The 144179-nt window shown below is 44.5% G+C and overlaps 3 protein-coding genes across 6 annotated transcripts in view; 2 read left to right on the top strand and 1 right to left on the bottom strand.

The window, feature by feature from the left end:
• LOC146197545 (carboxypeptidase D-like) overlaps positions 1 to 12879 on the top strand; it is a 45837-nt gene extending 32958 nt beyond the window's left edge. For 2 of the 4 annotated variants that reach the window (XM_084599441.1, XM_084599440.1), the window contains one exon: positions 679 to 1972. In XM_084599441.1, coding sequence (XP_084455567.1) covers positions 679 to 1224 — 546 coding nt within the window. In that variant the 3' untranslated portion in view covers positions 1225 to 1972. Of the gene's footprint in view, positions 1 to 678; positions 1973 to 2821; positions 4343 to 11773 lie in introns of those variants that run through there. The other 2 variants (XM_084599443.1, XM_084599442.1) reach the window with 2 other exon arrangements.
• A 3046-nt stretch (positions 12880 to 15925) lies between these two features.
• On the bottom strand, positions 15926 to 25054 carry LOC146197544 (carboxypeptidase M-like). Its single transcript, XM_084597196.1, has 8 exons — positions 24841 to 25054; positions 22982 to 23079; positions 20543 to 20715; positions 20145 to 20332; positions 19479 to 19655; positions 17592 to 17744; positions 16210 to 16352; positions 15926 to 16068 (listed from the first exon to the last, which is right to left on the bottom strand). The coding sequence occupies exons 1-8, from the start codon at positions 25052 to 25054 to the stop codon at positions 15964 to 15966; spliced, it is 1251 nt and encodes a 416-aa protein (XP_084453322.1). The 3' UTR covers positions 15926 to 15963.
• A 44372-nt stretch (positions 25055 to 69426) lies between these two features.
• On the top strand, positions 69427 to 127406 carry LOC146197543 (carotenoid-cleaving dioxygenase, mitochondrial-like). Its single transcript, XM_084596491.1, has 12 exons — positions 69427 to 69595; positions 114448 to 114584; positions 115070 to 115194; positions 115961 to 116102; positions 116703 to 116844; positions 117179 to 117387; positions 118463 to 118620; positions 120123 to 120216; positions 122612 to 122723; positions 124459 to 124559; positions 124957 to 125071; positions 126304 to 127406. The coding sequence occupies exons 1-12, from the start codon at positions 69535 to 69537 to the stop codon at positions 126456 to 126458; spliced, it is 1551 nt and encodes a 516-aa protein (XP_084452617.1). The 5' UTR covers positions 69427 to 69534; the 3' UTR covers positions 126459 to 127406.
• The last annotated feature ends 16773 nt before the right edge of the window (positions 127407 to 144179 follow it).

Genomic DNA, 144179 nt, shown 5'->3' with positions numbered 1-144179 from the left:
GCCACTAATTGAATACTAGTCAAAATAAGTAGCACTAATTAGTTAACAATAATATATACTACTTCCCACTAATTAGTTATCACTTATTGGTTACTAATCAACTCTAATTCGTTAGTTAGCACTAATTTCTTAGCACCAAAATTGTACAGTAGCAATGTATAGTACATCTGCTGTACGCATGAGATTTGTGCGCGAGATTTGAGTGTGAAGTCTGTGCGCGAGATCTGTCATATTCCGCAAGATGTGTTCTTGAGCGTTCCTGCCATCTGTAATCCCACGCGTGAACGCGCGCCAAGAAACGCCATGCGGCAAGAGTACCATCCAAACACACTTGGTCGGAGAAAGTGTGACAGACACTGCGTTTTTCCTTTCCTGCAAACCAATTATAATTATATGTAGCACTGCAACTTACGACGATAAGAGGCAAACGATGAGAGCAATGATAGGAGAGGAAGGGTAGGCTTTCGCCATTCTCCTCTTAAGAGACATCTAGGATACCCTCTCATTTTTTTTTTTTTACTTGTCAACGTCACTGCTTTTGCGAACACCATACTGTTGTGCTGTCTAAGGCAGCACTTGCGTAAGAAAGCGCCTAGGTCGATTGTAGCTAAGGTGCAAGTCTGTAAGCAATCCTTTAAATAAATTTCTGTTTGGCCAAACATCTCTTCGACACCGCAGGTTTCGGCGCCAGGATTCCACACGGCCAAGCAAGACTTCATCGTTTTGGAGCAGCAGATCTCCATCCTCAACGTCACTCTCAAGTCGCTGCACGAGGAGCCTCAGGAGCCCGAGCAGCTACAGCCTGAACCCGACTCAGCCCAGAGCGCAGGGCCACCGCCTACGGTAACGCCTGCTCCGGGCAATGGAACTTCTCGTCCTTCTACTACTAACACCACGGCTGCTAGCAGCTCGCGCCCTTCTTCATCCTCTGTCACCCTAGATGACGTCATCGGCACGTCACGGCCCCACGTGGATACCGTTGCAGGCCGCAGTGGCTCTGACGTCATGGAGGCCGGTGATGTCAGGGAGGCAGGGGGGTATCGCAACCATGGGCGCCGCGATGACCGACCTGGTCCCGGTCCCGGCTGGGAGTACCACGCGGATGTCTTTGTCATGGAAGTCAGATCGGGCGCCCGTAGCGCACTAGTTCATTCAGTAGAAGCGCAACTGCTGGCTGTCTCAGTGTTGGCCTTCGTACTGGCTGGCCTTCTCGGTGGTCGCTGAGAAGAGCACGGCATGAGCGTTCAATTAGGCGTTGCCTTGAATACTAGCTGCTTCACTGGCGACCAGCATTCAGCCTGAGATTAGCGCCTTGACGAAGCCCTACGATGTGGGTGCTGACCAGCTCTGTATCACGAGTTACGAGACTGGCGTAGTTAAGGGGGACGCGGAAAGCAAAGGAGTGCGTTCAGATCGCATTAACAGCGATAACACCTGCGCACACAAAAGGCTTGGTGTTTAGAAATAACATCACTTTCAAACCGAGCATTCCGAGAGACTTGCCGCCAGAGCCATCTGCATGAGCTGGTTATTCCAAGTCGGAAAGATCATCAAGTGGAGCGAGAAATAATATGAACAATCGTGGTCATGTACACCAAGGTTTGTGCACTGACCACTTTTTTTTTTTTTTTGAAACAGTTACTTTCTTAGGCTTGTTTCTGCAAAGTGTCGGCGTACTTAGAATTTTTGTTTTTTCGAAGACTGCTCAGTATTGAACTGACCAGTGTCGACAATGGTTGCAGCGTTTTTATACACGTGCGATTTGCCATTGCTTTCAAAATGTTGCTTATTTTGTTGGTAGCAAAATCTTTTTTTTTTCTTTGCGATATCAGTGTTACGAGTGTGTCGAACAAGGATTTAAACAGTCTGTTATTTTGTTACTTAAGCAACGTGAGCCGAATATACCTTAGAAAGCGACATTTCTTGTCCAAACTGCATCGCTGCCCATAGTAAATAATTTATTGCAGCATTACTGAATGATTGCTTTCTCAGTCTTCTAGTCTTCCATCACTCAGGGTAGCTGCCAATGCAAACTCTCGCCCAAGAACACAGGCGATGTACTTGCTTGGCTGTCATCTTTTGTATGTGTACCTGAACACGTACTTAATACTTCCAGTATTATGCTATATATGTATAGTAATGTGTAACATAGTAACAGAAAGGCAAACCAGTTACATACTTTATTTGTTTGAAAATGATGTGAGAGGCTATACATAATGGCATGCGCAACTTGAGATAGTTGCTTAGGCATTTTGAGCTTAGATTACATGACCTTGTGGACATTAATGCATGGCACTTCGATCTCAAGTGCTCATTAAACTTAATAACCAGGACTGGCATGAAACTAATGGTCTAAAAGCACTACACCAGTCAGCATGCTGAATTCTATATCATTGACTGTGTTAGTGAGCATGGCATGTTCAGTAGCTTTGTCTTCCTTTAAACTGAACACTGCGATGTGTCTGTAAGTATAATGACTGCAAGCAAGGTTTTGTGGTGGCTAGTTTTTCTCCGGAAGATTTCCAATTTTTGCAAACAAGAAAATTGGGCAAATTTTGACAGATAAATTACGCTTAGTATAATCATCGCATTCTAAATTATTGAGAACAATGACTGAAATGAATAGTTGTAACATGTTACGATTGAAAAGTTATTCCACAACACCTTGCTTTTAAATATTTTACATTTAGTCTCTTCGAGCTCTGGATCACCCACCTTGCCTGTTGGTTTGCACTGTTGTAATCTACTATCTGTGTCCTTTCTGAACATTTTTCTTTCTTTTTTCTCTCCCTATTTCTCTGTTTCTGCAACCGGATCACAGGTGGCGCCCCGGGAAAATAAATTAGAAGCACTAAGCCAAATCCCACCACCGCAGCCCTTACCACCTCGCTTCTACTTTAACGGCTTCAAATCGCTACCGCTGCCCAGTAACAACCCGTTTGAGTTTGCACCAAATCTGCGCCACTGATCGAGCTGCTTTTATTATTGTATGCCTTTTTTTTTTTACTTCTCTTTCGTCAACGCGATGCGCGCTTCAAATGTGCCACTTCCCATTCATTTTCACCCGGCTTCATCTCCTCACCTCACATTTTGTTCGCTGTGCCTTCTAAGAGGGCAGCCCACAGTACTTTTTTAGGCTTGTTCACGTACATCGCCAATCGTTGTTGCATGCGTGTTTTTTTTTTCTTCTTTTTTTTTTTTCTTAACAAGCCACCTATCGCGAAAATGTAGGCTGAGGCTCTAAACCTGCTGGGTGCATGGAAAAAATTAAGGTTTTAATATCCGCATTATGAGAGCAGACATTATGGCTTCCTTTTCAGTGTGTAATTGTAATCCTAAATTGGTCACTCAAGCTGAAGTGTTGCCTGAAAAAATGATATATATTCGACTGTACTAAGTTGGGTCACATCTGTAAGTATAGCCCAGAAGTAAGAACTGACGCTTTAGTCTAAATCGCGATGATCTTTGCTTATATGCTTTGAATCGCTAAAACTCAAGTGGAGATTTTCGCGGGAAGTCTTCATAAAATTACGATATTCGCAGCTCTTGGGAAAATGTAATTGAGCAAATTAATATTCCTTAAAATATACACACATCACAAATCCTGTCACAGGACTCATCGAATTGATATTTGGACAGTGATGAATGTAGTGTACCACTGTGATCAAAGGCTAGTGCGAACTTTACAGGTGACACGAATAATACAGCTTGGGTTTACCGACTTGCAGGTTTAGTACAACTTGAAGGGGACAACTTTCTACAGCTTTCAGGGCTATAACTTGCAGGTGTAAAATTTTCAGGTATACAACCTGCAGGTGTACAAACAAATCACAGATGTACAAATTGAAGGAGCACAACTTTTCTTGCAGGAGTAGTTAGCACGCGACCCGATACCGCTAGTTCTAAGACGCACAAGAATACCCAGATGTTCGCATAGTCATCTGCACAATCATCACAATTCATCTACATCACCATCATTGCCATCACATGAAACAACATCCATCCTTTTTATTTTTTTGTATTATTATTACGGTTGACTGCCTTTTAGGGCATAGCAGTGCACTTCGCATTTCCTCCCATCCTCCCCCGCGATGTTCACCGCGGGTGGAGGGGGAGTGACATGGAAAAGTGTAGCGCGCAAGTTTTTATGCTCACTTTTTATCCCTCTTTATATACTCACTTTTTAGGTATTGTAGTGTCACTACTGCTTTCACGCTCCCACGTGCTTTTTCTGTCTTTTTTATTCGGGCACTCAATAACATGGTGTCGGTTTTTCCCTGCACTCTTTACTGCCCTCCTCTCCACTTTCGTCGCACTAATAAACTTGGCACGCTCTGTTCCACTGTTTCGTCTCTTTCCTACGTGGCCTTTAACGAAGGGCAACCAGCAACGTTGGGAAGAACGAGAGGAGCACTTGACACGTGGGATGAGCGCAGCAAGCTTTTTGTGACATCGTGGAAAGGGCAGCGACATAAACAACTCCAACTCATGCCACTGCGGCGCTGAGTCTCTTTCCGCCCATAGCGCACGGGTGGTGATTTCGGCTTTTATTACAGCCTTTACTGTAGCACTAAGCATTGTGGCAATAAGACTCAAGCATTGAGCGTATGCATGTTCCATTTGGCGTTAGGTTGACCGAGAAGTGAGTACACACGTTCTCACAACCGTCACTATTTTTTTTTCAATTACTAAATAACTAACTAGTCACTCATCTCTCTTAAATGCAGGCGCTTTCACATTTCCCGTGAAAGCTGCACAGGAATTACAAATTGATAACAATCACGCAGCTACCGCTCAAACAGGAAATTTCGAGTAGCTTAAAATTGTCGGACACAGCGGAAGGGAACTTGGGGTGAGCATTGCAAAAAGGAAATAATTTTTGTAACATAATTATTTCTTTACCTCTTTCAAAGTTGGCTGCTTATTATGGTACTAAAATGCACGTAAGCATTGCTAGTTCCTAGCCGCAGGGTCTTGCCTATCTGATTGGCAAGCTATGCTTTAATCACGTTCAAGTGCTTCTACCGTTGGCGCATTTGGCACTGCACACACCAACCACTCCCCGAGGCTACATCTTTCGGCACTAATACGCACTCCAGCACTTCACACGGAACACCGCCGACGGCCGTTGGTAACAACAAGCCTCTGTGGGTTGGACTTTCACAGGACTTCCAATGACCACGAGCAGACGTCCTCCAGTGAAGGTGGGAGTCACTTACGTCTCTCTTGATCACCTTCGGTCACTAATCCACTACTGTTGAAAAACTGTGTTGAAAATGTCGAGCACTCGTGTTCGCAAAAGTTTAAAAATTTTGTTTTCTTTCTACCATCCGTGGACACTGCACGCATCGCAGTAAATGTGTGCGACGCGACGGATTTCAATGAAAGCATCCCATCTGCATTCGGGTAAGGTAGACCAGACCAGTCGCACTTTCTGGGCGCCGCGCGAGATCGCCTCATTGCTACCGTTCAGTTCTGTGCGCCTTTCTGCTAAGGTGTCCACGTACTTAGATTTTTTTTTAATATAGTGTGGATGATCCAACGGCATGAATTACTTTAGCTTAGTCCCACCTGCTAAGTATCACCCATGAGGGTAAGAGATCGGTCCTGCTTATGCTCCCGCTACTCGCATCTACGTGCAACGCTGTTCAAACCAGAGCTTTAGGATCATACCAGTTAGGAAACTCAGCTTCAAAAAGCTTCACTTTTCGGATACTTATGAATTGTCGCGCTATCTAGAAGCGGTCAATCGAAGCTTTCTGCTATTGCCGTCATTGACTTCTGGAAATCACACTTTCTCTCTTTTCTTTTCAACCTTAATTGTCTGTACGGCTTTTATATCTAAGAAGTTTTGCTACTCCAGCTCTTGAACATATTTTATTTTCCCTGTGATTGTCAATTTATCAACAATCTGAAAGTTTGCAATTTAGACACAGTTTTCTTTAGTGGCCGCGGGCATAGCCACTATTCGCAGACACCCGAACTTTAACCAATGAAAACCGCCGTTTTCTTTTTTTTTTTTTTTATACGTGGCCCCTATGGGAAGTTTCGCAACTGGGAATATAAAGAGCTCTTGTTCAAACAGGACACCTGCAGCGACAGTGCCTGTGTCCGCGAGCGCAACTTATGACATCGAATGCTACTGTGACGGATAAATCATTGTTTTGAAGAGCCGGCTGGCGATGTGTATGCCGGTGTTTAACATCGATGGCGCCAAGAATGGTGCCTTACCATGCAATAATAAACAAAACTGAACGGCGCTGATGAAAAATAATTCCATCGTGGACTATTACATTGCTCTCCCTCTTTATTATCGCGTTTTTTTTTTTTTTTTTTTGTAAATTTCAGAACTATCCCTGAGACGCCAGCCAAGTTGTGGGTGACGACAGTGAGGATATAGAAGGCGCATTTACGACCAGAAATTCGAGCTCAGTTGCTTTAAGCTTTTCAAACTCGGACATCACCTCAGCTCCGATGTCTCAACTTTCTAATACACCTTCGCAGAAAATAACCTTTTGGACTGTACACGTTAGAGCGCCCGGCTTACAACGATTGTTTAAATTAAAGGTATACTGTTCTCGCACGTAGCCTCAGCGGGTTGTGTAGAAACTCCTACGAGCTATTCATGAGAGATAGTCAAGTGCGCACTGATCGCTGTAACGGAAGTTGTGAAGATGTCTCAGTAGTTTATTGGCGAACCCAGTTCGGTCCGCTATGCCAGTTAGTTTTTAACCAACGCACTAAAGCCATTCATGCTTAACTTAAAGGAGCGATTACTGCCTACAGTTTTTCAAGTTTGAAAGCACTAAGGAAGAAGCCCAATCAGGAGCAAATAAGATAGAATGGCTTGTACTGTTTCGTCTCTTTTTTTTTTTTTTTTCTCTTCAGGCTTGTCGTCGGAAGAATAGCTTCCCCCGCATGTCATGATCTGTAAGTATTAAAACGAGAATATAGACGCGATAATTAATGCTCTCGCGCTACATAAAAAAAAAAAGAGATACATGTACGACTTTACAACACACTGATATATTACCTATGCTCACCAGACTGACAACTGAATTATTGTAGGAGGTCGCGATCTCGTGAAGGGGCTGTTCTAAATACCTAGAAAAAGGGCATTCAGTAAAGCGGGAAAGAACTCGCGCAGAGCTTTCGCACAGGGAAAGAGTAAAAGGCCGCTACTCTAGGCGAGCCATACTTGTGAAGTATAATATTTGCTTGAGTTCGAATTATACAAGCATCAGACTTGCAGCTCATGGCTTCCTCGAATTTCTCACCTGGCAGAAGCAGATTCCATTCGCCGATCTGGCCACCATGAAACGTAGCTAAAGCTTCTGCTGCAGTACTTTAGTCCCTGAGCCTCAGAAGAAACGCCAGCTTATGACCAGAAAGTGAAAAATTTCACTTTTTAATGTACCTTTAAATGTCCATAAAAGTTACAAGCTGCTTGTACTTTCTCTCGCTCGCTTATATTTGGCAGCACAAGATGGCGCGGTAACAAACTGGCAGGAAAGCGTAGCAGGGGGCGGCAGAAAGTTAGGTGGTCGGATGAGATTCAGAAGTTCGCAGGGGTCAAGTGGATGCAGCTAGCACAGAACCGTGTTAAGTGGAGAAATATGGGAGAGGCCTTCGCCCTGCAGTGGGTATAGTCCGGCTGATGATGATGATGATGGCGCGGTGATCGCAACATTTTCAAGCTTCGCTTCTTCGTTTTTGCGTTCACTTTTCCATGTTGCTGCGCTCTTGAACAAAATTAAATTATCTTCAGCGACATATAAAGTGCCAGCGTAACAAGTGTATGAGAAAAGGAAGTAACGTCGACAGATCACTCTGGGTGTAGAACAAGAAAAGTGCCTTTCGTGACCTTGACTGCGGCTTTAGCCAATGAGGTGCCCACCTCGGCAGTACGTGACTGTGCACAGTTGCCTACCTTTTTAAAAGTTAAGTGCGAGCGTTGATTTCCGGGAGAGCATGTGCATCAGTCATACTACTGGAGCCAGCGTCGTCTGCTTGGCTATTCTGCCTTGTGCCAGCCAACCCCGCAAAAATACTCGATGGTCGCGCCATGACAACGTCTGTTTCATGTTCACTTTGCTTCGTAATGGTTACTTTGGTGCAAACTCCGTGCCCGACGCTATGCTGCAGTCGGGAAGGCGTTCCTCCACTAAATCGAGCGTCGTCAACAAATAGTTCATTTTGTAGCAGTTGTAGCCGGTTTCATCGGCGCACTTAAAGGGACAGAGCACTGGAATTAATGAGAAGATTGATGTCTAAAATGTTCGATTCCATAACGGTTTTGGTGGAAACGCTGTACAACATTTTTACCGAGAATTTTTCGATCAGTGCATGCGCCCGTTTTTTGTAGTCCGATGCTGGAAACATTAAAACCCCTCAATAAACTAAAAGTAGCGCCAACATGTGAAGTTTGCCGCCCTCCTCCTCTCCTGCGCTCTCCTTCGTCGTTCGACCCTCTCATTGGCCGAGCGCCGTCACGTGCGCGCGCGGATTTTTTTTTTTTTTTTTTTTTTTTTTTTTTTTTTTGCTGGGCGTGCAGCTTCCTCCTTTCCAGCGGGGCGGGCGGCGCGCGCGCGGCACATATCGCCGTGTGTTTTGCTGCCACGCGGACTGCTACTAAATCGTTCCCGCTGGCTATTTAATTTTTTTTTTTTTCAAGAGCGTCTTTGGCCGGCGGCTGATAGAAGCACGGTGGTGAAGGCGAGTTCAACCAACACAGACATCGCGTACAAATGGTGCCACGCACTGACAGTTGAAAACGGAACCATTTCAGCGCAAAATATAAAAAAAAAACTGCTACCACGCTTCTCAAGTTTCACGGTAGCTTACAATTCAGTTCAACCTGCAAAGAAACCACACAGACTGCAGCTTCCACAGCCTAGTTAATTTTTTTTTCAAGCATGTTGCGCACTTTTGTCAATGGCTGACGGACTCAAGGAGGTGAAGGCGAGTTAAATCGACGCCAAAATCGTGTACGTATGGTGACACACCATGGCAGCTGAACAGGGCACCGTCTCAAAGCCAAATATAAAAAAAAATAACTGCTACCTCCCTCCCCAAGTTTACCGGTAGCTCACAAGTCAATCAAAGCTGCAAAGGCTCCACACAGACTGCAGCTTCCGCCGCCTATAGTTAATTTGATCTGCAGCTGAAGTTGAATATACATGGAAGACAGCTGCTGCCACACTTCTCAAGTTTACCGGCAGCTCGCAATCCAGTCAACGCTGCAAAGAAACCATACACAGACTGTTCCAAAATTGTTCCTGTCCGCCGCCTAGTTACAAATTTTATAAAGCATGCCGCTGAGTGGCCAAATGTGACGAACTACAGACACACGGAGATGACGGCGAGTTGAACCAACGCCGAAATCGCGTATATGTGGTGTATGACACTCACAGCTGAAACTATTCTGGCGGGAAATCCCTGTCAACATTCGGTAATTATGTTTCAGCAGTAAGTAATATTTTAACCTGAACACATTGCGACAAAATGCAAGGCTCTGGTGAGACTCGGCGCACGGCCGCCTCGATCGGCGCGCGCGCGCGGCGCTGATCGAGACGGCTGTGAAGAGCGCCTGCTCAGGAGAGCGCGCGCTAGTCGCGCACCCCGTAGGTGGAGCCACGGTCGAAATGCGAGAGGAGGAGCGGCGCCGCCGGAGGAGGAGAGAGGAGATGGCGCTACTTTTAGTTTATTGAGGGGTTTTAGGAAACATGAGCAGCAACCGCGATGACGACTGGTGGTCGAAAAAAGAGACGTACCGAAAACAAATATAAATTTCACTCGCCAGGCAGTAATTCGACATTTCTTGCTTAGAGTAATGTCCTTTTCACTTCCACACTCAAGGCTCTTTCAGCACAATAACGCACGCCTCGTCGGCGAAAGTTTTACTGGGTACTATCATCGCTTCATTCACGAAATTCCAAATACTGTGACGCCATCTAGTGGCAAAACCTAAAAAGCATGCCTCTCGCGGTGCTAAAGGAGGGGTGGTTTTTATTTAAGGACGCAGTGGAGAGAGTGCAAAATATAATGAATTATGACAAGCACTGCTAGAAGAAAAAAGAACAGCGTGCACTTAGGAAAATCAGCGATATTTTGCTGACTTGTAGTCACGTGGGATACTACACTGAAAGTAATAGGGTTTCTCCGCTAGATAGCGCCTCAGTTGTTTTTATATGATTTTCAATGGCAAATTAAAATTGCAAAGCCTTTTTTCTTTGATATTGTATATAGTGCTCGATCTGTACTATATGAGGTAAGATATTTTCATCTCCACCATAATCTCATGACATATTTTGGCCAGTGTTCTGTCCCTTTAAGATAGACCGACCGCAATATACGCAGACGCGGCTGATAAAAACTAAAACTAGCAGGTTAAAAAATTGGCGGTGGCTTAACCTTGCTAAACCTAGTTAGTGAAGCGAAAGCGTAGTTTTGCTGGACTTTAATCTCGTTAGGCTTAGGTTTAGACACGGAGAGACATGGTTTTGCTGCGATTGAATTGACGAGACTATGGAATAGAGGACGCCGTCAAATACAAGAGAGAACACGTGATGCTGCATCTGCCGTCAAAGGTCAAGTAGTTGTGCACCATAGGTGGTACCATGGTTTAGCTACAGAGCCACACTATGAGCTTTGGCTCCTTTAAGGTCAAGCGTACGCCAAGGTTGACCTTGGTTTGTACATGGCGCAGTGAAGCTTTCGCTTCAAAGGGCATTTCTGTCGTGCAAAGAAGCGTTGTAGCCCGCATGCTCGTGCGTTGCGCAGCAGAACCAGCAATAGTAAAAAAGTGGTACAGCGGAAGAAACTGCAAGCCGCGCCCATGGGAAGCAAGTCATAGAGGATTCCGACCATTTCGTGGCGGTAAAAATGTTTGAAAGTCCTGAGTAATGAAGATATTATTACCGTGATTTCTTGAGGCTCACAAATGGTCGTTAAATTATTTATAAAAATAACGAGAGAGGCCGGGTTGCCAGGAATGCGAGATCACTTTTTACCGACTGATAATGTTGCTTCTTACGACGCATGAGGTATGAAGCCAGCTGTTCATTTGAAAAAAAAAAAAAAGAAAAGGAGCCTAGAGTTCTGTAGGAAAAGACGTGTGCCACTTCTCGTGCCGGAAAATGAATGAATCCTCAGTTTCCTTCCGCCACAGAAAAAAATATTAGTCCACTTCAGGAAAGCGGGTGTATCGTGCAAATGAGGTCTGTTGTTCCCAGAAACCAGTTCAGGAAATTTTCTTTGTGAAACCGATACAAATTTCTTTCTTTTCCGCCTGTACGTACGCGGAGATGGAACTGAGCAAGATAAAATAAAATAGAATGGACGTTTTTCGGTTTCAGTGCGCAAAATGGTTTTGTAGGGCCCCAAAACGAGGAAAGCAAAATATGTCCCCCGGAGAGCACTCCACCTGTTCATCATCATCATTTAGCAACCGACGGCAAACATCAATGCGTTCAGAGATGAGCTGCAAGTGGCTAGGCATTTAGCAAAATGAAAGCGCAAATCAACTACAAGGGCAATTGTACAGTCTTGACATTATGTAAAAACAAACCGAGTTTGTTGCTTATTCTTCCGCTCCTACGAAATTCTTACGAATTGCTTTCGCCAGCAGATCAAGCTCTGGCTACAAACTGCACTTGTTTTTCTCTCACGCGGCAACAAAACAACCCTCCTATTTCGCCTTCGCTTTGACTTGTGAGAGATTTGTTTACCGCTGACTGATAATCTTTCCCTCCCTCGTTGTTTCTCTTCCCAGATATTCTCAGCTGAAGACTTCCTTCACCCGGACTCTTCGGCACTGAGCGTATTTCTCGGGCCATCGTCGCTTCAGAGGGCACCTTCAATGTGGAACTCCATAAAGTCCGGCTTCGGGAACCTCTTCGGTTGACGAGTGCGCGCGAACGCACAAACCTCCAGGACTATAGAGCAGTCGCGCCGACATGCACGACACACTGGCGACGAGCCGCGAAAGACGAATTGGTGCGAGGACAGTGCTTGAGAGTTTTTTCGTCGATGTCGCCATGGCCTTCCTTCGCACTCCCAAGAAGGCTTGCGTTGCGCGGCGTGTGTTGAACCACGCAGTTTTTTTTTTCTTTTTTTTTTTTCGAGTCCCAGTGTTCGTAGTAAACGGCGTCACTTTCACCATCCACATGCTTATCCACAGGGAAGACGCCGGTGCAGGAGACTCCCGCTTTCAACCATAGAGTTCTTTTCTCATACCAGTTAAGTGCGGCTTCAAGGAAAGGCCTCCCATGATCACTCATTGCTGACTACCAGGGTGAAACGTTGTTGTCGGCGTCTTCTGACAACTCTACAGGGTATTAGCGATTTCATCACCGAAACAGGTGGCACGAAATTCTCATACATTCCAGTTTCGCACTAATCAAAGGATCAAATTTCTGAACGCAGAATCCGTCAGTGGTTCCGAATCTGGTATGTTTAAAGTGCTCTGAATTTTTTTTTTCTCGTGGGAACATACGTGTCTTATGCTGCGCTTGGGTTTCCCGTCTCTATGGAGGCGCATGTGTAACGGTTATCGTCGGCCTTTCATTCAAGCAGCCGAACCTCTCAGGTTGGCTGCGCGCCCACCCCGTGTTATTCTGGGCGCTCGCTAATAAGAAATCACCCGCTGGCCGATACAGCTGCTTCAGTATGCATGTGTCCCTATAGAGTGAAATCTGAGTCAAACTTAGCGAACAGGTCGCACAGTGCTAGGCTTTGTGACGTTAGAATTATGTTAGTAGTTTTTAATCTTTGCCAGCTCTTTTATTTTATTTTTGCTTTAAGGCCACAAGGCCAGCGCTGTGTGTCAGAGTTCTTATAATTGTGAGCCCCTTTGTTACAATAAAGAGTCACCACCGATGACATGCTTTCTTCTCTTGAACAATGATCCAAATTAAAACCGAATTCTTAAGTGCAGCCATGAATGGTACGCGCTGAAGACACTATAGGCACCGACTTAAGCTCTTTGTAGTGTTATGCCTTCAGCTAACAAGACAACTGCTCTACTCATTGCGCTTTTGAACGTCGAAGCTTGAAAGGACACTCACCAGCGCTCTTCAAGACACCGGACTGCTAATCTATTCCTTGTCTTTTCAGTAACACCTGCTTTTATGGAGGCGAAGGAGTCTGGCACGATTGCTTCCAGTGCAATAAACCCGCGGCCAAAGTCCCAGCACCACACCATTATCCCCCTGTGCCAAAGGCCTCGAGCTATAAATTCCGTGCAAAAGCTCCTACACCAGAATATTCGGGCTCGCCATGCTATTCCTCGCTTTAGGTATCTTCAGCCGATAGCCCTGCAACGTAATAAAGCATAAAAGGAAAGATTCACAGCGCTAACAAATGTACACTCACAAATAGACACACAGGACAGGCTCTGACTCCAACTTCTTTTTCGAAACAACACCACATATAAACTTAGAAAAACAAATGTTCCCACACCGTCGGCAACATATGTATGCAAGTTTAGGCCTTCCCTATCTTAACAAAATTCAAAAGACGATTTTCACTACAAAATAGTGATACTGATGAGTCACTGAAGCAGCAATGCACACACACACGCACACGGAGGGTGTTTTACACTTTTTATTTTTCTGCTTTGTATTTCTATTTGTTTATTTTGTATTTACTGTTAATTTTATACGCCGATAATTAGCATCGGTTAAAACTGGCTTTAAGTTCTGAGCAGTTGACACCTTTGAAGGCATATTTCATTTTTTTCTATTAACTGAAATAACAGTCATATTTTCACATCTGCATTACATTTTTTTAAATTAGCACCACGAAGCATTGGCGTTTCATTCTGAGCATTCTGACACCTTTGAACCACTTTTTTTTATTTTTTTATCTCTTTTATTCCTCTCATTCATCAATTAATTACATTGATTTTATAAACTCTTCATCGCCTGTCAATCAGTCATCAATCATTAGAACCACAAATTATTTTTGTATACAATGACACAATGTTTTTTACGTAGCCCTAGATTAAATATTTCAGACGCGTGTTGCGGCTACTATACTACGTCGGCGGCTTTTCGAGCGAACGAGCTCCATAAGTTATCGTTTAAAATCACTAACACAAATCACGCGGCGTTTGCAATGTGATCGTTGACTTCCGAAGCACACATCGCGCCCTGTATTTATCATAGTTGTCTACTGTCTGCTTTAGAGAGTACACATTCTCAACGAGCTTTTCCACCTTATTTAAGTTCAAATTACGGAAAATAAAAGTCAAGCAAGTAGATTTTTCTCAAGCCGCGCCGCTGACAGTACTCTGCGATGCGCCGCAGATGCAGCGCGAGAGCTCAGGAGGGAGCGGGAGTGCGGCAGTGCAAATAGAAAGCGCGGCTGGCTCGGCCCCCATATTCCCAGTTTCTATTTTTCTGCCATAGATGGCGTTCCTCGTCAAGAGCAGCAGCGCGCCGCGCGGTGCTTCGGGTCATGAAGGTTTCGTCGAGGCAACGCTCCAACGATATCTCTATCCATGGTTACGAGCTGTGTGAGTGCGAGCGCGCAGCGAGGTCCGTCCCGTCTTATAGCGCAGAACATGAGATACTGACGTCATATGCGGAAAAACCAATCGTCACCAATGACTTGAAAGGCCAAGGTCAGGTGAACAGCGGACAGTGGTCACGTCACTACTGCTCTTGTCCTACTACACCAGGCGTAGCATGACTAGACATCGCAAAACAACAAGGCCCCGCAATGACCTCCTCAAAGTAGTTTGAGCAGCGGCCCACGAAATCTGATGTTGTATCCCGAGCATAGAATTTTCGCTCCAAAAAGAAGGGGGCAAGCGAAAGTATAAACTACCGAAGGCGCTTTACTTTATCGTTTCACTTCTCTTGTGTCATCATATTTCTGGGCTCGAAAAGCTTGAACTGATTCTAGCTCACCCATACTGAATGGTGCTACAGGTAATCTTCCGTGCCCATACGTATTTTTTTTTTTTTTGTGCTCATGCGTTTCAATACTTTGTGCTCTTGGCTAATAATTTCTGCTCTTGACTCTCGGAAGCGGAAAAGAATTTCGAGAAGAAGAAATAAACCGTTATTTATTTTTTTAAACGTGCACTTCGACCTATATGGCCAGTGAAAGCAGGTGAACCAATATTTTTTTTATTTTTTTCCGGCCTAAAGGACACTGCTACACAAGTTTCATTTGCTTGTTCTTTCGTCAACCAGCTGCAAGAGCGGAGTGATCACATGATCAGCATAGCGTACTCTCTCGGCAGTAGTCCCGTCACAATGCCCTATTCGCGAACGCCGAGCCTACGGTTTATCAGCTGACAGTGCACCAGAAGTGGAGGTTTTGTGTATTGAAAGCGCAACAGGGCGCCGCTTCAGGTCCGTCTAGCATTTCTCTACATAGGGCAAGAAAGCGTCTATATGGTTCTCTCAGCTACAGCTGAAATTGTTCAGATGAAATTTAGTACAATAACGGACATGGTCAAGGCACGCGACTGGTCAAGGCAAGACGGGAAATTTATTAGATGGATAACAAGTGAGTGAAAACGAAGTTGAAGTCAGGCGTGGGGCAGGAGTGACGAGTAACAAAATTTGTTGCAAAAAATTACGATGTTTGCAGGTAGCGCAAAGCAGAACTAATTGCAAGCTGCTGGGAAAGGCCTTTCTCCTGCAGTAACTAGAACCGGGTTTGAGTTGGCGATCAGGTAATATATATATATATATATATATATATATATATATATATATATATATATATATATATATATATATATATATATATATATATATATATTTTTTTTTTTTCTACACAGTGAGATGAAAGGAGTTCCCAGGTCAATTGAAAATGGGTGGCTTTTGGTTTCACTACATGAGAAAGGGCTCGTCTTCTCGGAAAGCCGTGCGTGACCTGTTGCTTGGCATCACTGACCAGAATCGCATTCTTTTTTTTTTTTTTTTTGAGCCCGACACGATTTCATCAGGCTTCTCTTGCACTTGCATTGAGCGTCACATTCAGGACGGAGATCAGTCCATCGAACACGACAAAGTCCTGTTTAACCGAGTCGAATCCTCGCGCAGAGACCTGCAAAAAAAAAAAAAAAAAAAAAAAAGAAAAAAGCAAGAGACGTAAACATTCGCCGACCAATTACTGTGTTAACGCTTGAATTCGATCATGACACTTTTTTCTAGTTAATCCGCGGAAAGTGTCTCGGGGTCTTCTTACCTCGAGTGTGTAGTGGCCGGGCCTGAGGAGCCTCCAGTACTCTCCCCTAGATGTCGTCTTGAAGCCGACCTCGCGGCTCGAGATTCGTAGAGAGGCACCGGCCACGGGTTTGCCCTCTCTGTCCTTCACGATGCCGCGTACACCTGATGAAGGAATGCTGTGGTGAGATACCCAAACACGAGCTAGGTAATAACACCGAAGACGCCCAAATGCTATGCACTCAGTGTTTCATTAGTTCAGTCAGTTCAGTTCAGTTCAGTTTTATTCCTTAAAGGCCTCCATTTCAGGGGGTGTTACATAAGGGGTGGGATTACATTAGTGATAAGAGTGCGGCGAAAAATGTTACCGTAGACACCAGCGCGAGCTCCGCATTCTCGCTGAAGGCAATCGTTCCACCCAGGTTTTTCTCCTTTCCATGTGTGACGCTGTGCGGTGTTGCCTTAGTGGCTTCGAGAATGGGGGAGACGTACTCAAGAAAAAGCGACAGATACCCCTCAAAGGGCCTCCTTTTACGACCATATTCCGTTCTTTTTGAATAGTTGCATGCGACTACAGCTTAGAAGTATACCCAGTGCCGGACCCCTCCACCCTTGTCACTACGCGTGAGCAGCGGCGTTCGGTAAACCGGTAAACGCAGTATATATACTTCTCAGCTATGCTAAATGTTTTGTATCGACTCCGCCGTTGTGTGCCCGTTAATTTGATGTGTGACTTAGCCAAGCTATAACTTTAAAACAAAGGCTTTCAAGCTACTCACGGACACTTTTGCGTGGACCTTCTTGCTTATTTCTTTCTTAAATAAAGCCAACTGAGTGCTTCTCCCGCATGGTGTCTCCTAAAACCAGCTGACGTATTCAACACGTCAGCTAGGCAATAGAATTCCAGTCGGCAAAATGAGTCGTATTAAATGATAAAACAATAAAGAAAAATGGTTTCATCGGGTTTCAATAAGGAGAAGTGTTGTGCCATTGGTCCGACATTGTTGCGTTGAAAAGGAATCAGGACTTCAGACAGGACGTAAGACCAGATGTCTTATGTCCTGTCTATAGCAAATGCTAAACGCTATAGTTACTGCTTGTCCTGCCCGCATCTTGTCTTATGTCCTGTCTAAAGTCGCGATTCCTTTTCACCACAACAGCTTCTTCTTCTCCTGGAACCGAAATGTACCCGCAGTTCTCGACTATAGTGATGTTCGAAGGTTGCCATCACCGATAAGTAAGCACACAAAAGAAGTCAACGTGGACTACATTTCTGTAGTCAATTTAGTGCCCGTTATTGACGCCTGTGCTCATGTATTTCTTTTATTTCGTTGTTTCGCGCGGCAAATCCAAGCGGCCCCTGCTAGAGACTGAGCTATACAAGCAACGCAAGGTACCACTCACCTCTGTGCACTTCATCCAAGTAGGCAAGGAGTGCTCGCTTGTTTTCTTTCCAGAATCGGCCCAGTTCACGGCGGTGCGGGAATTTGCAACATGACACCTCCAGGGTCACATCCATGCAGCCTTGCCAAATGTAACAGTAGTCCTGCATGCCACCTAGGGAACAAAATACAAGAAGCTATTCAAGTTGCAGGCTAGTTTGCAGCAGGGCTTCTGCTCCCTGGCTACTGTTGATGCATAGTCGTGCGGGAGTTTTCTCTCTTTGAACCTTTAACTGCAATCTGTCTGGATACTTCTCTTGAACTGACTGGCCGTTTTTAGTAAAGACAGTTACAAGAGCAAGGAAATAAATACATTTTTTTTCTCGAAGTCTTGCAGTCGTGGGATCCTACATACGGGCGCGTCGCTTTAAAAACATGCCTGTAGACTTCTGATGGGGCGAACCGTATGGTAAACACCGTAAATCTACAGTACTTTCTCTGTGAGGGTCACGCATACTAATCCCAGTGACGGCGCCAAGCGGTTCTGAGGAGTGGCGGGCGCCGCCCCTAACATATATTGGGGCAGAGAAAAAAATCTGGCAAGCAATTCGTTCGGACCCTGACGATGAGGTTTCACATCATGGCACAGGCCGCGTTTGCCCCATCATGGATTTATGAAGCACCCATCACTGCGTTTTCTTGGTTAGTGTTTATAAAGAGCGATATAATGCAAAGGCAATATGTCTTCTCGACAGCGATTCACTCTACCAAACATATTTAAATTGGTGACATTTAGCCACGTCCTACAGTAACAATTGTTGGGCAGGGGCGCAGCCGGTGTGTGCGTGCGTGCGTGTGTGTGTTCGAAAGTTTTCTGAATACTGCATTCTCCATTCTTTCCATTATTTTCTTTTTCGACCTGCGGTGTATAAAACCCCCGCAAAATATTTCTTGCTACGCCACTGTTACTGTGAGTGCCATTTTCTCCTTTTGGCGCAACGCGCACAGAAAATTTCGCCGCTGCTTGCTTCTTTCAGTTTGTTACTCAGACAACCGCGTGTTCTCTTGACAAAAACTTGGTGCAGGAAGAAATGGAGCTGGACTTCCTTAACGGCTATTATATGAATCGGGCTTTGTCCACTGGTCCAAGAAAACGCAGCTTTAACATTTAGCGTTTATTCTCTATGTTTGGTTATGTTGAGCTAAAATTGTTTTCGCAGGAGCATTATGTTCTTCAAAATCAGCCGAAAAAATGCCACACAGAGGAAGAGAAGCAAGGAGAACAGACGACAGAGGCTCAAGTTCCTTGCTGGTGTTTTTTTTTTTTTTTAAGTTAAGTTGACGTCACACGAACTCGCCCAGTCATCAGCCTCGTTGAAGAACACTATCTTTTGTAGGTAAGCTATGTTCACGCGCATTAAGTAATTAAATACATATTTTATTTTTTATTGTCGCATGTTATCCGTGGCTTGAAGACCGAGCAAAACGGCCAAACTTTGGTGCTGTTTAAGCTGCTTGTTGTGCTGATTCAGACGCTATTTATTGATAACTGTTCATTAATGAAAACTGTATTCACAATACCGCTTCTGATATATTCCGATTGCAAACTTGGCGCTAAGTTCAAATGCCATGGCCATACTTTTGGCTGCATTATCTATTCAACGAAAACCCTGCTTGGTCTGTTCGCAATATAGAAACAGCAACATACAGAATGTTTCCTTCTGTCAAAAAATAGTTATCTTCCCCTCCGAATTATTATTATCCTCAACAATTCAGCCCCACAATCGGTTGTCCTCGCAGTGATCAGTGCTCCATCGGTACAAGTAAGCACTGCGCAGTATGCAGTGGGACTGCTCGGAGTTAGCTCCGGTGGTGCACGCGGTGCCGCTAGTCTTGACAAATGGGATACCTGGGAAAGAGTACCAAGCGGCACCGTTTGTTGTTCCGTTGGGGAACACAGGAAGCCGCAGTGCGGAGCAGGAGAGACCGTGGTGCATAGTGGCATGGTTGAAGGAGTACACGCTGGCCAGGTGCTTGAACATGTCATCGTCTGGAGTCACCGCCGGTTGGTGGCTGAACATCCAGCCTGCGTCAGGCCATTGCCGTCGAACAGCGTCACGACAGCGTGCCAACAATTCCTGAGCCTTATTAGTGCTAGATAACAAAAAAAAAAAAGGAAACATCAGTGAATGGGGGAGATTAAGTCGAACATTGAACTCTACAATAGGGTGACCGACGCTGGCTTAGGGGATCAGCCTTTACCCTGAAAGGGATTTACAGTGAAGATAGTGGCGATGATAGTGAACACTTCAGGTTGAGCACTAGACGCTGATAGCAATAAACAGTTGCAGGGTATTTCTACAGAGACGAGGATATGAATAATATAGCTAAAAGCGGTGTTGCTAGCTCTCCAACCAACAAGCCTGCAAGACGAGGCTTACACCTCATGCAAAGGGCGCTCTTTGATGAAGCGTACATTATAAATGGTAAAACGCCTCGATGTAAGAAGCAATCTCGAGCTTACGGCCAGTGTTTTCATTTCCGTGGGAACGTGACAGAGAGCCCGAATGCGCACCAGCGTTCCGTGATTCGTCGTACGGGTAGTTGGCTACCAGCGCGCCTCCGTGAAGGTTCGCGGACAGCACAAATGGAATACGATGGCTCCAGCGCCGCACTGCCGCGGTCTCCGGCTGTTCACGAAATCTCTGCTTGTTGTTGCGATCAGGAAAGTTGCGGTTCAAGTCCATGCCACGAGCGTTGTACCTGCGCACAGCATGAATTCACTCCTGCTGACCTCAGGACATTGCTGCAGGCTCCGCAGAAAGTGAACGGCAGCATCAACATGACCAGCAAAGTAATCTACGACGTAAACATTTTCAGCCTAATACCTACGGACACGTTCACAGCCGGGGAGCTAACTCCCCGTTCATTGATTACAAATACAGATCAAGCATCCATGCCCGGTGCGCGTACCGTCCCAGTGCGCTCGTGCAGTCTCCCTCCTTGGCGATCTCGTATCCGTCCGGGTTCATGCTGGGCATGATGTGGATTCGTGTGCTGTCCAGCAGGTAGCGCACGTACGGGTCCACGTTGTAGCGGGTCAGCAGGTGTGCGATGAGGTACACCATCAGCTGACGGCCCACCGCCTGCGCATGCGCCGTTCGGGAAGTCAGTCTGCTCATGCAAGATAGCTTCTAAAAGCTACATAGCGAGAAAGAAAGCGGTATACCTTTTATGTGAGCTGCTTAAACAACGCTTCAACAATTACGGAAATGCCGAAAAGGGGGGGGGGGGGGGAAGAACAAACACCGTTTACATTGAAACGTTAGTTTTCCATTTAGTTATAGGCATGGAGATACGTGGTCCATAAAGAAGCAGCTAGGGGATCACTGCAGTGTATATATCGCTGGCACAACGGCTTGCAGCTGGGAAACAGTGTCATGTGCTTTAATCCGGCATGCTGAAATTGACGAGGGGGATAGTGGTAGAGTTAGTTCTCTTGCTCCGTCATTTACGGACCATAACATAGGCGAGTCACTAGCGGGCCTATAATTAGATTTAATGGGCGCTTAATGGACTGACTTTTTCTGCTCTTACCGCAGCACCTCTTGAACCAAAGTGCACCAGTGACACACAAGATGAATGAACGCAAAGACACGAGGTAACAGCGCCTACCGGATGTCTGCCCATCGTGTGTGCCGTCCGGGCGCTTCATTTCAGCAACAAAATGAGTAGTCTAGGAGAAACGCATAAATCCCCGAGGGACACTGAAATCGTAATTTTCTCCCCAAAAGCTTATGACTTCAGTGTCCATCGGGGATATGAGGCGAAACGAAGTGTCGTCCGTGTGCTGTGCGATGTCAGCGCACGTTAAAGATCCCCAGGTGGTCGAAATTACTCCGTAGCCCTCCACCACGGCTCCCCTTTCTCTCTTTCCACTTTCCCTCCCACCTTCATTCCTTCCCTTAGGCGCGGTTCAGGTGTCCACATTGCAAGTGTGACAGATACTGCGCCTTTCCCTTCCTGTGAACCAATTATTATTATTATTATTATTATTATTATTATTATTATTATTATTATTATTATTATTATTATTATTATTATTATTATTATTATTATTATTATTATTATTATTATTATTATTATTATTATTATTATTATTCCTCAAAAGCTACAAACAAGTAGCACTCGGATAGGATCACCGCAGGACGATGAAGGTAGCCCATTTAGGGTCATGTTGTTTTATTGGCTCGATTAAACAAAACGGCCGTCTATCGAGCTTTTTAACGGTATTCAGTTTGTTCTGCACCGCGATTGCCTTTGTAGCTAGCTATAGCACTGTGATAACAATTGTTAGCGCTGTTCATCTCGGGGAGTAACTTAAGTCATTATTCGCTTATTTGCGGTAAACATAGAAGCTTTGGATGCAATTCCTTTTAGCTTGAACTGTACTCTGCCAGTCGGAGTGCAACTTCGGATTTCAGCTCTCTTCGTCGAATGACCTCGACATAATTAAGTGTAGGTGTCCACAGAAAAGTGAGCCAGATACGTTCAAAATCCCCAGGTGATCGAAACTACTCCTTAGCCCTTCACTAAGGCACCACTTTTTTTCTTTCCGATTTCGCTTCCACCTTCCTCCCTTCCTTTGCGGTACGCTTCAGATGCCTACGGGAAAAAGTGTGCGGCAGATACTCGCCTTTCCTTTGCTGTCAACTAATTTATTTATTATTTAAACGTGCACAACCTTGATAAACAATGCAGAACCATGCTTAACACAGCTTTCGCTAGTATAATTTGGTTCAAGCCATTCTTAAACGTCCACCATTTTTATACCTTTTTTTTTTATTTTCCTCTGACAGTTCTAGTTAGCATGGCTTCTTGGTGAAATATAATTGGTTCGCATGAAGTAAATACGCAGTATCTGTCAAACTTGTTTCTATGGACAGCTGAACTGCACCTGCACCGTAAGGGAAGGGAGGAAGGTGGAATTGAAAGTTGAAAGGGAGAAATAGGAGCCGTAGTGGAGGGCTGCGGAGTAATTTCGGCTACCTGGGGATCTTTAGCATACACTGTGATCGCACGTTAAAGGGAAACTGCACCGGTTCTAGATTTCGATGAGTTTCGAAAGGTCGAATGATCATAACATGCAGGTTAAGTGTGCGAAATATCTTGGCGCTAGGATTTTAAACAGTGTCGCAATTAACGATTAACACCACGACGGCTATCAGGCTTCTACGCACAGCACCGCGATAGGTGGGTTGCGTTGGAACGGAAGCAAAATTTGTAGTCAGCGATAGTAAAACTGCTATTTGGAATTTAATGAAAGACAAAATCTTGCCGGTTTGTATGCCATCTAGTGCACGCTATGCCAGAGTGCTTCATGAGCCCAAACTATTACACGTATGTAGTCACCTCGTTGCCGTGCATGTTGGCCACGTACTTAACGTTGGGCTTGAGCAGCGTCTCCTCCTGGGGGTCCTTGGTGACAAGCAGAACCCACAGGTCACGCCCTGCAAGTCACGCGGCAGAAGAAAAGAAGCGATAAACAGGTGGGTCACCGCCGCTTGCGGTGGGGCCTAGCCTGGCACAGAATTTTTATCTGTTCTAGGCCGTCATTGCACACGCCACCGCTGGTGGTGGACGACGGCTGTTGTTGCGGCGCGCGTCTTTCTTTCCCTCTTCCTTTTCTTTCTTATCTATATTCTCTTCTATCTGCACGAGGCAGCGGAGGTGGCTCAGCTACAGAGCCAGTAGCAGGCCCGTGCATTTTTTTTTTCTTTCTTCCTACAATCACAACAAGCGATAACGCGACAAAGCTCACACCTCACAAACAAATGAACACAGTCGATTCTGTCAGCCAGGAACAAAAGAATTACGTTTAAGAGGGCGGTTATTAGGTGCAAATCGGATCGCGTGTCGATGGCGTTGCAGTTGGCGCTGTAGTTGGCGTAAACGGCCGCTTGACAGCTACGGCAGGTAGCAGTAAGGTAGCAGGAGAGCGAAGCGCCACCTGCTTCGGCTAGCAGATAGAAAATTAGAGGAGGGGGTCAGAAGCAACAGTCGACTTAGTGCCGAACCGGAATTTTTTTCGGGTGGGGTAGGGTGCAGGTTCCTGCAATTTTCGGACTCAGTTCCGGGTTCGGATCCGAAGCAACATTCCCCTACGGTTCGAACAGGTTCGAATGAATTCAAGACAGGAAAAATTAAAAAAGAAAGGATGAATTTCTAATCATACATGTTGCGGCTGACAGCACGACGTCTGCACGCAAGCAAAAACTACAAAATCCGTTTGACATGAGATACTTCATATTGAACCACCTGCATTTACCTCCAATGACAAAAAGGAATAAGAAATGAGCTGCGAATTCAATCAGACTAATTAAAATTGTTAGCCTTAAGCATAACAAGGCTGCTTTAAATTTAGGAAAGGATTCTTGACAACAGATTCACATCATAAATCAGGTGGCAGAACCTTACACAGGGATAAGGGAGCAATTACCAAATAAGCATTCACCCAAGCGCAGCCATATGGCCAAACAGTGAAGCTGTACAGCTTTCGTAGAAACTTCGCCGCTGAAGAAAGCTGCTAGCGGGGCAACGTAGGGCGTGGAAGATGAAAAGAGGTTCACTATGGCCTAATGGGATTGACCGCCGTGTCCTCAAAATCGATCGACGCCACATGCTGAAAGACCAGTGTTGAGAGACATCTGGCACTTTTTTAATGAGTGGTATCCAACTATAGGCTCCAGCTGTGTACTAAATAGGCCTCTCTAACCTTTATTTTTTTAACCTCAGCATATCGTAAAACCAAAACTGCCCAAGAAATCAGTTCAGATTAAGCACTACCGAGTATCGTAATTGTTTGTTAAGCTTGCTGTCCTCATCCTCTAAAAAAAAAAAAAAAAGTATTAGGAAGTATAGGAGGAACATAGCGTGAATGACTTTCAAAAATTCCTACAAATTTCGTCGCGATAGGTGTGCCATGTTCGCGGACGTGTTTACAATACGTTTTCTTTGCAGCAGAAATGTTACATGTAACTATACTCTAGGACGGAAAAATGTAGTCATTGCCGCGCAGGCCTCCCTCTCCTATCACTTTGCTATAAAGTGAGAGCCTCAAGAAGAATGGCTCTTTGGGGGGAAGGCAGGCGGGCAATATTTGGAAAGTATAAAAAGATACTGCAACAATTCGACGAGGAGCATCGAAGCCAGCCATTGCACTTTTTTTTTCTTTTTTTGCTCATCTGCCTGCAAAAGCAGGTTGTACTCACCTTGCACGGACTTTCCTATACTGTAGAGTGTAGTTAAATTGTGGTGGCTTGTGCTGACGTTCTTCAGGAAAGCAGTCATCTCTTCATGGTTGTAGTAGTTAAGATCACCTGGGAGTTCTGCCATGTGCACTCCATGCTGGCTACTCACCTGCTGTACCGCGCACAGGTAGAGCAGCAGCAGGACCGTCGACGAGACCCTGCTGTGACGTTGCATAGTATAGCAACGGGGAGTTTTAACCTGTGCTGCCTGAAACGTAAAACGAAAGTGACAATTTGGTGCGCTGACTTGAAATGTTTCTCGTTGTGCTTATGAGTGGGCGCTGCCGTGTTCAGTGTGCAAGCAGGAGAAGCGTTCGAAAAAATGAGTTGACCTGCGCAAGACCGTAAGTATGCGAAGCAGAGAACTGAAATCTGTTTTTTTTTTTTTTAATGTACGCATCATAAGTTCCCAAGATGGCCGTGCCCATCAATCAAGGAGGCTGAAGGGACATCGACGGTTGTGCTTAAGTTTCCCCTTCCAAGTTTCCTTCTCCTCGCCCGCAGAGACGCACACGCCAAGCTAACTGACTGCCAATCTAGATTGCACCTATTGCCCAGAAGATGACCATGTGATCCTGTAATACTGACGTCATACTTTCTCAAGTCCGAGTCAAGCATCATCTTTATCAGCCTAACTGCATTGGCTGCAGTACCAAGACCACAGCAACTGAGCCTGCCTGCTGCCATCCGCGGTCATCTTGTCTCTGCAAAACTTCCTAATCCCATTCGTCCAAGTGATTTTCTGCCGCCAATTACAACGCTTGCCGGCTTCATTTGCTCTACCGTTTTTCTAGTGCTACAAGCTCTAGAAAGTCTACTCGATGGAGCATTTGCTACAAATTTGTATCCAGGGGTCAAGTGGATGCAGCTAGCACAGAACCGGGTTAAGTGGAGAAATATGGGAGAGGCCTTCGCCCTGCAATGGGTATAGTCAGGCTGATGATGATGATGATGATGATGATGTATCCTTCCACACCTAACTCACTGGATGCAAAGAGCTCACCTTTATAAAGAAGGGCACCTGGTCAGTAATGTCAGTAATGCCTTCTGATGCAGCCTGTGATGTCGCCGCTACTAATATAATCACAACGGCACAAAACTGCGTATGTGCTGGAGCCGCCGGTGTGTCGAGTTGCTATGCCAATGAGAAGGCGAGATGCTCGGCCGAAAATTACACAAGGTAAGTACTGCGTCGGCTCATTAGTGGACAGTAATTGATTGTGAGAAGAGGAATTGTGCCACTGAACAGCTCTCCCGTTCGCGCACTTTCGCTGCTGCTGACTACGCTCGCATTCGTGCCTTACCTGAAGCGGGGCAGACGAGATACGCGGCAGAACGCAAATGGCCCTGACAGTTGATTAGCGGCTATGGGGTTTACCTGCAGCGTACCGCCAGATAAGCAAGGAAGGAGCACTGCGGCTACTAAAATCTGATGCTTTATTTTCGGCGTATCTCTTCCTTTGATAACGCTTGCTGTTTCAAGACAGTCTTGTTGTTTGCTGTTTCAGGAAAATGGTTGGTTGGTGTGTGGGGTGTAACGTTCAAAAGCTACTCAGGTTATGCGAGACGCCTTAGTGGAGGACTCCAGAAATTTCGAACACCCGGGGTTCTTTAACGTGCACTGATATCGCACGGCACGTGGATGCCACTCCGTTTCGCCTCCACCGAAACGCAGCCGCCGGCGGTAGGGATCGAATCCGGGAACTCCGGCACAGCAAACCGTGGCGGGACTTTGAGGGATATGCTTGGCTCTTTGTTCAGATCCTCAAAGTAATGTTTTCTTTTAGTCTATACTGTGCAATTCGTTGCGTTCTCGACCATGTTTCTTTACTTTCATCCAAGTGTATCGCACAGCAACTAAAATATAGTACGGCGTTATCGTGCAGAATCTACGTATTAGTATTGTATGAAGTGTACAACTTATCAAGTTATCTTGGCAACTCTGAAGCCCTCTCCTATTTTACAAAATGAAAGGCTGATTATTACACTAATTGTTTTATGGAAACAAACATGGAATAAGACGATGTACGCAGCAGACAGCAATCACTTTTCTTCCCCTTGTATAGTTAAATACTGAAGCCAAATTCGTTCTAGCCACGGCCGGCCGTCAGTGGCGACGGCGTAAAGAGCGCGCCGCCGCCGCTCGAGTCCGGCCATAAGCTCTAGCAAAGCGAACAAAGTATTTTCTGTAGAGGGAAGGTCGACTATTATAACATCAAACGTTTCTTGGCACCCTTAAAGCGAATTTCTTCTGAAATCAGCTGTTCATGAAATACCGCCTGAGAAAAACAGGGACGGGAGTAAATTACGACGGAGAGCTTTCGCAGTATCGGCTGGGGCAACAATTAACACATCAACAGCGGATCCCGGTGAATCAATGCTTGTGTTTCTCCCCCGGGCTTGAGTGTGCATGCAGTACGTTGTTTGCAATATCACATGACGAGAGTTATTACTGCGATTCTTAATTCGTGACGTAATGATGACGTTCAGGATGTTGCCATAAGAATAGGATCAACTGCACTTGCAAATGGACAAGGACGCTCCTGCGCGATAATAAATCGTCCTCTACTTGAAAAAAAAAAAAAAAAAAACATGGACAAATTCGTAGCGAAGGTTAAGGGGTATAGACAACTAATTTTTAAATCCATATTTAAATTTTTGAAATGACGTATTAGGCTTTAGTACGCTAGATTCACCTATGTCAGCTAAATAGCCCCACATTTTAACTTATTTTTGAAGCTGTTTCGGTTTCGAGTCAACAAAAGAACAATGACTCTGATGCGAAGTTGGTGTTTGTAATTTATCCGGAGCCCCACATAGTCTACGTCGCTTTTGGGTCGCTAAGCCCTGAATATTGCACACCTTCGTCAATTTTTTAGAACCTAGTGTGGTCAGTTTGTAGCAGTTGGGCTCGTGTCGAATAAATTGAAGCTCGAGCCTTCAGTGCAATAGAGCCATACTCTCTCTCTTGCAAAAAATTTGAAGCGTTGGGGATGCATAAATGATCCCTACGGCGTGGGCCAGAAGCAGCTCTCCAAACTTGTGCTCGAAAATGTGACTGCTGTTTTCAAAGCGTGTGAGATGAATACGCTGTTCTGTGCTCCAATCGCTGTATTGGTTATATACGTTTAGGTGTTGGCAATAGGATCACTTAACTCAGTTAAATATTTCTTTATCTTTTTTTTTTCAATCCTTTATGACTGCGCATGGCCGTGACAAGTTTTCCAAGAATCCTATAGGTCTCATCGATGAGGACGTTGCGTACGTACGGCCTCTTGAGTTTTTGTCGGAAAGCACTCCTTCAGCCATCCAATCGTGTGCAAGAAGATTGTCGTCAGTGATCTTGTGGCTTTGCCTAGTTGGCGTAGCGACCTGTTTCCCTGGCGTGTACGTTCGGCATGCAGGCACGGTGCCGAGCTCGGTAGAAAAAAAAAAAAAAAAAACACCAAACCATCGGAGCTTAGTCGATTCGAACCCAAGAATTCGTCATGGCCGGGAAGCGAGTTAGGAATGTAGCTATCGCCGCAGTTCTTTTTTTCTTTATTGCATGGGAACACTTCGGGGGAAGAGAAACTAAAACAGCTCATTCCTCAAATCACCAGGCTGCATAATGCAAGCCGCATAATACAGGCCGCATAAGACAAGCCGCATAATGCAAGCCGTATGCGGTAGCCAACTATAGGCGGCTCTTTCCGGGCAGCGTGCACTCCACGCACCAAAGCGCACTGCTCTCGAAATAAAGACTTCGATGACCGTGGTGATTTGTCAGGATAGTCCATCATTCGGCTTTTCCACAAACTAAATAGACTTACCAACACAAGCAAATCACAACGCACAACACAGTTTTTCCGAACAGGCAAAAAAGTGACTTCAATGTCCTCCTCTAGCGTCCGCGCCAGGTGTTGCAATAGGCAGCCATGGCAGCCAATATGAGCCAAGAGAACATGTTTCCCTGTTCGTTTCATGAAAGTCATCGGCTTCATTCAAGAGGACTGCAACGTTGGTTCGTGGCGGAGCAGTGATAACACGTGTTTAACTTTCTCTGTCCCAAACAATGGAACCAGGAAAGGCGTCCTATTTCCCTCGTTCTCTTCCTTGACCGCATATGTTCATGCAACACAATGTCAATCAGTGCTGACACTAAAAACAAAAGTACAGCGCGATAACCTCAATAGATAACCTGTAGCAATGACCCGAGTTCAGTTCGCATTAACACGCGCATCGCGAGCAAGGTATTTCTTTTTGGTGTTACACAGTATGCCAGAGCTTCATCCGCGTCAGACCCCTGCGGGTAGGTTGATTCATTTTCGGATGATGAATTTGTATGATCCATAATGGTAGTTCTGTACTCTTCGCGAGGGCTGCAGGAAGGCGACTCGCATTACGGCGGAGGTTTTCGACGTCTGGTCCCACGCCTTAACTTAACCATTGTATCACCCGTCGTATCAGCCGTAGTTTAGAATTTTGAATATTTTGTTTTTCTGCTCACGGACGATTATGAACTACAAACATAATCCGAGAAACTATCTGTGGTGGTAACCTGCAATGGCAGATGAGAAAGCAACTTTGGATTTGGCAACGATTTGGTTTGGTTTTTTTCAGTGAATTTACGCACATTTTTATCGTCCTTACACTAAAGTGATCAAAACTAGACAAGTTTAATTATGCTTACCATATCTTTCCCTTAATACATTTTTCAATTTCTTGCGTTACTCAAATAAGGAACCATTATTGATGAAACCCCAGCAGTTCATAACTTTTATCCCGGGGTTTCAGCATCTAGGCATTAATAATAGTTGGTTAACAGGAAGTGAAAGACGCAGTATCTGTCACATTTGTTTCTGTGAACACCTGAACCGCGCCGTAAGGGAATGAGGAAGGTGGGAGTGAAAGTGGAAAGAGAGAAGGGGGTGCCGTAGTAGAGGGCTATCGCACTAAAAAAAAAAAAGCGCGGCCGCCGGCGGTCGGGAACCGAAACCGAATCCCGACCGCCAGAGTGAATCTTGCGAAGAAAGGTATAGCAGCTTCTATATATATATATATATATATATATATATATATATATATATATATATATATATATATATATATATAGACATGGATTGCTTGTTACTAATGGGCCAGAGTTAAATTCAAACAGGATGTCACACAACTTTCCCGATTATCTATTTTATTCCAACAGTTTCGGACGGTGGACCGTCCTTCTTCAAGGTAGTATAATTCTACCTTGAAGAAGGACGGTCCACCGTCCGAAACTGTTGGAATAAAATAGATAATCGGGAAAGTTGTGTGACATCCTGTTTATATATATATATATATATATATATATATATATATATATATATATATATATATATATATATATATATATATATATATATATATATATATATATATATATATATATATATATATATATATTCTCACCTCCCCACGTTGTAGGGTAGCCTACTGGGCATTGCCCAATTAACCTCCCTGTCTTTCTATTCTATTTCTCTTTCTACAAACTAAATCAAACCAGATGTAAACACGACCCAAAAAGTGCTTCGTACTGCTTCCAGTTTTAATTTTGAGTCGACCATTCGGCAGTATGCCTACCTTTCTCGGGACTTGAGAAAGGCAGGGCTCCTGCCAAAATGTCGATTTAAAAATAAAACTGGAAGTTGTATGAAAAAGTATTTAACAGGTGAGCAGGAAAGGTATTTAAATACTCACGAGAAATACCTTTGACTCACAGTGACGAAAAAGCATTAGGAAATACCCAGTGCATATTCCGAACACTATGCCCAAGAAATGAAGAGCTTGAAGCAACTCCTGCGATTTTAAGACCGTACTGAGTTCTGGGTTGGTTTATATTGTTGTAGGTTTGGTAATCACAGTACGCGATTTCGTATCTTGAAAAACGAAAATAATAATTTTAGATGAACAGAAAACTTGAATAAAAATTGAAACTCGCGCGTGGGGCCCGGAGAACGCTGCTTTGCGTGTTATCTAAGCTTGCAGCCGAGCCGCGCGCGCGCGGCCGTTTTGTCGAGGTGTGCGAATGTCAATTTCTGTTATGGCGCCATGGGGAACGTACAGTCGCGAGATTTATCAAAAGGAATGCGCAAGCGCGTCTCAGATAGCCTAGTCCAGAACTAGCGGCGAAACGCGACTGCGGCGTAGGAAATAAAGTGGAGGGAGCGATGCTCTTCCATCTGCTGGCCGCAACTTTTGCATCGGCCGGCAGCTCAATAAGTGCAAAGTCGTACTTCCGTCACCTGATATCACCGCTCACTTCGAGCAAAATTGGGACGACGCCTGATAGCAAAGAAAGGAAGCACGTTGATTTGACGCTTGGGAATAAAAAGAAATAAAGGAATTAACATGAAAAGCAACTAATAGGGCAAGCGTTCAGCGGTTTTGCCTGTTTTAACTTCTGTCGTCTGCGGTTCTAGAGGCGTTCGTTTCGTTGATACGTTAGAAGTCGTCTTAGAAGGGTGGGGCACACATAACTCTATCTTCTTGAGTAATAAAGCAAATTTAGCGCACTTCTCTTTTTAGGATGTCCAGTGTGCCTGATAATGAATGAATCCGAATTGTAGAGCTGTCTTTAAAGGGCATTCAGGCCGTTTTCACATGTACTAATACTGCATATTTTTGTAGTAGAGTATCCGTTGATCACGCCTGATGTTATTTTTTATTGTGCATAAAACAGGCGCAATCACGGACTGAAAGCACGTTATTCAAATATTCCGCGCCCCGCGCGACAGCTGCAGAGGAGGAAAGCAGAGAGAGAAAGCTCGCTCTTGCAACACCCTCTAGACTAGAGGGTGTTGACTCTTGCCGTCATGTTGTGACGTCACTTTGAGGAACCGGAGGCACGGGAGCCAAGTTCATAATTAGCGATAGCAAAACTGCCATTTAAAATTTTGGGAAGGGGAGGATATCGCCGTAGGCGGCCAAAATCCTCACCCAAAGAACGATAAATAGGAAAATTCAGTCAATTTGGACACCCGCTCACGCTGCCGTCCCTGGTAACGAGGCGGCTCACGAGCTAGCCCGAGTTCTCTACTTCCGGGTAGTCGTCGAGCCCCCCGAACACTGGGCATACGACGAGCGTCTGCAAAATTACGGGGAAACCAACGACCATTTTAAATTGGGACGTAGACTGGCACCCCCACTAGATGTTAGCCTAAATAATAAAGAAGCTATTGCCTGGAGGCGGCTACAAACACGTTCATGAACCCGGTCTGGGCATTTCAAGCGCTACCAGACTTTAGGGACAATGATCTGTGCAAACACAGTGGGGCGAGAGGGACCCTCGACCACATAATTTGGGAGTGCCCACAATCTCCAGGGATAGGACAAAATATTACAAGTAGAGAAGTCTGGAATACCCTGCTGCGAAGCACGGGCCCTGCGATCCAGCACCGCACCATCCATCTGGCGGAAGAGGCCGCAAAAAGCCAAGGGCTACCTGCCAGCCTCTAATCCGTAGGCGCACGACTCCCCGTCTTCTCCAGCACGCGTTCCGGGGGCGGGGAAGAGGGCCCCATTTCCGATGGAAATAAAAGTTGTGCAACCAACGGAGGCATTCAGAGCCACGCGAGCGGGCTTTTGGCGTGCGCTTTGTGTCACTTTGCTTGCGTTGCGCACGTACTACAAATCATGTCACCTTAGTGTTGTGCCCCCGATACAACACTACTCTGCTTGCGTTCGCTTGCACGAGCTCCTGAGGCCGCGACGATGTCGTTTTCCATCGATCGTTTCTCGCAATGTCAAAAGCTCGCAGCGCAATGGGACGCTGCTGGGAAGAGCGATAAATTCAAGCTTACCAAAGGAAACGTATTCTTCTCGAAACATTTTCATAACTGCGACTGCGTGCAGAGCTTGTTCCTAATGCGATTTCTACACGGTTTTGTCAAAAAGGCATGGCTGAACCATGACGCGGTTCCTTCCATTTCCTCGCACCAAAGAGTCAGTCACCATTCCAAAGATCCGCGTTTGTTAAAGGAGGAAAAGGGAGGTAAGGGCTTGTACTCCTGATGGTAATTCTTTTACTTTCTGGCGTTGCAGGCCTCAATTGTATATGAACCGTTGCGATCCATTCATGGTGTGCAATCTCGCGATGGGACCTGCAGGTGGCATCGACGCGTGGCAGTACTTGCGTGTATTGTTTCCTTGCGCAATGATACACGCTACGGCTTCTGCACAACTAGTCAGCTGCACGTGCTGTGTCGCATGTTGTGACGGCTTTGCGGGATCGTCTTCCGGACGGCACACGTGCCTGACATGCTCGTAGAACCCCTGTGGGAGCGTTATTAAAAGATTAGTTGTGTACTGCACAGCTGCGCATGAGCGCACCCAGGTCTGCAGCGTACTGAACAAAGTTTGGTTCGATGCGTCCAAGCAAGCATTCTTCGAAGTGTCTCGTCATGAAAAATAGTTAAACGCTTCGCACGATAGGATTTTACGTAGTTATGTCTTGTTTGGTGTTGAAAATTAAGTGAGAAATAAAACCAACGAGGGTTTTGTGAGAAAACACATTTCAAAACATGGTTTTCTCTTGAAGGTACGATCTGCGGTGGAGTTACAGCTTAGCTTCCAACGTAAGTGAGCCGTCGATTCACTACGCTTATGCCTTGAGCTTACGATAACGGAAGGGGTCTCTACGTCTGGTGAACGTGCCGTGGCTCAGGCAGCATTGTGCGCGGCTTTGACTTGGTCTCCAGCTATATAGCTCCACCACTGTCTCACATGCATTGCAGAGCTCGGCAACCACGCTTCCCTCACTGATCATTTTTATCTGATGGTAGCTCTGTACAGCTTCATCCTTTCCATAAAATTCTTCGTTTTTCCGACGTACGGTGTCTGGCACTCAAAGCAAAAATTTGGTACACCTCGCCTTGGGCCCTTTTCCCTTTTTTTTTTTTATAACAATGATCTTCCGGGCGGGACAGGAGGCGTGCCATGGTGGTATAGTCGGCTGGTGCATTGTTCGCTGCTCTTCTTTCCCAAGAATATGTGCGCCAAGGTTTCGCTGAGGCTCATGCAGTTTTTTCTAATGATGGTATGTACTACTTTTCAAAATGTCTTACTCTGTATCATAGCAAGTGTTGATGCAAAAGCGGTACATACTGACGGCTGATTGCTCTCCACGGTGCATCTGGTACGGATACAGGTGGCGAAACCCCCGATTGTGACTCGAGGGAAAATAGTGCGCAGCACAACGACGCGGAGAGCGACGATCAGCATGCAGCGCAACGAGGTAGCTACGTTGACAGCACCCTCAGCGCTCAAAATGTCGTGCCCGCGGCGTCTTGGCCAATCACAGGCGGCGGCGCGCACGACCCGCGGTGAACCGCTTGGCGCCGGCTGCACATTCCTGCTAAAAAAAAAGAAAAAAAAAAGACTATTTTTGTTTTTGTTTTCTGCCTAATTTAAATCTTGTATTCGAGTTCGCGGCATGAAAAACTGTAGAACCCGACTTTGCAAAAAGTGAAAGCCCGACTTTGCAAAAAGTGTCCGAAAAACTGAAAGCCCGACTTTGCAAAAAGTGTCAAGTGTTTAAGGGGCTACAGCGAAAGGCTAATCCCGCTCTTTGATCCTTTTTTTTATCGCCGAGCGTAAAACAAAACTAACTTTCATCGCTATCAGCCATTGTCCCTATTTTGTGCCAAGCGAAATATGATATCAGGTGATGACAGCATGACACTCCACCGATTTTTAGCTGCCATTCCAAAAGTGACCACGCTCCGTGCACAGCGTAGTGCACGGTATGAGGCCAGCGGATTAGGGTGCCTCGATACCAGCGCCGCCGTACAGGGTGGTGACACCCTTTGACATGCCCCGCGCCGCCGCTTTCTCCGCGCTCGCCATCTTGGGGCAAGTCGCTTCAAGCCGTTGCTGCGGAGTGTCCGAAGCGGTTGTGCTGAGCGCTGGGTGCTGGGCGATTGAACTGTGTTCAGTCGCGAAAACTAGCATGCCAGGCTGTTGTGTTCCATTGTGTGCTGGTTCAGCAAAAAAAAAAAAAAAAAAAAAGAGCCAGATGTTTTCGTTCTCCATGGGTAAGAGACGGAGAAATGTATGGGACGCGAAAGTGAAGCGTGAAGACTGCGAAGTAAGCCACAATACCTGTGCTTCTTTTATGCATTCATAAAATTGTTTTGAGCGAATAGGTGCATTTGAATCGTGTAAAAAGGTCTAGCGCAGACACAGATCACTAGAAAGATGATAAACACACACAAGCGCTTGCGTATGTGCGCGTGTCGTCTTTCTTGCGGTCTGTATCTGTTTATACGAAAGCGTTCTAAAAGATATTTTTGTACTCGTCTAACGCAGTTACGCACTTCTTTTTGCAATGACATTATCTCACGCCGCTTCACCCACCTGCTTGTAATCACGAGCTTTGTGCGGTTTTTGGCTTCCCCATCTAGCATTGTGCGCAACAGATTTTGGTCTGCCTTCTTCAACGTTGAAGCAGGTCGAAGCATCGCATTGCCTGGCATCGGGAGTAGCGCGCTGTGTTTTTTAAGTGTAAATTTTGAATTTTCAGCGTACGTGAGGGCTTATAAACTAAATATATGGACAATTGCGTCTGCTATGTTGTAGTCACTCGGGGAAATTTAGTGTAACTTTCAGTGAGTGACACTCGACTTTAGTATCATTCGCGTAGTGTCACACAATAATATCTGTTGTTGAGGATCTGCCTTCATAGCCGCACCAAGAACATGTGGAGAAGGTCGAGCCTGGTATTTGTCAAAGGAATGCACCATTGTGCCCTTTCGATCGCTCCCCTTTACACTCGTTCTTGAAAGCTGGTGGCAACCGCCGAGGCTTCAGATTCATACAGATTACATTCCCTCTCTCCTTCTCGGGAAATAATACAATGGAGAGCGACGGATGGCATGTCATCTCGCGACAGAGTATGAAGTGAAACGCAGTTTGTAACAATTATTTTGGTCGCAAAAAAAAAAAAAAACACCCCGTGAGTTGGCCGCGCTGGAATTTGGCAAGTGGGCTTAACGCTAGTACAACATTTCGCGAAACAGAGATAACAGGTCCTCTGAAACTGCTCTTTTTTAATTATACACAGGAGCAGTTTTACGCGAGGTTTCTGAGATTCGCAATAATATAAAAAGTTGGGTTCTCATGAAAATTAGGTCGTTTTAAGCATATGATTGGCAGCTCGACAAGTCTCAAAGAAACTTCTCTCGTACGTGAGCTGGGAGGTGTAGCGACATCATCTTATGAAAACGGTCGTGAGGAAGCAAGGTTCTTGCGCAGTACAACAGTTCATCCCGAATGCAGCTTTTCCTTCCCTGTATAATAATTACGCATCGCGAGGCGATGTTCACACCCTGTTGTCCCCGCAAGTACTCGTCTGAGGTTAAGCCAAATTTTGGTGAAGCTAAATTTGACTGCCGAATTAGTGCTGTCGCTTGTTTGGCATCCATGGAAAAATTTTGCGATCGTACATGTAAATATCGCATTACTTCCATAATGTTTTTATTATTTCATCCATTTGCGTGCACACTACAAAATACGCAAAAATGACTGTTTCGTAGCCTATCTTGTTTCAGCGCCAGTTCAAGGGCAAACACAGTGTATGGACGGTGGCTCCTCAAGTCAACAGCTGTCCCGACATTGTTTGATTGCGTGTAAAAATTTATCAGAACTAAACGACATCTTCCGCTTGAAGAGTCGAGTAAAATCCTATAAATGCCTTATCGAACAAACCGTTCCGATTCCAGTGGTTGATTGCGCGGAATACCCAAAGCTTATGAACAGACTGTTAGAGCGGTTTGGGACGATCCGCTTGCGCATTTACTTCAGTTGGCTAAGTCAGCCAGAAAAATCGAATGATGGGTACGGCATCAAAACTGTAGCTGACGGCAACATTTATTAAAAGATGTGTCCTAGGCGTGCATCCAAAATCAGCTTCAAAGTCTTAATGAGGATTGTTTTGGAATAAAATGCCGTGTGAATATGCGACACGTGCCAAAGGTTGATTTACGCATCGTTTTTGCTGTGTTTTTTCTACGGTTTACGATGGGCCAATGCGATACAAATTATTTTCGATATACGGCTCCCTGAAACGTACACATGGTTGTTCATCTATAGCAATAGACGCAACTGAATGTTATGTACCTCATAAACTCAATTATGGCCGGCAGTGCAAAATGCATTGCTTTATAAAACAGCCAGTCGTCAAAATAACCGCATTTGAACATCCGAGACGACGAAAGAGTAAATGCTTACCATCTGCAATTTGATCATTTCCTCTTAAACTACGCATGCTAGCAAGCAGTAGTTGCTTTCACATTTTTTTCTCCGAGCGAAAAAGCGCTCAGGATTGCGCGTATGTGTGTAAAAACGGTACACAGCCGAGCCTGCTAGCGCAAGCGCGTGCTGAATAAGAAATAGGGCCGCGGCTCCATAGCCTGCCGTATCTGAGCTTGCCCCAACATGGCGCCGTCGAAGGCGGTGTCTCCACCCTGTACGGCGGCGCGCTACATCGAGGCACCCTACCAGCGGATGGAACAGCAGCGCTCTCTACACTTGATTTCCAACGCCGTCGTAGCGCTTCGCCACTAGTTCTGGACGAGGCTATCTGCCACGCGCTCACGTGTTCCCTTTCATAAAGTTCACGGCTGCACTATTTTATATCAGTGAATCGTCCTCGATAGCACCGAGTAGTGACATCGAGGATTCGTCATTCTGTTGGAATTATAGAGCGATTGTCCGTTGTCAAAAGACCCGCCGCGGAAGGCACACGATCGAGGAGACTGAGAGCTTCATTGACGAGCTGAATTAAATATTATAAAACGAATCAGTGCGCTGCAAAACGCGAAGTTTTCCGCCCGTATCGTCAGTCGAAAACTACTCTAAAAATGTAGGGGCTGGACACAAATACAGCTAGAAAAAAAAAAAAATTCTCGCAACGAGAGGAGAACGAGCAAGTGATCTGGAATGCTGGTTAATTACTGCCGGAAGAAGCATTCGCTAGAATTCTTCAGCTATTTATGCACTCACACACCTCGGTACAAGTGGTCGGCATATATTTCGTGAAACAACGAGTCGACAGGTTCCATACGCTCAATTATTTTGGTTATTTTAAGATATCTTTAGTAAAACATCTACTTACCTCGGCTCGTGTCCTGTTCACTGCTGCCCCTCGGTGTATTGGCGGTTTAACAGGCGTCGCATGTGGCAAGACTATCGGCACTGCAACCCCCGCGTGGTACCCCGATGCCAAACTCCTCCATGAAAAGCATCCGGTCTTGGTAGCAGTCCGGCGTAAAGGGTTCTGAGCACACATCATGCTCTCAGATTCGGGGAACCGGTTGATGCGCCGGATAACAAGAATCAAATTGTTGCGCAGCTCCTTGCTCTTAACAATTCATTGGTAAATCATTGTGTTATTTCTTCTGTGTATGCGCTGTGCCAGGCTGTTTCCGAGTAGCGCCGTTGTCCCCTTGCAGCGAACGTTCCAAGTTGCGAACAAAAGGCTATACATGAGAGCCCACACCAACTTCTGGCAACGAGTGGCGCCAAGTAGGGCCGCTGCACTGTCGCCGTTCTCCTACAAGAATGTGGCAACATCGAGCACAGTGTTATTCATAAAAAAGTTTTCGGTTTGGCAGCGTGAGTTGCAAGTCTGAGGACACTATCTTTAAAATTACTTTGCGAGAAAACTAAAACATTCTCAACTGTGCTGTTTGGCACACACAATCTTGACGTTGAGAATTTCTAAAACAAATTCGTAGACATCTGTGACCATCGAAAAATCGCCGAGCTGCCCTTCTTAAAAGTGAGGTGAACAACGCAGACGGTAACAATTAATTGCGTTAATTTAATAATACTAAAAATATTTTCAGCTACTACAGAAAATGGAGAAGAGAAAACAGGAAAGAATCGATCTACAATGACTCAAGAGGCAATGTCCTGCTTTTGAAACAAGATAATTGTATCTTAAATCGTGAAAAAAAAAGAAATTTAAAGAAGAAGATAACACCTGGTGGGGTGAATCCGTAGCAACAAATGATCACCTTATATTGGAATAGAAGCCAATACAATGTTGTTGTTTTTTTTTTGTTTTTTTTTTTTTACTGGACATTGGTTGACCTGTAGAGAAATTATGAAGCATACCCGTTTCCAACTGAACACAACTCACGGGCTGCACATTAAAGACTTCTCTTACACCTCTCCCGAGCCTAACATACAAACTAAGATGAAGGATTCTATCTGTTCATTTTGCCACCTAACAACCAGACAGTTGGCTTTCTGCGCAACAATCGTGGCAGAGACAACAGACTATTGCCATCTGCCACCTCGCACGTGGCAAAGAAATTGACTTTTTTCAATAGCGCACCCCTCTTCCGGCCGCGAGACAAAGTATGGTTGACGGGACGGGTTACCGAGAATGTGTGCAGAAATTCGTTCCTAGTAGTGGGTGGGCTTATTTCCCAAACAGTAGTTGAGTGAAGGGCTGATCTCGCCTAGCCTGTGCAGAGACGCGTTAGACATCTGTGACCATAATTTGACGCACTAGCTCCCCCCTCCCCTCCCATATCTTACTCCCTTTGCAACCATGACAATGACAACAGGAAGGTGGAGAATCTGGCCGTGTCTTCTCTGTTGAGGCAAGCTTGGGTAGGCGGAGACAATACAATTCGTCCATAACGAAGACCTGAAGATGCTAGCACTGCACGCAAGTATTGTGCAGCAGTTCGTCGCGTCAATGAAGCGAGGGACGTCGTTTCCTGGAAAAGCACGTGTAGGGAAGTCCTCCCCCAATTTTCGCGTGGCATCCCGGCGAAAATGGTGGCCGAAAAAGCTTCGCGCATGCGCAGTAGCGCTACTCGAAAAAGGTCCATTCAGACAAATACCAAGAGCAGTTTTCGCGTTTGTGGCACTGCCTAATGTTTCGTGTTGAAGGAAATGCTAAGCATAGTGGCACCTACCACAACCCCGTTCCAAAGCGGATGCTACTAATGTCTATCTATTGTCTGCAAGAAGGGTTCTTAAATCGAGAGAGCATCCACAAAAGCACATCAGACGCATGAGAAAGATGTAAAAGTAGATAAAGGAAAGCATTTGTCAAGCGCCAGCCACTTCTGAGACTTCCCTTCATTGATGCCGATCGCCGCGGCCGTGTTACGTTCACTGTAGCCATGTCTGTGCGTACATCCACGAAACGTGCTGGAGCGCGAGACGGACGGACGGACGGGTGGATGGATGGGTGGGTGGATGAATGGAATATAAGAGCGTCACCTTTGAAACGGGGTGGTGGCATTTTCCACCATGCTTGGTTTTCTTTTCCTGTACTATTCTTTCATGTTGTTATAAATCGGTGAGGTGTTTCGTCATTTCCAATACGGAATTTTTATTTTTACATTTATAACTTTATGCCAACTTCCTGTTTTTCAGCTACCAATCTTCTAACCATTTTTTGCTAACGTTTACCTCAGATTAATTTACCTGACGACTGGTATCTCTAAACTTCAGGTAGAGTGACATTCGAATGGATACCACGACATTCAAGTACGAGTTCAACTCTCATTGCACATGTGTCATCAGGCTCTCAGATGCGGCGGCGCCCAACGGAGAATAGTGCAACTAGCTCTGCCTAGCGCGGGCCGGGCGCCACGAGAGGGCAGCAACAGTGTTGTGCGGCTTTAATAATTTCCGGAATCCGAAGAGCGTGCAGATTTCCACATACCCCTCAACGATTTTTCAGAACTGCATGGTTCAGCAATTTTGCTAACGGTGGTTAATCAGCCATCCGCAGAGTAAACATTGGGCTATATATAATCAAGCTCCCCTTCATGGATCACTGCCTTGTCGTGGCGGAGGGGCTTGCGAAACTCGATGAAGTCGTGAGCTCTGCGGTGTAGGGCCACCCAAGATAGACAGGTCACGGCACAGAGTTCTTACAAAATGTGATTCACTGGAGAAGGTAATGGCAACCCACTCCAGTATTTCCTGCCAAGAAAACCCTATGGCCAGTCACAACAGCATTAATGATATGGCGCCGGAAGATGAACCCCCCAGGTTGGAAGGCGTCCCACATGTTACTTGGGATGAACAAAGGGCGATTCCTAGTAGCTCCAGGACAAATGAAGCGGCTGTGATGAAGCCAAAAAAAAACACTCAGTTGTGGATGTGTCGGGAAGCGACCGGAAAGTACGATGTTGAGAGGAGATATATCACATAGCAACATGGAATGTAAGATCTATGACGCAAGGTAAACTGGATGTCGTCAAGCGAGAAATGGACAGATTGAACATTGATATCTTGGGTATCAGCGAGCTCAAGTGGACCGGAATAGGAGAATTGAATTCCGGCGACCATTATGTCTTTTACTGTGGGCACGAATCCAGGAGAAGGAATGGGGTCGGTCTCATAGTAAACACAAGAATGGGCAAAGCAGTGCTAGGGTACAACCCCAAAAACGACCGAATGGTATCACTTCGGACCCAAGGTCACCTTTCAACATAACAGTTATCCAAGTCTATGCACCGACCACTACTGCTGAAGAAGCTGACGTTGAGAGGTTTTATGCGGACCTACAATGCCTTTTAGACCGCACCCCATCATCAGACGTCATTTTTCTCATAGGAGACTGGAATGCTAAGGTCGGGAGTGAAGAAATATCCGGAATTATAGGCAAGTTCGGTCTTGGTGAGCCAAATGAAGCTGGGCAGAGGCTAGTAGAGTTTTGTCAAGAAAACAACCTGACAATAGCGAATACTGATTTTCAACAGCACAAGAGGCGCCTGTACACATGGACTTCACCGGATGGTCTGTACAGGAATCAGATTGATTATATTTTTTTTGCCGGCAGAGATGGAGAAGCGCTATACAAGCAGTAAAAACAAGGCACCGATCATCAGGCACCGATTGTGGCACCGATCATCAGCTTCTTGTTGCCAAATTTAAGCTTCGATTGAGGAAAACGCAGAAAATTAGAAGGCCTTTCAGGTATCAAATTCCATCAGAATATGCTGTGGAAGTGAGGAATCGATTTCAAGAATTAGATATAGAAGACAGAGAGCCTGAAGAGATGTGGACTGATGTTCGTGATATAATACAAGAAGTTGCTACTGAGGTAGTTCCAAAGCAAAAGAAATGCAAGAAAGCAAACTGGTTGTCGGAAGGGGCTTTGCAAATAGCTGAGGAAAGGAGGGTGGCAAAAGTTGTGGGGGAAAGAGAAAGATACAAGGTTGTCAATGCGGATTTTCAGAAAATAGCAAGGAGAGATAAGAATGCCTTCCTGAATATACAGTGCCAAGCAGTTAAGGACAACAGCCAATTGAGGAACACAACAGTATCTGCACAAGACAATCAAAGATATCAAAGGAAGCTTCTGTGCTAAGCTGGGCTTGGTAAAGGATAAACGAGGCAGGGACCTCACTGAAGCCTCAGAGATAAAGAAGAGGTGGCAGGAATACACAGAAGAACTGTACAAGAAGGACCCGGATGTGCAAACCCAACATAAAACGGTTGTGAATACTGATCTCGAGCCGGGCATCCTGAAGAGTGAAGTTGAATGGGCCTTAGCCAGCCTTGCTAAGAACAAAGCTAGCGGAATCGATGGCATTCCAGCTGAGTTGCTTCAAAACCTCAACCATGACGACGCTGTTAACGTTCTGTACACATTATGTCAGCAAATTTGGACAACCCTGCAGTGGCCACAGGATTGGAGGAGGTCAGTTTACATTCCCATTCCAAAAAAAGGCAGTGCCAAAGATTGTTCCAACTACCGCACGATTGCGCTTATTTCGCATGCTAGCAAGGTGATGTTGAAAATCCTCCAAGGTAGGCTGCAGCAGTATGTGGATCGGGAGCCTCCGGACGTGCAAGCTGGGTTTCGCAAGGGCAGAGGAACTAGAGACCAGATTGTCAACCTTCGTTGGATCATGGAAAAAGCAAGAGAGTTCTAGAAACTCATCTACTTCTGCTTTATTGATTATGCGAAAGCGTATGACTGCGTAGATCACAGCAGATTGTGGCAAGCTCTCCAAGAGATGGGAGTTCCAATTCACCTCATCTGTCTCCTCAGGAACCTGTATGAAGGGCAAGAGGCCACAGTCAGAACTGGGCATGGTCTTACTGATTGGTTTCCGATTGAGAAAGGAGTGAGATGAGGCTGCATACTGTCGCCCTGCCTATTTAACCTATATGCTGAGTGCATCATGAGGAAGGCCGGTCTGGAAGATCGAGTCTTCAGCTGGAGTGAAGATTGCTGGAAAACGTATCAACAACCTTAGATATGCGGATGATACCACTTTAATGGCAGAAAGTGAAGTCGAACTCAAGAGACTTCTAATGCGCGTACAAGAAGAGAGTGAGAAGTTTGAGCTTAAACGGGACATTAAAAAGACAAAGATCATGGCGTCTTGCCCTATCAAGTCCTGGAGCATCAAGGGACAAGAAGTAGAAGCTGTGACAGATTTTCTCTTCTTGGGCTCCAAGATTACCCAGGAAGGAGACTGCAGCCATGAAATTAGGAGACGCCTGCTTCTGGGAAAGAGAGCCATGGCTAGCCTTGACCGCCTAGTAAAAAGCAGAGACATTAGTCTGCCAACCAAGATCCGTATAACTCGTGCTATGGTCATTCCAGTTGTGATGTATGGATGCGAGAGTTGGACTGTGAAGAAGGCTGACCGCTGAAGAATTGACGCGTTTGAATTGTGGGGCTGGCGGAGACTCTTGAGAGTTCCTTGGACACACACACACACACACACACACACACACACACACACACACACACACACACACACACACACACACACACACACACACACACACACACACACACACACACACACACACACACACACACACACACACACACACACACACACACACACACACACACACACACACACACACACACACACACACACACACACACACACACACACACACACACACACACACACACACACACACACACACACACACACACACACACACACACACGCACGCACACACGCACGCACACACACACGCACACACGCACACACGCACGCACACACGCACGCACGCACGCACGCACACACACACACACACACACGCACGCACGCACGCACACGCACACACACACACACACACACACACACACACACACACACACACACGCACACACGCACACAGTTATTACAGGCTGCGGTGGGCGAAGCCAACGAGCGGAGTTTACGCTCGTTGCAGCCCGTGCGGAGATATTCCTGGCGGCACATTGCGAGTGAGGCGATAGTGAGTTGTGTTTGGAGAACGCGCACGCTGGTCATGATGCCTATGATGCCTACCATCGGCATCATATGTCACCGTTCGATGGCGCGACAAGTGAACGGAGCGTGAGATGCTAAGAGCGCTGTGCAATTGCTGCGCCGAAAATAAATCCCATTCGTGTTTACACACACTCTCAATTGCGAGATCGCTTCTTGTTTGTCCCATTAGAGAAGCACATGCGATCGAGGTAGAGTGCCGACAGCTGAACCTCGGAGCAAATGCGGGTTCACGGACGGCTCAGTGTCCCGTACAGCCGTTGCGCCCTCGGGCGATGCGAGAACAGCCCGCAAGGGCGAAACACGTTCGCACGTTATATTTATAGACAGCCGCAATCAATACCACCTCCCAGGCGAACGATTCGAACGCAGGCCAATGCGCTTAGAGCCGCAGGGAGGAATTGCGACCCGAGAGGTTATTCCATATGCGCACAAGGAATGCAGCTCTTTAAGAAAGATTTGCCGCTATTTAGGGTGTTTATGTTTAAACCAATAAGTGCCGCGGGTCAACTTTCCTTTCCCAAGTATTGTTTACACTCTCTTAACCCTCTGTTATTTTATAACCTATCTCACTGCTGCTGAGTAGCCAGCACAGCACAGCTATAAAAAGCACCATTTAAGTGACTTACAGTGTAAGGTCGCCACCTCTTTTGCCACGATAGCAACAATATCAAAGGTACTGCTGAAGGCTCTATGTAACAGTGTCTAGCTCTCGAATACAAATCAAATGCCGGGAATTATTGGATTGATATTAAATAACCTTGAAGCTCAGCTTCTGACCTTATGCGTCTTTGTCTATTTTAGCAAATCATTTGATACACTTATTCACAAAACTATATGTTTAAGAGGCTTGATCATTATGGTATACTTGAGCACGCCCTCTTTCTCTCTGAATCATATTTCAGCGCTTGCTTTCAGTATGTGGTTGTAAATCACACGACGTTTCGATCGGACACTGATCTTTCTCAAGAGTGAATCTTCTTGGATCGTGTTACCGCTAATAAGCGTTTGGACACAGACCACACCTGGGTAGGAAAACTAAACGTGAGAGACAGACGAAAGAGACAGATGCAGTAGGGAAGGGTGATGTCCAGGTGTGCCATCCCAGGCGCAGCTCTGAGCTCGACAGGCCTGTCGAATTGCGCTGACACAGGTGCCTGGATGCATAGCCTCTGCTGCGAGAGAATGCGGACTATTGTCACTCTTCCTGGCCACGACGGCCGAAGAGTGGGGGTAGGGAGAAAGAGATCGCCACAATTGTTGCCGCTGCAACAACAAAAAAAAAAAAAAAAAAAAAAAAGAGAAAAAAAAAGGGGGGGGGGGGGGGTGGAGGTGGATAAGGAAGGGTGTTAGCTTAGAAAAGCGAAAGAAAACAGAAAGGGGGGAGGGCGGTAGGAAGTAAGTGGCCTTGGCAAGACGAGAACACGCAAACACTTTGGCATTCAAAAAAGTTGATGGCCTCAGACGACTTGGCTAGGTGTGCTTTGTGTATTACAGTTGGAATTTTCCTGTGTTCGTGACATCGGAAGAGAGGACAGGACCCCGTGGTTTTCGTTTAAGCCCTGTTGTAGAGTATTAAATTTAAAAATGAAATATGATTCTCGTTGTTCGCGCTCACGAGTGTTTTTGAAGCCACTCTGTAATATTGTGACTTTAAGATTATCGAACTCATGTCCTTCCTTGCGAAGGTGCTTCGAAAGGGGGAGGTTGGGAAGGGTTTGAGCGTGCGAGCGGTGGTTATTAAATCTCAATCGGAAGGAATTATCTGTTTGGCCAATGTACTGCATACCACAGTCACCACACTCGAGCATGTAAACAACGTTGCTAGAATCGCAATTTAAATCTTCTCGTATAAAATGTTTGAAATTTGAGTGGGTGCTTTTAGCCAGTGCTGTGGACTGCATGTGTTTACAGATTTGACATCGGCTTTTTACGCATGACGTGCAACCCAAAGGTCTCGGTTTATTGACAGTTGAGTGGACAACGTGGTTTTGTAAATTCTTTGGTCTTCTGTATGTTACCCGAGGAGCCGTCGAGAATATTTTGGAGAGTCGTTGACTTTGTTCTATGATATTGAAATGTTTTTTTAAGGATTTTGTTAATATTCGGGATATTGCCTGCGAAGGTTAGAATGAGATCACAGTGTTGTGATGTTGGCTGTGATTCCGCAAGGATGTGATGACGATTACTTATTTCAGCCCTTTTTATGGCATCTTCGATGATAAAGGGCGGGTAGTGTTGTTTCTCTAGTGTTATTCTCATGCGATTAGCATTTTCTTGAAAAGCTACGGATTTTGAGCAAATGCGTTTGAATCTGATAGCCTGCGAGTATGGGATTGAAGTCTTGCAGTGGCGTGGATGGCAGCTTTTGAAGTGAAGGTATTGTTGTCTGTCTGTGGGTTTTTTGTAAACGCTTTATATATATATATATATATATATATATATATATATATATATATATATATATAACTTTCCGCACGGACACGTCCAATCTACCTGCAATACAAAATAATACCGATAAGCAAAATGTTCGACTACAGGTTTGCATCCTTCTATACACTCTTAATCTGGTTCTACATAAGTTCCGCTTATAAGTGGAACTTTTAAAAAAGTTCCACTTATTAAGCGGAACTTTTTTGAAAGTTCACTTAAGTTATATATATATATATATAACTTATATATATATATATATATATATATATATATATATATATATATATATATATATATATATATATATATATATATATATATATATAAAGCGTTTACTATAAAGGTTTACTGCCACTATGTCCTGGTATGCCCACTTCAGCAAAATTTACACTGATCTTTCTAAATAAGTTAGGGTTAATGCGCGTAATAAGTATGTTCTTCCTGCTAAAACAAAGCTGCGCCTTTACTATGCGTTCTTTTATTCCTATGTATCGTATATTGTTTTCTTGTTTTGGGAAAAACTACAGCAGCTAACATTCAGAAGTTCCTAATTTTTTAGAAAAGAGTACTTCGCTCAATTTCCAACGTGCCGTATGACGCACGGACACGTCCAATCTACCTGCAATACAAAATAATACCGATAAGCAAAATGTTCGACTACAGGTTTGCATCCTTCTATACACTCTTAATCTGGTTCTACATAAGTTCCGCTTATAAGTGGAACTTTTAAAAAAGTTCCACTTATTAAGCGGAACTTTTTTGAAAGTTCACTTATAACTGGAACCTATGCGGAACGAGATTAAGAGTGTAAAAAAACAACAGCCTATAGCAACACATTCTTTTCTAGCATATAGTGGTACATACATGACACCAAACACCGTACACGACATGAAAAAGCACTATCCACTCCTTGTCGCGATGCATAACAAATTACGGTTTTTCCACACTAAAATATATACCCCCCAAATACGTCTTGAACACACCATTTTATGACTGGTTGCAGAGTATGTCTGGCTCTGCTGTTCGGAATGCATTCCTTGATTAAATTGTACACGTGCAAATGTGTATAGAATACACATATGTTTCTTTTATTTTTTTTCCCCTTTCCGTTCCTAAATATCCAATGAATCCAGATAGTTTTAAGCGTGTGCGTGTGTTTATATATTACCGTCTAGCTCTTCTGTGTGTTACAAAAAGTGTACATTAATCTCATCCCTTCAGTCGCTACACAACTGCCTCCTAGTGGGGTCAAGCTGCCATAATCACTGTTTTTTTTTCCTTGCCACCCTCGTTTCTTTATAAAGAAAACTGAAAAATAAATCAATTGATTGATTTAAAATCCCATGATCAAGATATAGCGATATGCTGCATGCAAGTAGCACGATGTGAAAAGGATCACAGAACACCTCATCGTGCCTATAGTAATTAGTCAACTGAGAGTTTTAAATTATTGCCATAGCCAGGTGTCAGAGCAGCAGTTATTTAAAACCAAAAACAGACGTTTCCTTAGATAAGGGTACACACTCTAGTACCCAATTTCGCCTCCGCGGAGGCGAAAGGCATCGAGGCACCTTAGTTTTCGCCGGCACGCCTTTGACTCGTCCTTAAAAGCTCCCTCTCAAAGCGGGTTAAGGCGAAAACTTTTCGCGTTTCGCTTAACTCCTCCGTGTCTTGTTCCCTGACAGGTAATATCTCTTACGTTTTCTTGACTATTACATTTAAATGTTTGCTCATTTTTTGAGTAAGTCATTCCTTCTCTGGCGTTATTTAAGAGAATAACGCACTAAAAAAAAAAAAAAAAAAATCGACACTCAGAACCTCCTATAAGTGAAAGAGGCGAAAGCTTCCTCGCTTTTTAGATTCGACGGCCATTTCCCACGCTTACGCCTGTGGAGCGCGCCATTGCGTGACCCCTTGCGCGATGCCCGCTGTACACTTTTTGTTTCTGTGATGGTGTGCTCCCGCGCCTCCTCTTCAGTTGACGGCTCCCGCTGCCCTAGATCACGTGGAGTGTTGAAGAGGTGATTACATATATCGTCGGATCGAATCCCTATCGCAAACTAGCTTTCAACTTGACTAGCAGATGGATGATTAGGGAAGCGAAATGGCATGACACCATCATGGACGCTGCGCAAAGACTCGATGACGTCATAATTTGATACGAAAGAAGAGAAATCTTGCGCAACATGAAAGTTCACTAGTGATGCCGTACGCCGACACCGTATTATTGGTATCGGAATTTGTCGATGGCACTAACGACTACTACAGCAAGAACTATATATAACTGCATCAACTACTATAACAATGCCAGACATATTTTTCGCATAGTAGGGCTACTATAAGGATTTCGCCTCAGTACCAAAATTGCAATTTGTGGAGGTTGTCGACCACGCCAACGACTACTACAGCAATAACCCCAACTGAATAAAATACTATAAAGATTCCAGACAGATTTTCGCATAATGCGGCTGGTATAATGCTTTCGTAATTTGGGGCGGGGGGTAGAAGTGAGCTTGTTTGCGAAGATTGCAAGTCCTTAAACAAGAGCGACAAGAACACATTCGAACGGTATTAGCTATTTTAAATTACAGCCCGGACGTATCTGGAAGACATTTGCTACACGTTGCTTATTTAAGCACAAATACGGATCAGTTTTCACGTCTCTCATCCTTCTTTTTGATTTCAATGTTATTTTTTGACGGTAGGGCGGGATCGAAATATACGAACCAATTTTCTTTGGTGGCTAATTTTGTCGCTCCGGATATCTGTACTGTGGATCGATGCTTCCCTCAATGCAATGCAAACAGCTTTACCAAAGTGCATCAGCCGCTTTGCCCGCAGCGGGCAGGGGTCCCAGCGCCAACCCCGCTTCGATTCTCTATCTGACCTTCGGTTAAATTGGATTAAAAGTATCCCAATAGAGAACTTTGCTACCGGCATACCAGATACGCGACCGAGAGCAACTTCTCGTTGTACTTTTATTTTGCATTCTTCCTCATAGCCTTGAAAGAAATTAGGAGGTATCTTTCGCTTTCACCTTGTGGACTCCCAAGTTACTTTATTTTCTTTAAGGATTTGAACCTAAAGTGCCGATCTGCAAAGACTCAATGAAATCCTCAACAAGCCATCATATTTTTAGTTTTAGTTTTCTCCGCTTCGCAAACTTTACAATAGCAATGCTCCTTCCTCTGTTTCTCAGCAAACGTTGACGTGCGTACGTTTTTTCCGAACTTCCTGCTTTCCTCTGTTAGAACCTTTGCCGTGCCGTTTCATCTATAAAGCAAAAGCGCAGCACAGGGGTTTTGCACTGAGTATCCCCCCTGCTGCCCTGTCTTCCACAACTCCCTTATTTGTTTAAGTGTTTCTACTACTGCTACTACTACTACTACTACAACTACTACTACTACAACTACTACTACTGCTGCTACTACTACTACCACTACTACTATTACTACTACTACAACTACTACTACTACTAGTACTAATACTACTACTATTATTACTACTACAACTATGTACTACTATTACTACTACTACTACGACTACTACTACTGCTACTACTACTATCACTACTACTAATACGACTACTACTACTGGTACTACTACTACTACTAATACTACTACCACTACTATTGCTGCTGCTACTACTACTATTACTACTAATACTACAATGACTACTACTACTATGACTACTACTACTATGACTACTACTACTACTACTACTACTACTACTACTACTACTACTACTACTACTACTACTACTACTACTACTACTACTACTACTACTGGCTACTGGCTACTGCAGTAGTCAAACTAATGATCCTTTCAGCCTACATCAGTCCCAATTTCTTTTGCACTGCGTCTATAGTTCTTGCATGGTGGTATATTTTGGCTAACGCTTTTGGTACTGTGCCAGTATCTCTTCAATTTCTAGCTTTTCAGTCATATTTGCCCCCTTATTTTTAAATTTCTTAAATGATGGAATGCGTGGGCATACCACCGAGGGCTGAATGAAACGTTTTCTTATTTTTAGATGCACACGAGATGAGATCTTAGTATATCTGGAAAAGGCCCCGGTTACTTCTTGCTGCACAGGCCCCAACAGTTCTCCTCATTTTCATAATTCGCGAAACTGGACTCTGATCAGTGGACTCGACAAAAATTAAGGATATACAATATATTAAGCGTAACACATTTACAGCTGACCGTCCGCATTAAACAAGTGAATCTTCCTTTGGTGAATTCCACGAAACAATTAATGAAAGAGAAGAAACAAAAAATATTTTTTATTTTACAGCAGTGCTTACTGAGACGTGCACTTTGAACAAAACAGGACTATAATGGCAACGGACGCACAATTATTCAATGTCTGCACTCTACTTTTTAGTTGCGGCAGAAGCAGTTATTTGTAGCGTTCTTATCTTTTTTTTTTTTTTTTTTTTTTTTGCTTCTGTTGTTCCCTGAACCTTCTCCTGCTGCCCATTACTCTGAATTCTACCTGTGTTATACCTTGATTTGCGTCGAAATGTTTCGCACAATTACACCCTGTTCCAGACTGTTTGTCACAGCATGGCCTTCAGTAACTTTTTTTCGAGACATGGAAGCAAAAAAAAATAATAATAATTAGTAAAGGACTTGGATTTATTATATGTATGCCGTGCTTGGGCGTCGTAAAAATATGCATACAAGTCGACAGGAAAGCAAGCCTGTGGATGCGTTTTTGCATGCGTAGAGAGGCGGTACGTTTGCTGCGCAGTGCAGGCAATGTTTACCTTCATCATGCCTCCAGACGCGAGCGTAAGATCGTGCGCAGTGTAAACAAGCGGCAGCTGAGGATTGCGCATGTCGTCTATCATGTGCGTGTCTTTGAATTCCTATCTTGTAGAAATAACAATCGTCATGGACTTGTCCCGAAAAGAAGTTTTGCTGCGAGGGATGTGAACGTGACTGTCCTTATATGATATGCTTCCCAGACTGTAAGACTCAGCGTCTGCTCCTCGAGCACTGAATGCAGATATTTGCTCCTTTGCTCGAATAACGTTATTAAAAGTAGTTACCGCGTAAGCTATTTATATGATCCACGGGCTAGCCGCTGATCAATCAGGCTTATTCTTTTATGTGAGCCCCGCCGGTAGTGGCGCAGTGGTTAGGGCGCTTGCCCAGTATGCGGGATCGAATCCCGGCCGCGGCGGTCGCTTTTCGCTGGAGGGTAAAAGCAAGGCGTCCGTGTGCTGTGCGATGTCAGCGCACGTTAAAGAACCCCAGGTGGTCGAAATTTCCGGAGTCCTCCACTACGGCCTCTCTCGTAGCCTGAGTTGCTGTGGGACCTTAAACTCCATCAACTAACTAACCTTCTTATGTTAGGATAGCTTCGACACATACGCCTGGCTGGTTAACGCCCGCCTCAGCTTCTACAGCCCAATAAAGTTGACGGTGTATGATTCACTCAAATTTTAACTAGGCTGCGGAGGCTCTGCTTCTCTTCTCAATTTTTCTGTTATTTTCTTCGTCCTTGTTTTTCCAAAAATCTCGGCTATTTCTTTCACTGTTATGTGTATTTTCCTCTTATTTCATCTCCATTTATTTTGCTTTCTATATTAATTTGCCGCAGAACCCCAGTATTTCTTCTCCGGTGCAAGGTCCTTGCGGAAAGCGGCTGTCTTTTTCTCCTACTAGCCTCAAACACTGAAAAACAAAACAAAAAAAACAACAACGATTATTTACTTTAGCCTCCGAAAAGAACGTTCATAGAGCTGATGTTATGAGCGTTTCTGCTTTGCCGGGTTTTAGGCACGGACTGGCCACGTGTCCAACAAAACTCGCTCTTCGATCGAATTTCACTCTCTCGCGTAACATTACTCCCTCAGTGATGGCATATTCTTTAGATCGTCGTATAATGGAGGCGGAGAGACGTTCATGACTTAGTTACGGACGCAATTTTTTTCTGTGTGATAGGGAGGCAAATATTTCATTGATTTCAAGACGTAATCATGATGATCAGTGTACAATACACGTTATGTAAGTTGGGTGTAATAACCTGACACCGAGTTGTTTTCCTGTCGCGCCCAATACAATATGCTTGAGTAACCACATACACGCGCATATTTTTCCTGTGCGTGTGTGAATGCAACGTCTTACGGTTTAGTTAAAGTTTCATGAAGGCCGCTCTCTGATATTGATTGTACTATTGGAGAGAAATGTGGAAGAAAAGAAATGACACAAGTAATGGTGATATCTGCTACTCTGAGGAGGATAAAAACACAAATTTACTTATTTTGTCATTGCTACAAACGCAGGGTGATAAAAAATCGCCAGCTCAAACATATAACTAAAAAATGTAATAGTGAACAGCAGCCTTGATACTATTGGCAAATAAAATATATCTTGCGTACAAATAAAATGCTAAATCGACCATTGTATCGGCGAAGCTAAGACTTGCATCGATTTTCGATCGATACAGTAGGCGGATAAGAAAATCATAAGGAATATTTGCTCAACATTTGTGATTGAGTGCATTCCAGGGCCACCCATAAGTTGGTAAGCGTTGTATATGCCGCTCCTGCTCGTGCATAGTGAAGGCACACACAGCTCGCATATAGCGCCAAGTTGTGTAGAGACGTGGCTGAGCTTCAACAAGACGTTTCTGGGGTAGATGGCATCCTCCTTGAGCATGCTGATGGTGACGCGCTGTGTGAAACATTATCTAGATGAGGCAGCAGGCTCTGCAGCGGCTAAAATGAGCTGCAAAGCCAAGTAGATATTAAAGATGGCCAATGTGGGCTGGCTTCCGGTTCGTGCGAAATGCTTTCAAGGCCGCAGTGAAGGAGCGAATGGACACTGAACACGGAAGCTGCCCATAAGACCGCCGTATCAGGGACTATAGAAAGAGTATATCCATGATAGTTGAGGAATATAAAAAAACATCTTGAAGAAAAACTGATGCACCCAAATTTATTGAGAAGTATACGAATGAATGGTTACTTAATTGAAATCTGTATATTTCCGAAATAGGTGCATATAAATTCTACACCTTTCACGGTTCAAGCCGGGGATATTTTTGACATTTTGTCCCCTTTCGCCCTTTCATTATTATACGTAATGATCTGCCATCCTGCCTTCAGTTCAGTTCAGGCATTCAGTCGTGTCCGACTCTTCGTGACCCTATGGACCATGTCACGCCACGCTTTCCGGTCTCTCACTATCTTCTTAACATCACATAGCTTCATCTGCAATGCCTCGAGAATGCCATCTAACCATCGCGTTCGCTGCCTACCCCTTCTCCGGCGACCCTCAACCTTTCCCAACATCAAATCTTTCTCCAGCGACTCCTCTCTTCTCATCAGATGACCAAAGTAGCTGAGCTTTAACTTTAGAATTTGACCCTCCAATGAGCAGTCAGGGTTTATGGTCGACAATATCGACTGATTTGATCTTCTGGCAGTCCAAGGAACTCTTAAGAGTCTTCGCCAGCACCACAATTCAAACGCGCCAATTCTTCGTCGGTCAGCCTTTTTCACAGTCCAACTCTCGCATCCATACATCACCATCCTTACCTTTCCTGAATGTATATTACATACTGATGATACTGCCATACTAGCATCTGACAGGCACATAGGCTCCTTAAACAAAGTTGAGTGATGATGCTGCAAACTTAGCAACTAGGTGTCGAGGCTGCACGGATAATATTAATGCCTGTAAATATAGCTTTGCCAATTTCTAATCTTCTTATAGGATATATCTTTGTTCCCACACATTTCTCTCGACTCTAACATACTATTTGCTAAATCCTGCGATGTTTCTTGGAGCATAACTTAATTAACATTTAAATTTCACAGACATATAAGCTGCCTTAAAAAAAAAAAAAAAGACAGCATATGGCATAAGTTTTCGCACTAAGGCACGCAATTGCTGTTAATTATGCGTCTTACTGAACCTTTCCTGCAGGCTCATAACATCCCATTTATGATTATTTATTCTTTTGGCATCCTCATCGCTTAGGTAACGAAAGGAGCACTTCGCATTCCGATAATTAACAATCGCTTCACAAGCCACAATAATTTCTCTCTATCGAAGTCAAGAACTAACTGCGAAAAAATGCACAGTTAATTTCTCTGTCTCATTTTTATGGAATTCATTACCATTAGCATAAAAAAGTCGCATAACATTCTTGCTATCAAACGAAGTTTTCATACTTTTCTTCAATCACGTTGATTCTCATTGATACATGGTACTCGCTTGAATTTTCCCCTTTATCTGTACGTTTGTATAACACTTACTGAAATTATGTTTCTTTTATAGGTTGCACCATCTTGTATTTGTGCATGTTTTAGAAGTGACTTTATTAGTTGTTTTTCGCCTATATCTGTATCCTGTAATTTTTTTCGCGCTATTGTAGCAGACGGTCCTCTGTGCCGCCGTTAGATTTGGACCCTCCTTCTGTATTTAACAAATGTGTGCACGCAGTTGATAATCGTTTATAATAAACTGATTCTGATATCATGCAGCTTTGCGACTTGCAGAAGTTTTTTTTTTTTATTTCAGTGTACAATATTCGCGATTGGAAGGCCGAGTCGACAGTGACTTCACATGAGAGGATTTTTTTTCATCTACCTATTTAGTTTTACAATAGACAATTTTTCATTGCAGAGTAAGAGCAGTGTACTGAGGAAAAGAGCAGCGGCGCTATTTTTTGGAGCAACTGCTGAGTCGATAGGCTATAGCAGATTGAGCGAATTAGGCAATGAGGTTTTTCACACTTGCTCCTTCTACAACGCGTTTCCACCACGCTCGCTCTGTCGAACTTTGAATCTACCGGCGTCTGCGTCGGTAACGTGCTGACATGCTTACATCGATCGGGATGTGCGCGCAAGCCCGAACGCCAAAACCAATGCGGGTGAAACGTAGTGAGGGCTACGTTCACTGTTTAAGCAAACAAGCCTTTGTTTGCCGACAGCAACGTCCGCACACTTGTATTTGCGAACACGAGCGAGGTGCGTTCTGCAGAATGCACGAGACATCTCAAAATTCGAGCATATATCTTCTCTTCGTGGGAAAACTGTTGCGTCTGCAGGGTGCGGCTTTGGCCTTGTCATGGCGTGTTGTGAACATTTAAAGATAGAAAAGAGCCAAGTCAAAAATTGGGGTTGGCTTTGGGTTTTCAGTAGACATTTAAACTTTGAGGGTTTAGTTTACTTTGCGCGATAAGAATGGTCATTTTGGCAGTCTAGAGAAATGCTGTGCTGGAGTTTCGTATTTGTAATTTTTAGATGTAAAAGCAAACGAATTTCGCTTTTCTTACGGCAACAAGTTCAGAAGCAAGACGTTTGTACAGGTTCCTTGAAAGCCCGTTCCCTGATGTACACCTTTGCCTATTTCTTGCTGGCTGTTGTGTCCTTCGCTAACACGGTGGAAGTTGCAGCGGAACCGGTTTGAAGAGGGGAGGCGTTTCAACATCCTCTTCGCCCCATACAACAGTCTGTGCGTATTTGACCTCCTGGAACCACGAGAGAGAGAGAGAGAGAGAGAGAGAGAGAGAGAGAGAGAGAGAGAGAGAGAGAGAGAGGGGGGGGGGGGAGGGAGCGGTGTATTGTTCTTTTTTTTCCTATTCACAGTTTTCTCTCCCGCTTATTTACAAGGGCCGAGCTTCTGTCAAGAAGTTAAACAAATTTAAAAAATTGTTTCTTCTGCCAACGTACTTATGCATTGTGTCGGTCCGCGCTTGTCTTACATTTCAAAGAGACAATAATTTCACCGTCATCATATGCACAGCTTCTGTTTAACACAAATGACTTGAGAATTATATAGAATGAATAAGGACACGTGCGATGAATGTGATGACAGAATACCAATTAGCCTCACAGCTGTCTTTTAACGCATTGAACGAAGCTTTGCATACTTTACAGATCTTGATTAAATATCTTGTCCTTTCAAGTGAAGTTTTTCCAGAATATCGCACCCCGCCGTTGGTCTCAGTTAAAGCGTGGACAGGCACAAAGGCAGTCGTAAATGAAGCACATGAATTGCATTGAATTACGGTCCTCTCCAAAGTCCTCTTGGAAAACTCGCGCAGTGCATTTGAAAGCCACGGGCAGTAGCGTACCTTGGAGTTGAACAGGCATTTCTCCATTCTACTATTGTGAATCGTTCGCTGCCAGCCAGGTTTTACGTGAAGGCTTTGTAGGTGAAGGGTTTCTGCAGCGGCAGAGAGTTCGTCGTCAATTAGTGAGGCGCGCCACACGGCCCAATAACGTTCTCCCGTACGCTTGGAGCGAGGGGTCGATTGACGCAAGTATGCCGCTGGCCGGCACGCTATACCACAATGACCGTCGAGCCTCACTTAGGAACGTCGGCCGGGCCACACGCTGGCGAGCCGCACGCGAGCCGTACGCGCGGTCTCCACTCGTAACCACTCGAATTTCTCAAGAGCTGCCGCGGCGGTGGCGACGAGAAACGTGCCAAGGATGAATGTCGACAGGGACACGCGCGCGTGCGAAAGTACACAAAGCGGGAATCCCATTCGCTCGAGTACGCGCAGCCACTCGAATCGCGCTTCCGTCGAGTTTCGAGGATGGCGTTCAGAAAGCCTCCGTCGGATTGCCATAGAGGGAAAAAATATTCACAGATGATTGAGACTTGTGCGGTATAGGAGCGTCACTTTTCGACAGCATGCTACACGATTATGTAATCGAATATTTATTTAGCAAATCAATCTTAAATAAATAATGAAAGACAGATGAACCAATGCTCGTTCTGAAATAATTAATTGTGTTGCGGTGATTTCCTTTCAGGAAACTTCCGACCAATGAGCGCTGAGCTATGTCACGTGCTAACTATATCACCTGCCACAGGCATGTGGCTTTACGAGGCTGCTGGGCTTCAAGGGGGGTCTACGTGTGTCCGTTTACATCTTACCCTTGCACATGAAATTAGCTGCCTAGCCCTTAATCTGACTCCATCGAAGTGGTCTGTGCGTAGTGATTCTGTCATAGGTGGAGAGAACAATAAAGACGTAGTGAGGAAGAGTCTGGCGGCTTGTTTCACACATCCCTGTATACAAATGGGAGAACTCATTTTAAAAGTTCTTTTTCGCTTAATTTATGAGACGAACTAAAAAAAAAATGATCACCTCGCTCTGCCAGTGTGCCGATGGTGTGTGACGTAGAAGAGCTCAGTGTGAAACGGAGCGTCGGCACCCGTAACGTATGTGGTATTAATCGCCAAACCACCATCTTACAGTCCTCTTCACATCGATAACAAAGGTGCTGTTTTTAAAGAGTGCCGACAAACTGGTGCAACGGAGACTTTATAAATAATAAATGTAAGCAAATGTTTTGCAAATAAATGCGCATTAAGCGCACTTTGTAAAAGATGCGGGAGTTTGAACAACGCTTGAAATATAAAGTCAATTAAGCTTGAGAAATAGACAATAAAATTGTCCCATACGGGAAATAAACACAAGTAACAAAAACATTACATAGGAACAACTAGGTTGGTCTGTTTAACGGTCTGTTTTAACTGTCGCTTGTTAGCAGAATGATATCGATGAAGTGAATCTAAGGCATCAAGCTAAAATGCTTGGCTTCTTGTTACCTTATAGCCACTGGACACATGAGGGGGCTACAGCAAAGCCTGCACGTGGTCTTCTTACAAGCGGCTGTACAGACGGGGCTTTTACTGTGTCGTGAAGGTATTTGTGTGTACCTTTTATAAGAAAGTACGCTCACTTATTGGAGACTAACATATCTGGCTTCATAAGATTATTTCAAATGCCATTTGCAGTAACCGATTTCATAGGCTACCGTGAAGTAGTACTGCGAGCATGCGGGCAAGAGTTTCATTGGCTAAACAGTAATCCGTGCTGAGGAAAAAATAAACATCTCTTTGACATGAATAAAAGTGTGATATAATTATCATTTAAGTGTTTTCTTCTTTGGGACAAGTCCAACAAGCTTCATGTTGGCTTTGACGGGCCCGCTCTTTGTAACGTTTTAGCCAAAACTTGTGCAATAAACATTATTATTATTATTATTATTATTATTATTATTATTATTATTATTATTATTATTATTATTATTATTATTATTATTATTATTATTATTATTATTATTATTATTATTATTATTATTATTATTATTATTATTATTATTATTATTATTATTATTATTATTATTATTATTCGAATATGAACGTTTTGAAGGAATTATCATGAACTAAAGCTTAGCACCTATTTTGCCAGAAGCGATACATTTAAACACAGTTTTTTCCCTCGTACTATCGAGGCATGGAACAGAATACCTGGATCACATCGTTCCCTCCCATTGCATGAATTTGTTAGGGCAATTAGCCACTGTTAATCACTGTCTTTATCACCTGAATTCAATGATTAGTTTGTTTCTGCGTTTGTTTGATTGTTTGCTCGATTGTTTGTTGATATTGTACTGTATGATTACCTTACATTTTTTTTTTCTTTTCCTTTTGTCATTTCTTAAAATATGCACTCCACCACCCCACTCCTGCTATAGCTCCAGATGGACCTGCAGTATGTAAAAATAAATAAAAATAAATAAAAATCTGGGCATCTTCAAATTTCGGACACACAGGACGTCACTTGTTCATTTATGTTTCTAGCTTGATTACATGTCGCGTGGACTTAAGCAATCGTGGTAGAGTAAATTTCCATACCCACCATGCTAATTTTCGCTACCATCTCTTGAAATATGTAGCAAGTGTGTTGTGAGCGCATGTTTATTTACTAGTAACACGAAGCTAGACAAAACTGGATATAGTGTGAGCGCTGTATGGCGCTTCATCTTTCACGCGGTTGCACGCGCTGCTTCATATTCATCCTTCTCTCTTGAAGAGATTTAGCGTGGTCGCTCAGCGTGATTCGCTTCGGTGTGCGACCCGGGCTACATCAGAGACATATATATTCCAGAGTTCCTGGCTACATCAGAGACCTTATAGCCTGCTTCGGTGGTCAGTTTCCATCATCATCGCTGTCAGAATCGCCATGCGCTAAATCGGAGCTTGCAAACAACACCGCCAGGCCCCATATGGGGGATATTAGCAAGTCCGAGCTAGCACCGGCCCACACTTGGCGGCGGCAGCAGCAACGGGTGCTGTGCTGTAAAGCTGAAACGCAACGTTTGTTGCTCACAGGTGTGGTTTATTGCTGTTAATTCTTTATGTTTGTTGCTGTTCTCGCAGAAAAGTGTGTTTTGACTCATGTCTAGTGAAGTTGATAAATTGAGCGAGGACCTAATAAAAGAATTCCACAGGGACAGTGCAGCATTGTGTAGCTCGACCAAAAGAAATTTTCAAAAATAGCATCGGGAACTTACAATCATCGTCGAGTACTGTAGCACGCAGTTCAATTATTTGAAGAGTGAATCATTCTGCATTAAAAGAGGAGAAGAAGGCGCTGAAAGCAGAAAATTCGACTCTGTCATCTGAACTGAATTGCTCAAAGTAACTACTGCCTGACTATATGAACAACACCCAACCGATTTTAAACAATATTCAAGAAACAAAAAAAAAAAAAAAAAAAACCCTGGAAATCAAGAGTCTTTTTGTCGCGAACAACGAAAACCGGCCTGATATTTTTCAGAAACTTGGTGATGTCATCAAAGAACCGATAATATTGCAAGATGTTGAAATCTGTCATCGCGTTCCGAGCTGCGACAAGGAATAACACATGCCCAAACGTTGTCGTACAGTTCTGCACTGTACGACAATGTGGTACAGTGCAGAACTGATGTGGTACAGCGTGATATGGTACTTGAAAAGGCTCAGAAAAAAACAAAGATTAACAAAGGCAATTTTGATCTCCGCGAAGACGTTCCAAAAGGACGTTTCCATCTAAGTAAACGAACACCTGTGCCCTACAATGAAAAGGCATGATGCGACTAGCAGTCTCTCGAAAAAAGGAAACGATATGGAAATTCACCTGAACAAGAAATGGGCGCATGCATCTTCGCGAGAAAGACAGAATTGTATAATGTGACCCGCACTGCCTGTGTAGATGACCTAGACTTAGAAATAGTTTAAATACGCACTCCTGTGATGCTAGTTGCAAATCATTATGGCTCCGAAACTTTTCTTGCCCGCTGATATTTCTAATCTGAATTCTTTCAAAAAACCGAAACGTCCCTTCTTTCCTTCGTTTGAACGTTCAGTCAATGCAAAACAGGGAATATAAGAGCTTTTCGTTTCTAATATTGTTAAAATTTACATTTGATGTGTTAACGATAACTGAAACAAACAAAGTATGGGTATGGCGATCAAGTTGTAAAGCATGAAGATCATGATACGCTTGCGCAGACCGAAATGATAAAAGGGGAGGTGTAATGTTAACGTTACATAAATATGAAGGCTATGTCATACCTCGCTTCTCAATGGTGCATGACAATTGTGGAATGCTGTTCTGCCAGTGTGGCTCATATGTGTTTTGCCTTTTAAGTGATTTACCGCCCTCCCTGTGAAAACGTGTCGTCTTTTCTTTTGTTTCGTGACGAGTTTCTGTCATAGATAAATGAGAATAAGCTAAATTTAGCTTTAGGCGGCAACATCGCTTTAGATTCATTAACTCGACCTGCATAATGAACATCGTGAATTAACTGGGGTTTGGGCTGCAACGCGTTTAGAAATATCATTATGGATCCAATATGAACGCAGAAAGCCTCCTCTATTGATGCACCCATTACCGATGTTCAAGGTGCATCTACCCAACCTGGAGTAATTTTCGCTCAACTGACTAACACAGCGTCCACGAGAAAAGGCAATGCTTCAAACATATAAAACGATAAATGTAGATATGTTGAAAGCGTTCCGAACAAAAATTAGATATGCGTCCTGGGACTGCGTCTAAGAAATTAAGGAAACAGAAGAGCCTATGAGACCTTGATAACAGTCCTCAAACAAATATATGTCGAGAGTTTCCCTAAATACTCCCAGAAGACCTATAAAAGCGTGCAAACCATGGATGAATAGAGACTGCATGGATATTATAAAAACGAAACATAAGCTGTACAGCCGTTTTCTTACCCCGCTAGCTCCCGATGACCTCATAGCTTTCAAAGCCTACCGAAATCGGGTAACATCATTCCTTCGCCAAACTAAGAAAGAACACAAGAATAAATATTTAACTATGACAAAATAAAAAAAAGTTCCCCAGTTTGGGAGCAAATTAATAGTATTTTAAGCCCTCAAAGAGCTGCACAGGAGCGTATTATGATCACCGTGGGCAATGATACGTTATCAGCAATAAAGCTAGCAAACTGCTTTCAAGAATAATTTTTTCCATAGTGAGTAGCACTCAAGATGATCGTTCCTCAATAACCTTCAATTTCAGAACCCTCAAACTGGGTTTACGTCGTCAGCAGATAAGTACAAAATAGAGATTTGCTTTACAGCTCTTCGCAATAGCAGATTTCGTGATGTAGGTTATTTCCAGGCAATAACATTTGAACTATGTCAGTGATCTCATCAGCCCAGTATTGGAATACGTTTTCAACAGCTGCTTAGAAAAAGGAGTCTTTCCCAAGCGCATACAAATGGCCCGAGTCTCTATTATCTATAAATGCGGTGACAGGAATGTCTCCGCAGATTATCGTCCCATGCATATTCATTCTTCCCGTCTTTTCAAAATGCTTAGAGAAAGGAACACTTAAACGGATTTTAAACTTTTGTGAAAAACACAACCTGATAACTTCATGCCAGGATGGTTCAAGATAAGGTAGGTAGATCGACAGAGAGCTCCCTACTTCAACAGAAAGAATTAGTTTTAAGAATCGTTAAAGAAAAAAAAAAAAGAGAGAGAGAGAACTAGTCCTGGGTATATTAAAGACATTTTAAAGCATTTGACTGGATAAATCATGACACCTTACTATAAAAACTCCATATCTACGGTTTTCCGGGTGTTTCGTTTAATTCATAAAGTCTTACTTTACCTTCCGTTGTCAACAGGTAAATATAACGAGTTTTTCGATTTAAAATTTTTATACGAGCTGGTGTCCCACAAGACAGCATACTGGGTCTAATGTTGCTCAACCTTTATATAAGTGGTATTATTAGTCTAGGCAAGAAATTCACACTTGTGATATGTGCCGATGACCCCAGTTTATTCTTTAAAACGAATCGCATATATGATCTCTCTGCACAAGCGAATTAGTGTTTGCATGCTCTTAATGAATGGACAACCCTTAATTCTTTTGTAATCAATATAACAACACAAAAGTTGTACTTTTTAAACCCAGAAACAAGCTCTCTGAGCCCCTAGACCTTTCGCTCTGTCCTGACTCAACAAAAATTGAGCTTGCCTCCGAAGTAAAAAGCCTTGGAGTTTATTTCAATGAACATTTATTTTGGAATAAACGTGTAGAGTCCAGCACGAACAAACTAAGGTAGCCGGTATTTTATAGGGACTTCGTTACATTTTCTTGCAACGGATAAAATAAATAATTTACCGCTCATTATTTTCTTCCGTCATTAATTAATGTTATTTACCGGTACGAACAACCACGTTTTAAAATATTAGTGAACTCTATAAGTTACAAAAACAGGCCCTGAGAATAATTGTTAATGTTTCCCGCGGCGCATCGACAACGGCAACCTCTCATGTACGGCGTAGAACTCCAATACCGCAACATATAAAAACATATTTACACGCTATATGACGGCCAGTAATAATGCACGCATGTTTTTCTCAGTCTGGAGTGCAAGCACCACAATTACAGCACGCGCACCCGTGATCATACTACATTCCACAAACACGAGCCATAACATTTTGAAGGGCATTTCCAAGAGTATATTATTATTATTTTTTTTTTTTTTGGGGGGGGGGGGTCGGTATTGATGTAAATGTATGTATGTACACACTGATTTATATTGTTTTTCTATTTCAGTGATTACTGTGCACTGGTCAAATGTTTAATGGAATCCCTCAAGGTGGAGTACCTTTGTAGCCGTACGGCTGCGCTTGGGCGGATGTCAATGACTAATTACTTCCCTGTTACATTACTGTGAAAATACGTGAAAATGCCGTTTTCTTCTGTTGTTGCTGTATAAGCAAAATACTTTTGTGCCGAAGGTGAGAAAGTTCTGTATAAGGGTGAAGACCCTCTGTCAAGCCTTTCAAAAGGATTTTTGGATTTTTGGCTGCGCTCCTGGCATTCATGGGGTGTCAAATAAAGCTTACATGACTTGACTTGACTTGGCTCCGAACTCGCTTCTTTGCGAAATGTCAAAAAGGACATTTTAACTTCTTTTGGCTTCTACCTTTTGTGGTATCAGGTTTATTTTTTGGTGAAAATTGCAGTGTATCTTGCAAAAACTAAGGTTATGAACTTTAATTTTGCAAGATTCTTTTGTGTCGACCTGTTGTGCCATCAAGTTGAAACTTTTATGTCAAAGCAAAAAAATCGTAACGGTGCCTCGATTATTGTCCTCATCCGGACGTGCACATATCAGGGTACACATTGCCAGCTAGATATGTTTGCAGGGGTTTCTCCAGGAATTTAAAATGGGAGGAGGAAGAGGAGGAGGAGATCTGTCTAAATTTCATTGCTGCGAGATGGAGTTTTATTGTAGAGGAGAAGCGATAGTCGTTTTTGTGAACACCAATATTAAATTTTTTTTTAATATTTCGTGGTAAAATTAAGGGAGTGCAGACACCTCCTTTGGGAGTGTGTAGGGAAGTGGTGGGGGTCGTAGTGGTTTATTCATAATCGAAAATTGAGGAAAAGAGTGTTGCCGGCCGTGGCAACTTCTGTCTGAAACACCCTGCGGGAAAGAAATGGGGATGGGGGAGTCCCTCTATATATTCAATGATCTCCACACAGCACCAAACGACGACGGAAAAACGAAAGAGGGTTGTTTGTGCTGGATCGATGCTTCCTGCGCAGCGCATTGTCGTCCGCCACTTGGATTTCATTATAGCCACTTCTTGTATAGGTTATCGCTCTTTTTCTTTGTCCTCTGTTCAGAAATAGTTCACATCGACGCAGAGAGGGGAGAGAGAAGGAGACACTTGTCTCCGTAAGCTGCTGCAGCACCACGGAGGAGAGAGAGCAGTGGTCTCGATCGCATTCACAGCCGGATGTATCGATCGTTCCACGTCAATTAGGAGGATCCGGATCGCTGAGTGCTCAAAGAAGTCACCTCACCTTGCTCCTCTGGCCTCCTCTCTCGAGCCTTGATGGCTTCCACGCCGACTCGACGTCGGGCGTGCATCGGGCAAATCTCTTTTCTCTCTTTTTACGTGGTCCTCCTTCCGACCGACTCAGAATCAGTGCGCCATCGCCACTGTCCTTGACCTCCTTTTCGGGAGGTCTACCTCTGTGGAGGATTTCCCGTGCCTATTAGGGCTCTTGGGACTTAATTCCTTCACAGGTGCATAACGTCCTGTAGGTGTGACTATGGGGATTATTTGCTAAGCCTTTATTTTTTTTTTTTTCACAGTGGTTTCTTTTCTCGTTGGAATCGATTTTTAAGTACACATACATGAAAATTTGCAACGAATAAAGATACAATTTCCCAGTATCATCGGTACAAACATTTGATGGCTTGCAGCGACAGTCTCATACCATTCTAAAACCATAATTTAACCTGCCCTAAATTATATAACTGAAAAATGTTTAACTGAAATGTAAGATTCGGGCACCAAAAAGAGTATTGCATGTGGCGCCCCTACCGATTCTGAGGCAGAATCCATGTTTTTGGTGCAACACTAGGTAAGCCAAATACCTAATACTTCCTTCCCGGCGTTTCTGCGGCAGATGAAGTGCTCTTTAAATGTCGGGATTCATGCGATGTTTCTTCGTTTTTTTTGTGTGTGTGTGTTTTTCTTTCTTGGCATGTTAGGGCAGCGAAGCGCGCCGAGCCGACGTGACTCCTAGCTGGAGGCACGTAGTACGTGGAGCGAAACAGTGGCGAGTGCAGCCGCGTATCCCTCATGAAAGCAAATGCTATTAGCAAGCACGTTACAAATAATCTGTAAACAAGGTTCGTGAGAGAAGCGACATCTTCGGTTGAAAGCACGAAAGTTTTGATGTCGACGTAACTGTAGCGATTTTATTTACTTACATCTAGGCCGCGACAAAGTTCCGGAATGAATTAAGACTCTTGTTTCGGGATACCGCTTAGCCGCGGATATTACTGGCCCAAATTAATAATTTTTGATGGCAAGAAAAGTTTAGCCCGTCAACGTAGACACCTTTGGCTTCAAAGAGGAAGCACAGCTATGTGGGTCCGAAACTATATGGGCCTTGTTAAAGTTAATTTGAGGTTCTGGGCTCGTTCATTCGACAACAAATCGCTTCACCGTACCAGCGCCGCTGTCGGAGTGTATAGTTCGGCGAGCCTTAACTACGGCCACGACCGCGCACACCAGCTGCAGCGTTGTTGCTGTAGTTACGGAAAGAACTGAAGCTGCCAAACAACCAGTCAAAGGAAAGCAGTCACTGAATCTCAGTAATAAGATTTATTTGTGAGGTGAGCGGCGCTGTCAGGTACTTGACAGAGCGCCTTCGGATAGTGCCAACAGAAGGGGCGCCCTTCGATTGCTCCCTCGAAAGTAGTAGAGTAGGCGAGTCTGGTAGTTTGGACGCCTAAGAGAAATGTAACAGGGCAGAGGTGTGTTCTTGGCAACGTATTCTTGCTCACTGACTGCTATCATTTCGACTCGGTCTCCGTGCAGTTGTTTTTTTCCTGCGCAGGGTAGTTTTATTAGTCCTTACATCAGCAGATCAATACTGTAATGTTCTCGCTCGTGTTTATGTTTCTCTGTTATTTTAGATTACTGATTCGGTACTGCTGAAGTTACTTGCGCTGCGCGTGATAGCAGAATTTTTCAGTTTGTTTCAGTGCAACTTTCGTAGTCGGTCGTCAACGCGCCATCTTTGAGAAGAAATTTCAGACCTCCAGGCTTTTGGGTGAACGGCGTTCCTCCGGAGGGGGAGTACGGCTCTGTGAAGAAGCCAGCATCTTTTCCATCCTGCCAGCAAGCAGTCTTCGTTAGATTCAGTGTTAGGCACAAGAACTCAACTCTGTCCTTCGGCTCAACTCACCGAACTGTTTAGCGCCAACTCCATATAAGAAAGGCTTGCTCGCTGAAATGTTTGCTTCACAGATGAAAAAAATGCCTTGCTTCTTTGCCCATTCGCAGCTTAAATGACCAACATTCTCTGCGCATATTTTTCGCGTAGAAATGGAAGCTTACTCCGAGCTGGAACGGCCTAAATAAACTGAAGCAACACCGATGACGGCCCAGATAGCAACGTACAATCATGGCGATCGCTAACAACCAAAACTACAGAGAAAAACGCGCCTTTGTATTTTAAAACGCCCATATTCAGTCGACTGCTTGCTACAGCAGTAGTGAGAGGAGTCACGTGATCCCGCTTTCTCCTTTAGGTCGACGCAAGCGCCGCTCTCTCTGGTGGTGGAGCTCGTGTCAGCTCCTGTGTTACAGTAAGTTTTTTAGAGCCTCGGAGCACATTCAGGATCTTTGTAATAGCATGCACATGAAACGTTAGATGAAGTTTAGCAATATGACGCAGAGTCATCCTTGCATTTTCGGACGATGTCTGCATTATAGGTAGTTGTTAGTATGCGGTATTCTGTATCACTATGCATGTTGACCCTATAGAAGGAAGCAGAGTTTGCTGCAAAATTGACTGGCTTGTAATCGACTCTATGACAGTGAGTCGTATCCGATGTGGGCTTTCAATATTGTCTTTGTCCCAACTGGGATTTCAGGAGACCAGTATATTAAAGAAAAAAAAAAAACGGACGGAACATAAAAGAGCGACCAATTATGTTCCAATGAAAGACCATCGTTGATCAGATTTAATTAAAAAAGTCAGAGAAAAGCCTTTCCATTCACGAATAAAACCAAAAACATAAAATAAAAGCAATTAACGCTTTGAGTACAAAGTAACTTCAGGGAATATATTAGCACTAAGCGGCTTGCCAGAAACTGACGAGTAAAAGAGTGTGGTCGTAAACAAGTGTCAGCCAAGGAGGTGCTTTGCTGACAAAGTTCCAGCCGCGACCTGCTACGTCCACCACATCAACCCTGCAAGTTTGAAGAGCCAATGAGTGACCGGAACACATCTACATGTTTTGCACAGCCGCAGCCACGCGGCAAGAGAAAAGTCTAAGCTCGCGCTCTCATAAAGTTTCTTCATCTTGTCTCGTATACCTCGTCTACCTTGCAGTATTACGTTTTACAGCCTATAGTTGCCATATATTGTTCTGTTTTACCAAGTAACTATTGCTAAATGTTTGTCCTGTTTTGCTTAGTTAATTTTGGGTTAGTACTCTCGTATTGCATGCCGACCTTCTACATTTCATCGATTTATTTACGGTATACATTTGCGCTATATATACCTCCAGTGCTTTATATACCCTCTGAGCTCGATATAATTGCTACCTTTGTTACTGGAACTGATATTAAAGTAGTGGTTACGGCGTTTGACGGTGGAGCCCTCCATAGTAGGACGGGTCCCAGCCGAAGTGGCCGCATGCTAATGGAGGCGAAACATAAAAATGAGGGGAACACTTAAACTCCGCCATTAAGGGTTAGACGCGATAGCACTTCACACACACCAAGCTTTTTTTCAGTTTTTGTCTTTATTTTTTATATATTTTTTTCTTATAGCCTGCTGAACGAATACGTAAGCTTTAAGACGGTTAATTACGAAATAGCGTTTCGCACGCATGGAGGACGCTTTTCACTTTCATTCATTGTGGATTTTCGTGTTACAACAGACAACAATGTCGACACCGCCTTTTCTTCGACACGGGCATTACCCTCTCGCGTAAAAGCGGCCCCATGTATAATTTCAAAAAGGAGCCGAGGCGGCCGAATTCAATCCGGGCCACTCCATTACACGGCACACTTCTTATTAAATGTGAAGCTTTGGGACCATATTACTTAATGTTGTTCATTCTAGTCTTTGTAATTGCTGCTAGTTTATCAGTAGATCATTCTGACACCAGCGTCGAGCATAGGGCCCTTTTCCCGGTCAGTGTGTTTCCAAGCGCGTTTAGCTATTGCGCACGGGGTGCAATTGTTTCGCGTTTCTTGTCCCTCTCCGAATTCTAGAAGAACGTAGCAGTCGAACCGATTACAGGGGGAAAACTGGTCGGCCCTAATTGATCACCTCACTTTTTCGCACCTTTAAGAGCCAACACCTTGCGGGGACAACCGCCGCTCTAGCCGAACTGACCATCCAAACGCAGCCCTTGATGATGCGAACGAAAGCACGAAGACCCTTTCCTAGATGCTTAGTCATCATCATCATCATCAGCCTGACTATACCCACTGCAAGGCGAAGGCCTCTCCCATATGTCTTCACTTAACCCGGTTCTGTGCTAGCTGCATCCACTTGACCCCTGCGAACTTCTTAATCTCATCCGCCCACCTGACTTTCTGCCGCACCCTGCTACGCTTTCCTTCCCTTGGAATCCAGTTTGTTACTCTAAGCGACCATCGGTTATCCTCTCTTCGCACTACATGTCCTGCCCATGCCCATTTCTTCTTCTTAATTTCCACTAGAATGTCGGTAACTTGAGTTATTTCTCTGACCCACCCTGCACGCTTCCTATCTCTTAATGTTACCTCTACCATTTTTCGTTTCATGCTTAGTAAGTAATGGAAATGAAAGTGCGCAACGCCTCCATACGCGGCTCGGAAGCGTTCGCATCGCTTCGCCTTTGCGCCACGTGGTGGTGAACGTCTTTCAGGCAGCGCCCTCCTGGAAACAAGCGGCGGCGACCGAAACGTAGCCGCCGAGTGGAGAGCGGGAGCGCGTGTCGGGCGCGCGCACAAGGGGACCACAGGCGGCCGGCGGCGGCAGCGCAGCGAGTGACCGGCCGAGCGGGCTCTCGGTCAACGCAAAGTGCACAGGGCGAAAGCGTCGGACGTCGTGGTCCACAATCTGCCATGGAGAGGCTCATCGAGAACCGCCAGGAGGTAACCGAGCCGGTCCTGACGTACGTCACAGGTGAGTGACGTCCGCGGTACACTGCGAGTTTATGCGCGAACATGTTCCTTTTTTTTTTTTTTTCGGGGCATCTTTCATCTTCGGAAGAGACACGTTGTTCTGCGACGAGACGCCCTAGCAGCTGACAGTTTTCCTTACGCTTGGTTATATTTTGTTTTCCGAAAACCCGCTCTGCCAAAATGGGCGTTCTAGGCGGCGTTTCAAGTTCTGTCAGCTCGCGGACTGTCACAACGTAAAACACCATAAATAGAACAATACTTTTAGATGCCCTATTATTTGGTACCGGATTAATACTCTGCGAGACAAAATATCCGTAACTTATCTTGCTAGCATTGATAACCTTGCATAGCTTGCGTTCGCTTTAACTTTTAAGAGACTTGTTTGCAGCCAGGGAAAAAAATAATCGCATTCAATATCTTCTTTCCCCCAGAACCAACTAAAATGTTCAATAAGCAGCCATGTCAACCCACAGCGAGCATTTTTCAGTTTCAGCTGGGATTGTGTTCTTTGAAAATCAACAACAGGAGCTGTGAATTGTGTCGTAATATAACTTTTTTTTTTTTTTTTGCGTTTCATAGTATGTACATTAGAGATGAATATTCCCCAAAACTAAGCTTTAGCACCTAGTTCGCCACACTAAAAAGCTGCAAAAACAGAAAGAAATGACGCAAAAAGTAGAAATTTCCACACATAGTTCAGTTCAGGCGTTCAGTCGTGTCCGACTCTTCGTGACCCTATGGACCATGTCACGCCACGCTTTCCGGTCTCTCACTATCTTCTTAACATCACATAGCTTCATCTGCAATGCCTCGAGAATGCCATCTAACCATCGCGTTCGCTGCCTACCCCTTCTCCGGCGACCCTCAACCTTTCCCAACATCAAATCTTTCTCCAGCGACTCCTCTCTTCTCATCAGATGACCAAAGTAGCTGAGCTTTAACTTTAGAATTTGACCCTCCAATGAGCAGTCAGGGTTTATGGTCGACAATATCGACTGATTTGATCTTCTGGCAGTCCAAGGAACTCTTAAGAGTCTTCGCCAGCACCACAATTCAAACGCGTCAATTCTTCGGCGGTCAGCCTTTTTCACAGTCCAACTCTCGCATCCATACATCACAACTGGAAAGACCATAGCACGGGTTTACGGATCTTGGTTGGCAGACTAATGTCTCTGCTCTTTACTACTCGGTCAAGGCTAACCATTGCTCTCTTTCCCAGAAGCAGGCGTCTCCTAATTTCATGGCTGCAGTCTCCTTCCGAGGTAATCTTGGCGCCCAAGAACAGAAAATCTGTCACAGCTTCCACTTCTTGTCCATTGATGCTCCAGGACTTGATAGGGCAAGACGCCATGATCTTCGTCTTTTTAATGTTCAGTTTAAGCCCAAACTTCTCACTCTCTTCTTGTACGCGCATCAGAAGTCTCTTGAGTTCCACTTCACTTTCTGCCATTAAAGTGGTATCATCCGCATATCTAAGGTTGTTGATACGTTTTCCAGCAATCTTCACCCCAGCTGAAGACTCGTCCAGACCGGCCTTCCTCATGATGCACTCTGCATATAGGTTAAATAGGCAGGGCGACAGTATGCAGCCTTGCCTCACCCCTTTCTCAATCGGAAACCAATCAGTAAGACCATGCCCAGTTCTGACTGTGGCCTCTTGCCCTTCATAAAGGTTCCTGAGGAGACAGATGAGGCGAATTGGTACTCCCATCTCTTGGAGAGCTTGCCACAATCTGCTGTGATCTACGCAGTCAAACGCTTTCGCATAATCAATAAAGCAGAAGTAAATGGGTTTCTGGAACTCTCTTGCTTTTTCCATGATCCAGCGAAGGTTGGCAATTTGGTCTCTAGTTCCTCTGCCCTTGCGAAACCCAACTTGCACGTCCGGAAGCTCCCGATCCACATACTGCTGCAGCCTACCTTGCAGGATTTTTAACATCACCTTGCTAGCATGCGAAATAAGCGCGATCGTGCGGTAGTTGGAACAATCTTTGGCACTGCCTTTCTTTGGAATGACATGGCAGATATTCACAGCTCCTACTCGTCATAATGGCGATCAAATTATAAGCACCCGTTAAGCGGTTTTAGCTCTGTCGACCCTTTATGTTTGCACATTAATAAAGATTCGCGCAGATCAAGTGCGCTCATCGTTATTTTAAGTTTAAAATCTTTGATACTGTCCCCAGACATAGCATAGCATGACAAGGGACGTAACGGGCAGCACGTGTACAGACAAGGTGTGTACTGTATGCGTGAGCGGAAACTATCGGAACGGGAAAGCGGCGCAATATTTTACAGAGTGCCTATATCCTCCGGCGAGAAATTTCGTCTAAGCCGTGCGAATAAAAAAAAAAAAACGAAATAATGTTTTTCGATCTGACGCGGGCTTTTCTTTTGCTGGATGCCTAGAGTGACTGATACTTCGAATACGCGGCCATATGAATTTGATGTTAGATATTGCTGACATCCCGGAGAAACACACCTTCTAAGCGGGCTCCGAACTGGAGGGTTCTCGATGAATTTCGACGACCTAGGTTCTTGTAACGAGCGCAGACATAGCAGAGCATATAGGCGTGTTTGTATTTCGCCTCAATTGAAATACGGCCGCCGAAGCCCGAATCGAACCCTCGACCTTGTACTCAACAGCCAAAACAGCTGAGCCTCTGCAGCCGGTGATCTGACATTTCGCGGAATGTTTGGGCGCTGAAATTTAGCTGTTTATCGCGGTACCCATCACTTATTTCTCTCTGCGTGTGTTCATTCTTATGTGCAGGATCAGAATGGCTTCGTTAAACAACAAACGCAACCACTGAGGCAGGCATCTTAATCTCATTTTATGTGAACTAAGAGTATACTGGGTGATGAGCGGTTACATCACCGAAACAATGTTCACGGGACTCTGAAGCAGACGCGATGAATCACGCTTGCTCTGCGGGGAGATGAATCGCGATTAAAAACAAGAAACAGGGCGGTTCCGAGAGGTGTTTGAGTGTGCATGATAGCAGTTACACGGAAGGCGAAAGAGTATACGCTTTACTCCACGTTGCGTGCTTCTATATAGAAGCTTTCCGTTACTTCATCAGCGATTGTTCAAAGGAGCGCAAATCGGTCAGTGACATCATGTATAGGGATAAAGCTGACTTCCTTTCCACGCACGAAGTTTCAGGTCTGGGTGATCTCACTCAAAGCGCCAGCGGCGTACTTTTTTACCCCGACCCATTGTCCGGCTTTCATCGCCCGCACCTCCGCCAGAGGAAAGTGAAGGAGAAAACAGCTGGAAAGGTTTTGACCCAGACGCTTTATTTAGGCGGGCGGCAGAAGAATGGGCCTTCAACAGAGACACAAACAAAAACAGGGCGGAAGGTACGCGGCACCGAAAATAGTAAAGTGCTAGGAGAGACTGGTAACCGCCGATTGTTGCGCGCTATAAAGCGGAAAGGGCTCGGTACTGGAGGAAGCAAGACAAACCATTTGCTTCATTGTATTTATATCCTAGGCTGCATCGCTACGCTAAGCGTGAACTGCATCCGTAGTATGTATTACATCCGTATACGACCGTCCGGTGCAGAAGTGGGGGCAAACCAGGATAAACCGCTCATATGGGCTCCTCTTGAGGAGGGGCGACTGGGCGTCTAGGCCGTTTAGATGGCAGAGAAAGCGGAAAATAATGTGTTATATATATATATATATATATATATATATATATATATATATATATATATATATATATATATATATATATATATATATATATATATATATATATATATATATATATATATATATATATATATATATATATATATATATATATATATATATATATATATATATCTGCATGCAGATTAGTCAGAAAACCTGCGTTACCCTTGCACAAAACAAAATTTTCGAGCTTGGTGCTCTCACGAAGAGTTAACATAAACTAGCAGCTGTATCTGGCGGATAAAAATGGTATGCATATTTCAACCACACGAGAAGATAGGGACGCAGTTAAAAAGGGTGAGACAAAGTGCCTTCGTCCTATCCCTCCTTTTCTGCATCCATGTTTGTTTTTGTGATTAGAATTTCATTTCACGAACAGAGGTACTGACCGAGCCTACTGTTCAAACCTGGATGCTTGCTTTCAGCGGTTCTTGTTACTTGTTGAAATGAACATTGCTATCGAAGGTTTTGCAAGAAAAACTATTATGACATGAAATTGCGCGCAAACGCTCACGCATAAAACTTACGAGGAGCATAGTCCGAAGAATATTTGTGCCTCATCTCTCTCTCCTCCCTATTGATGCTTTGTACGTACGGATCAATGCGATGAGGCTTGAATGCATTGTGTCCGCTCGATCTTGCACCGATCGTGACAGCATCTCGAGAAAAGAAAACTTTGTTTCTCGCTGTCGAGAGGTGGACGCATGTGCACAACAAAAGAATAGGGCGAAGAAGGAAGGGTCTCCGGCGGACCCAGTAATCATTCGGGCTTTCTTGCCTCCACATAGCAGCTTTATCTTTCTCCGTTCCCCAATGTTTCACAGGCCTCAGTGTGGTCACCCTCTGGGCCCCAAAACCGGTCGCAAGGCGACACTAGGCTATGGGGAAAAGTGGCGAGGGAGTGCTAGGGGGAGGGGTGGGCGCAGTGCAAGAGCACGTGCCTCAAGGTGTCGTCCCTTGGTCAGCGCGAAGAACGAAACCTGCATTCGCGGCCATGCAGGCGCAACGCCAAGTAGCAGTGGAAGTCAACGGGCATGCCTCAGGCAAGAGTAGGATCCCTACCGCTGCCGGTCTTAGGACACGGAAGCCTCTCCCCAACTCTTTTTATTTATTTATTTCTTTTTACTTCCGCGTGTACGAAATTCAAGGTTTTACCGTCTTGCGTAATGCCTCAGCTTGCCTCTAAGAGCGCAAGTTTGAAACTAATCTGACAATGCATGGATCACCAGCTTATTATTTTTTTTATAAGAAATGGTGGTAACCACGCAGCGGTTCGACTCTTTCTGTTTCAGGGCAGCAGCTCTCGGTGCTTCCCTGTTCTGTCCTGTTTTCACTAGCACGTGTACTGTACAGCGTAATACGCAGTACACACCTCGGCTTCTGCACGTCTTTGAGCTGTTAAAAAAAAAAGGGGGGGGGGGGGGGGGGGACAAAAAATTGGCCCCTCGTAAGTATAGAAGAGGCGTTGATAACCCTTGTCACATTTCGCGTTGTCCCTGCTGGACGCCTCCTCTTGCTCGTCTTACGACTAGACTAGAGCACTCACTGGAGCACCAGTTTTTGCTTCAGGGAAGTTCAGGACACTGATTACTTCTGCTGTCCTGCGGGCCCGCGCCTAACCGTTGCTGATCGCAGAGGTCACAGCTAGACCGCGGCTGGATAGAGCCGCGATGGCGATCATCGTTAACAAGAAGAAAACGTGCAACTAAAATTTGGTGTCTATACTTTTTTTAACAGAAACCAGAGTGCGAACATCGAAGGAAAGATGAAATGCGCGGTCGTTAAAGAGGGGAGTGAAATACGATGATAGGGTGAGGGACGAGAAAAAATTAAATGTTAAATAGTACCCAGCAAGCGTTGTTCTGTCATGAAAGTGGCCAACTTATTTTAAAGCGAAAGCAGGCTAGACCGTGTAATGAACGAACGGTTATTATTGGCAAATTTTGAGAGAAAGCGCATATATGAAAGGGAATAGACACACGAGACACTGCCGTTCCTTGCCGCCTCATCAAGTTTCACGCGTCAAGTTTATTTTTTCATACATACAAGAAAGTGAATACGGAGTGTTTTACAAATAAGTACGCTATCAAATCGTCACAAAGTTGGTGACAGCCTTTTTATCGCTTACGGCAGCCCCACTGGTTAAAAAGAGATTTCAGTTGGCCTGAGCTACCTCACTCAACGCAATCACCTGTGAGTTAAAAGAAAGAATATTCATTAACACTGCTTGTCTTATCTTGAACATGAATGAGTGAGAAAGAACGACTTTCGAATTGTCTTTTATCGGGCTATCTTACGCGCAGTCCTTGTGTGCTAATTTTCGTTTGGTGGACCTTAGTGTTAAAATTTAAGTTTAGAGAGATAAGAAGTTTAATTCGTTTCAGAAAGACAGAAGCTATGTGTCAGCTTGATAGCCTGCCTGGTAACAATTAACTGTTCTACAGGTTTCCATGACAATAGTGCCTTATTTGAAGAAAACAACAAAGGCAACGCCCACCTTTTAAGTAAATTGAGGAGTGTCTCCAGTTTGACTTTGACCAGAGAGAGGTGTCGAAAGGATACAGTGGCTGAAAACCACTCCTTTTTAAGTAAGCAACAGGGTGAAGTGATTGTTCAGCACCACGCTCCTCGAGCATGACTGGTTTCAGTTAACTCGTCACGCTTCCTCCCTGTGGCACATTCGCGACTCGCAAGTGTGAATGCGCAGTAAGGAGGTAGCTGTCTCTTTTCGTTTCAAGAAATACTACGAGAGTGTCGCCTGTAGAAGACACTTCTTGGTTGGAAAATAAGCCTTGCATAGAAGCTGACTTGAAGATTTCCTCTGCCCCAGCTCAGGCGCTTCAGATAGCCGATACCGGGACCGGTAACATCTTTTCTGGTTGGTTTCGTTAGGTTTGGTTTGTGGGTTTTAACGTCCCAAAGCAACTCAGGCTATGAGAGACGCCGTGGGGGAGGACTCCGGTAATTTCGACCACCTGGGGTTCTTTAACGTGCACTGACATCGCACAGCACACAGGCGCCTGGCTTCTCGCCTACATCGAAAACCGGCCGCCAAGGCGGGGATTCGATCCCGCATCCTTGGAAACACTAGTCGAGCGCCGTAACCACTGCGCCACCTCGGCGGGGACCAAAATATTATCTTTCCTTTTTGATATATAATAATAAATAACCACATACTGCTATTTTTAAGAGGGAGCTTGCCTCTGTTCGTTTCTTCAAATGAGAATGTCGTCTGGGGAACGGGACCTTTAGATTGAAAAACAAGCCTCGCGGAGAAGCTGACCTACAGATTTCCTCAAGTGGTCCAAACACCAAGAGCGCCGTTGTAGTGATTATTTTGCCCCTCCGTGTCCACATGATTTTGTGTGGGTCTGTACGTGCCGCTCCCCTCCTTGGTGTGGATTTACCCAACCAGTCCGCCACTTTCCCTGCCACCCCTTTCGCAGCTCACAGGAGCACAGGTTGGAAGGACGGGTACATCAACGCATAATCACTGTTATTCGCTGTCTAGGGAGTAAGTGACGAGATGGGATCATGGCGCTCTACCGCGAATACTTGTCCACATACCTTGTGCTTGAGACGCCCGTGGAAAGATGCTGAGAGCCTCTGGGAATCATTTCCACATGACGGCGCCTATCGTCCTTTTAAAACTCCGCGGTGAGGCAGCAATGTTACTGAGCTTTAAGGAAGGATCTGCAGTGTTAGATTACTTCATTTTTCTGTATTTGTGCAATGCATGCAAACCACATCCAGGTGAGGCCAAGAAAGCATGCCTTGCACTCAGCAAGCATCCATTGTTTTTTCTTTCACTCACAGCTCGTACATTATTTCTTTAAAGGTGGCGTTATTCATAGCTGTTAGATTGAGGTGAACGATGTTCGAGACGTGGAAATGTCTATCGTTTCAATAGTCCTCTACCTATACGCATTCCATCGCTAGATATGCCTACCGACATCACAATGCTACCGCCGATTCTCGGATCTGTCACCAGCTGTGGTCACTCATTTGCTACTTGGAAGTATGTGGGCTCGTACTGCCAATGACTGAAGTAATGTGACGGCAGGCGATAGTATACACACTGACAGCCTACTGCGTTACTTCCTCTTTCACCCCTGCCTTTTCCACAATCAGCGGCAAGAGGGACCATAACCCGCGGTGGATGGGTTTCCGCACAATGCGCGGACTCACGAGTGTGCATCGCTAGTTTTCCTCCATTCATTCAGCTAAGCATCTAGTCCTCTTACCACCAAAAAAAAAAAAAAAATATTTTTTCAACTAGTAAGTTTTCTGTGGGTGTGCTGGGATGGATGATAAGTAGGAATGACTCCGTCAATAAGGCGAAAGCCTCACTAGCTTATGTTGGCGGCGGAAGTGTCTGCAAAATGTGGCGGCGGAAGTTGGTCCCCTCGCAACATTATCACCAGGTGACGCCATCATGCTTCGTGTGGCCAGAAACTGTGACCGGAAAACGTCCTTCGCATTAGGGAAAGATGTCGTGTCACCGCTCGAACCACCATCCCTTCGATTCCTAGCCGAGCCCGCTGGCCTTGGCCGAGCTTAAAGGTCATCCGGAGACATCGAGGTGGTCTCCTGGTTTGTACCTGAAGGAGTACAGCTATAGCTCCAAATGTCCAACCCAACTACGCAACAGCTATGATCGCAACAGGCTGGCTGCGAAAGATACGATTCCTCTCTCCCTACGTATAAATATAAGCCGCCTCGGATGTTCTAGGAAGAACAGACTTCGAACGTGACAGAGAACGGCAAACGAGACGCCTTCTATTGGATATGCATCTAACCGCTATGTGCAAGGCCGAGGAAGGCCTCTAAGACCGGGAAAGTTACTCTCGCCGAAGCATTACTGTAAAATTCTGTCTTTTCCGAGCTAGATTCTTGCGCAGTGTAAGTTAAAACAAAATTTCTCCTTACTCTAATGGTACAGCAGAACACAATGCCGAGTACAATTTGTCCACATTCTTAGTTAAACGCTACTGTACTGTCGCCTTCTCTCATGTGTACCTGTATATTTGTTGCACTATGACTCTTAAAGGCTAATTGCAAAGAAATTTTAGTTTGGCTACAGTACCTGGTTGTGTGGTTGGTGAGTCCCAAAATTAATCGTAACGAGATTTTATATTTCTAAGAAGAGTAGTTCTGTAGTTACAAGCGTTTTGAAAGCAGTTTAAAAGATGACGCGTGTACCTGGCTCTGTGCCGAGAATCCGATTGTGCCTCTTTCTACGTCATTTCCGGCTTTTACTAATGGCCGCTATTTTTCCAGTTTCGCTTTAAAACACGGCGTTTTTTGCGAGTGATTTCGCTGCAGCCACCAGTGCCATACTCTGTTTTCAGCGCTCTCTGTTCACATACCGATAGAAAACACATATTTTACGAAGCGAAACATTTCTTTGTGGATGGCCGTTAACAATGACTGCCCATTAGCCAAAATTTTCACAATGTTAATTAGCGAGGACGACCTGGATGTTGAACAGACCTGATTGGTAGTGGTGCGTGCTGACTCAGCGTGATTATTTTCAAAATGGGGGGGGGGGGGGGGTGGGGGGGGTCATTGCGGCTAAATTGAGGATGCGCCCATTCTCTTGATGTTGACACGCTTTCGAACCGGGCAAAACTGGTAGTCAGCCGAGTCCCAACGAAGCTCCGAGGAGGATGTTACATGAACGTTTTCCTAGTGCAGAATATCATTCATCACGTCATCATGTGTACTCAACGTCAAGTAACTGGCAAATAATGTTTCGAATTTTGGCCGCCGGGCCTTTAGTCCATCGCATCCTCGTCTCGCGCCGATTCTAGCAAAAGGAAAGACGAGATCATCATTCAGACACTAGTGTATGCGGCAACGCTTCGAATTCTTTTCTGACGCTGCACCTAGCCGCTCTCAGTCAGGAGGATAAAAGATAAGGTCTGTTATTCGCATGCAACTTATTTTTACGACGCCTAAGGGTCAGTTTCTACAAATGCTGCCAGGGTGCGCCCTCCTCCTCGATCCTGCTGCCCGTGCGGATGCGAACCTAAGCAGCCTCGCTGCTTGTTTTCGGCCCTTCGAACTGAATTGTACTCAGCGGGCGCCCGCGCGCTAGCACGTGTTTCGTTCCCGCCTTATCCTCTCTCGTCCCCACGCACTGGACCGCCGCTGCAAGCTTCGCGCCGTTTCCGTCTGGCGTCCAGGAAGGAAGGAAGTGCCCATGACGAGGAAAGAGGATTGCTTACGGCCCCGCCGTTGTCGTCACTACTTACTTCCTTCCTCCCTTCCTTCCTCCTCGGAAACAAACGCTGCCCTATTACAATGAGCACCTCTCTCAGCAGTGTTTCCGAATGCGGTGTCCCTCTCCACATTGCTTATAGAGCCTGTAAGTTGGACCAAGACAGGTTTGCAAGCACCAGCAGGGAGGTTACGAAACGTGACTTCGGTCGTGTTATATGCGTGCCCGTATATATATATACACGAACACGCCCGTAGAGCGGGAGATGCCGTATACATTTCATCGGGATCGCTCTATGGCGTTTATGGTTGATCTGGTAGCTCGCGCTGTCGGCAATGGTTTTTTTGGTACTTCTTTATCTCTTTCTTTCTTGTGCTTTTGCGTTTTTGGAGACAGGAGACGAAGAGCACCATCACTGAGCGTCGGCAATGTCGTGAAGTCAGAGCTCTTTAAAAAACCATCGCCGACTTGCTTAGATTACATCTTGGTGCTTGGCATTTGAAAAAGTAAAAGGATCAGAAAAACCTAAGAAAAAAAATCCTTTCGCTCGACTGGGTCGGCTTTTATTGCAGTTATTTTTACTGTAGCGACCTTACAAATAAATCTAAATGCTTTAACTGACCGCCCCCCCCCCCCCCCCCCCCTACTTGACTCGGTAAATGACTATCACATACAGCACTGGTGCAAGGACTACAAAAAAGCGATGTAGCGAACTTGCGTTAGTTCCGTCAAGCTCGCCTCCTGTGTGCATATTTCATGTTCCAGCAGCTTGTTGCCGGTAGTAGCCAAGAACCAACTAGTACTGTAAGCAGTTCCGAAAATAACATACAGCACCAGAAAGCAGGAACATTTACCTCGCTTTGCAAAGACGACCACTGTGAGGCTGTTGAACTTGCACACATGTTTATATTGGTTATCGCAAAAGAAGAAAATTATATTCACACTTTCCAAGACAGTTATTTTCCGTTTTAGAACTCTGATGCAGTCGATTTATTGTGCCCGTTACACAACCCCAGTTACTCGGAAGTTTCCGGAGCCCTCCTCTACGGCGTCTCACATAGCCTGGGTTGCTTTGGAATGTTAAACCCAATACACCTAACCAAAACATTGTACAGTGAACGTATGAAATGTGCTGCTACGCGTCTCATCTCACCAAACGAGTCTCATCTATCAGATTACCCGTGAAAACCAGACCCTGCCAGAAACGGCAGACGCAGCCGGAAAGTGACACGCAGCCGTGACACGGAAACCTTGTGCCTGATTCATTTCGCCCTCTCCTACCTTCCCCGTTGCCAAAAGCAGACGCAACAGTGAACGTGACGGCACAAGGGGAGAGCGAAGAATCGTTTGTGTGCTTTAAATGTTCTCACCCTTTCCGCCACCTTTCGCTTAGCCTGCCTCGCCGTCCGGCAACTCGCGGTCGGTGCGCGAGGGAACGAAATATAGAAGCAGGACTGCCAAAACACCGCCTCGCGAATTCCCTCTCCAGATTTGTTTCCGTCGGCGCATATCTGGGAGGAAGTTGAACAACCGAGCCAACTAGTTCGCATGGAGGCGTGAGTGTCCCTGCTGCTTCGATGTGTGAGCAGCGCGCTTCGCGATTTCAGTCCGCTCGAGAGACAAGAACTCGAGCCACAGCGGAATACCACTTTCACTATGCCGTACGCTCGGCGGTGCGCCCGGGTTACGCCACGGGATGCTGTCATCGTCTTCTCGCTCTACCGCCCACGAGCTGCGCAGAGAGCGCGGGAAGGCCACTGCGAGCGTGTGCCATTTCCGGTCACCTGGTTCCGTTTTCGAAAAAGAGGACTCTTAGCGCGGTATATACTTTGAGAGGAGGAACTTCGCTGGAATGTACACTGCGGAAAGACCTCTGTTTATGGAATCGCGCCTTTACCCACTTGGATTCACGTCTTTTCTTTAGCGACAGAGACGGCGCAGTTACTCCGATGATGTAACTATTGCATACTTTTGTTTTAAAGCGGTGCAAACTTCTTAACGGCGTAAAAAAAAATTGAAAGGCAAAAATTTAGTTGCGGTTACACTACTAATGCAGATAGTGAACGTTTCCTTACATGGCATAATGATTACACACAGAAAGATGCAGCCCATGTGGGGCCGGTTGTGCGGACAAGAAATGGCTCCGTACGCAAACATCTTTTCCCGGGAACATTCGCTTTGTTTGTATTAGGAGAGCTACCGCGACCAGCAAAGGAACGACTATTTGCACGGCCTGGTCACATAGCGTGACAGTCGGTGCGGAAAGCCCCCTTCCCCTACCGGAAAGCCTGATCCATCGTCCAAGAGACTTCGTATAGTAGAAATTTGGCCTACACTTCGCACAATGCAGACAGTAATCGAGTGGTCCAAGTGCTGTTTTTCGGACGCGCCATCAGTCGTCCCAGTGAGGTTGTGCAAGAGCCATTAACTCAAAATCATTGAGGTCATGTCAACACGCCACGGGCGCGTTCCATCACAACCCTATGACGATGGGCGAGGAAACCTGCCTCAAATGTAGATTCTTGCTTCTGTCTGGTCTTTGTGGCTGCACGCGGGTAGAGAGGTGATTAGGCAAGCAGCGTTGAAAAAGCAATCCGTGTCAAGGTGCTTGTGGGTGGTGACGAAAGGCAGCCATCAACGGCGCGGTCGCTGCCACCGCTATACGACCCCATCGCCTAAAGATGTGCCATAAACCGCAATCCAAGCGTTTCAGTGAAATGTGAGAAATTGTGAGGCACTACAACACCAGATGGAGTGGGATATAGTTTCGCCTGAAACGTACTATCATGATCAACCTCATTACCGCCTTCATGTTGTATATTCTTATATGCATCAAAATTTACAGCGCCCGTCGTTTAATTTTGTGACGTCTAGTATAGTCTCTACAGACAATTACTATGATATACAGGTGACGCCTGAAAAATGTTGATTGAAAATTAGGTTGTTCATGCATGGGATCCTGGAACATGAGAGAGGATGAACAAGTACTACACTGAAAAGAGAACATTGAAGAATGAACGGAATTCTATGGAAACCCCAGTTTTAATACGCACACCTTATTTACAAATTTCGGGACCAAAACTGTGACATCGATCTTACGCACCCATTTTCTGCGTGTTAATGGCTCTGCGTGCTTCTCCTCCAGCTCCATTGATTGAAGACGAACAGTCGGCCCGAACTGTGCATGCGCTGTTCACTTTAGCGACAGGCGCATGCTAGAGATGACGGTAGCTGTCCAGCGCATAACTGCTACTCCGCAGGTGCATTCAACCAGTAGAAGACAAATTTTAGCCATTCCTCAGAGGGCGCCATATATTAAATAAAAAATAAAGGGCGGATCGGGTTTAATAGTGCAACTACGTGGCTCGGTATGGTAGGATAATCCTCAAACATGTCAATCTGCCGGCTGATTATATATACACACACACACACACATATATATATATATATATATATATATATATATATGATCACTGCCTTGTCGTGGCGGAGGGGCTTGCGAAACTCGATGAAGTCGTGAGCTCTGCTGTGTAGGGCCACCCAAGATAGACAGGTCACGGCAGAGAGTTCTGACAAAATGTGATTCACTGGAGAAGGTAATGGCAACCCACTCCAGTATTTCCTGCCAAGAAAACCCTATGGCCAGTCACAATACCATTATCGATATGGCGCCGGAAGATGAGCCCCCCAGGTTGGAAGGCGTCCCACATGTTACTGGGGATGAACAAAGGGCGATTCCTAGTAGCTCCAGGACGAATGAAGCGGCTGGGCTAAAGCCAAAAGGACGCTCAGTTGTGGATGTGTCGGGAAGCGACCGGAAAGTCCGATGTTGCAAGGAGATATGTCACATAGCAACATGGAATGTAAGATCTATGACGCAAGGTAAACTGGATATCGTCAAGCGAGAAATGGACAGATTGAACATTGATATCTTGGGTATCAGCGAGCTCAAGTGGACCGGAATGGGAGAATTTAACTCCGGCGACCATTATGTCTTTTATTGTGGGCACGAATCCAAGAGAAGGAATGGGGTCGCTCTCATAGTAAACAGAAGAATGGGCAAAGCAGTGCTAGGGTACAACCCCAAAAACGACCGAATGATTTCACTTCGGATCCAAGGTCACCCTTTCAACATAACAGTTATCCAAGTCTATGCACCGACCACTGCTGCTGAAGAAGCTGACGTTGAGAGATTTTATGCGGACCTACAATGCCTTTTAGACCGCGCCCCATCATCAGACGTCGTTTTTCTCATAGGAGACTGGAATGCTAAGGTCGGGAGTGAAGAAATATCCGGAATTACAGGCAAGTTCGGTGTTGGTGAGCCAAATGAAGCTGGGCAGAGGCTAGTAGAGTTCTGTCAAGAAAACAACCTGACCATAGCGAATACTCATTTTCAACAGCACAAGAGGCGCCTGTACACATGGATTTCACCGGACGGTCTGTACAGGAATCAGATCGATTATATTATTTGCCGGCAGAGATGGAGAAGCGCTATACAAGCAGTAAAAACAAGGCCTGGGGCCGATTGTGGCACCGATCATCAGCTTCTTGTTGCCAAAATTAAGCTTCGATTGAGGAAAACGCAGAAAACTAGAAGGCCTTTCAGGTATGATCTGGATCAGATTCCATTAGAATATGCTGTGGAAGTGAGGAATCGATTTCAAGAATTAGATCTAGAAGACAAAGAGCCCGAAGAGATGTGGACTGATGTTCGTGATATAATACAAGAAGTTGCTACTAAGGTAGTTCCAAAGCAAAAGAAATGCAAAAAAGCAAACTGGTTATCTGAAGAGGCTTTGCAAATAGCTGAGGAAAGGAGGATGGCAAAAGGTATGGGGGAAAGAGAAAGATACAAGGTTCTCAATGCGGATTTTCAGAAAATAGCAAGGAGAGATAAGAATGCCTTCCTGAACATACAGTGTCAAGCAGTTGAGGACAACAGCCAATTAAGAAACACAAGAGCTCTGTATAAGACAATCAAAGATATCAAAGGAAGCTTCTGTGCTAAGCTGGGCGTGATAAAGGACAAACGAGGCAAGGACCTCACTGAAGCCTCAGAGATAAAGAAGAGGTGGCAGGAATACACAGAAGAACTGTACAAGAAGGACCCGGATGTGCAATCCCAACATAGGACGGTTGTGATTACTGATCTCGAGCCGGGCATCCTGAAGAGTGAAGTTGAATGGGCCTTAGCCAGCCTTGCTAAGAACAAAGCAAGCGGAATTGATGGTATTCCAGCTGAGTTGCTTCAAAACCTCAACCACGACGCTGTTAACACACTGCATACATTATGTCAAAAGATTTGGACAACCCTGCAGTGGCCACAGGATTGGAGGAGGTCAGTTTACATCCCCATTCCAAAGAAAGGCAGTGCCAAAGATTGTTCCAACTACCGCACGATCGCGCTTATTTCGCATGCTAGCAAGGTGATGTTAAAAATCCTGCAAGGTAGGCTGCAGCAGTATGTGGATCGGGAGCTTCCGGACGTGCAAGCTGGGTTTCGCAAGGGCAGAGGAACTAGAGACCAAATTGCCAACCTTCGCTGGATCATGGAAAAAGCAAGAGAGTTCCAGAAACCCATTTACTTCTGCTTTATTGATTATGCGAAAGCGTTCGACTGCGTAGATCACAGCAGATTGTGGCAAGCTCTCCGAGAGATGGGAGTTCCAATTCACCTCATCTGTCTCCTCAGGAACCTGTATGAAGGGCAAGAGGCCACAGTCAGAACTGGGCATGGTCTTACTGATTGGTTTCCGATTGAGAAAGGGGTGAGGCAAGGCTGCATACTATCGCCCTGCCTATTTAACCTATATGCAGAGTGCATCATGAGGAAGGCCGGTCTGGACGAGTCTTCAGCTGGAGTGAAGATTGCTGGAAAACGTATCAACAACCTTAGATATGCGGATGATACCACTTTAATGGCAGAAAGTGAAGTGGAACTCAAGAGACTTCTGATGCGCGTACAAGAAGAGAGTGAGAAGTTTGGGCTTAAACTGAACATTAAAAAGACGAAGATCATGGCGTCTTGCCCTATCAAGTCCTGGAGCATCAATGGACAAGAAGTGGAAGCTGTGACAGATTTTCTGTTCTTGGGCGCCAAGATTACCTCGGAAGGAGACTGCAGCCATGAAATTAGGAGACGCCTGCTTCTGGGAAAGAGAGCAATGGTTAGCCTTGACCGCCTAGTAAAGAGCAGAGACATTAGTCTGCCAACCAAGATCCGTATAACCCGTGCTATGGTCTTTCCAGTTGTGATGTATGGATGCGAGAGTTGGACTGTGAAAAAGGCTGACCGCCGAAGAATTGACGCGTTTGAATTGTGGTGCTGGCGAAGACTCTTAAGAGTTCCTTGGACTGCCAGAAGATCAAATCAGTCGATATTGTCGACCATAAACCCTGACTGCTCATTGGAGGGTCAAATTCTAAAGTTAAAGCTCAGCTACTTTGGTCATCTGATGAGAAGAGAGGAGTCGCTGGAGAAAGATTTGATGTTGGGAAAGGTTGAGGGTCGCCGGAGAAGGGGTAGGCAGCGAACGCGATGGTTAGATGGCATTCTCGAGGCATTGCAGATGAAGCTATGTGATGTTAAGAAGATAGTGAGAGACCGGAAAGCGTGGCGTGACATGGTCCATAGGGTCACGAAGAGTCGGACACGACTGAACGCCTGAACTGAACTGAATATATATATATATATATATATATATATATATATATATATATATATATATATATATATATATATATATATATATATATATATATATATATATATATATATAGAGAGAGAGAGAGAGAGAGAGAGAGAGAGAGATAGAGAGAGAGAGAACTAAACTCAAAGAATTTAGAGATACAAGGCGCATTATTTATTGATACGCTTTACTTGCTAATGGCACTCATCATGATTTGACGGCGTTATTGTTGCCGTTGACGTCCACGCCACAAGCGGCGCGGCCGCCCGTCGCACCGTTTGGCCAGATACATTGAAGTCATGTATGGCGCCACTGCAGTGTTCTATGACAGAACGATGAAGCATGAGAAGGGGAAAAAAAGAGAAGAACGGTTTTCTCCCTCGCTACCTCTCTAAAGCTAAACTGCGTTTTGTGAAGGACCTGCGTTCCCTCGCATCAGTTAATACGGAATGTTCGCTTTGAAGGCTCGGGACTACATAGTGTAATAGGGCTCACAACCATCCCGTGACTAGTTTTTCGCTCTCTTCGACGTGCAGACAAGCCACTGTATCCGTAAGTTAATTAATTTTCTATTTATCCCCAGCGATACACTACGAGTCGTGCGAGCGAATAATTAATGAGATAATAGTAAAATTCGCAAAAAGAAGACAAGGCATCCTCATTAAGTTTTCAGTTGTCACGAAAGAGAAAAATAAAATAAATACTTTAAGCCTTTAGTAATAGCACCTCAGTGCCCCGAGAAACGAATAAAAGCTGACGTTGATTCATTACACGTCGCCTGACGTTTGCGTCGCTCGGCCGAAGACGTTTGGGACGAGGCAAGAAGGTCAACCGCCTGCACCTTCCGAGATACGGTATAGTGTCGCAGTAAGCGACTTCCTTCTCTCTTTACATTCGGCCTCTCTTCGCCTTCCCAACACGAACACTGCCTCCTTTCGGTCCTGCTGGCCTTGGTTACTCCAGCAGCCCCCTCGACTGCCTTTGTTGTTTTGCGCGTCTTGCTTCATCGTTCCTCTTCGCTTCGTGTGACCTCGTTTGCCCCCTTGCGTGGTGAATCCGTATGTGGAGAAACCTCGGTCGCCCGTCTGCTTAACAGGCTACCTGTCAAGCAGTGCACGTCTGCCGCTGACGTGTGCATATTACGTGTGCCTCAGATGGAATCGTCGGGCTGGAACTATCGGAGACAGCCAGACTGATCTTTTTTTCCTTCTTTCGGGTGTAGATGCTTGTTCTACACGTTTGAGGTGAAATTGGTTATGTACAGGTGCATGTGAACTGAGAACGCTATCCTGTTTTAGACGCAATCACGCCTAGCCTGACGGAAATATATCGATACTTTATGTGTCTATAAGACCCCACACAGCAGATTGCTGGAAGGTTCGACATGCCACACCGCCTAATTAGCAGCTAATTTTTGTTTATTCAATATTTATTCCTTCATGTGCGTTATGAGTGCGCTGTAAAGGCACTGCACACTTCTTTCCATTTTTCCTGCTCCTGTACGTGGTGATAAAACATGCCTACTAACGCTAGAGGCAATTTTTTGTTACATTCAGTTAATTTTTAATCATTTTGTGCTTTGTGTCTTCTTTTGCTATCTGTAGTTAGGCTGGTCCCCGAAAGGTTTTTTTCTCTCAGGGCCTGAATAGTGAATGAAACAGAAAGTTAGTCAGTCCCACCTTCAGAGATATAAGGTGTGATGCAAAACATTCAACAATCCCAACAAAATGTCACGGTCTACCTTGGAAGCAAGCACAGTATTAGACATAAAACATTTATGCATATGAGGCAGTCCAGTTTCAGATTATGTCAAGCTGTTCATCACGCGAAGTACAGTAGTCTTTCTTGGCTTTTAAATGTAGCGATTAAGATGGGATTCATCCTGATTCCTCACATAACCTTATGACTGAAGCGAAAGCATCGCGTTCACTCTAGAAAATGTCTAACTTTCTTTGTGCATTTTTAGAGGGAGGAGGTACATGAAAGTGCTGTTTTTCATTTCCATTTTCTAGCAGTATTCTGGAAGAACTAATTTGTTGTGCAATACAGACTGATTATATATATGGATCCTCTTTGCAAGTGACTTCAAGGTTTTCTATTACTATTGTAAGCGCCGTTGCTCGTGCCCGTATCCTAAGCACAATCGCATACGAAGTCAGTCTTCGGTTCAGCCATGAATTCAAAAAGTCTTTAACTTGAAACATTTAATAGCAATAGTCTAGAATATAGAAGGCCATGAATTCAATATCCGCGAGCAGACGAGCTTAAATCATGCTTTCCTAAGCCGTCCTATCAGTGTCACTTCATGGTCAGCCGTTGGGTACCAGACTTGAGTTTAGGCGTCTAAATTCTGCTTTAAAGAGCAGACAGATGCACAATGGTGCATGCTGGGAAATGTTAATAATGAGAGTTGTCGTCATCTGGCAGGACCACATAGGAAACGTTACGTCACAATGAAACCTGTGCGCATGTCCACCGTGGTTACTCGTTGTGCAGATTCCCCCGTCAACAAATGATCTGCTCCGAATATGGCGGAGCAGTTCATACAAGGGCGCTATTCATAATCAAGTATATGCGGCATTTATAACAAAATATCGCCGTCTCTCTTATAGAGGTAATACTGGCTCTGAGATTCGACACTCTGCGCATGACTTGCTCGACCATATTTTATTACGCTTTGCATTAGGAATCAGACGCTGAACCCAGTCAGGTCTTTTGAGGGTTACTTTGGTGTCGTATTAATAGAAAACAACGTTTCGATAAGAGGCGAAATGAGAAAACACTAGTGTATTGTGCGATATTAGGTTAAGTTGACAGTGAGATGAACGGGTTTGGTTCGTACCGCCAGAAAACCGCCGCTATTAAGCGTCGATAAAGTCTTGAACCAGGGTCACCAAGGCTAATTTTATCTCTTCTACCTTATGCAAGGTTCGTTCTCAGTTCGAGACCATGGAGCTGAATTGAGAAGGAATATTTCATAAGCTAAAAAATATGAATTAGATGTCACCCCTGCTGGACGTTTTAAAAGAATAACCGCAGTGGATCCCTGAGACTTGGAAAAAGTACCGCTGACTTCCCAAAACAGCGATCACAAAGTCTGTTTCGGTGTTGACGACATGAGACTGAAAATGAGACGTGATATATTCTAAAATTTTTTGCAGTAACAAACACATATCTTGCTGTCGAACAAGAATGAGCACAATCCTCGAACAGCCACTGAAACATTGTTCACTGGGAACTATTATGTACGCAAAGTTGTCAGTATCCCTCTAAGCAACCTATGATGACAAATTAATCAGGAACCTGGTCTACGGTCGACTCATAGAAGAGATGCTGGAGTTAGGACTAAGAAGAGATCTTTCACACCATTGATGAGTCGCGATATGTCTTACTCACAGTCACTATTAAACTTCAGGAAGTGAATGCTCAAATATCGTACAAGCCAAGAAGCAAGCGCACAGTTCCCTAAGTTTTCTGCAGCCTTTTTCCTTTCAAGCTCTACGTTTGACTTTGCGCATCCCGAGTAGCTTTCGCAGCATGCCCTCATCCGCACTTTTGAACTCGTCGTCCACAGTAAGTATCATGGGCGAAGCAGTGTTTTTGCAACGCGGTAAACTTAGATGCGCCTGTCCACGGAAGGCCACTAGGTGACAGTGGCGGTAGCAGCAGTAGCAGCCCCGACCGCATTCTGGGCGGCCACGCGTGCTCGCAGCATTGCGACGGCCACCGCCGCTTCGATGCGTTGCTCCCCAGGCCTCGTTTGCTTCCGCTTTCGCTCGCCTTCCTTTTTCGACTGCTATTTTGAGGCCTCCCGCACACCCTCCTGAACGGCCGCAGCGCTTCCGTCGGCGTCGCCAACCGGTCGCGGGTGGTTGAGGGAGAAGGTGCATTCCCTCTCTGCACCACGATAGCTCTTCTTCGGCGTCCTCTCGATCCCGTCTCCTTCCCCTTATACCCTCGCCTTTGCGTCGTTACGTGTCTTGACGGGAGAAATTTTTTATGCATTCTTCGGTTTACGCTGAGCCTTTGCTACTGCCCGCGCCGCCCATAGCAGAGCGCCGTTTTGGTGCTTTATTTCCATTTTTTCTTGTGTACTGAGTGCACCTGTGACGGTGGCTTTCCCTTTATAACGATTCTCTTGTGGCGAAGTACCCTTTAAGTTTTTTTTTTGTTCAGAGTGAGCGAGTGAGTGAGTGAGTGAGTGAGTGAGTGAGTGAGTGAGTGAGTGAGTGAGTGAGTGAGTGAGTGAGTGAGTGAGTGAGTGAGTGAGTGAGTGTGTGTGTGTGTGTGTGTGTGTGTGTGTGTGTGTGTGTGTGTGTGTGTGTGTGTGTGTGTGTGTGTGTGTGTGTGTGTGTGTGTGTGTGTGTGTGTGTGTGTGTGTGTGTGAGGGTGAGGGTGAGTGAGAGAGAGGGTGAGTGATGCTCTAACAATGGAAAGAATCGCAAAAACTAAATTAAAACTAACATGATAGATTTTTCCTGAGTTATTGCTTGAAACGATATTATACCTGCGACATATGCAGTCAGGATAACTTGGCTAATGTGGCTACTGTGGTAGGGCAGCTACGCGTAACTGATAAGACAATATACAGGTTTCCTTGCTACGTGGTTTTTCCCGGTGCGTTGCTTTTAGCCAAGACAAGGTAGATGATTTGAATTTTCCTGTAACCATATGATACTTGTTAATTCTGTTCAATAATGCACTTTTTAACGAGCGCTTCTGTGTTTTCTCTCTATTGAAAGCGCAGCGCTAACCAAGTGGTTTGAGCATCCACCGCGCATTCGTATGGTACCTGGTTTGGTCCCCTTTACATCAAATGGTTGCGTACCATAATATACCGAGGAAGAGCCCCCTTCTACTCTAGCGATAATTCAAGCAAATATGAGAGGGGCCCTTCCTCGGTCCCGCACAGATATTCAAGATGGCGACTGAACAGAACGGTGGCCACTGAAAAAAATGCAGTGCAGTTTGTACTGTTTTACCAAAGTGATTTATGAAGAGCGCTTGATAGCGATCTTTGAATCTTGTATTTTTAGCCGCTCTCAAAACTATTGACATATTCCTCGATATTTGGCGCAAAAGCAAGGTCGACGCATTATTTCCCCTGCTCTTCTAGTCCGCGGCGCCAATCTTGGCGAGCCAATTACGCAACTTGCAATCCTAGCCATCGAGCACGCAAAGCTTTGTACTTTTAAATATTCTCACTCATGAGCCTTTTGCGATCTAGCTCGAACTCACTGTACGTTGGATACATGTTATTGCCACACAGCCTAACCGCAACTGTCCCCTGTGCTTTCGAGCAGTAGAATGGCGGACGGGTGGAGTGGACAAGAAGAACGCACCTAAGTTGGATTGGATATATATGCACACTGAAAGAAAAAAAAAAAGTTTGCGAAGAATGTTTTTTTTTTTTTTTCGGGGCCTGCAGTGGCAGAAGTGAGGGCGCTTATTTGGTAGCAGACGGAAATGTGAGATTCACAAGAAAATGGAGGGGGGCACTCACATGAGAGCTAGCGATTACGCGGTGTTTTACAGTTATGGGTATCCAAACTTTCTCCTCGATTCCTTTGGAGTGAAATATTTGGGGAGTGGCTCTTTTACCTCGCCTTGAGTAGGCATTGTTACATGGGATAACTGGCCAGAGCTATACTCTTGCGACATAAAAATCCGTCAGCATAAAAGAAACACAGATAGATGTATTTATTGAAAGGAAAAGGCAGAGAGGTAAGCCGGAATAATTCAAATCTGGCCTGCTACTCTGCACTGGGGAAGGGGAAGGAGAGAAGAAAGAAGGTCATGATGGGTGACGATGTGGGAGAAGGCATATGAAATACATATACAGACACAGTAGCTTGTTTTACAAGCGCGAATCAAGTCCGCTGGCGCACAAAAAACGGCAAAGAGCACGCACTGCCTGGACACCCTTCCCCTTGTCCTGCAAAGCGCCCAGCAGCAGTTCCTCCGACAGAGGCCTCTTGTCTAAACGCTTCAAAGAAGCCGCTAGCATAAACGAAACGCGGCCACCGTTAACCGCTATGAAAACCGTCTCATTGACAGTAGCAGAGCATTGAAGCCCCCGTAATGGGCGCTGCTGAAGATACAACGCGGATGCCTGAGTTAATTTAAAGCGCTGGTTTTAAGCGCCCGTTCCTGGATTGTGCTTCATTGGCGCAGTAGTTGTCGGCGTAGCCGGGCACGTCCTAACCGCGGCAGATGGTGGCAGAATAAAGCACCACCTGCCACGACAAGCAGGTGGCAGGTTGAATGGAGAGATGGAAATTCCCTTCTCCTAATTTGGGGATACAAAAGACGGAGAGAGGGTGAGAAACAACGTGTGACTCGGTGGTTTGGGTTGTGTGCTGAGAGCGAAGGAACGCGCAATTGAAAGAGGCTTCGTAAAAAGGTATTCAGCGCTACATAAAAGAAATGGACACTGGAAGAAAATACAGAACGGGCGCTGACTCCAACTAAGAGGCTATCGAGGAAAGAACTCTCAAACTAGCTACCGTGGAAGAAACAGTTAGGCTGTGACGAAGACGGAGGTATGGGTCAGACATATGCCCCGAGAGAAAGCCGAAGAGAGACTGCTATGAAAACAGAGGGTTATGTCGAAATGGAAGGAATGACAAAAGAGGAAGGCGAGAGTGAAACGCGGAAGCATTAAATAGAAAATGAAGGAGGGGTACGACGCTCTAATGTGCTAGTTGGTTCATTTGAAGCGAACGAGTTAAGCTGCGCGAAAGACGGAACTAGATGAACACACAGGCACAAACAAGGCGCCTTGTTTGTGCCTGTGTGTTCATTCAGTTCCGTCTTTCGCGCAGTTTTGCTCTTTGGATGAGGGCACGGCGGGGGCAGACGAGAAATATCGCGCTCAGTGTACGCAAATGCGTTTGCTCAGGAGATAAACGCTCCTCCATCTCCTACGTGCCCCTTGAGATGAGATAGCCGAGACATGCCCTTACAAAAAAGCTTAATGAGTTTCTGATTAAATGATAATTACATTCCTCATCATGCACATTAACATTTCTATACATTTTCTTGATGCATTTTTGATGAGTTTCACAAGAAAGTTGGCCACCGTGTTTCTGGTTGGTACCTAATGTGTGCATTTCTTGTGTGTTGTTCATGAGTGTTGACCATTGAGCACTTTTGGATAAAAAGTAAAAGCTAAAACGTAGCGAAGCACCTCAACTACATTAAAAAAGCTAAAAAATAAAAAAAAATTAAAACTAAGCGAAAAAAAAAAACTGCACCTCTTGCGCGATTCGAACTCGGTACCTCTTACTCCGTAGCTTTCTACGCTAACCACTCGGCCACTCGGGGAGGTGGTAATGTTGGTAACGTATTTGCTTCTTATGTCTGGACTGCATTCATAAGATTGGGACATAATGTTTCGAAGCATGTTTTGAAGTGTGCAGGCCATTGCGGCTGCTCTAACAATTACAACTTCTTGACCTTTAGAACTTGCATCTAATGTTCTAGATACCTATGCGCACTATTTTGTCCACTGCAGTCATTTTAACATGTCGAGTTTGGCATCGCTGGCAAATTTATCAGCGCTGGCTCTTCGGTGGTTGCTACCTTGGGCGTAATTTTCGCTGAACACGGAGCTGTAGCACGAACCTTTGAGGAAAAAAGTGCGACCAAGCTTCAATGCCGGCAAGCGCAGCAGCGCCAACACTATTTTACTGGTAACTAAATCTTATTTGTATCTAAACATTTCGGGAAGCGTTGCGATGACTGAGGGCTCGGCTAATCTATACGCAGAGCAAGGAGCTCGAAAGCTTAAGAAACACGCAAAATATCATGCATTATAAAGAAGGCATTGCTTCTCGTGCCCTGGTCGCGCACATGCTCCCAGGACGGTCCAGTTCCGAGTCAACGCACGGCTCGGGTTACGTCCGCGCGTCGTCGTCGGCGCAGGCCGGGGTACCCCTGCTGGTCTCTCCAAAACGGCCTGCTCGCAGGTGCAAGGAGGCATTGGAAATGGAGCGGCCTTGCGTCCGTTAGCTTGGAGGCGGTGTGGCAGTGCGTCGGTTCGCGTACACAACAATATCCTTGCCCGTAACACCCTCAAGCATATTGTCCAACCACAGCACCCATTCGCTTGGCAAGAAGTGATTTGCAATGGCACAAACACCCAAGACGCAGGGTGTAAGCGTGTTTTGAATGAAACAAATGTCCAAAAAGTTGTTTTTGTTTTTACAGTGCATGCTAAACAGAAATGAAAACATAGTAAAGAATATACATTCGCTTAGTGATGTATAATTTCCCTCATTTGAGAAAGTCAATGTATTTCCACATTAGCTCCTATACAAAAATACTGTTTTGTTTTCCAAGTACAAAACTTCTTGCGTAATCTCAAATGAAAGTCTGTTGCGGATCTCATGTTAAAACACATAAAAATTGTTTCTTAGGCAACATCCTACATATGCTAATCAGAAATGAAAACATAGGGCTCTGAAAGTGTGCAGTTAACAAATAAATAATATATATTCACTTAGTGATGTATACATTTCCTCATTTGAGAAAGTCAATGTATTTCCACATTAGATCCTACCCAAAAATACTGTTGCGTTTTCCAAGCACAAAACTTCATGTGTGATCTCAAAGGAAAGTCTGCTGCGGATATGATGTTAAAACACATCTAATCTTGAATCTCCTTTGAGTGGTTGATGACTCATCAAAAACACATTACGTGGGTAACAGAAATTCAATATCCATTTTTGTAAGGGTGACGCCACGCCGGTATGCATCTTGCCTCCGACAGCAATCAAGAATTGCGAAAAGAGTGTCAGCAGTTGAGGGCTGATCTGCAAGTAGCGGATTGTTTTTGAACCATTCTATACGTGACGCGTTCAGCCTAAGTTTTATGGTTTCAACCGAGTCTATAATTCCAGGGCTTTAAGACAAAAGCACGTTCAGCGATGTACTAGCCTAACAGCCCGCAATAATCATACTAGTGAGTTTTATAATAGGGAGACCATATCGTTAGGGGGAAGGGGGAATTGCAAGCTGACCATGCACACGCGCGGAATGCTGCGATTAAAGGATGTAGGGTGTGGCTAGATGTTAACGCATGCGCACTGGGACCTCGCTACTCCTCTATATTTTTAACCGATATATAGTCATCTTATTCTAAAGCTCTCCTTGAAATGCAAGACTCCTCGAGGACTGATTTTAACGTCCCCCTACGACCTATAGGAAAGGAGAGGCCTGAGCTGGAAGCTTCTGCCAAATCGGCCGGTATCATGACGTCAGGCGGCTTTACAGTCAATCAGTGCTCGGCCATGACAGCCATACACCTAGTAGCACCTTCCCTGGTCATGATTTCTCGCTCACAATGCTGCCTCTGACAGCGCCGACGCTGCTGGGCTTCTTGGATAGCAGGGCATTAACCCTTTTTGTGGGTTTACCAGCTGTGCTCATCATCGTGATGATATGTACAATCAGAGCCTGCAACAACGTCAGCGGCACGCCCTGTCGGGTTGTTCTTCATGGAGAAATCCCACCGTACAAGGCAGGATGATTGATAAGCCAAACAAACACACACGCACTCACGCGCGCACATACACACACACACACACACGCTCACACATACACATACACACACATGCACACATACACAAACACGCGCGCGCGCGCGCGCGCGCGCACGCACACACACACACACACACACACACACACACACACACACACACACACACACACACACACACACACACACACACACACACACACGCACACACACACACACACACACACACACACACACACACCGCGCCATCGTAGCTACTTTATAATATAATCGAATAGCAGCTTCGTTGCCACGCGTAGACGTGCGGTTCAAGTGCCGTCACCTGTTGCAGTGTGCCGCTCTCTACGCTTCCACTAAGTACAATCGCTGGACAAAGAGGTCAACGACGCAGCCTTTAATGAATACTAATGTATCGCGAGTAGTCAAAGCACCGCTCGACAGTCCATTAAAGCATTGCATTGGCTTGTTTATTTTTGACGCGTAAGCACGAGTGCTCCAAGAGTGAGAGAGCAAATGAAGGAATTTGTTTTTCTCCGCTAGAAATTGACCCGTCTGCCGTATTCGTTCGTAAACCGATGGTCCCCGCCCCACTTCCCCCGCCCCTTTTTCCGAAAAAGCAGCAATCAGATTATTTTGCCTTTCCCACTTCTTACTGCTTTTTCCTTGGCTCGGCTGTCACGTGATTTACCTGAACAAAACCTCTACAACAACGCCAGGTGCGCCCACCACTTAAATGAAAGAAGCTCTCCGATTCTGCTTTCTGTTGCAACAGCGCAGTCGTGCGTGCGGGCCCTTAGGTTTCTCGCGTTTCCCTCCAAGCTTCGATAGTACGGGTGTAGGAGAGTTGTTGTTCTGAACTCTGAGTGCTGCGTTCGGGTGAGCGTTCGGGCGACCGCTCGCGGGGATAAGCAGAACCTTAAATATGTGCTCTTGAATAATGCATCTCTGAAGAGAAGAAACTTTTTTTTTTTTTTTCGATACTCATTTTCGTGCTTTTTCTGTGTTCATTTGTTCCAGCTTAGAATTGTAAAGCAGCTGGCCTTTTCGGTTGCCAGAGAGGCTGACCGAACCCACTGCGAAACTAGAATGCGAACACAGGGCATGGCTTCTTGCGTTTCGTCTTTCGCGAATATCGCTGCACGAAATTGTAAAGTAGTTCAGGTCATGCGCATTACGTAAGCTTTTTATTTTCTCTTGTTTAGTTTACGGTTATCCAGTGCACCGTTCAGGCCACATAAAACAAAACTGGTGATTTGCTTTATAATGCGCACGAATTGCTACCGAAGATGTACCTATGCCGAATTTTTACGTGGCTTTTAAGTACTGAATGTACGTATATAAGCAGCAATTAATGAGGTCGTATTGGCGCAGAGTGTGTATTTCCTGTGGTTACATTTAGGTAATTTAATTTCAGTCAATGACTTTTGTTTTACACTCTTCTACATTTGCTTAATGCCCAACTCGTAGGCGAGGAGAAAAAAATGAGGGAATAATTAAGCTCCACCTTTAAGAGTGTGACACATTATCGTTAATGGAGGATTCTCACCTCAACTTCCCATCTCAAGGGAAAAGCCCGAGTATGTTAGTTGAGAAAGTCCGCGCGACACAGTACTGCGGAATTCTGCTGCCACCAGTCGCAAACACAGCGTCCACCCAATCGGCTCTGTCTCTTACGTTATAGTGCTCTGCAAAAATGGGATCTTCTGGAGCACTATACCTACTGGCAGCAGCAACTGCACCCTCGTTCTCTTTGCACTCGGTATCGGAGCACCAGTGCGGTATATGACGGAAGCGGAGGAGCACAGGTATGCGAAGAGCGCAAATATGACTGGCTCAGATCGCCGCAGATTCCACAGTGCTCCAAACCAGTTGTGAGATGTAGTATACTTCCATCCGTCCACCTAACTTTCGGCCGCTCCCTGCTACACCTGCCTACTCTTTGTTTCTATGTGTGCGTCTAAAATCAACAACTGCGTATTCCTGTTTATGAGGAGTTCAGCTTATTCCCTTTCGCGTAAACCTCGAAACGAATCAGTTCAGTGACGCACCGTAATTTGAAAGGTGAAGGTTATCAACACCACACAGCCTCCAACCAGCGTCCATTCAAAGATGTCGATATACCAATGGGCGACGATACTCCCTAATACAAAATAAAAGCTGATCATTGTTTTACTGTTATACGGCTAAGTGAAATGGCCCCTGTTGGCAGAGGAATTTTATTTTATTTTACAAACGTTTGAATCAACATGATATCCGGGTATAAATAAATAAGCGTTATATTCATCCAATGCTTCTAGCTTAAAACTTATTTCAAGAGATCGCTTCTTTTACAAGCAAGGCGAGCCGGCGAGCGAAAGGCCGGATCTCCTCTTTTCCTTCCAAAAGAAAAGCAATAAACGTCCTAGCATTATGATTCCAGTCTTCTGTTTGTTTTTGCTTGACAGCGGCCGAAAATCACCGAACAGGTGCGGGTTACTAAATGTGCACCTCCTTATCAGTGGGCCTAAACATGCAAGTGGGCCAACTCTCTTAGCCTCGTGGAGGAGCTCTTCATGTCACTCCAGCTCCCATGGTTAGGACTAGACGTTTACTTGCTTGTCCTGACGCTATCGTTAATTACCTCGTTTTATGCCCTTCAAAACGTTTTTTTTTTCTGTTTTTTTTTTTCAACAGTATTTTACACTATAGGCAGGACTTGCCTCTCGTTTCACCCCTTTCCTCTCTCTCTCGACTTTTATTGACCCGGATCGTCATTTTATTTATAACATTCAAACAGAGTTTCTCGTTGGTCTAGTTGGTATAGCATCTTGGAGAAAAAATAAAGCGACAGAAAAGGAAGAACAAAGAATCGATTTTTCTCCCCTGCTGTTGTCCCTTGTCTTTAAATGGGCTTTCAAAGTTCGGAATTATACTCTCCTATATACTTTTGCCAGCATGTGCGCTCCCCTTTTTCGGTCAAACGGAAGGCATATCAGCGCTGAAGAGAATTTCGTTTAATGGTACGGTTCTGATTTCACTTCAAGTGAAGGTATTCGAGCCGAGCTGCTAGCCGAAGAAAAGCAAGGCATTGAGAGGTTTCACTTTGAGTGCCTCATCATCGAACGCGGCATAAAACTTTTCTCAGAGGCTCGCATATAGATTCCCATCAGCAGGATTGATTGAGCTGCACTCGATACGATGAGGTCTTACGATTCACTGCGCCTCAATGCACGCAAGCAAAAGTAGAATTTACTACAAAACTCCTATACGGTGTCTTCGCCCTTCATATATCTAGTAAGTGTATCGGGCCTTTCATCAGCTTAGCGACAGCATCTCTTGATTGTTCTGTTCTACCTGAAAGCTTTTCAATCAACCACGCTTCAGTGACTGTGGTGAGAAGCTGAGCACCAGGACAACCTTGGGTCTCTAAGTAAAACGAACGAATGTTCAGCATTAGAGAGATGATCCAAAAAAGTGAAGCCGGCATAAGGAGCCCCGATTTTCATTTCCCTGAGTGGGGATTATTCGAGACCTGAATTCGCATGCATACGCATGCATCCCGTAAGGCAAAGTATTCCGCACAGGAAATTGTGAAGCTTAGTGGACCAGAAAGCAGACTTCGAAGTGAAATGCGGCGTTGCCCCTCGGCCTCTGTATCAGATGCTTTCTTTAAATGTATGATAATAATGTCTGATACAGTATCGATTATAGCTACCACAAATAATCTACAGTCGATATGTGCCACGACAGATATATGGGATTAAGGCGTAGTGTAGGAGCGAAAAGGACCATGAGCAAGCATATACCAATAGATTCGGAAAGCCGTAGAAGAACCCTTCATTAATCGCTCATAATATTCTGTAAGCTCATTACCGTGTTACGGAAACATCTACACATGCGTAAGCATTACTTGCTCCTGGAATCAATTTTTCAGTGTATATGACAAAAGAGATCAACTTTACTTCCCCATAACTTCAGCGCGAAAAACGCACGAACTCAAAGGAAGGAAAAACACACACGACACAGACTTTTCTTTGTGTTAGTCCTTTTTTCACTCTACATTTATTTGGAAGTTAAGTAACCAACTTGTCCAAAAGGTCGCTTTTACTAGATCATCTTCACTTTTTGCAAAAGGTGTACAGTGCAATATATAGCACGAATAGCCGCGCAGCTATCACCTCTACACTTTCTGTTTCTAGAGAGGGAGATAGAATACAATATAAAGGCAGGGAGGTTAATTAGGCGATGCTCAGTAGGCTACCCCACACGTAGGGAGGGGAACAAAGGGAGAAAATGAAAAGAAAGAGCGCCAAGGAAAGGATGTTATACTGCAATGTTGTGTCACCTGTGGCTAAGAGTGGCGCTTGCAAATGTCTATTCCCATCTCATCGGAATGGCAGACTCTCCAACGTGTGAGCTGTGCGGTTGTGTTGAAATGATAGCGCGCATACTTTGTAACCGCATTTCAGCGTGAGCATTCCTTCCTGATTGCTACACTCCGCCTCTTGGACTCTCACCCTCTTACACAAGCTAAGATTATGGGCCCTTGGACGCTACCATCAGAAGGAAAAGCAGTGAAGGCGCTCCTTAGGTTTTTAAAGGACTCGGGGTTGAGCTCAAGACTTTAAGTGTATATGATCTCTACCCCCTTTTACTGTAGATATCTGGTCATGTGACAGACTCCTTTCCTTTCTGTTTTCATTTCACCGACATTATGAGAACATTATGTATCAGAACAAAAACAAAATGATGGGATTGTTTGTTTTTTGGGGCTATGCTTCCAAGAAAAAGAACTTGTTAACTTATTGCATAACCTAAAGATAACCAATCGTGCGCTTTTCCTTTCAAGGCTGCTGGGTGGGAGGTTTCATATGGCACCAACTCTGCAGTTCTGTTACCTTCACAGCCTAAATACTTTTATTTTTAGGCTTAACGCGAGGTACCCCGGTCCCGGCATATAAAAAAACGGGGCCCTGGGGAACAAGGACAAATAAAAAAAAAAAAAAAAAAGCCGGCTAAAGTGACATTGATGACCATCCATTTGTTAGACACTAATAATTAATTTTCATTGGCTATTGCTCGTTGCATGTACTAAAAGCGCTCTATATAAAGTAAATAATTGTAGCGAAAGCACAAAAAAGCTACATTTTTGAATCCCTACCTCTCTTCGCGTTCTTTGCACAGCACCTGTTTTTGCTCTATTGCTGCCGTGTGCTCTGATGCAGGTAATGCGATATTGTTAGCGTAAGCTGTTAGCATGCGCCTATCGTATGAAAGCCTACAGTAATCAGCAGGGATTCGGGCCTATTTGCAAAAGTGTTATAGCGCATATCAGTCGCGAAAAGGCAGCCGTGTTCACTTGAATGTGAGGGGCGTACCTATTCATTAAAATGGATTTAGAACCGCACAAAGGAGGAAAAACAGTTTTTGCTATTTCACATACAGGCGAAGAGCAACGTTATCTCACCTTTGCAGGCAAGAATTATCCGGTGCAAAGGCAGACACTGATACGCAGAGAGCAAGTAATTAGCTCAAAGCTCCTTGATGCGATGTAAACTTCATGTGGGTGGAGCAAAGTGTAGAACGATGCCCCTCACAGATGTCCTGGCTTTATACTAAAGTACTAAATATTAAGATATTCCTTGTCACCTTCTAGTAATTCAGCGCTTTCTCCTCCAGCACCTTCTACAGCTCGCAAAAAAGAACGAAATAAGATAATAAGCCGGTGACGTGGAGTAACGCGCCCCCTGGAGAGCTAATTTCATCAGGTCGACGCGCAAACCCAGTACACTGAGGGGCACCGTTCTTACTACTGCTTACTCAAGGGCACACGTGTTCATAAACACGCGTTCATAAAAAATTTGTTAGCAGTAAAGTATCATGGCTCTCCTAGAAAAGTAAGCCGTGTAATCTTATGACCTCGAGAGCAAACAGATTTTCATGAATAAATCAATTTTATATGTGAGGTTGCTGTTTTGCTATATTGAAGACAGCATATCTTAACAATTTAATATTCAATATTTCAACAGTTATTCCTAGATACAAGAGAGGTTTCTGTATTGGTAGCTACTACTGCGGAGAAGAACATGTAATAGTTGCAGGAGACAACATTATCGCGAGCACGTTTCTGGCCCCGGTTAGCTAACGTTTTGGGAAGGAAACTTGTGTGCAAGGAAGGTCATAGACTGTTACCACTCCAAAGAGCCTCGAGTACCTCTGAAATCGCTGATGGCTCTGAGAACTTGAGAGAATAAACCTTTCTTAAATTCTAAGGTCAGCCGAACCAGAAAATACACAGGAATTCTGCTTGCTTGCAGGCTAACGTTGGTGGCATAGTATAGAATAAAATACCTTACTCGTGTGTGTGTCTGTGTGTGTAAAGGGGGGGGGGGGGGGGGGATACTCACTCTTACAAAATTGTACAAAAGTAACTGTTGTTGAACTGTGAAATCGGGTAATGGTGCGAACTTTGCTCAAACTGCCCCAGCAAAAAAATTCTGGCTTCAGACCATTGCCCACAGTTTAGTTCAGGCGAAAGCCCCTTCCTACCTCGGTCAAGAGTTCTCAGCTCTATTCCAGTTGCCTTTATGCTAGCTGCGGTGAGCCGTGCAGACCTATACTGTACTTCTACGAAACTCTAACGCCAAGAATAAAATAAAACAAAAACCGATTGTGGCCTCGAGAATAGTTTCCTTTGTTAAGCAACAGCATGTCTTGCATTGTGGCAGTACAATAACTCGGCATTTGTTTTCGCTTTCACCCGACTGTTCTTTCGTCACACTCTCCGATCTCCGAAACTAAACCAGTAATTCGGTATCGCATTTCGCCACGGGACCGCCCTCAATCCACGAGTGCCTGCAACAAAGTCTAGAGCGCGGAAAGAGGCAATGCCCTGTTTACGGTCAATTTGCAGCCTCGCGGCTGCAGCCAGCGATGCGTGACACCGAAGCGGCCGCCGACTCCTGCCGCAACCACATCCACGCCCGTGCAGTCCGATCTCAGTTGCCCCCTACGAATCGGAATGGAGCTTTCCACGCTATGTCAGAAATAATAAAGCGAGGTACCAAATGAAGGCATGCAAGTAGCTCCCTCCTTTCATCGCAATCATTTCCTCATCCTTATTTCCTCTCTTCCCATCTTCCCGCGCCGCATTCAACGGCGCGCTTCAACTCTTATCCCGTCTGAGAGGGCGTTCCTTTGAACGGGCTGTCCGACGTTATGGCTCTGTCCGTGAATAACGGTGGCAATCAAACGTCGGGTGAAAGTCGGCTGCCAGCGAGAGGCCTTTTATAGTATAATCCGCCGCAGTGAGTGCCTTGGCAGAGTTCAGTCAGGACAAAGCATTCATTCAATCGTTTCCCTGCCGTCTTTGTCCAGCGTTCTTTGTAACTGCGTTCGCTAACCTCGAAGTAAGTTTTCCAGAGATATGTCTTGATATAATTAAATACAAAATGCATTTCACATGCGTCAATCGCAGCTTGACTACCGGAGAATACGGGGCAAATGCGACTTCAGGTTTCCACTCTTTGAAAGCAATGATAGCGCAGTATAAGGTTGACCACAGGGCAAAAAGGCGAAGTAAAGAAGAAAGTTACTGGACCGCTAACTGGGCCAACGCAAATTTATTTGAAATATATTTCAAGTTTCCATCTGGCTGAGTGAGTACACTGTCCTGTCTTTTCCTGCAACACTTCTTGCATAAACCATTAAAGGCTCGCCGTATTCGATATCCTAATGTTTAGTTCACTTGATTGCTGTTACGAAAGCCAAGCGATAATAAATTCGACGTGGATAGGTCTCTAATATGATCACATTTTTATTGCCTACAGTGAGCAGTATACTGAGTAAGACACTTCTTCTGTAACCATCGGACGTCTACGGGGCATATGTCAACCGTTCTTTCAGAATATTTGGATCCCATACAGATTTTCTTACAAATTTCCCACGTCACCAGCTCTTGTTCGTGATTTTGGAACCACGTGCGAACTGTTCCGGTCACACAGAAAATGAGGTTGGCCAGCATAATGGTCGCGTCCCAGTGATTGTTCTTGCTGCAGCGCTCGTACTCATCTTGCCAATCGTCAACGTCTGTCTTGTCTTCGCCATTAAAGATGGGAGGGTGGCGGATTTTCGTGAGCACGACTGGCTCAGCCGAAGTTGCCGCGGTGATAGGGGCTGCCTCGGAGGTCAATGGCCATTGTTGTGAGCCCAGGTAGGTGGCGGCCACTGCGCAAATCCAGCTTTTGGCAGCGCAGGGGGTAATCTGTGCACACGGGGATCTTTGGTAACCTGCACCAAGATGATACGGGGCAAGAAGGTTAGCTCAAGAAACAGAACGGCTGATGACTAGTGTGAATGTTCTGGCAAGCGTTAACCTTCTCTTAGCACCAGCTACCGTTGCTACAGCTTCGTCTTCCTTCTGTCTCACTGTTGATCGTCGTCTTCAACGTTCAGCGACGCAGGGCATATATGTAACATTATGATAGAAATATGTTTCGCTGCGTATTCAGCCTTGGTTGTGTGCTAGAAAATGTGCAATATAGAATGAAATTTCCCAAGCATAGAAAAAAATTTAGAACTTTCATCGCTAAAATGCCGACTCTTGTAGCTAACAAATACTTCAAAATCATTAACCCCACGTTGGGGCGCACGTGAATCCCCTTGCTTTCTTTGACCTCTACTGTACAGAGTTTTCGCACTGACTTTCATTCTTTTGAGAGGTTTTAAACTCACTGGATAGGAGCAGATGTAACGTAAAACGGCCCTAAACCTCCCGCCAACAACATCAACGGAACGTCTTTGGGCACTCGGAGTGCACAACAACTTCGAGGAGCTCAAGGAGGCGGTTCTAGAGAGTCAGAAACAACGCCTAACAACAACGCAGGCGAGTAGGGAAATCCTGTCAAAACTAGGGCTATGGCAGGCACTAAGAACTTCCGAGATCAAATCACAAATTCCGACATCCACAAGAAACAACATCTATGTGAACCCGATACCCAAGCACATGCACCATGAGTTACAGAAGGGTCGAAGGAAAGCCAGAGTCAAATCATTGGAAAAACAATTGTCTAAAGACGCGGAAGTTGTCTACGTGGACATAGGGGCTTACGGCGAACCTGGCAAGTTCACAATAGCTGCAGTTGACCACAAGAAGAGGCCAATTATTCAGGCTTCGATCTATGCCAAGGATCCTGCGGAAGCGGAATCGCTGGCAATAGTCATCACCATAAAAACACAAGACAACCAAAAGAAGTCATCACACGTAGTGACGGACTCCCAACCAGACTGCAGGGACTACCTGGCCGGAAAACCTCACAAAAGAGCGTGTGCAATATTACGTTCCATCTCCCAGACGCACACAATTACATGGACACCTGGACACGAAGGCCTAGAAGGAAATGAGGTAGCGAATGATCTAGCCCGAGCTCTCACAAACCGGGCGGATCCCCATCCCTACCTCACCCCTCTCCTAGAACCCTACGGCGACAGGCTGGAACACCTACGGTTAGAAAGAAGAATTTTCTCACCACCACACAAACAACTTCCTTCCTCGGACGCTATAGACTGGAGAAAAATACAAACAGACACATTCCCTAATCTTCAAATTTTAAATAAGATAAGCCCAACAAAATACACGAGTTACTGTCCTTGGTGCGGTGCAAGCCCCACACTCTATCACATCTCTTGGGAATGCCAGGACAAACCTGACCGAACGTTAATAGTGCCATGCCCGACACACGAGCAGTGGGAGGCGGCCCTGACCAGCGACAACCTGGACCATGCAAGCCTGGATTATCCATGGAGCTAGTCCGCAAGTCAGCTGCTGCCAGCGGAGCCCTGGACTAGGGGCACCGACCACCCAGCTCCTGCGAATTTTTACTGATTATATGCTCATTAAAAGTTTTCTCTCTCTCTCTCTCTCTCTCTCTCAACGTAGCAGGATGGGGAGTACGCGTATTTACATTCCATTGGAGCACATACGCATCTCGAGCAAATAACACTAGCGATAGCTAAGGGACTTTAAACAAGCGATTGCAAATGTAGAATACAAACCGATGTCCAAAAAGGTAGCTATGAAGCTTAAATGGAAGCGGAGTCGAAAATTGCCACAGTGACCGGGAGCTCCGCGACAGTCTATTCACCACGACGACAAACGGTTCTCGAAAGCGACGGTCCCTCTGGAACGGCAGGCGGGTTGTTGGTGAGATGCGGTGCTAGCGGCGAATTCGAGTCCAAGAGTGTTCAGCGGCAGTTTCAACACCCGAGGAGGAGGCTGTAGTGCGGATACGGCCGCGCCTGCTTTCATATGCAGGCTTTGTAGGTGCTGCAGGAAATGCCTTCGTGGGCGCTGTCTTTTGGGCAAGATACACCTCAGCCCTCAAACGTCGAGCACGTACGCAAACCGCAGTTCTGCACTGCTTGGCCATGGAACAAAGACCAATGTGACCTTTGCCTCTGGTTGGGGATACTTGGTCACCGAAAAAAAAAATAATTCACAAACAGGAAAAGGGACATGCACACCACGTACTGCGTTAGCGGCGGCGTAGAAGGCACTTGGGCTGTGTTGGCTCCGGTTGGCTCCGGTTGAGGTCACCTTGCCGTCAAGGATAGAAAAATACAAGCAAGACAGGGTTCACGTGTACCCCTTCTGTGACATGCTAGTTGACCAAAGGAAAAACGAACGTCTCTTCTGGCCTGGTGACTTGCATGACTGAGTCATGAGCCAAGTCTCATGACTCACGCACTAATCTGCGACAAAGCTTATATACATAGCACTCCCCATCAGTTATTCACCAAAGTAATTGTCCAGGATTAGTCATAACATTATTGCCATGATCACACGTTGCGTGGTGCTTACTTATACACATCATCGTATCACATGCACAGATTCGTCACTGTACACGATACCAACTCCGTACATACCAATCACCGCCAATTAATTATATTTAGTCATATCCTGACATGATCATCGGAGCCCTTATATGATGCATCATGCGTAATAATGCACCTTAATGTTAATAAACGTGCCAGCTCAGGAGATACCGCGAGAGGCTTAAATATATGTTCATGATTGTTCACAACAAATTAGGAATTAACAGCAGCAAGTACATTGAGCTCGTCCCGGGTCGTTCGACACGATCCTACCATTCTTTAAAAGTGAAGGAATACTCATGCCGCACTGAAACATACAAGAATTCTTTCTTCCCCCGTACTGTGCGGGAATGGAATGTCCTCAAAGCGAATATTGTAGAGGCTTCTACTGTGGAGTCATTTACGGAGTCGCTTAGGAATTCGTAACAGTGCTCATTTTGACGCCAGGCGTCGTCTAATATTGTATAATGTTGTTTCTTTCGGTATTGTGTGCTGAGCTGCGTGTACCTCAGGGAGGTTTTCTTTTTGTCAAAGTGTATTTTACACCCACTCCTGCTTAAGGCTTTGCAATAAAGCCAGCAGTCTTCTGTAAATAAATAAATAAATTATTGTTACATAAAAACACAGAACATACTAAATACCAACCGAGAGTGACAGCGATACAACAACGCCTGGATGCCTCAACTTATTCTATCCTGCAAAAAAAAAAAAAAAAAAGAAAATCACATTGGTAAAGCATTTCCGGAATTCAGCATTACCTGGTGTTGGTGACTGAGATATAATTGACCAAATGCCTTCTTCGGGTGCTTGTCGTGGTGTAAGCTATTGCAGACAGCCACGAGAGACGACAATATGTCTTTCGAAGCAGGTTTGTAGAGGGGATTATTCACTCGCATGATAGTTTTCATGAACTTGAAAGGAAATCGCAATGTATCGATGAGCCCGCAACGAGGCCATAATTTGCTGGACCAATTGTCTGCAATAGTTGGCTGAAGTATAGAAAATACGATTTGATGAAGTAATTTCGAAAGGATCGACTGTGCGTATGCGATTGATATTTGTTTCACATACCCTGAAATGAGAAAGGAAGGTCAAGTCGTTATGTACGAAAGAGCTTATAATTGTTACAAAAAACGTGAGTAGAAACAGCAGGCAGTAATTGTCAGCATATATTTATTATGAGAGTTATGCACTCCTACAGGCTGAAATTACTAAACATTTACGAACAGTGATTGATGTAATAGAAAGCAATAATTGGCACATGCACCGTCGGTAGAGAAGCGGTTCTATGGTCGAACGTTACTCGTCAGCAGTGAAGCTTAACTCACGTTCGCGGCCTTCAGAAAGTGATTTACCGTCTGAAGAAAATAGTCAAATAAAGCTTTTCCTGCAACCTGAACAATAAGCTAATCGCAAAAAACATTAAATTGCAGGGATCTTGATGCTTCCAAATTGCTTAATTAAGCGCGACATTGGTAATTATGTTGCTTTTGTTTATTTTCGTTTGGTTAGTGGTGTAATATGCAGCACTCTGAAAGGCATTGGCCTGCTGTTTATTTGTTGTAATTGTAACTGGTAGAAGGTTCTGTGTACGAATCACATCCGGGCCACCATCTGTAGAGTGCCGTTGGGAGACAGGGCCCGAACCAAAATGTTTATTTTTCTAACTCCGAGCCTAACCCGCAGCCCGGCGTTCGCAGCAGGCGGCTCCTGTCCCTTCTTTTATCACCGCTCTCCTTGTCCGGAGAGCTCACCTGTAGTATCCTCGAGAACAAAAACACGGAAACTTCTGTCGCGCAACAAAAAAATTTCTGATTTTCGCGAGTTTCCGCTTTCGCTCAACACAACATTTTATTTATTCATTATTTATTTCTCTAGTTTATCATGCCGGCACGAAAGAATTCAAGAACGCTTTAGTATTGCATAGCAGGCAGGTGCTATTATTCTGAGCATGAACTCGTGAAGAACATTGTGTGCACGCTCATGAATTCAGAGCACTGTGTGCAAGGCTCGTAGTTCGTCACACTCTCGTGAACAAGCACTCGAGCCGGCAGCACTAGCTAGCATCCTTCAATATGTAAGCACCCAATAGCAACGTCACCCATTTCATCACTCTGGCTGCGGTTCACTCACATTGCGCAGCTCGTGCGTACAGGATCAATATTGTACTCGAGCCCATCTCGATACCGTTGGAAAGCAAACATGTGACTCGAGAAAATATCCGCTTGTACCAGCCGCCGCGAATGTGGGATGTTTCGCCATTTTCTGTTGTTTCTGTCTACTAATAGCACTTCGAATGCAAACATGGGGACGGACATTCCGCGTTCTGTTTTCAGTTGGTTTCCGTTTTCCGTGTATGCGAACGTGATCAAACTGCCGAATAAACATTATTAATGCAAGATAATGGAAGGGATGAGCAACAAGGGTGGAGTTCAATGTCCTACAGGATCAAAATATATCTTTCGCAAACTGAAATAGAATGCCAAGGCAAAAGAGGTTGAATTACCATATCACGTGTAGTTGGTGCCTTATGATGTTCCTTCCAGCAATAACGCCTTGGGCTCTGCAAGTATTGTGTAGATCCATATAAAAATAAAATTTAGAAAATAAAATATTTATTGTAGGTACACAAAACTACAGCGGAAGATGTTTTCTCTCAGTACTAAGTTTGATTTAGTTCAAATCAGCCGATTCTTCCCACTTTTTCCAATTTCGTGACAAAAAAGGGCGACGGTGCTGCCATAGATGGCTCCGGTTAAGCAAGAGACACTACGCCTGGAGATGAACTGATTTTACTTCGTTCGAATGTTCATGTTTGGAAGCGGTTTTCGTTGCATGTTGTTTCAGTAACAATAACGCGTTTGCAAGTGCGGAGGTGACTGACGGTGCAAATTTTGTGAGAGCTGGCGGACCAAGAAAATGGCCACTTATTGCGGTGCATGGAGCGAAGAAGTGCGGGAAGGGTGCGTCGAAGTGACAGCACCAATTTGGCACTGGCAACCATAACGTTGAAATAACCAGATGCGATTTTGACGCATAGGCAACATGAGGCGGAAGGAAGAGTTGCATTCTTGTGAAGCGATGGTGACCTACCTGTCCCAGCCCCATCATGGTGAGGATCAGCAACCCTTCACCATCTCCCGCCGCTTGCGGTGGGGGCCAGCCTGTCCCAGCCCCATCAGGGACAGGATCAGCCTTCCTTCAGTGGCAGGCTGGCTTCCACCGCAAGCGGCGGTGACCTACCTGTCCCAGCCCCATCAGGGACAGGATCAGCCTTCCTTCAGTGGCAGGCTGGCCTCCACCGCAAGCGGCGGTGACCTACCTGTCCCAGCCCCATCAGGGCCAGGATCAGCCACCCTTCACCATGTGGTGGCTCAAAGCTGCGACTTGGCTACAACGTACTGCATCTAGTTTTCTGTGGAGTGATGAAGGAATGAAACTATGTTAAGTACCTGCAGCTATCTTCTTGGAAAATTCATGAAGCCAGCAGTCAATGAAAAATAGGAAGGCATTTTGAAATGTTTCCATTTTTTGTATTACCTGGAGACGCAGATAATAAATTAAATATATATATCCATTTTTGTCTGATGACACTTAATTTGAGTTAATTAAAATAATTAAAGCGGAAAGAAAATTTAAAATATTTGGCCACTACTAAAATTAGAAAATAACCTGAACACTCTGGCTGAGAAAGCCGACATTTCTGAGCTGACTCGGCAACTCAAGGTTGTCTGGGTGGGAGCAGCGGACGCAAATTTTAACCTTTACAGAAATTGTCGTCAACATTCTTCAGAAATTTTATTTACATTTTATCGACTCCACCAAAATGACTTCTATTGACATTTGCTAATACAGTGTAGGTTCTGGGCTACTTTTTTATATACTTTCATACATTTAGAAAGTCAGCACCTATAAACCTGCAAAATATTATATTTTTGCGTATACCGGATGCTTTTTAAATAGTTTACGGATCTATATGTACATTAAAAACTATGAGAAAGATATCGATGTGGTATGTGCAGGTCGTTTGTATAGCAGGGCGGATGTTACGTTCGTTAAAGTTTAATGGTTACACGAATAATTAACAAACTTAATAATAACGTTTTATTTTTGTTCTAAAGGCAATTTTATATTTCGGAATTGAAGGCCGTTCCCATCAAAGTTGAGTTCTCTTTTTAAATTTCATTATTGAGTAGTGTGACTAGAAATACCAAATTCCAGATCTGAAAACTCATTTAGTCGGCTTACATGCATTGCACAGTTTGAATCACAAAATGACTTCGCTTGCATTTTTGAACGCCAAATATGGACGTCACTTTCGTGTTCGATGATGTGAAAGAAGGTTTGATTTTGCCGACAGTGGTACGCTCGACGATACCACTATATAAAGGTGCAATCAGAGTTGTGCGTAACTGAGTACTTGTCCGTGACGATAACTAATTGCGTTACTTTACGGTCATTTCATTACTTTTTCAAAAAGTAACGTTTCGCTGGATTCAGTTTTATTTTATTTGTAATTGATTACTAGTAATTCATTACTTCTTTGAAGAAACGACTGCAGGGGCGAAGTATCAGTGACTATATGATTGCGTTAAATTTTTCGGCCCAATGGCGGTACGCTTGGCTGGCTTACGATATATTTACTACATAGGCTATTTGTTGTTAACTGTTGTACTCATTGTACCCATGTATTTTTTTAAGACAGCATATAACATTGTGCATTGTGAATGGAAGCAGCCAGAGGATGCATGTAAGGAAAGAAGGCAAAGTGCCTGACTCTTTTCACCAAATCTTTCCAGTTTACAGCAGCTGATTTCACAAAGGGTTCACAGCGGAATGAAACGTCTGAACATCTAGGCGGTCTTCCGTTAGAGCGCAATGATTCAAAATATAAGTACCTGGCAGTCTAGAAGATCATATCTTATGAGACGGGGCATAAAAGAAATTGATACTGAAAAGCTAATGACTTACAGCATAAAATACTCTCCTAAGCTTTAGGCGATCAGAGACGGGCTTAACTTAACGAAATGCACGTCTTCGTTTAATTTATCAGAGTGGGCATTCACTTGAGCGGTCTGTAGAGAGCATAGTTCAAGACGCAAGACTTCTTGCTCAGTAAGTGCAATCTCAAAAAGAAACATCCAACCTAGCAAGTGTATGACAATGCATTCAGTCACATAAATTACATTGATCGCAACAAGTATTTACAGGATGATCGCCTGAATGCAGGCGAACACTTACCGCCGCACGAGCTGCATTCCTCGCGGCAAGATGCACTCTAAGCACAATGCGCATTTTTGTTCTTCCGTGACGATAACTCATTCCCATGCATGCATTAACACAAACAATAAAACGTGGTTAGTTAGTGGTTCATAATTCAAGCCTAGGCGTTCCAAGTATGAAGTAGCGTTATTTGTGTTGTGTCCTTTTCTCTTCTGTGGTTGTCCTTTTTTGCGCTGTCTTCATTCCAAGTTACAATGATTGCCAATCAAATTTACTTTTGTGGTAACCTGTGCAGTGTCGGCGAGGTATATTCACACGAATAATCCATGCAGCATTCCAATATACTTTTTCTGGCTTTACTGGAAAAAATGCCTGCCGCCTGCAGAAGGGCATAAACTTCTTGTGTCTTTCATTAGGCGCAATTCTTACTGCATAGCTTGGTTTCTTATAGCGGTTCTTTCGCTCAGCTCTGGCAGAGCCATTGCAGTAACTTTAGTTGACCACGAGCACTGTCGGCAGACGACGTCAGAAGGTCCACCAGCTTTTTGCCGAAGCATTGCAGTGGCCTTGCAGTGGTTCCATACCAAAACCGTTATTGAAGTTAAAAAAATAAATCTACATAAAATATTTCCAGCTTTTTGGTGGCCTTACCTACAATGCATTTCCACAGCGCCAGCAACTAAGCACGATGCTTCATAGAGGGCGTAGAAATAGGCATCGAAGCATTGCGCAACTGTGAGCAGTTGCGCAAGGTTTTTGTACTATATAATATCACCTACCCTCTAGCGCTCACATAATCGAGTGTCCAGTGTAGCGGCTGATGTCTTCACGAAGAAACGCGGAGAAATCAGCGACGGCAACTTTGGAAAGCAATTCCTGTTGGTAGTTAACAACGTGTAAAAAAAAAAATCATGAAAACCGCACAACTTTTGCAGTTTCAGCGAGTTTGTGCTATGAAAACAAGGTTCAAAGAAAAGTAAGGTTATATTAATCGATTATTGTTCTGCAATTATTAGTTACTCTTCTAGACAACTGAATCTGCTCTTTATTCATTATAGATAAGTTAGCACATAACATAGACACGCAGTTGTGTACTATAAGATATTTTTTTGGATTTCAACGAAGCTTTCGACTGAATGAAACCTGAAATATTAAAAAAAAACAAAAAAACTGCCACACTACGGAATAAGAGACGTCGCACTTCAACTGCTTCAAAGCTACTTGTCAAACCGTTCTCAGTTGGTCGTTATAAATGATTTTGCCTCGGATCCTGAATTCATAAAATCCGGTGTTCCTCAAGGTTCCACCCTAGGCCTTTTATTATTTCTTATATATATAAATGATATCATTACTATCCCTGAAACTTCCAATGTCTTGCTCTATGCCGATGCCACGAGTGCCCTTTTTTCCTCGCCAAGCTTACCCTCTCTAGTGTCTGCAGCTAACAAATGGCTGAAGATCTGTCGAGATAACCTTGTGCCATCCAGCTGAGGTTAAATCTTAATAAAACGAAATATATAATTTTTTCAGCTGTCAATAAACCAATAAATAAAAATATCACATTTTCTTCCCAATCTATCTCCTTATAACGTGCTTCAGTGCATAAGTATCGAGGTGTTCTATTTCACGAAAATTTCCGCTGGTCTTGCCATGTAGACTTTGTGTCCAGCAAACCTGCCCGATACATAAATAAATTTCGCCAGTCTCGTGTTCAGTACTGCCTGTTGGTATGGGAGTGGACACTGAAACAAACACGGAAAAGATTTATATTTTACAAAAGAAAGGCGCGCGGTTCATTTACAATCTGTCTAGATATGATTCTGTGTCTGCATAATTAAACTTTTGAACCTTTTGAATTGTTATCTTGACATATTTTATCTACTTGAACAATCATCCTCATTGTTTGCATCAAAAAAAAAAATTAAGGTGTGCTTTTTAGAGTATACGTAACTATTTGTTTCCTATTTCCGTTGTGTAATAGCAATTACTGTTCTTAAAACTGTTTCCCTTGATGTATGTTAAAAATTGCATTTTATGTATTTTGCTCCTGGTTTGTGTTTGTATTACATTCCGACATCTGACTGACTATTTTGTGCTGCTTTGTACCAGCTGCGTTGTGTTGCGCGTGTCAACTGTAATGCCGAAGGCCCAGCCAAGTGACTTTTACGTCACCTTTTGCCTCGGTCCCACGGCAAAACTGTATCCTGCTATAAACTTCAATAAATTAAATAAATCAAATCAAGTGTTTTGATTACTCTAATCAGTTACATATCCGGTAGACTAATTGTAATCGGTTACATTTTTTTCTGTAACGCGTACAGCACTGCTAGACACATGCGCAGGCGGGCCCAGTAAGGATAGACGGTCGTATAGATTCACTGAGGTTCTCTCCTTACTGAATATATGCTCTGACTATTTCTGAAATTGTTTTGCTCTCTCATTCAGTAGCGAATTCTGCGCAATGTCTGAAAAGCCTCGCCTTTAAAGGCATTGCAAGACAATAATGTGATCCACGATCAAAGTGGACGTTTTTAGTATTTACAGCTGCACAAGAGCAAATGTTTTCTCAGTGTCTGTTTAGGGGAGAGTTATATCTTGTTGCTTCTCCACTGCTGCTGCAGGCCAGATCCCCGAATGGGTGAGCGGCAAACTGTACCGGTTGGGGCCTGGCATGTGGGAACTGAGTGGGGGCTTTTCCCTCGAGCACTGGTTCGACGGAGCCGCCATCCTGTCCGCCTACGAGATGCACAAGGGAAAGGTGAGGGCAGCGTGGTCCAAGTATACGCGCTTAGGGATTTTCCTTTTTCAACCCCACAAGAGCTGCTCTCGTCATCCCGTTGCATACTTCCGCCTGCAAAAGCAAAAACAAAAAATATTCAGGCACGTGGTTCTACTAAAGAACGTCACGTGACGTGTGACACATTCATAGTGAGCACTGTTGAAGATACGTAGAGCCACGAGGATCTGAACGAAAGAAGTAAACTGTGAAATTCTGGACGCTGTCCTCGCGAAACAAGACTTTTTATTCTTACTAAGGATTTACATATAGCGCGTTCGAAAGTTCAATGTGCTGCAGTAGACTGAAGCAACACGGAAGAAAAGCGGCACAATTTAGAGTTACAAATTGAACGCGGTGAGTCATTGCGGCGTATCTATATTGTACTCGTTTTCTTCATGTCACTTAACTGCTTTTCCACGTGTTAAAATGTCCCAGGCTTGCCCTTCAAGCTGAACTTCACGCAGGTGTACTACAGCTCACGCTATCTAGACTCGGAAGCGTACAAGAAGATGAGTACAGTGAACAGACCCGTCGTCACCGAGTTCGGCACCAAGTGCTATCCAGACCCGTGCAAGAACATATTCTCCAGGTGGGGGCAGTTTCTTAATCACTGTGCTAGTCGATAAGATATTTTTTTATTGGTCATATGCACTTGACACACTCCACTTAATTTTCATAGAACGAGACACGATTACAAAAGTAGTAGAGCGGGTACTGATGAAAAACGCGCTTATGTCAGCCGAAAGTGTGAGCTTGAGAACCGATGCACCCAATCAAGAATTTGGCTTCGCGCTTCGTTACTGGTTACACGGGCAGATGAAGAAAGAGAAAAATTAGTAACTCGTCGGAATATATAAGGGCATACTAGACTTACAACAAAGGCGCATGTGGTTTCTTTTCTTTTGTCATTTGCGAAGAAAAGTCGTTCCTCTTCCAAATTAACAAACCTTTTCTACGGGTTTCTAAGCTGAAAACATTGTAGGCTTCTTTCCCATTTATAAAGAATACAAACGTTTTCTTTAGTGACCGACAACCTCAGCTGTGGCAGCGCTTGAGTATTCTACAAAGAAGAGCTAAATATGTCGTAGCCCAAACCTAAATAACTGACTTCGAGCCCTTTGAATCTAGACAGTTCTGCTGAAATTGAAAGAAGAAATATTTCGTCTCTATCGTCTATTTCGATGAGACAAGTCAGGCTGTTGTTATACATTCCCTTCCTTCTTTTCACGCCCTGGGGTTAGCTTGTGACGGTGACTATCAGGGTTGCCATATACGCAAGAAGTACCTTTCTTAGTGACCCTGAGCACTGGCTGGGCAACTGTGTAACTAAACGCTTCGTGTGAAACATCACGCAGGTTTTTCGCCGCTCTCGTGCCCAGCGACCTGACTGACAACAACTTCGGAAACGTGTACACGCTCGGCGATGAGCTGTTCTGTACGTCAGAGACGTGCTTCGTGTGGAAGGTCGACCAAGATTCGCTGGAGGCCATCCAGAGGGTATTTATACCCCTATTATTGGAGTGAAACTTTGTGTAGACTGCTGTCTGGTTTAGCACTCAGAATAAGGGCTAAGGAAGCCTCTCGAGTAGCAAGGTCGGATTAAGAGCTTTCAATTAGTCCTACGAAATATTAGTTATTGATTATAGGAACGATGGATTGCCATGTATGGAAACCGACTAATGCGTGTGTCTGCGATATCGTGTGTTCGTGTGTCTCTCGCCCTGCTAGTGGTACGAGCTGGGACATTTTATATTTCAACATTTTTCCTAGTTCCAACATACTTTTATCCCTGTCACGCAGGGCAACAAAGCATAGTTTCGTTAAGATAAGCCTGTCGTGAATTAGTCAAGAATTTTCACAAACGGACTAGACATAACTTTGCAGCCACTTACATTGAAGCGTCTGAAAACTAACCTCTTTGGCTGCACTTTCTGCGCCGTAACTTTATGCATTGTTATCGCATTTCGATGCGGTAACATTTGAATTTACAACTCCACACACAACAGCATGTACACAAGTCGCAAGCTTTTGCCGCTGACGTTCAACTTGTGTAGAGGGCCGAAGTTGAGAGCCTTTCTCTTCGTACATCGTTCCCAGTATGACGTGAACAAACTGGTGTCGGTGAACTTGGCCAGCGCGCACCCCATCACTCTGGATGACGGCACCAGCTACAACCTTGGTGCCAGCTTCATATCGGGCCTCAAGTACCACATCATCAAGATACCGGCGCCTGGCAAAGGTGCGATAGTTGCTGGTCGATTCCATGTACAGGAGAATCGACGAACGAGTCTATGTTTCGCTTCTATGTTTTGCTGTTCGTTATCCATTTCTCTAATCTGTTCATTAACCTGCACTCAGTATGAACGTTCATCTCATATACTGGTTAAAATTAGTATGCAGCACAGCAAAGTGCTGGATTTAGTAAATACTGCCTTCCACGTAAGTAGCTGGTCGCGGTCCGCTCTGTCTTTTTGAAGATTCAAGCCGCGTGAGCAAACTGTTGACCTTGCATGGCAGATTCCCGTATCGTAGCTCCGTGGTTGCGCCGTAAGTGTTCCACTCCGTTCACGCAGGTTGCACGGGTCTGAAGCGCGCCTCAGTGGCGTACCACATCCCGTCGAGCTGGAAGACGACGTTCAGCTACTACCACAGCTTCGGCATGACGCGAAACTACGTGGTGTTCGTCGAACAGCCTCTTCTGGTCAACACCATACGCCTGATCGGCTCGCGCATCAAGGGTTACTCCTTCAAGGACTGCTTCGACTGGACGCCCAAGGAGAAGGTGACTTCTTTTCAGCCCAATAGGACAGCGCCTCAACATAAGCGAAACAAGTTTTCCAAATGCAGCGAATATAGGCTAATTTGCCCAAAGCTGTGTCAAATAACACCTGTTTGTGCAAACAATATAGGCGAAAACATTTCTTTTCGAGAACCATTTTTATCGCTGCCAGAGCAACTATATGAGTACGAATGGCATTTACATATATAGAGGATATATTACCGCCAGCCTGTGTTCGATCCTAGCCGCGTTCGTTAGAGGCAAAACGCATAAGGCGCTCGTGTTTTCGCGGTGTCACACCACGCGAAAAAAAAAAAAAAAAAAAGCTCTAGGTGATCGAGATTTTTCGAATCCATCCGCTACAACGTTCCTCATAGCCTGAGTTGCTTTAGGACTTAACCCTAAAATATTTGCCACGCATTTAAAGGAAGATTTCTCAGAAACTGGAGTGCATACTTTGCGTTCTTCTCGTACTTGTGGATATACAGGGTGTATAACCGGTGTGCATCTGCACATTTTTTATAATAGGCTTTTTGATGTCGGCAGAGCGTTTTCTTCGGCAAAGCATTATCAGTGTTCATATTCATCAGGAGGCATGTGAGACTTCTTAATTAGCATGCTGGTTAACTAATATTACATAGACGACTTCATAACTATTACTATCGGACTCGTATTTGCTGAGGAGATAAAAAATACGTTCGCGTCCGTCTTGAAGGTGTACGCGCTGTACGTGGACGATGCACATTGATTAGTCTGCGTACTTTACTTTCGCGAATCCAACATTCCCGAAAAGCCTGGAACTAACCTTGCTGATTAGCGCACAGCTACTTGTCTTTAGTCAGCAGCATACATGCTGGGGTGCAGTGTGTGGAGGCGCACCCCGCGATATAGCCAGAAACAAAGACCTACAAAACAACGTATATCCTGAAGATTGACACTTGACGCTAGCTCATGCTTCTTCCCTCCCTCTTTTCGCTTTCCCTCTCGTCTCCTTTCTTCAACATTTGTCGGCCTATTCCTCCATGCCCTTTCCCCGCTCCCCCGCCGCGTTTGGTTTGTGCTCCCCGCCTCACACCAGACCAAGTTTGTGGTGCTCGACCGGACGACGGGGACTGTGCTGCGTACTCGGTTCATGGCGGAGCCTTTGTTTTTCTTCCACGCTGTGAACGCCTTCGAGGACGACGGACACATCGTCTTCGACATGGTCGCGTACGAGGACGCCTCCATCATGGACAGGTGGGTCGATCACGGGAATGCACGATTCATCGCATGAAGATTTGACGCAGGTGAAGCTTGCGCTGGTCCCGGCGCGTGGACCCTTTCAGTGTTTGTGTCGTGTCGTCGTGGCGGCAAACCAGCTCTTGAATGGGGAAAAGTGGAAAGGATAAAGAAAGCTTTGAGCGCGCAAAAGGGGATTCAAAAGGAGAAACAGATAATACGCTATGACACCCAATGTGGTATATATATGCTGCGCTTTATTAAAGTGCATACGCCGGTCATTTGGCTTATGGAGCCGACACCGAATGTGTCGTCCCTTCGCTGTGTTCAGTTTCAACGCATATTTATATACATGTCTAATAACCGACTGGCCCTCTCACGCACCCTGTTCTTGTCGCGTCCTGCGTATTAGAGCCGCTGTCTCACTCTACAGACAGGAATGTCCTTCTTGTTGAGGTTTCGAAAGGGACATATAGCGATTGGGGCCTACACTTCACGGGGCCTAACCAGCTCACTTCGTCTGTACATCGCCAAATCTTTGCTATTGAGATCAGAGGATAAGACCTGAATCGAGTATTCCAGGACCCTTGTATTTGAACACGATGGCACCAGGCCACGCGCGCACTTATATACGTACGGAGTGAGGGGATTCATATTGTAACGGTGCGGGATGGTTCGCACTAAGGTCACAGGCACACCAACGAAACAATCAACCTTCTCTTCTCTCACCTCCTATCCACACGCTTGCCGCGCGCTTCCTCGTCTTCCGCGCCGTAACAATATCTATGCTGCTCGGTCAACTTAGGCAACATAAATCAAAGTTCATTTGAAGAACGTGCCTCTAGCCGGCTATGGGGAGAAAACCGCGACAACATCAATTGCATCTACCAAGATAAACTACATATCAAACTAGTGCTTTCGCATGTAATACTATATATGTGTTTAGCCACGTTAAACCTCTGCGATATTTTTTTTTTTTAATTTACTGGCGCAACAATCTTTCAGGTGAATTCTGGCAGTGTGTAAACTCTCAGCAAAAGAAAAAAGTGATTTACAACTCCTGTAGATACCGCGTTACACTTTACCTCTGATATAGCTTGCATTGAACTTCTGTGACATCGCGCGCCGACGGAGAGGAGGAAAATTTCCCAACTGCATGGCAGCTGCAGCATATTTGGAGTATATACACCGCGATGCGCTCCAAGTACTCGGCACATGCGTGAAGCAATTCCACTAACTTGTATTTAGGTAACATTTCCCAACTGCATCAGCGCCATTACATGCATCATACAATTGCGGGTTATTAACCTGCTCTCGCTCGCCCATGCGTTAAGCATTTTGTAATATTGTGTCCTACAGCAATTATCAGATACTACTTGTGTCCTGTGCGTGAGCTCCGTACGCATAATTTTGATTAAACGGACAGTGATACTTTGGAGAGCTCAGACAACAAAAATAACCTCGCTAGTTGTGCTAGCGTGTCTATTTTGACAAGCCTCCCGTTGATTCCTTCTGTTCAGGTATTACCTGGACAGAATTCGTAACGCGGCGGCCGAGGACTTCGACCAATACAGTCAAGGCCATTTTCGCCGATTTGTGATCCCTGTCTCCAAGGTATGTATTCCATCACGCTATAATTATCTGACCTGCGCATTTTAACGATAACTTGATCGATATGACGAATACAGTGCACAAAACAAATGCGATAGGCGGCTGATTCCGTGCACCGATCACGACGTAAGGTTATGGATGAACGCACTCTCTCATCAGTGTCAGGAGGGGCACGGGTACTGGTAATGCTAATATGAAGTAGCCTCATAAAGTGGTTTAGCTTTTACTATCTCTGTAACGTAAACAAGCAGCAGGGGGACGTACTCAGAGGGCGGCATCTTGCATTGCAAGTTGCAAATCCCATGTTGTACGTTAAGCAGAAAGTATGAGCAAATAACATTTGATGGGCTTCAAAGGGCCGCAGAAAGCTTAATTTAATAGCATCTGTTTTCACCACATATTTGCCTTCGGCTGCTAAATAAATATATATTATTGAAATTTTTTATGAATCATAAAAAAACTGCAAATAACCGCTAACAATATGTCAATTGTCGTTCTACCGCTTTAAGTAAGCTGGGTCAAGATTTGTAGTTAAGGTTATGTACTAGCGATTATATGGTAGTTTTTAATACGAAAGCATTTTTTGGATCATGTGTGGTGCAGACAGGGCCTGTGACAGACCGTGTCATCGGACCGTGCCGGCAAAAGTGTCCGCATTAACTGTCAGTCATTAAATGCATAGGTAATTATTAAACAGTTGAATAAAGACATATGTAAACAGAATCCAGTCAGTGAAACCCTAAATGTTTGGTTAATAAACTGATAGAACCAATTAATCTGTTCATGGGAGCTGTGGACAAAGCGTGTCTGCACGAATAAGCAGGTTATTTAATCAAATTTCTCACCCAATATTATTCAAGTATTGCCAACTCAACTTGACCTCCAAATTTGGATATGCCATCCCCAAAATTTGGCTCCCTGGACCCCCAAATATTGAACGTGTCAGATTTTCATACAAATCGACGTCTGACCTAATTCGATTATGGCCAGTTGAGCGATGACCTCCAAATTTGGATGGGCCACCCCAAAATTTGGCTCCCTTGACCCCTAAAATTTGACCTGGTCAGAATTTGACTAAAATTGATTTATAACCTAAATCGAGTACAGCAATTCAGTGGTGACCCCCATTAAACATGGGCCTTTCGCAAAGTTTGATCTTGTCATAATTTGACAAAAATCGGTCTAACCTAATTCAAGTATGGCCAATTCAGCAGTGACCTCCAAACGTACTTCGCCCCATTAAAATTTGGCCTCCTTGGACCCCTGAAGTTTGACTTCTTTCAATTTTGACCAAAATTGGTGTCTAACCTAATTTGTGTTTGCAAGTTTAGGTAGGCCAATCCCAGATTTTGACCCCTGGACCCTCGAAATTTGATTTTTATTTTTCCGAATTTGATGAAAATTGGCGTCACACCTAATCCGATTATGGCCAACTCAATGATGAGTTCCAAATTTTGGTGAGCCGCCTCCAAAATTTGAGTTTGTGCAAATTTGACCAGTAGAAACGCCAACTAAGAAACGGTACGAAGCGATGAAACGCAGAACTCGAGACGAAGGTTTGCAGGACAGTCGCAATGCTTTCGCATTTCTGCACGTAGGCACACTTAAATGCGCCCCTGTAATTTATTATGCCTCCTGTGACCTAAGCACACATACACGCGACGACAAATCAAGGCAAAAAGCTGGGCTAGCTGGTGTGTCATTTTTACTTTCTGTCTAAGTAAAACCTCAGTGTATATTTAGCGCTCGTCCTGTCTTCTTCTATGTCTGTGTCCTTGTTGCATGCGCTAGTCTTTTTATTAACGCGACAACCAGCTTTAGTCTGTGGCTGTTGAAACCAAAGCCGAATGAACGTAACAAAGAAATTGAATCATAAACTTTTGACCGGGCGCAGGGGAATACCACTGTGCGGATCACGTAGAGTAATGTCTAAAATATTATTTAAAAGAAGAAAACATTAGAGCGAAAGATTTAATCTATACCTATTTGCGGTTTCTTGCAAGGATAGATTATCTTTCTCACTACAAATTCTCTGAAAAGAGACGAGACGCTTGGAGGCATGCAGCCTTTCCGCCACCAGGTTTTGCCAATATGCGACAAGCTCTTTAGCGCTTTGTCAGAGCGGAAAATGACCGTTTCCGCATAGCCTTGCTTCGTCGGCGGAAGAATGGGCCCCCCGCTTGACTAAGTTTAACGTTCTGCCCTGTTTGCGCCGATGCATGCGCGGTGGCTGTTGGCTGGCGTCGGAGGCGGGAGGGATCGTGGTCTAACGCATTGCCCCATCCCCGTTGCAAATACACCACAAGTGGAAAGCGTACAAAACGTTTGGTCACATGTACCTTCTTGTATGATCCTTCTCCTCTCTGCCTTTTTCATAAACAACAAAACAAAAACAAAGGCCGACAGCATCACTGAGGGCAACCTGGTGAGCCTCGACTACAGCGAGGCTGGCGCCTACCGACAGGACAACAACACTATCTGGCTAACCCACGAGGAGATGGGACTCAAAGGTGTGTCTCGATTCTGCAGTTCTGCTCATCCGCACATGTGTACCGTTCAAAAATACGGTATCAATTGGCGATTCTGTAACACATGTTATGCGACTGCGCGTCCCTACTTCCTACACAATAGCGGGTATGCAATTGATTACGCGCCGTCACAATCGCTTTTGGTTTGGGTCATGTAATACTCGTAGGGCCTCCTCCCGGATAGCCCAACCTTCTACTTGTGTGCTCTTCTTGAGTGATTTCTTTTCGTATTCTCTGTCTATCTTTGCCTTCAATTTTTGCTCCAGAAATGAGCTCAAGTGAATATATGTCAGCTTCAAGGAACACTGAGGACAAACTACAGGTTTTGCGCATTTTAACTACAAATACGTTTATTTCACTGGAAATATTTTTTTTATGTGGCTCTAGGAAGAATTGTCATGGGCGCCACATGTGAACCATTTAATAAATTAACTGGCACGAACCGTTTGTTGCTATACGAAGTAGCTCAGTGTGGATAAAGCAACTGTTATATAACACAATGCTCTATTCAAAACTCTTTCCTGGGACGCTGGTGGGGGGAACCACAACAAACACTAATTGCAATAAGATTATAATATACTACAGAAAAAATATTGCGTTGCTTTGAAAATTATTGTATTACTAGCTTCTACGAAGTTTACCTTTTTTTCTTAAATTAAAATAAGTTGAGGGCCCGACCAGCTTTACTACAACAAACTACTAAAGCTCATATCACTCCGAAAACTGTACATATGCGACAGTGAAAAAATTCTGTTTATCCATTCCGACATAATAAAAGGCGCACTCCGAAAACAAGAACGAACTATGCAAAACAAGCAGTCACATACCAAAAGGTTTCTATTCTTTTAAAGACAATAAATTTCGAAACTGGCATAAGCAAGTTCAAAAAGCGTATTATATATAATACCACCCAGTGCTATGTACGAAGATAGAATACTACCTTTTTCAGGTGACCGCAGAAGGCATTCTTGTATTGTATCCCTGTTTTCAATTCAATTTTGTCTTCAATCGTATTCCTGTGTGTATATAATTTTTAGTTTCTTATAAGTGTCTAGCAATGCATTGAATAATTGTACTGAAGGAAATTTTTTTATTATACCATTTCATTTTCGTTGTACATAGTGCTATCGAGTCATGTATTGTCAATCTTGTAGTTTTATTAGTATTGCTACATATATTTTTGTTTATGTGTATTACTTTCTCATTTTGCTATAATTTTGCTGCACTTCTGTCGACTGCTGAAGAACGGAGGTATTCGTCAGGAGCCACAACATTTAACCTATGCCTCTGTAGCCCATATGTATATATATGTATATATATATATATATATATATATATATATATATATATATATATATATATATATATATATATATATATATATATATATATATATATATATATATATATATATATATATATCTTGACGGTCACCCCTGAGGATAGGCTACCACCCATTCAGGGAAAGAAAGTGATCACGGAGTACGTTTCTTTGTGTATGGATTCTAATCGAGTGGAGGGAATATTTGTAAATGCAGATTTCTGATCATCAAGCGCGTCAGCATGCTCGGAAAAGGCCATGGGGCAGATTTTTGCTACGATCAGAAATTAAATACAGCGTTCCTTAGTTGCTCTTTAATCGTCGATGTAAATACAAAGCAATAAACGAAGTTGTACGCCGTTGAGCATGACTGGTGGTTTCTGTCTCTGCTCCCAGGTTATGACCTACCAACCATAAACCCAAAATACCAAGGAAAGCCCTACCGGTACACCTACGGCAGTGGAAACTTCGAGCGGCTCGGAGAATGCCGAAATGCGGTAATTATACCAGCATATTTCGCTGCTATTTTCTGCACATGGAAGTCGTGCTGCTGCTACCCTGTCGGTTTGACGGTTCTTCCCTCCTTCTAGCTGAATACCAACGTACTCCCTTGCACGCTGTATAGGTATTCAGCCCCAAACACATTTGCATTTTGGCGTGTTTGACACGGAATTGTCTAACTGTACAATACCATAGTTAGAGCATGATTATTTATTATTATGGAGCACGTTTTATTGCTGCACGTGCCAAGCTCGTTTGTGGGCTTACTGATTCTTTCTTTTTGCTGGAATGTACTGTGTCACACCATTTATCAACGCGTCCGTCCGCACGGCTATAACTTCTAAACGAATGTGTAGAGATCTACGAAGCCTAACGCGAGGGCGGCATGCGCAGATATGCAAGCTGGACGTCCACAGGCGCGAGATGCAGCTGTGGCGGGAGTCTGACACACAGTTCCCCAGCGAGGCCGTTTTCATACCAAACCCAGAAGCAGCCTCAGAGGATGACGGTGAGTGTCTAGAGAGGGTGGTCTGTGACTGATGATGTCCGATGTGTCTGTGCCGTTCAGAAATTAATATAATCACGCGTGACTGCAGCGCGCTAGACAATTCTGATGTAAAGTGTTTTTGTAAAGTTGTCAGACAACTTCGTATGTGGTGAAATAGTGTCCCTTGGGAGACAGCCTTTGCATACCTGTCCAGTGATATTACCTTTTAGGCTTTGTGGTGGTTCGTCTTTCTTTTTAAAGCTTTTGGAAAACCTTATTCGTGAGCGATTTAGTGAGTAGTTGAATGAAAGTGGGAAATTCGAAATCAGTTGATGAAATGAGTGAGCGAAGGTGCTAATAAGTAAATAAACGAAGGAATTACTCAGAATGTGAAGCATGAAAGAGCACTGAACAAGGGTTGACTGGGAGTCTCAGTTCTCAAACCGAGGCAACGCTTCGATAAGTGGTCTTGTCTTCGTCTGGGCCCAGACGAAGACAAGTCCAGACGAAGACAAGACCACTTGTCGAAACGTTGGCTTGGCTTATGAGCTGGGGCTCCCCCTCAATGTTAGTGCTCTTTCATACGTTGTTGCCATCTTCCTCTCGTTCTACCCTGGATTCAGAATGCGAAGGAAAGAGAGAGCAATAAATGGTTGCTTTAGCGGTGGAATAAATTGGTTGGTTGGTTTATGAGGTTCAAATTCCCAAAGCGACTCAAGCTATGGGGGACGCCGTAGTCTAAACCGCGGGAAAATTCGACCACCTGGGGGTCTTTAACCTGCACTGACATCGCACAGCACACGGGTGCTTTGCTTTTTGCCTCCATATAAAAGCGACCGCTACGGCCGGGATTCAATCCCGCATCCTTGGGCACAGTAGTCGAGATTCCTAACCACTGCGCCACCACGGCGGAATGGAATAACTTGTCGAGTGGTGGAATGAATGAGTACACATACGAGAAAAAGGAATGGCTGAAGCAATAAGTGACGGAATCATTTATCAAGTGAGTGATCGAGTGGTTACGTGAATTACAGAAAGCGAGCAAGTGAGGCTGCTTTGCCGAGTGACTATAGGTAACTTCACTTGTTCGCTCTTCGTCATTAACGCAATTGCCCGATCGCAATCAGGAGCAGGTGTACCATGTCATCAACCTCTGAATCGCGTCGACAGTCTCTAGACAAGTCTGTTTTTTCTCCAGCTGCATCTTCCGTTTCATCTCCGTATATTCGCGCTTGTTTACCACCGTCTTGCAGGCGTTCTCCTGTCGGTGGTGAATGAGACAGACTACAGCAAACCGGACTTCCTTTTGGTGCTGGATGCCAAGACGATGACCGAAATTGCTAGGGCGGAAGTGCCCCAATCACTGCGCGCCTGTACCTCGATCCACGGCTGCTTCGTCAAGGGCTGATGACCTTCTAGAGCATCGTTCAGACTTCTGCCGACTTGTGACAGCAATCCCGGTCCCAAAGGGGTGCCTCGACGTCTTTCATTTTGAAAATGCGCAATGAGTTTCCACTTGTCTCTTTTTTTTCTTGTGTGTTTTGTATGTGTGCATCCATTTTGCTCTTTTTACCACACCCTATACCTACACGATGACACGCGCCTGCAAAGAACAGTCCATCCCTTGTTCTACAGCCATCACAAGTAATGCTGGCTGGTCATTGACCTGCAATGATGAAGTGACCGGCTAAAGGTGTTGTGAACTCGTGAGAAAGCCAAAGCGTGCGTGTGCGTTCAATATCCAGTGCGTGCTGGCGTATCCTTGCAACTGAGTGTTCAGTATCAGCGTACTTCGTACCAATCCCGATAGATATGTTTTACATCGTAAAGACGTTTTCTGGAACACGAGAATCATTTTTCAACAGCATCATTAGAAGTCGGTGTTGCGCGGGCATTCCTCTTGTAACACAAAATTACTTCCTGAGTACCCTACTTTCTTTCGCAGGTTACACGTTTCGTGGCTGCTCACGAAATAATCGAATGGAAATTTAGTTCCACCCGCTCAAAAACGCACAGAGGACGTGAAAGAAAATAGCGTCGCTGGTTGACAGGGTCAGTCATAAACTAGCGAACGTTATACCGTTCCTCTGACTGCTGTCACGCCGCACTGTAAACAACGTGCCTGATCACCGAGTCAATGTTAGCGCAACCCAAAGGCGTCAACGATTTCCTCGTCATCGGGAATACTATGGGGTTGAGTTTCGTGTAAATACCTGTTACTTATGTGCCTTCACACTGCATATATTTAGTCTAAATTGTACCAAGCGAGGACGCTATTGTTGTTTGACGGTCGTGGTCGAAGCTTCGCGCCCATGATGCCCATGCACTTGATCCAAGGAAGACTCCCATATATGCTATTGCCGATTTTTTATTTATTTTTTGTAACGGTACGTGCTTGATTCTTATTCCGTCAGTTGAGTACATGGTACTTGTTCTAGTGAAGAAAGTATGACTTTTCATTATTTTCTGCGCATTCATAAAACCAGTGTCTTGCTTCTACTTGCTAAAGCCATGCAGACAAGACCTGCGCAAGATGGTTGCCTTGAGGTTTCTTTTTTTTTTTTTGCCACCTTCTGCTCTAAAAATAGTCCTTTTGGCTTTTAACATTCGACGAACGTTTAAATATTTTTTAAAGCTACTGAAAATAAATCAAACTTTCTAAAGCCTTTGGTGCGAAATTGAACTTCGAAATCTCTTTTCACCGGCTTAATAAAAGTTGGGGCCTCAGATGCCACTTGTGAACACAGATATTTTTGCTTGGTAACATCCACTAGCTGTTTATCTGTTTTCAACGCTTCATATGGGTGCCGCTGGAAGTGATTCTGGTAGGTTATTGTTACTTTCACTCTGATTCTGGCTCTCTCTTCTGGGTCACACGGGACATACTAGCTGCTTCTTGAGCAAGAGCTTCTCTCTTTGTCACCTGCCACGTTATCTATAGGACCATTCTGTGTATGCAAACTTCAGAGCATCCGATCCACGCGCACTTGTGTCCCAATATGTGTGTTGTGCATGGTTGTTTGTAGGTGTGATATCTGACGCTTTCTGTGGCATTGTTACCGGATCGAGGGGAAAGAGAGTAATAACCAAGCGGGATTTTTTTTTCCCCGTGGCTGCTAATAAAGTTCGACTTTATTCAACATGCTCTACTGATACTTCTTTTTTTCAACGTCTGGGCTGCTTTATGCGCGGTTACAGAAAAAAAAACTGAACCAGATGCACATATGTGCGAGTAAGATATATCTGCACCAAACTCCTGTGTCCAACCCCCGCGCGAGGTAAGTGTGAGGTCTCAAATGATCTTCATTTTGTGTTTAAATTGACATACTTATTTCGAGCGTATTTTTTCTTCTTCGCTTCTTTAGAAATACATGGTGGCAGTCAGCGAAATGTCAGCGATAAAGAGTTAACCATGTCAGTTTACATATCGCAATCAATCAATCAATTACTCTATCAACATTAATCAATCATTTGTCTATTTATGGTGACCAGTAACCGAAAGGACCTTTGCGATAATTTACCCCCCGGAAGGAAGAAAAGAAGCGGAAGTTGAAAGAACACAGCGCAAATAAGATACGTAAAATATGTTTCGGTGCCTGTGCAAACAGCAGAGAAACAAGAAAGTTTTATCTGACAGCTAAACATGTAGTTTCAGTTCATATATAGGTTTAGTTTCTTCCGGTTTTGTTTGGTTTATGAGGTTTGATGTCCTAAAGGAAATCAGAAATCAGAAGCCATTGTGGAGGGCTCAAGATAGCTTCGGTGGCCGTACGAGGACCAGAGCATCCAGCATGGTATGGCCAATGGCTACGCGGGTTTAATTCCGATCGCGGCGACCGGATTTCGACAGAAGAAAAACGCACGGTGACCGTGTATTGTGCAATACCAGTGCACATTAGGAAACACCGAATGGTCAAAATTTTCAGGGCACTATTATGGCGTCGTTCATAGTTTACACCACTTTGAGACGTCAAACCCTATAAACTAGACGAAACCATTCACAGGCCTACGCAAGAACACAGCGCTAATCAGGCCAGCATGTGAGAGGCTTGTCTCACGAAACCCAGCAATCAGCAGGAACAATGCCACAAAACTACACGGCTTTACAGAGAGGTGAGAGGCAAAAATAACTGATTATGTTGATCGATGTGGGGGAAGTTATCTAACCAGTTAATTAACTTTGTGAGGTCATTTTGAAGCACGGTAAGGGTGTTTGATACAAAAGTAGCGAAACCATCTGCATATTGAGATGTTTTGCAAGTGGATAGCACATCACACGTCTATTCATATCCCTATTAGAAATAGCTGGTGACAGTACTTTTTTTTTTCCTTTTAGAAAAACGCTTCAGATACGAACATTTGAGATGGAGATGAGCAAAGAACAATGTGTAAAAACGATTGCGCAAGACGAAAATAGGGACAATGAAAAGTTCAAATTGTGTCTTGAAAACTAAGAACGCAAGCGCAACTGGCAACCGACAAAGTAGTGGGCAGCATCTAATTCTGCCCCAACACTGTACTACGAATGCGGATGTTAAAGCGATTGGATAAAGGGTGTCGCGAATTATCCTGAATTAAATTTTCTCTGTCGGGAATTCCGATACTACTTTCAAGACCGTGCTTTGTGACAAATGGAAGTCGGCAAATTGCGAGACTTTAGTGAGATTGAGAATTGCTGTTAAAAGCATCACCTAAACATAAGTTAATATCCAACGTCGACCTAACTAAATATGTTTCCTGGTCCTGGGGACTGAAGCTCCTTTTTTAACAGTATGCCGCAACAGAGTGGCTCCGAGGTGATGACGCGAGTAAGGCGTAGGACTAAGGGCGGCAGTTGCAGAGATTGCTGGTGGTTGGGTTTCTAGAAGGCGAATGCGCCAGCTTAGTCTGGAGACTTCACTTCAACAGACACCAGATTTTCGGGGTGACAAAACAACTTTACAGATATCTTCCAGTACTTTCACAAATCGCTCATTTAAACCCTGATTCCGAAATGCCTGCATGACTATCGATGTTCTAAGTCAAATGCTTTATAGTAGTGCAATGAATGCTGGCTGGTTATATTCCGAGCATTTTTCTATCACCTGGCTAATAGTATGAATATGATCGATGGTAGAGTGCCATTTCTGAAACCCTGCCTGATCCTTTGGTTGATTGATGTCTAAGATAGTCCTGAGCGTATTAGTGATTACATTGGTAATCACCTCGTACGTAACAGATAGTAAGCTGAATGGTCTGAAATTTTCCATGCCCTTAGCATCCCCTTTCGTATGAACTAAGACAATGTTAGCATTCTTCCATGATTCCGGTACCTTCGATGTCATCAGGCATTGCGTATGTAGGGTGGCCAGTTTTTCTAGTACGATATCACCCCTGTCCTTCAACAAATATGTAGTTGCCTGATCCTCCCCAGCTGTTTTCCCCCTTTCTATAGCTTCTAAAGCTTTATTAACCTCGTCCTTCGTTACTGGCGGAGCGTCTGATTGCTCTTCACTATTGCTAATCTCATTATTGCCCCGACTTCTTCGACTGATGTATAGGTCAGCATAGATATCTATAGCGGCTGCACAGAAGCCATAGTTCTACATAAAGAAAACAATAAAATTTTAAGTGTTAGGCAAGGAGACACGACCTCTCCAGTGCTATCTGGAGCTTGCTTAGTGGACGTACTCGGAGATTTGGAATGAGAGCAGTTAGAGATCAGGGTTGGTAGAGAACATCTCAGTAATCTTGTAACGAATGATTAATGACCTAGACAGGAGAAGCAGAAAGGTAGGCCTCGAAATTATTATGCAGGATACTAAGGTAATACTGAACAACCTGGGAAAGAAACAGCAGTTTACAATAGGTAGTGAAATACTGGAAGTGGTAGGCGAATATTTATACTAAGGACAGGTAGTAACCACAAATCTGGACCATGAAAGGCAAATAACCAGGAGAAAAAAGGATCGAACGCATTTGACAAGCACTCGCAGATTATGACTAGCAGCTTGCTGCCGGTTTTTCTCGGGAGAAAAGTGTACAACAGTTGCATCTTGCCTGTACTCAACTGTGGGGCCTAAAGGTGGAGGCTAACGAAAACAGTTCTACTTATGTTGAGAACAACGCAGAGGGCTATGGAACGATCGATTGGTAGGTGCAACGTTAAGAGATAGGAAGCGTGCAGATTGGGCCAGAGAAATAACCCGAGTTACTGATATTCTGGCGGAAATCAAGAAGAAGAAATGGGCATGGGCAAGACATGTAGTGCGAAGACAGGAGAGGGACACCTGGGTTTAACCTGCTGCAATACCGAGCACTGGGACACCTGGACGTGGCCTGCCACGCTATCTGGTACTTTGACGCCTGACGTGAACAGGCTCAGCGTCATATCCCGGCCGCTGGTCTCTGGGGACCAGGTCCAGGGCCTGGTTCTTGCACGGCGTTCCATGAAAGCAGACTTCTACCGTTGGCCGGCCATCACCTCAACCGGATTGCAGGGAATTTTCGGGCTCGCCTTCGATCTGCCAATCATGCGCCAATACCAAAGCAACACTATACCACTCCATATGGGCGTGTCCAAAGCCGCAAGGCTTCCCGCCCGTTCCCCACCCCACCGTCTCCTCTTGGGAAGCTGCTCTGTCTAGCTCACACCTGCAAGATCAGCAACGGCTGATCGAGCGGGCGCGCGGGATAGCAGCGGCTGCCGGCATCCTGGACTGAGGAGGCCGCCTGAAATGGTCACGACCACCTAATATAATCACCAGTGCCTAGTTATTGGGTTTAAATAAATGTTTTTTCCTCCTCCTCTTTCTCCTCGCCTGCACGAGCATCTACTCAACCACGGACTAAGAAACAGTAGTATGTTATGGGACATGTCCCATTCGACCTTAGGCTAGGCTGTATTCGTGTGCTAGTGATTTTTACTTGTCAAGAAAAGACAAGCGTGCGTGTGTCCGTGAGCCTGATCTGGTACCTGCCCAGAGCTCCTGAACGGACCCGGGCCCATTAACAACGTCACACCTAGGCAAGCAAAGGTCATTTGTGGCAAATAATAAAAATGAATAAGTTTCTGCCATCGCCATCTGAAGAATATTTCACATCGAATAAAAGCAGACTAAACACAGCTTGACCAGTGCGCGACATTTTTTGTGGATGGAGCAAGCGAAATTAGTAACCTCGCGCATATTGCGCCAAAACGTCCCAAATAAGACACAAGTAATCATGCCAAAAAAAAAAAAAAAAAAAGAGTTGGTTATTTTGCATGTTGTAAAATAGTGGCAATGAGAAAATATTTAACCCAAGCAGTATTTTCAGTAATCTAAGCAAAGCGCTGGGGCCGTCCACCATCTTGTAGTACTTGCGGAATAATGGGAGTGAGGTGGCTGAAACACTGAAGAGATTAGGCTCGTGCATTTTTTTTTTTTTTTTCCTATGAGTATGCTGAATGTATGTGTTCTTTTTTTAACTGAGTTCATTCTTTGAAAACGATCGAAGATTTTGTTTCTTATACCGGTAAGCAACATGAAAAGAAGAAAAATTATCTAACGAGCTCCTTAAATTTTGCACACAAATTCGCAAGTTATCGCAGCTTTTTATGGATGGAGCAAGCGAAATTAGTACCAATAAGCCCTTTCGCCTTTCCTAATCGTTCATTTCTAAAAAAATAACAACTGGGATTAATGAAATATAAGATGATGTTCAGCTTACTCATACTGCTGACTGGTAAACTTACCAGAGCCTTGCTTCAGGTGGCTTCACGTGCCTCATTTTCGAACTGTAAAAAATAGGACGCATCTCATTACCTGTATATTTCGGTGAAAGTTAAAAACAGACGTTATCATTTCGATTCAGCGAAAAAAGAAATTACTGCGTTGAGGAATTTGGATGTCAATCGGCTTCTAACATGCCAAGTCCAAGCACTGACGTTTGTGTTTCGCGCCAATAGTACAGCTAAGTGCAAGCGACGGTCCATAGATGGCACCAGATTTTCCAGTGATTTCATCAACTTCATTACTCTAGCGCCTAGCACCTTGAACGGCGCGGCAACCTCCAATGGCAAAGGCAGAAATAAAAAGCATCCTGTTTTCTACCGGCTCTCACTGAACAACGCAGAAAAAAAAAAAAAAAAAAAAGAACAGTCGTGGAGAGGAGCTTTCCGCAGTGGCTGACTGCTCTGCCTACCAGTTTCCTTCTGTGGCTACGATGGGCTAAGCTCCTGATTGCTTTAATAGGAACTCCAGTTCCAGCTCGGGGCTATACTGGAAGGCATCGTTGAGGCGAGCACTGAACATCTGAATCCCTCACTTTCCATGACGGTATAAACATATTTCAAAGCTCTGTATCCATGTTTTGGAACGAATTGGAAACTATCGCTTTTTAGCTGCCTTTCCCATTTGAGCATATCGCTCTTTTTGTTCAGCTGGGTTCTTTTCTTTTCTTTCCTTTTCTTTTCTTTTCTTTCTTTTTTTTTTTACTCGTGTCCTTAAATGGCTCTGCTACAGTGCTATAGTTCTTTTTTCAAGTTTACTGATACATTGTATCGTTATCCTTATCGTCTTGATTGTTTCGTTCTCTTTTGTCCTCATATATCGTTCGATAATCTCTGTGCGAAAATGTGTGCTGTACACATTATTTGGATTGAGAGTGTGCCAGTATCGCGGTCCTACGGATCTTCCAACACACCTGAAGTAAACTTTGTTGATGCAGCTTCAGTATTAATCATTATACTGTGGAAGTCGGGCCATACAATCACTCCGTCGCTCTCTTCCAAAAAAGAAAACCTCATTTTTCCCTCCCTCCTTCATCTCTTCCCCAAGGTGCGGTTTGAACGCCTACCAGCCGAGAACAGTTGCTGCAAATCCTTCTTGTATTCCCCAGAATGCAGAAAGCAGAGGTGGCTCATGTTGCTCTGAATTATAATTTTTAACGTCGTGAATCGACACATGGGGCTACAGATTAATTTAGACCTCCCGGAAAGCTTTACCTTATACTAACATCGCACAGCGCGTGGTCGCATTTTGCGTTTCACTTCTATCTAAACGCGGCCACCACGGCAGGGATTGAACCCGGATCCTCTACGCAAATACTGAGCTGTACCGGTAATTGCAAAGAGATTTCTTTTTTCTTTAACGAGGGGGGGGGGGGGGGGGGGGGGGGGGAGGGGGGTGATCTTTAAAGGTATGATGCGACAGTACTGATGCCTCCTCACAGCGACTCCTCTTACGGATCCTAGTTCGTTTACATGCACTTCGCGTTTAATCGCTAATCCCCTTAAGAAATACAAGCCTTTGTCATTTCGCGCATACTCATTGGCATACCAGCTGCCAAATCATGTGAAAGACCACCCGCACAAATACTGTGACATGCAGCTGAAAGCAAAATCACAGAAGCAGAACCGGCAAACTGTATAGTCGGCACCCAGAAATGCCCAAGGGTGCGAGCTGGATACAGTCAACCTCTACATTTTCTAATTTATGCATATCTACTAATGCATGTGTCAAAGATCCTGTCAAAGTTCCTGTTGTCACATATTGCCGTCAGGAGTTTCAAGGTATCCAATTTATTTCACGTCACTGTCATCAACGGAGTGCTTATGCATGTCGATCGCATCTTTCTTTTGTATGACGTAGGCTTCATACAGCCCTCGCTTGTGCTGGTGATTATACCGCCTCAAAATCTGACATTGACCAAAGTGCGGAATGCACTTGTAGGCAGATACGTGTTTCAAAAGCGTACTGCCGTATCCCGCTTTGATAGTAGTGGCATGTTCTCTTAGGCGGTCATTGACGCAGCGTCTTGCTTAACCCAGATAAGGTGCTCAGCAAGACAGTGCGTTTTCATAAATTCCTTCAATGTCACAAGTGACGAACATATTGTCATGCCGCATTTACCATCTCGCTAGTTTTGGGCCTTCATCATTCACCATTCTTCCTACATGCTCAGCTTCCTGGGCGCGGATAAAACCAGATGTTCGCCAGCCCGCCCTACTATTTTTTTTTTTTTTTTGCGAAGTTTATTGCCTCAGGGCATAAAAGTAATGTTATGATGGATGAAGGGTGTGGTCAAATAAATGAAAAAAGGTTGGCTGATGCAATGAAATCGAGGAGTGAACGATGAAGTGATCCCTGTGTCCAAGCGGCATATGACTGCGGATTATGGGGGGAGAGGCCAGCTGCCACCAGGTGCCGGATCCGCGTTGGCTTCAACGCTGGACAATCCCACAGTAGGTGATGGATGTCAGCTTCTATATTTCTAGACTTGCAGATGGGGCACCCAGGGTGTGGATATAAATACCGAAATTGTGGCCACTTTCGGATCACTGCTGGTGTTAGGGCCACCCCAACTCTAATCCTCCGAAGCGCCACCTCCTCTGCACGGGTTAGACCGCGGGGGAGGCTTACCGTACACGGAGGTATAAGAGCACGTGTACGGCGCCGGAGGTGCTCCTTTCTTGTTAAAAGCAGGGTGGCATTGTCCAATTTTATGAGGTTTGGCGATGTCGATGTTGAGTTTGAAAGGCGGGTCGCAGAATCTACTTGGCTTTGAGCACTTAAAAGGTCACGCGGGGTCCATTCAATACGAATTGAATTTGGTATGCGAGCCGCTAGACTGTGTATGTTCTGGCAGATTTCCGGGCTACTACTAACTCGTCTGTGTATGGCTGGTTCCATGCACACAAAACGCTTCTCTTCTCCATTACTTATTTTCACAACTTCTTCGGCTGGCTTGATTGGCGAATTTCATTCAAAAGCTTGAAGCCATGCAAGGCTAGCATCCTTCCGTAATTTATAACAGAACTGATACTTCTAATAACGCAATGTTCAGCCATGCGGTCGGTAATGGGGTCTCATTCAAAGCATACGCACGACTACGGGGCTGGTGCGACTGCATGGTCCGATGAGCCACTTACAGCGGCGGGAAAAACTGCGTACGTCGCATCAGTGATGTATGTATGTATGTATGTATGTATGTATGTATGTATGTATGTATGTATGTATGTATGTATGTATGTATGTATGTATGTATGTATGTATGTATGTATGTATGTATGTATGTATGTATGTATGTATGTATGTATGTATGTATGTATGTATGTATGTATGTATGTATGTATGTATGTATGTATGTATGTATGTATGTATGTATGTATGTATGTATGTATGTATGTATGTATGTATGTTAATTACGCTGCGCCGCGAGGTGTTGCGCATGTGAAAGAGAAGGGCAAAGTGGATGGTTGCGTATGTGATAAGAGGAAGACGAAGTGGTAGCGCGTAGACTCGTTCGGGGACAGGCTTTACTGAGATTGTGCTTGAGACTCACTGTGCTTAGCTTTCATGCATTCCCCGCATATTTTGTAAATATTAGGCCCATTCATTATGCCGTAACAATATATATATATATATATATATATATATATATATATATATATATATATATATATATATATATATATATATATATATATATATATATATCAAGCCGCGACTATCACGGTACAATTAGGTACGAACGTTTATTTGGTGTGGACAAATTTTCGGTTGCTGAGATTGTGACATTAAAGAGCGAAGGCCTGTAGCCGACGAAGGAAACTACAGGGGTGCACTTAGGTCTGCTGACGTGCAGAAATGCGAAAGCATTGCGAGCTCCCTGCTTAGTTCTGTTTTGAATTCTGCGCTGCATTGCTCAGTACTGTTACTTAGTTGTCATTTGTAATGGTCGAATTCCGAGTTTCGAGAAACCAAATTTCGGGGATGGCCTGGCCAAATTTGAAGCCACCATTCAGTTGGCCATATTAAAATTGGGATTTAGTTGTGCACGTTATTTCTTCATTCCTTCACTGTTTTTCCCGCAACAAGAATTAGGACTGGCAGGCTGCAGTGTCCACCTCAAACATCGCGGTGGAACTGCATGCGGACCGTTGCCTATAGGCTTTGAGGTCGTCGAGAGTCACGTTACTTGAGATTGTTTGGAAAAATAAATTACATTTTTCATTAAGTAGATGTAGTGCACATTCAGCCTTTGAGGAGCTATTGAGCGATTGTGGTTTCCATCAGTTTGTCACTTTGCCTACGAGGCACAGTGGCTCATGCGCTAACATTCTTGATATTGTGCTCTGTAATAACCCTCAAACTGTTAACTAAATCACAAAAAATCCCGGTATAATCGATCATGATCGGTACTATTCTTTGTAAGCCTTTAAAACTTAATAACCCATTTCCACGTAAGGTTTTTGCATATGATCAAGGCAAATTTCAAGGTAAAACAAAAGATTTGTTCGCTTTTCTACCCGAGTTTGAAGGCTGCTCTGAATTCATGGAAATGAATAGCCAAGTCTGAACTTACTTCTCTCGTTAATAGACATGTGCCATTTAAAATGATTACCGGAAAACGCAGAAAAGAACAATAGTTCAGTAAACACATACGGGCACTTATTAATAAAAAACATCGACTTATCAGCGCTACAAGGAAGGGAGGCCTGCTGCTTTGCACGACCACCTCAGGCAACTTGGCTCCTGTTTGAAAAACCTGATAAAAGAAGCTAAGAATATTTTTTTTTTTTGTTCTGCTAATTTAAAAATTACGTACGAAACCAAAAGCAGTATGAAAATATGTGAAGACGAATAGAAAAGATTCGGTTGGCATTCCTCCCATTTCTCACGGGTAAACTACAGCACATGATGACGCTGGTAAAGCGACGCTTTTTAATGTGTACTTCAAATCAGTATCTGTAGAGAGCTACAAAGGAAGCCTCCCATCTATCATGCAGTGTCTTCCTGAACTCGTACCCGATATTGTAATCTCGGAGAGCGGGGTGCTTTCACCACTTCAGCGTCTCAACCCGTCTTCTGCTCCAGGGCAAGACGCAATATCTAATCATGTTTTGAAAAAATGTACCCGAGCACTGACGACTTTCCTTGTCATTTTGTTTAACAGGTCGACATGGCAATCAATTGCCATGAGAATGGAATTCCGCGAATGTAGTACCCATTCATAAGTTATCCAGCAAACAATTAGTTGTCAGCTATCGTCCCATCTTTCTAGCAAGTGCATGTCGCAAATCCTTGGAACGCATAATGTATAGCGTGGTAATGAGGCGCCTAAATAATAGTAAATTTTTCTCGCAATACCAACACGGTTTTAGGTCCAAATTGTAATGCGTCACCCAACTGTGCGATTTTCAAACGACATCTTCGTTTGTTATGATAAAAGCCTCAAAGTTGATTCTGTATTTCTGGACTTTGAAAATGCATTTGACACTGTTCCACATGTTCTCTTATTGCACAAAAATGACTGTTCTTGGTTTACCTGCCTCTGTTATCCAGTGGGTACAAGATTACTTACCGAAAAGGACGCAGTACGTTGTAGTTACGGTACATCTTCCTAATCTGTTGATGTGACGTCAGTAGTGGCACAAGGATCGGTTTTAGGGCGCTCTTATTTTTTAATTTATATAAATGATCTTACTGATAAAATCTCTGGTCATATACTTCTGCACGCTGAAGACTGTGTAATTTACAGATCAATTCGGAATTCAGGTGACGTTGGCGAAAGTGGTTTGAACTATGTGGCATCATGGTGTGATATGTGGAAAATGCGCCTCATTATTAAGAAATGTTATGTTAAGTTCAAGCGAAAACGACAGCCCTTCCCCTCCCAATACCACATTATTGGCAACTCCCTTGATCGTGTTGATAATTTCAACTATTTGGGCGTATACTTCTCGTCCGACTGTTCATGGAACACACATGTAGACTACTTGACCAACAAAGCTAGTACTGTACTGAATTTCTTTAGGCGAAATTTCATAACTGCACCTCTTACCTTCAAAGAAGCATTCTGTATCATTAATATACGCCCTATTCTAAAATTCGCATGCGAAATCTGAGACCCAAATACGCGCAACCTGATTAACAAAACGTATTAAGACCCGCTTCGCACGTTTCGTCACCAACAATTGTAACTTTGGCTCCAGCATAACAAACATTAAAACGGAGCTTTGGTGGCAGTCCCTGCACCAAAAGAAAACATTCCTGAGATTGAATTTTTTTCCACAGTGTATTTAATGGTGACACTGGAATAGAGAAAAGTATTTACCTGAAGGCTCCACAATATGTTTCGGCTAGAAATGGTCATCCAAAAAAGGTTAGAGAGATTGCTTGCCGCACGAATGTTTTTGCTTATTAATTTTTCCCTTTTATGATTAACGAATAGAATTGACTGCCCGAAAGTGTAATTAATGTCCCATCCACCATTTTTTCATGAGCCCTATTTTAAGTGCGTTTTCTGTGCGTTTCTTTACATTTTTCACTGTTTATTATGAATTTCATTGTATATTGGACGCATTATTTTTTTATTGTTCTGGTTGTGTTTGGTGTTTTCCTTTATTTTTTTGCAGACAAGTAACATAATGGTAATAATGTAGAAACGAAAATTCAATAAATGGAATGACGGTATCGTTAACCGATCTAAATTATTAATTAAGATATAGAGAAAAAAAACGAGCACGATAGCAACTGCTACCACCCCGTTTCAAAGGGGGACGCTCCTATACTCCATCCATCCATGTTCCTGACTTTTCTCATTTATGAGATACAATGTTTGTAATCTGCCTAAAATAATGCCCCAAGGGCGATGTAGGCATATGCATAAATAAATAAAAACAATAAAATTATCTGCGGATCCATACACAGAGAAAAACCGCGAGAACTTGGATATAATTTAAAGTGTAGCTATTCGATTCATATTCAAGAAATATACTCGTCTTCACCCATCGTCACACTTATGTCAGCTTGCAAACCTTCCTAGCTTAAAAGTGAGATCTAAGTACGACAGGTTGAAAATTATATTTCATTGTTAACAATGAATAAAAATCAATCGAAATAATTATTCTGAATTTTTACTAACGAAACCTCTAGACTCCGCCACAGCATGTATATTCCTCCTTCAGTAAACCGTAACGATACATTTAAGTACAGTTTCTTCCCCAGAACAATGAAATATTGGAACATGTTTTCGGATTTTCTAGTTCGGTTTGCAATGCTTTCTTGAGTAACTAATGCGGTATAATTTATTTCGAGAACGCAATGTGTTAACTATCTGCATTTTTATATTATTTTGTCCTATTGTACGTGTATATTGTTAATCCTTATCCATGCCTCCAAGGGAGAAGGGCATTGCTTTTTTTTTATATATATACGCAATGGGACGTTATTCACAGCACGCATGCCCACTGTCCTTAAGACCAGTTATATGTATCGCGGGCTTGGCCTAATTCTATGTACCGACAATGCTTGTTTTCATTTTTGTGTTTTCAGTCCTGCAAGGACCCCTACATAGGGCTGACAGTATCAATAAGGAAAGAAAAAGAGAAGATGTTAAATAACAGCATATGCCAGTCAACCAAGTTTCCATTTATTTGCCTTTTCGTTTCACATTTTTAATTTCTCGCCGGTTAGTTTCTACGCTCCACGCCATTGAGCCCGAGCCCTTTTCAGCTCAGTGCTAAGTTTGTGGTCAGAAGGCAAACTTATATCACATGGTATGGCTTGTCATAAAAACAGCAGTATTGACGTAATAAATCGGCCAACGTGGGAGGTCTGGAGGTGGCCCTGTCCAGCAGGGGCCCCGAGTAATAACGAGGCCTCGTCGAAAGAGCACAGACAGCGGCTTAACGGTGTCCCGGACTAGGGATCCGATCAGCCTTCACTTAACCTAAGTTTTTGCTGCATTCAATACACGTTTTCATCATCATCATCATCGCCGATGAAAAAGCAAGCATGTAATTTTTCATAACGCGTATATCTTCCCAAACATCTTCCTAGAGTTCAAGGGCTTTGTTTGCTTTTGCTAAGCCTTATTTTTTCTTACACGACTGCCAGTCACGCACCTTGTGCCCGCTCTTGCACACAAAGCGCGCGGTTGATGAACTCTCCGACGTGCGTCGTTTTTCAACAGCCGGCGCAATCCTGCAGCTGGGCACAGATCAGCCGCGAAGTGACGGCCAGCCGCGTGGGTCACTGGCTAGCATCGCAAAGCGATGCACTTTCTTTCCTCCGCGGAGAGACCAAAACACATCGTTTCGTCACGTATAGGCTTCGTCGTGTTTGGTGACAGCTGCCACAGCGCTGTGACGTTAGCGCGCATGGTGTTACGACAGACACGCAGTTTTCTTTTTCAATGGACCGTGGTTTCGTAAGCGCTCCCTAGACGCACTTGCAGCGTTGACGCAACGTTGGCCCTAGGCCAGCTCTGCCAGTGGCAGCCACTGAGTCGGGTTAGTGAGGGTTTCCCTGCGCTAAAGTGGAGCAAAGAAACAGTGTCTACAATAGCTAACGGTTTACGACGTCCTGTGGATAGCGATGTTATAGGCCAAAATTTAAACATCCGACGGCAAATGCTTATTTGTGCATGGAATACTAAGGGAGTTCCCATATCTTATGACTCTGGCGGGACCTTTTGTTAATGATTGCGTAAAAGGAAATTGACGGAAAGCTGCAAGCAACAATTATAACTTGTGAACAGTTGATAATATTCGTGAACAATGTCATTACAGTGCTAACAGTTACATGATCAAAAAGTGGTCGTTATCAAAACACTAGGAAACGTTGACGATATCGTGGGCGATGTTTTTATCCGTTCAAGAACTTGTATTTCAAAAATTACGAGATACGTCTGCGCGGTCTGTACAGGTGGGATGCGCAACAAGGTGAACAATAAATACAGGATTGAGCTTGATTATTATTGTTTTAGTTTAAATCGGTCCAAATCCGTGTTTCGGGAGCAGTGAGCTTTGGTGAGAAGTGTATATGCTGCACGTGAAGAACCTCCAAACTGGATGCCGTATCTAGACGCATGTGCTTGTCTCCCAGACTTTTGATGTTCTGATGATTGTGCATTGTCGGGCTGGGGATATGACGGGCTTGTATTAAGCAGCCCGGTAACTTTAGACATGGGCATGTTTAAGTAAGTGGAATTGTTCCTTTTTTACGGAAGGTTTTCCATGCAATAAAGAAAAAAAAAATTTGTTTCGCGGGTTTAGCGTCCCATGCCAACCCAGGCTATGAGAGACGCCGTAGTATATGGCTCCAGAAATGTCTACCACCTGGGCTTCTTTACCATGCACTGACATCACACAGCACATGGACGCATTGCAGTCTCGTCGCAGACGGTTCTGGTTTCTCATCATTCGCGGCCAAACCAAGTAAGCACCATGATCAAACTTACTTCGTAAAGAAGGGGACAACAACGCGCAAGCTTTGTGCACAGTTTCAGCGCAAATGAGCCTCCGGTTGAGGTAGGCGAATTTTTTAAAAGGGGTACGATAAAGTTGCAGAGCACTGTATATATGCGGATTCCTGTCGTAATTTTTGCGCAAAGGCGGTAAGGGCAGACGCAAAGTGCTGCCGTGTGAGCCTTAAACATAATATGATCCTCCATCACTAAGACGCAAAGAAATTGAATAATAAAACCGCAGCACAAAGCGCTCGTTACTTCCAGCATGGCCCAAGTATTATAACCAAAGCGGCACAATTCTCATTGCTTTCTTAATTTTTGTGAGCGCTTGGAGCGATTTCCACTTATCCAAAGGCGGCAGGTGTCTGCAGGAGCATTGCGCATGCATTCGTGTCTGTACTTATAATTCCGCCGAGAGTCTTGGCTCAGTTGTCAGTTTCAGTTCCTCTCTGACTTTGCTTGCAAACAATTCCAATTTCCTTTGTCTGCATTTCACTGCAAATCTTCTAACTAGAGCAAGCTATCGCATGCATATAGTCTTTTTTTTTTTTTTGTCCTCTGGCTACTCTTTTAACATTTTGTTTTCGCTAAATTATTGCTGAATATCCTGAATTGCGAATAGCAAACATCTCACACACCATTAATGTGCTCACAGCCGTCAACGCGGTAGTGTCAAAGGTTCTCCGATGCCAGGGCTGTCGGCGCTATGCTGAGAAAACAACCGCGGGCATGGCTCCGGCAGACGGTAGCTGGGAAGTGACTTGGTCAAGCACTGTCGTCGATGGTTTGCGTAACGAAAACGAACGATGTCACAAAGCTGGGAGGAGCTTCCAGTTGAGGTTGCTGACTTGAGGTTAGAAAGTGAGATCCGAGGCTCTTGGATGGCGTGTCAGGCACGCTACTCCGAAAGGCCACGCAGGCCCGTTCATACGTTTTGGTTATAGCAATTAAGGCTTCGTATCTATGTTGGGCGGTCGCTTAAGATCAGTAGTATGGATAGCGTAGTAGCTTAGGACCGTACGCAAATATGAATACAAGAAATATAATTGGAAAGACTAATTAAAGGACTGGGGATTAAGCGTGCAGAGACTATATGAAGGCGAACGAGGAACTTCAATGGGAGTCGGAGACGGGAGCCATTAAAAGGAGGCAATTAATTAATATAGTGGACCAAAATTAAAGAACCCCAGGTGGTTGAAATTTCCGGAGTCCTCCACTACGGCGTCTCTCACAGCCTAATTCGCTTTGGTACTTTAAACCCCACAAACCAACCAACCAATCAAAATGCCACTTTGTAAAACATTTCTGGGTCATATCAAGCACCGTCATTGTCATTCCGGTAATGTTTAAGAGTCTATCTCCAGATATAATTCGTGGATACCATTTTGAATAACAGTGTCGTTATTCTGAATTACATGTTGTCTATGTAGCATTTTGCAGCAATGTTTATTTTTTGGGTGGAACTACAGGAATGTCTATTTTGAAAGTTGTACTAACTGTTATCATGAAATCTCGGTGCAAATCGGGAGCACGCTTTAGTAACCAGTTCGAATACTTTCGTTTTCATTGTCGTTTCTAGCAGAGAACACTCGAAGTTTACCGTTGATATTTTTACATGAGTAATATTTCCTTGATACTCGTACCAGGAAGCATATCTCGCAATTTTAAATTTACATCAGCCTTTGACGTGCTCTCGAGTGATTATTGCTCTTGATTGGACTGTTCTGCCCTCTTCGCGCTATCGAATCAATGTATAGTCCTGTCGGGCCACGGAACGCGTCGAGACTTCGTGCGTGCTTAATTGATGTGCTTCCCTTATAGAGAAAGGAGGCTCTTGTTTTTACTGCAAGCACGTATTCTGCAGCAGCTGCGCAAGTACTTGCACATCCGGACACCTCATAGGAGCAAAGTG

The sequence above is a fragment of the Amblyomma maculatum genome, chromosome 3 (assembly GCF_055883805.1).
Source record: "Amblyomma maculatum isolate TAMU_Amacu chromosome 3, ASM5588380v1, whole genome shotgun sequence".
Lineage (NCBI taxonomy): Eukaryota > Metazoa > Arthropoda > Arachnida > Ixodida > Ixodidae > Amblyomma > Amblyomma maculatum.
Note: the sequence above shows the minus strand (reverse complement) of the source record. Positions and strands in the feature narration are given on the sequence as shown.

Excerpts from the sequence above, each read along its gene's own strand:
- LOC146197544 (XM_084597196.1), bottom strand. The coding sequence starts at position 25,054 with ATGCAACGTCACAGCAGGGTCTCGTCGACGGTCCTGCTGCTGCTCTAC. Across the intron at positions 20,333-20,542 it reads TGCACGAGCGCACTGGGACG|GTACAACGCTCGTGGCATGG; the intron begins GTACGCGCACCG and ends TGCTGTGCGCAG. Across the intron at positions 17,745-19,478 it reads CGCTTGGTACTCTTTCCCAG|GTGGCATGCAGGACTACTGT; the intron begins GTATCCCATTTG and ends TTTGTTCCCTAG.
- LOC146197543 (XM_084596491.1), top strand. The coding sequence starts at position 69,535 with ATGGAGAGGCTCATCGAGAACCGCCAGGAGGTAACCGAGCCGGTCCTG. Across the intron at positions 115,195-115,960 it reads TGCAAGAACATATTCTCCAG|GTTTTTCGCCGCTCTCGTGC; the intron begins GTGGGGGCAGTT and ends AACATCACGCAG. Across the intron at positions 124,560-124,956 it reads TCGGAGAATGCCGAAATGCG|ATATGCAAGCTGGACGTCCA; the intron begins GTAATTATACCA and ends CGGCATGCGCAG.